Source organism: Propithecus coquereli, unplaced genomic scaffold (assembly GCF_000956105.1).
Source record: "Propithecus coquereli isolate 6110/MARCELLA unplaced genomic scaffold, Pcoq_1.0 Scaffold154, whole genome shotgun sequence".
In the NCBI taxonomy this organism is placed as follows: Eukaryota; Metazoa; Chordata; class Mammalia; order Primates; family Indriidae; genus Propithecus; species Propithecus coquereli.
Genome location: NW_012139858.1, coordinates 2,140,525 through 2,263,789, shown reverse-complemented (window position 1 = coordinate 2,263,789; position 123,265 = coordinate 2,140,525). Strand labels below are relative to the sequence as shown.

Below are 123,265 nucleotides of genomic sequence, written 5' to 3'. Positions count from 1 at the left end.
GAGGCCAGGAGTTCGAGAACAGCCTTGGCAACATAGCAAGACCTCATCACTACAAAAAATAAAAAAATTAGCTGGGTGTGGTGACACACACCTGTAGTTCCAGCTACTTGGGAGGCTGAGGAAAGAGGATTGCTTCAGCACAGGAGTCCTAGGCTCTGCAGTGAGCTATGATCATGCTACTGAACTCTAGCCTGGGCAACAGAGCAAGACCCTATCTCTAAAAAAAAAAAAAAAAGCCTAGAACCCTCCAAAATTATTCAAACTATCCGAGCCCAAACTTGCTCAAACTTGTCTACCCTGCTTGCCCATTACGTCCCATGGAAGCCACAATAAAAGCTCCAGGCCATGCTTTCTCTTTTGCGCCTGCCTTCTGACAACTTTGGGACTTCCCCATGTGGTCCTGCCTAGCGTGATGTGCTCCCTTCTCTTGGGAAATGTAAAGAATAAAGTCTTCTTTCAAAGGCATTTGTCTCTGTATCTGTCACCTTACCGTGCCTGATTAAAACAAATCCCGGGTACATTTAGAACACTTTCCTTCACTCCTTAACCATAAACATTTTACAGCTGCCTGGGGTCCTAATTCTACATCGGACCTCAGCACACTCTCACAGTGTAGAGCAGCATCCATGCAGACCTGGTATGCATCTGATGTTTTAGGGTTGCCCCAGCCTACTGTGTAGACGATCTTTTTTCCCATGATACAGAATGCCCTTTGGGTTTTGCAATTTGTTTTAATTTTTCTTGGTTTTAAACTGGGTCTACATGATTTTTCCATGTTCAAAAGAAGACAACAATTCATTATTTTGCTTCATCATGTTTGAATAGCTGCCTGACACCAGAGGCCCTCTGGATTTTGTATGACGAAAATATGTCTACAGCCACCCAAATGTAAAGTTTACACAATGTGAATCATTCCCCAAAGCCCAGTAACCGGACGTGTAAAAGATGCGTCAACCAAAGCCTCCAGTTGATCTCCATGGCTCTGGTGGCTTAAAAATAACTCTCATTGAGAAAAAGAAGACTGTGCGTTCACAATGAGACTAAGAAACGTGAGGACTTGTAAGAAAACGAGTGATTCACTAGCAAAAGATAAATCAAACAGAAGTAGAACCCAAGGGACTGAGTATTAAAAAATATTTTCCTGCAAAATATTTTTAGTAGGTTTTTTTTTTTTTTTAAATGACTTGCTTGATAAAATGCTCAATTTAGAAGATTAAGTCAAACACCGAACTGTCACAGAGTAATACCTCTATACATTCAGGCTTGGAACAAAAATTCTAAAAGCTCTTAATAGCATAATGTATGAAAACACAATAAGATATAATGAGGAATGATAGAATCACAATACCTTGGTTCTTGGCTTGACTTCATTTGGTGGCAAGGACCGTTCACTTCACTTTCCAGGCCTTGCCTCGTTTGTGAAATGAAGGGATTGGACTGGCTGAATTCTTTCAATTCTAAAATGTTAATGATTTGGTTGGGATTCTTTCTATAACTATGTCAAGCCTTTCTTTAGGTTTTCAAATAGAAAACCCGACTTTTGAGATTTTCTTAATTTATTAGCAGTACCTAACAAGTTTTTAACAGCATACTTTCTTTAAGATGCATCATAAACTGTTTTCTTTCAGTGAATGGAAGAGTTTGACGGAGAAATACCTTTGTAAGCAATAATTGAGAATATGTTGTGGGAGCATGTTTCTTTCTCTATTGGTTTGCATTACCTGGGTTTACATATGCAGCTATAAAATGCAAATGTGAGCAGTTTCCTCAAAGATTCATCATAAACTGTTTTCTTTCTTTCTTTCTGTCTCTCTTTTTCTTTCTTCTTACAGTTTATGTTGCAGGCACTTGCATTTCATAATAAAAAATAAAAAGATAAATGGCTAAAATGGAAAAGCTGTTTGATAATGATTTTTTGAAATAGAGGATAGACAGTACTCAGCACAGTTATGGAATTAGGCAGCCCACCATTTCAGTGGGCAAATAGAGGCTCTGAGTTGCTCTCCAATATAGAAGTGACAGATCAACCCTAGTTCTGGTTGAATCTAAATCCATTGTTTTGCCTGTGGATTCTTAGAAATAATACTTCTTAGAAATATGAGCTTTAAGTTTAAACAACTGGGCTCAAATCCCAGCCCTGCCACACGCTACTTATGTGACTGAAGACACTCTTTTCAATTTTGTGAAGGTTTAGTTTCATTGTCTCCTGAATGGAGTTGATAATAACGCTTACTGCAGGGCTATTGAGGATTACATGAGATGGTGCATGCAGAGTATTTAACAGTGCCTTGTACCTGGTAAGCAAGTGCTCAAGAAGTAGTAGCTACTATTATTATGTTAAATTGCCTTCTTGGGTCTCAAGTCCTTGTGATCTTGTAGGATTAGGAAAACTAAAGAAAGAAGTGAGGTATGATTTATAAGTAACATAAAGAAACTTGAGGGAAAAACAGAGTGCCTAGTATGAGAGAAAGAACTATTGTGCAGATGTAGAAAGCGGATCACAATGGAGTTTACAAAGACAGAGAAATTAACTTGAGAAATGACAGAAAAAAAAAACCAAAACAAACAAGCCAGCATCAGACTGGGAAGGAACATGACATTTTTAACTCCTATGAAGCCTTAATGCCGCAGACATTTTGTTAAGCACCAGGCAAAGAGTGTAATTGTTATTTTATTTTTGGGTGAAAAAGTTGTTTATTGGGCAAAATTAAGTGGCATACAAATATTTTGTGCCACAGGTGTACTTCACTTACACAGTACTACTGAAAAGTTCCTTCGTCTACTCATTGAGTACCTACTTTGTGCCAGACACTATTCTAGGAGTTAATGATACAGGAAGAATAAGGCCGGCAAGGTCCCTGACCTCATGGAGAAGAGACACAATGAACAAATATAAAAGCCAAGATATATCAGTAATAATATTATGATTGTTATTTTGGTGGCATTAGCAGAAAACAGCCAATAGCTTCATATCCTCTTCATGACAACAAAGATTTGTTGCTTGGCCAAACTTTAATTAGGCTCCTGAACCTTCTCTGAGGCTCATCTGTGCACTTTTTGCAAAATACAATTTTAGCAAAGAACCCTGCTGAGACAGTTACCATCCTTGATATCTGATCTCCCTTGATAGCTGATCGGGCTCCTCATCCTGCACCACCCCCCAGGTGATGTCTGATCACCCTGGCCTGTCTTCAGTAAGAATTCTGTTAGGTGGGTTTAGCCAGAATCCCTCTCACACCTGACATTTCCTTTTAGTAATTTTCCATCCACTGACCCCCACCCTGCTCCTTGGCCATAAATTTCCACTCGCCCATACTGTAGTGGAAGTTGAATTCAAACTCTCTCCTTCACTGCAAAATCCCATTGCAGTGGTCTCTATACCCACTGCCATGGTACTGAATAAAGTCTGCCTCACTGTGCTTTAACAAGTATCAGCAAATAATTTTCTTCTTTAACACCGACCCTGGAGAATAAAATGAAATAGATGCAAAGCCTTTAGTTTTTTTCCTGCTTGGAGCAGGCATGTGTCTTTTTTGTTTTGCCTCACAGGAGGCCAACCCCAGCTCATGCTATAAGTGTTCTCCATAGTGTGCAGTCGTGATGCGAGATGGAACCTTCCTCCTGCCTTGGAAACCAAAGGGACCATTTTCTCTCTTCTGACTGGTACCCACAGCCAGAGGCAGGCTTTAATATATGGGGATCTGAGCCCTTGGGGATGCTGCCTGTGTTCCAGGGGTTCTGGTAGTCTACACTGTCTTCTTATCACTGGTATTGTTTTGTGTGGAGGGCACCTGATGGGACCCCCTGTTGGAAATGATGATTCCATTCATAATTTTTCCCTGCTCCTGCTGTGTTTCAACACCTCATTTCCCTTGAGAGTCAGGATCAACCTTCTAGCCAATTTAGGACCCACTCATTTATCGTTGTCTTCCCACTGGCATGAAGATCCTGAGTCAGTCTCAGCTTCCCACTAGGTGTGGCCATGTTTGATTGTGAAATCTTTCCTTCCTGGGTTCAAAGTCAGCAGAACCCAGAGTCAAGGGGTGGGAGCATACATTTTGAGAGTGGGTCACTTGGAGTAATAATTAGAGGTGACAATCCCTTGATTTCCAGATCTATGTATTCTGGCTGTGGGAGCAACAGCAACATTATTGTTGATCCTTTAATAGGCCGTTCCTACATTCTTTAAAATCAGCTGCTTCGGACTGATGGCAAGCACATGATAAAAGCTGGAAATCTCATGGGAATGAGATCAATACCTACCTTTTTTCACTGTAAAGTTAATTCCTTGGTATAAATAATGATGTGTGTGATACCATGAAAGTACCTACATAGATAATGGAGCTGGCAGAGGCATCGTGGAGAAGGAAAACAATCCAGGTACAGAATAAGTACACATTTCAGTGACAATACACTGCTACTCAAAGGAAGGGGTTCAGTGTACTTAGCTTCCCTTCAGAGAGATGGATGATCCATGCAAGGATCTCACGATAGTGGTAGCTGAGTCAGTGTTGCCAGGGGAAAGTCCATTTCATTGAACTCAGGCATAAGCTGCACTCCTGCTTTCATGGGCACTCTGTTTATGAATCCTTTGCACAGCAATGGAGTAGCTGGGGAAGGAAGTGGATAGAGCAGGTCATCTTTCCTGTCTGAATAATTAAGAGCCTCTTCTGTGGCAGGAACTTTCTGGTGAGCATTCACATGGAACACAAACATTCTCACCCTCTGAGCCCATTCAAAATGCCTGTTAATGCACCTCTCTCCCAAATCTTTTTCACTTTGATCTTCAAATCTTTCCTCTCAGAACCCTTACCATCGAGCCACATCAGTAGTATTTTCCCATCATGACAATTAAGATTCAATTCAGCTGCATATAACATAAACTCCAAGTAGTGGGATAAGTGAAAAAGAAGCTTATTACTTCCTCACATAAAAGAAGTCTTGAGTTCGGCTATTCAGGGCTGTCACTGCTTCATCATATTTAGGGTATGGTCCTCATTTCTTGGTCCAAAATAGCTTCTAGAGCTCTACCCATCATCTTTACCTTCTAAATGGCAGAAAGGAGGAAAGAGGAAAACAGCAAACTTTGATTTCTTTAATAACTTTTCTGGAATCTACACACAACATTGCTGCTTACATCTCATCATTATTCACATTTGTCTACATCAAGCAATGTGCCCAGTTAAAGTCACCAAGACTGGGCTGGGAGCAGTGGCTCATGCCTGTAATCCCAGCGCTGTGGGAGCCTGAGGCAGAGGATCGCTTGAACCCAGGAGTTCAAGGTTACAGCGAGCTATGTTTGTGCCACTGCACTCCAGCCTGGCCAACAGAGTGAGACCATGACTCTTAAAAAGATAATCAATAAGAATGAAGGGGACAATGGGTCTTGGAAGGCAATTAGCAGTCTTTGCTATATATAACTACACTATTCTTACTTCAAGGCCAGGTAGACACATTCTTTTCCATTGTCCTTCAAGGCCACTCAGGATTGGGAGCGGAGGTGAGGTGGGAGCCGTAACTTCAGAGTCTACTTCTAGCTGATGCTAACACACTTCAACCATCATATGTAAACCAGGCTTGTTTTGCCCCCTTCACTCAGCAAACTGGCTAGAATACACTCCCTGTGAGGCCAGAGGTGTAAATTAAGGCAGGAGCATCAGTATGGAAGGAATATTTAGTATTTACCTAGGGAGTGTGGAAAACTTCTGCATGAAACTTACTCATGCCTTCAGGACCTGTTGGGCCTGTCCTTATATGTACCTCTTCCACTTGATGGGGGCTACTGCTGGGCATGTTTGACTTTATTTTAAGAGGTTGGATAAAACTCAGTTCATGATGGATACTAAGGTCAGCTGGATACTCAGTGGTCCCTAGTCAACATTCAGCCTCCATCAGGGTCTAGTAGTGAGCCAACAGATGTTCCTTACAAGGGGAGTATCTACTTGCTCCAAAACTCCAGGACCATCTATTGTGATTCTTCTAATGAAGCTTGTCAGAGGCTCTAAATAGCATCATCATCTTCCAGCAGACACTTTAAGGGTTTCCTGGATCATAATGGCAAGTAGCAGACTGCTTACACTTTAGCCTCGGCCTGTTGAAGAGCTTGCTTTTACCTTTGGCCCCACTTAAAGCTTGCAGGTTTTCAGTTCACCTGGGTCTGGTTCACCCAAATGTATATATGGTGCCTCCACATTTCAAAGAGGCCCAACAAATGAAAATGTCTCTTTCTTAGGTGTGTGGAGAACAAGATGCAAGCATTTGTCTTCTATTTTAGAGTGGAGATTATACACACACACACAGACACACACACATACATATGTAAAACTGTTTTTTTGTGAGATCTATTTCCTGTCTAATCTAAGCACATATCTTAAATAGTTTAAATGGTATTTGCTATTTTTAAGGATTTCCAGGGCTTCATAAAGTACTTGATCAGTGTGATGACCTATGTTTCAGGCTAATGAGTTGACATATACCTGAAATGGTGCCACAAAAATGTACTGATTTCCCTAGTAGGCTAAACACACTTGATCTAGGGCTTTTGATTTATTGGGTTGGAGCTGAGGTCAGCAAACTGTAGCGTGCTATTTTTGTAAATAAAGCTTTATTGGAACACAGCCACATCCATTCATTTGTGTATTGTCTATGGCTGCTTTCATGCTACAATGGTGGAGCTGCATGGTTGGGACAGATACCATATGGCCTGCAGAGTCTAAAATATTTACCATCTAGCCCTTTACAGAAAAAGTTTGCCAACCCCTGGGTTGGAGAAATAACTTCTTAGATAAATAGTTGCCTAACAGGTTTCAGGGCCTGTTTGGTTTGCCCAGATCTGTTTAGACAACTACGAATACTGACTGTCTCCACCTGATTAAACATCAAATAATTCATCATTGCTTTCCTAATACAAATCTCCTTTCATTCTAGCCAACTGGACATGTAAGTGGATGTGTGATTGGAACTCTCCTCCTTCCCCAACTATATATTATAAAATACTTCATGATGACTCTACTCTCTATAATGTCTTAGAAATGCAGAATTGCTTTTGGGTTATTATTTTGAAAGGGAAGAGAAACCGCAGAGGTTCTTGATCCTGTTTTCTAAAACAGTCCTTACTCCATGGGACAGGAAGCTGATGTAAGTATTCTTGCATTGCTGAGGATATCTACATTTTTAGCAACCATGGAATATTGAGGTGGTCCCATTGGTCCTTGGGTGAGGTAAATATTGAAAAAAAAAGTCAGTATCATTTATGCTTTATTTATTATCTCTACTGCAATTGGTAGACAGCAGTGATAATCTGGGAGCTCTGGGAGTGAGAATTCCCTTAGAGTCAGTGTGAAATAGTTTTCCAATGTTTGGGCACTTCCCTTTTTCCCTAGTGCATGTTTATACTGATGAATAGCCATAGGCCCTTTGGAGAAGATGGGAAGGAGAGTCACAGTACCCACTTGTGGTGGTACTTCAGGTTCATTGTCTCCTCAGTGGAGCCCAGATTTTCTTCACTAAACCTTCACTGAATCTGTGAGTCAATTCAGGACTGGAAATTGGGCAAAGTGTGTTGCTAGTCTTAGGCTATTCTTAGGACTTGGTGTCTTCTTATTCAAATCAAGCAGAACCTTGCAACTCCATGGCAAGTATTTATGGTAAGGATTCCCCCAGCCCTTCTGCAGAGAGACCCTGGCCATTTATTCAGACAACCAGTCACTGGGGAAAAGGGAATACTCAAACATTAGGGACTGTTGCACATAGAGTACAGTCGACATTGGTATCTGAGGACCCATAACATTTTTGTGGATCATGGTTATAGTGGGGGCAAATGGGAGGTAATAAATGGAGTCCTGACCCAGGTCCATTTCACAATGGGTCTGCTGGGTCTATAGACCGACCAGTGATTATTTCCCTGTCCTCTGAATTGGCGTATGGCAGAACCTCCACATTGACTCCTTGGCCTGAGGTATGAGAATGCCATAATGGGGAAGTCCCTGAAAACTCCTTGTCCCTTGCCCACTGCCCCAGCCTAAACAATATCACATCCTCATAGGAAATAGCACAGATTGGCATCCTAAAGGATGCAGGGGTAGTGGTCCCCATAACATCCCCATTTAATTCCCTGATTTGGCCACCACAAAAACACGGTCATCTGGAGGATTGCAGATGACCAAAACTCACCCAGCTAGTATCTCCTAATGCAGTTGCGGTGCCAGAGATATGGGATCTTTGCTAGTGCAAATGAACAAGACCTTAAGTATGTGGATCATAGCCATTGACCTGATGAATGTGTCTTTCCTGCTCCTGTCAGAAAGGAGGATCAGAAACAGATCCTATTTACCGGAGATGGATAACAGTGTATGTTCTTACCTTGAGCCACTTATCTTTCCACATAAAGTGGATTACCAGGTGAAAGGCCCAAAGCGCTGCTCATTGTGAATACCTCCCTCACTGCTGTGTTTCAGGGCCATCCCCAAATAGGCAATAGCACAGCCTATTTCCAGCCTTGCATGCTTCCATTAGCTGGTTACAGGGACCTCATCTCACACAACTGTGGGTATGATCTGAAGGAGAGGGACGAGATGAATCCACCCAGAATGCACTCCTCTGTATTACACCGATGGGCTTCTGTCACCTCAACTTTGTCTAATGTTGGTCACCCTAGTTTAATAGTGGAGCAAATTATTGGAGCCACTCAGAGCTGCTGGAGCTGGTGCATTGAATCCAGAGTCTTGGGTGAAGGTATCTATATCCATCCGAGTTCAGCCAGGGAAGAAGAATCAGTAGAAGATACATGTTGAGAGTTCTACTGCATGGCATTAGCTAACATGATTGTGAAGGCTGGCAGGGCCAATCATCAGGTTGGCAGCCTGGAAATCTTGGATAAGAGCCTTCATTGCTACTCCACGGGCGGAATTTCCTCTTCCTCAGGAAAGCCTCCAGTCTGCTTTTAAGGCCTTTTAACTGCCTTAATAAAGCTCACTCAGATTATCTAGGTTTATTTAGATTATCTAGGATAATCTCTCTTACTTAATGTCAACTGATTGTGGACTTTAATCACATCACAAAATACCTTCATGGTCACACTTAGATTAGTATTTGATTGTATAACTGGGGACTATGGCCAGCCGAGCAGACACATATGACTGACCATCACAGAGCCCACACCATTAAATTCAGTCCCACTTATAAGTGAAATCTAAATGTGAGAAGTTCAGAGAGATTCAGGTATCAACCTAAATAACAAACAGAGTCTCTTAAAAGAAGAAGATATTATTTGGGAATAGAACAATAGAATCTGATTGAAAATCCTTAGAATGTACTCTCAATAGCATTCTCCAGATTTTTGCTAATGTAAATGAGTAGAGTACTAATTCTTTTGTGTTTATGTCATCCTCTTCAAAATTTGGATTTTTATTTATTTTTTTCAAATTTCGGAGTATTATAGGGGTACAAACATTTTGGCTACATAAATTACCTTTGCACCGCCTGGGTCAGAGTTACAAGCGTGCCCATCCCCCAGACAGCATGCACGGCATCTGTTAGGTGTGAATTTACCCATCCCCTCCTCCCCCCACTACCTGCTCAACACCCAGTGAATGTTACTTCCCATATGTGCACATTAGTGTTGATCCATTAGTACCAATTTAATGGTGAGTACATGTGGTGTTTGTTTTTCCATTCTTGTGATACTTCACTTGGAAGAATGGGCTCCAGCTCCATCTAGGATGATATTATATAAGAGGTACTTCATCATTTTTTTTTTTTTTGGCTGAGTAGTATTCCCTGGTATACATATATCACGTTTTATTAATCCATTCATGTATTGATGGGCACTTGGGTTGTTTAAAATTTGGATTCTTAATTGAGCCTTTTGGGAAATCAGGATCTGGCTCTAAATATAGGAAGAAAGGGCCTGGGAGTAGGGAAGGCTCAGTGGGATGGAGAGTTTGAGGGGCTACAAGGGCTCTACTACTCTCATATATCCCCATTCCTTTTCTCAGAATGCCATTCTTGGCTGATCAGTGCCTCAACTTTCAGATAAGAAACCTAAAAAAGCAGACTAGGAAATATTAATATAACTAAAATTAAGTGTGTTCTCTAGAAGTGGTACAATACCAACCCTGGAAACTTGGCATCCTTCCCCCTCTGTTAGAATTTTCTGGAGTGCAACACATTCCAACTTCTGGCACAATGTCTGAAGCAAAACAGGGGCTCAATACATGAGCATGGAACAAATAAATACTGGTAGAAGTAATAAACAGAAGTTTTATACCAAAAGAATGTATAAAAGTGAACTTCAAGAAAAATAAGTGTTGTATAAAAAAATTTGCTTCAGGTCTACAGATACTTATTTAGATGCTCAAAAGTCAAGAACATGACTGTTCTCTTGGTATCAGCTCTATTTAGCCCGGAAAACTATTGCTGCTGCCTGAACAGTAGGAAACAATTCAGACCATTTTGAAGAGCAGAGTAGAGTTCAATATAAAAGGATTCTTCTGCTACATGACATGACCCTTCCTACTTTTGGGTATTGTCCTTTCTTTTAGAAAATGATAGTGATAGAAAATAAGAATTGGGGTTCTTTTAATGCCTTTTTTTTAGTGGGGGTGAGTGGAAAGCTCATGAGTGGTTGTCAGTCTTTTTCTGTCTTTTTATCCCTTTTTCCCTCCCTCCCTCCCTTCCAAGTTTTACTGGCCCTTGAAATCCCAAAGTCTGGCAACCCATGGTGTAGTAGAAAGAGCACTGAACAATCTGGAAATCAGGATTGCAGTCTCTGTTCTGCTACTCACCATGTGTAACCTGGAAAAATCACTTCCTTCCCTGGTCCTCAGTTTCCTAGTGTATGGAATGAGCCCTGGAAGATGTTACTATCCTTTTCTGCACTAGGATGCAAAGAGCTTATGATAATTATAATAACCGATATTTACTGTATATTTACTCTTTAACATTTCCTGTGCTGAGGATTCTTCATATTGTGTAAGTCGGGGTTCTTGATTACAAAAATCAAAATCACTTTAGTTATATTAAGCAGAAATGGAGTTTGTTAAGGGATACCAGTTAGTTCATAGAATCTCCAAAAGGGGAGTGAATTAGATTTGGAAGCAATGCAGCTAAGAACAATGCCCGAATGACAGAGGAAAACTACTCCCTAGCAGGCCCTACTGTCATGGTATATTAATCAGGCCTTTATTTTCTATATTCTGATGCTTTGATATCTGGCCCTTGCTGATCCTGGAGGGACTGCCCTCTTGGGGTAAGTCAATGCCCCAAGATCGTAATCAGCTCCCCCAGGGGAGTGCTTTTCAAATACAAACCAACAAATTCAGAGTCCACACCCACAAAAGTCTTCTTTACCTAGTTCTCATACCCTGGCCTCTCTCCACCTGCCCTAATCACACAAGGTACCAGACAACCAGAGACAGCTGCTATGCCCCACAGCCCACTGAAATTATTCCAACTAGCCAATCTGAAGCCTCTTTAACCTGCCTGGCCTGTTTCTTCCTATGGAAATCACAGCAGCAGTTCTTGTCCAGAGGCCGCTCCCTCTCTCTTTGTCTCCTGGCCCACTTCACTCCTCCCCTGGTGGCCCCCCATGGCATGACACATCCCCTCCTCCCAGGACCTGTGAGTCACAAACTATGTTTCCCAAGGCAATTGTCTCTTGATCTGTTGGCCTTGCTTACCTAGATTTTGTAATTAATATATTACATTTTAAAACTCATGGCTGCTGGGCAGTGATACTGTAGCTTGTCCTGCTGACACTGGGCACTAGAAGTCAGAACCCCTGCCATCGCTCCTTCTAGAAGCTGGTTGTCCCCGTGGCCACCCTCACTAGAGCAGGTTCTGCATGACATTTGCTTCTTCACATCAGTTGCTTCCAAAAGAAAGTCACACATTCGTGTGGCCTGTTCGTGGAGCTTTGGTCACATGCTCATACCATAGCTTCAGGGAGGCTGAGAGAGTTAGTTCCTGGCTTCCATTGTGGGATGTGCTGACTTAAAAGATGTGAAATTCTCAAAACATAGAAAAAGTGCCTCAAAAATCCTGGGTGGTCAAATATTTTTGAACAAATGAAGAACCAGAAAATTTTTAATGAAGAAATGATCATTTTGGTTAACATTTACCATATTTAGAATCCGTGTAGCCAAAGCATGTTCCTATAAACAGAAGATTAATGTGCCCTGATAACCGCCTTTACATCATCATAGGAAATGTACTTGTCAAGAAATGTTTGCCTCATTTTACTCAGTGCCCACGGGGAGCCAATTTTTTTGGTGGGGGGCAGAGTTGATGTTCATTACAGAAAAACAATCTTCTCAGACCCCAAATTGGGAGAGCCCCACGCATTATTGCGGAACTAACCATTGCTAAGCTTTTGGTCTCATTTAGTCCCTAAGACACCATTTCCAAGGAAGTTTACAAATCTTCCTGCTCTAAGGTTCCTGTCAAGTCTTTTCCAAGGTTTTCATTCTTGCCAGGACCATCTCTTTGCCTCTTTGACTTTGTAGGCTTCTATTTCACTTGTGGGGGCTTCTTGTACTTTTTGTACAAAATAACCAAGTCTTTCAGTCCACAAAGAGAGAGGTGTAGCTTAAGTCAAAATTATCAAGACATTCTGGTATTGACAATAAGAAAAACAGTGCTGTCTGGGCAAGCATCTACTGGAACAAAATTGAGTTTTAGGCTAATATGGTCTAATGAGAGTGTAATGGAGTTCAACATTTCTTTAAAAGTTTGGTCTCAGTATCCAATGATCAGCATCTCAAAAAAAGAGCTGAGAGAGCTTTTCGAAGCATTTTTTAAAAAAGAAAACGGTCTTATTTCTAAATATTACTTGGATGGGATGGGAAAAATACTCGGAGAGCTTGCTTAAGAGAGATGCTAGTTTTATTGCTATTTCATATTTTTTGAGGACTGAAGTTTGGCCATGGATCCCTCCTACTGGGCTTTTTCTTCTATCAAAGGGAAAAAAGGAGAAGACAGAAGGCTCTTACTTGCAGACACCATCATCTAAAGGAGAAAGGGCTGGCATTTAGCCATCATTCTCCCCTTTCAAATCTCCCAAATCTCGTAAATAGAGATTGCAACCAGAGGAGTCGTCGGTATGCTTTGTGGCATCTCAACATGTCTTTTGAGCAGAGTGGGCTCTCTTTGTCATTCTAGAGCAGCTCTCTAGGTCCAGCACATGTAACCCTGAACAAAGAATTGTCTGGCTTGAGGCACTGGGTAAGTAACCAAAGCCAAATCCAGTGGATTCAACAGATATTCTGCTACCCAGTTGCAAAGACTGGCTCTGCAAAGAGGAAAGCCTGTCTCCTCCAGACTTTATACTGAAAAAAGCCAGACTTCTTTGACTGTTCAAGGAACCCCCAATCCCCCAAATGTTAGACTTATCCCCACCAGAGATGTTGACCCAACTCCAAATCTATCTTTTAAACACTCAGGAAAATTTCCATTTACTCAGCAAGATTTTCTTAGCTTCCTGGGTCATGGAAGAAAGCCAACTCATGAGCTAATTTGCAGTGAGGGGTTAACAAAGAATAATACGTTACTCTACCAGGGAGAGTTTTATTTTCAAAGGAGAAGTTAGAAAGTTTTTGTTTTTAGGCAGTCTCATGAGACAGGAGACTTTTTTTGGCAATGGAACCTTCTCACCTCAAATCTTATCTAGACCAGAAACTCCTACGGTCTCCTTAGTCACGTGTTTCCAACATCTCTTAGATAGTGGTTGATTTCAGTGACGCTCTCTTGACTTGTCATGTGTGTTTTCCAGGAAATTTTAGGACTGTAGCTTTTCTGACTTGGAAGAAAATTGAAAAGTCATCCAATACAACCTTCACCAAAGCAGGTGTCTCCTCTCTGGCAGTGCAGACAGTGATTTCTTGAGTCACATACATAATTCTACCTCTAGTTGTTAATCAGACCACCTCAGGATAACCTACTTTCTGATTAACTTAAAGTCAACTGATTAGGGACTTTAATCACGTCTGTCAAATTCCTTCAAAGCACAGAAAATATAACAAGTTTACCATGAAGGAATCTGACAAACACTGTCTTAGCCAGGTGGTCAAGGATAACATTATCAGTGAATGTACCCTTAGTAGGATGTGATGAGAAGGGCACTGAACTTCCAGACCTTTCTCCCCCAAACCCATATTCCCAGGCTAGTTAAGAGAAAAACATCAAAAAGCCCCAAATTGAGGGACATTCTACAAAATACCTGATTAGTACTTTTCAAAACTGTCAGATCATCAGGAATAGCTGGGGAACTGGCACAGCCAGGGGGAGCCTAAGGAGACATGAGGACTATATGTGATATGACAACCTGGATGGGTTCTTTGAACAAGAAAAGGACATTAGGCAAAAACTAAGGAAATCTGAATAAAATATGGGCTTTGGTTAACAATAATGTATAAATATTGGTTCATTAATTGTAACAAATGTCTGATACCAATGTAAGATGTTAATAATAGAGGAGATGGAGTGTGGGCTCCTCAAGTACTCTTTGTAATATTCTTATAACTTTGTTGTAAATCTATAACTACTCTAAAATAAAGAAATCTTATTAAAAAATAAATTTGTTCATTTAGATAGCCAATTTATATGAATCATATTCCAAACTAATTGCAACCTCCCGATGTACTAGGGGTCTTCAAAGAGCTTGTGGAAAATGAGTATTGTGAAAAAAATTTGCATGGATTTCAAAATCTTTTTGCACCAAAATAAACTCATATTAACTTGTTATAGAACAGGGTCTAGTCTGAGGCACTAAGAAGGATAAGATATCAGTTTGAAAAGAGCCCCTATCAGAGCAACATGAATTATGCTAAAATTGAAGCAAGAACAGACATCAAGTTTATGGTGAAGACTGGGTGAAAGAATGGTGAAGTCATTGATGCTTTACAAAAAATTAGCAGTTTACAAATGGATAACTCATTTTAAGAAGGGACAAGATGGTGTTGAAGATGAACCCTCGAGCGGCAGACTATCCATATCAATTTGTGAGGAAAAATATGGCATATATTAATATATATGTTGGTATATATACCATGGAATATTACTTAGCCACAAAAAAGGTGAAATAATGTCTGTCACAGCAACTTGGATGGAACTGAAAGCCATTATCCTAAGTGAAGTGTCTCAGGAATGAACAAATACCACATGTTCTCACTTCTAAGTGGGAGCTAAGTGATGGGTACACATGGAGACTTGGAGAGAGGGAGGGTGGGAGCAGGCCAGAGGGTCAAAAATTACCTGTGAGGTATAACGTATTCTATTCAGGTGACAGGTACACTAAAGGCCCTGACTTCCCCACTACATAATTCATCCATACATCAAAAAACCACTTGTAACTCCTAAATCTACTGATATAAAAAAATAAAATTCTAGCTCAATTTCTATGAACACAAACATGCACAGATAAATTGCTACGATAATGTATAAAAAAATTAAAAAAACCCACACATACACTCTTGAACTAGAAACATACACCCCAGGGAAATGCTCATGTAAGTCCATAAGGGACACAGGTGAGGATCTTCTCAGAGCAGTTTCTGGTGGTAGGGAATTAACACAGATGGCAAAAGCTGGGAGAATGAGTAAGTAAAAGTGCTACAATATTATGTGGCATGCAAAAGTCATGATATAGATTTTTATACTCAATATTGTTAAGATCTGTCCATGTTACTCTCTGCAAAAAGAAATAGTACAATACGATTTCCATATTGGAATAAAACATGCATGCACAAGAAACATTCTTTTTCAGAAACATGGATCTGTCTGCAGCACATACTGAACACATTAAAAGGGATCCTATAGAGTGAGAGGAATGTGAACAGAGCAATGAAGGGAGAAATTAAAATAAGACAAGAATGTTGCAGACTGATGAGAATATATCAAGAATTGAGGGTATGGTTAGTTAAAATATTTGTACCTATGTTTAAAAAAGAACCCAAAGTGATTTGCTAGAAAATGAATGCTTTGCAATTGAGATACTCTTGAACACGAGAAAATGCCCAAATAGAGAGTCATTTCCACGTCATACCTCAAGACAAACCAAGAGCCTGCAAAGCAACAGGATACAGGTTAAAATAATCCTCCCTATTTCTCCAGGCAGGTGGTAAAGGGAAAAACTTCAAAAAGGCTGAAAGGAGAATATTTTTGTAGGATGGATGAAAAGCAAAGAAGAACATTTAATGTCAAAGGAGCTACCAACAATTGAATAGGAACAATGGCAGCTTGATGAAACAATCTTCTCCATTAATGTGGGAGCAAAATTTGATGTCACAACATGATAACCAAAAATACGAGAGGGCAAATGTCAAGAATTTTCCTGATGTTTTCCTCATGGCATTCTATTCTATTTTAGTCTCATGCATCAGCTATCCAAGATGTAATACCAAGTGGAATGTACTTGCTGGAAAGAAATGAAAAACTGTATCTCACAACCTTGCATATGGAGGTAACAGAAATTTTCCTCATCATTTTTAATTTCTAAAAGATAATGCACTGATTTATTTTCAGGATACTGAATTTTTCTCATTAGCAAGGAAATAATCAAGAATTAAGTATGAATGATGAGGTGCTGGTAAATCAATATGCTAAGACCTCTTCCAGTTGGTATTCAGGATCTTTGGCCTCTTATATTGTTTGCATGATCAGAAATCCAACATGATCATATCTGAATGTTCTGAAATTAGGATTTTAGAAGTATATACATATAAGTTTATACATATGAACTAATTTCTCTTTAAATTATCTCTTTTTTCCTTTTATTGCTTCATTATTTCTCTTCTAAATTCTGTTTCATAGTAATTTTTGCATTCTTTGGATTTATCATTGGTACAATAAAATTTTAAGGGCCCACATATTGCTCTCTAAAATTTTTTTATTGATATATATATTAGTTGTACAAATTTTGGGGGTACATGTGATATTTAAATACCTGAATACAATGTGTAAGGATCAAATCAGGGTCACATGTTGTTCATGAAGAAAGGAATGAAGGATTAAAGAAAAAAATCCCAGCCCTTATGGAATTTACATTTTAATGGTTTAATGTTGATTAGAGTATAAAATGTTCAACATTATGATGTAATAAGATCAGAAAAATGATTTTTATAAGATGTTTTTGAAATTTGGTATATGTTTGTCCTGATAATGTTGCTCTTGAATATGTCATATTGGACTGTTGTAACATAATTGGCTATCACACAGATTTAAATATAACTTGGGTCAAACCCTATCCCTAAAGAAATAAATGTCTGCTACGATGGGGTCTAGCTATAGAGCATCATAGTCATTGACACTTGACATAGTCCTTTAAACTGTAGATGTTTTAAAAGGTTTGTTGAATTGAACAAGTACATAAAGCCCTGGGCTTGACATTTTTATAACGTGATATTGATTACATTGATACCTTCTACTCTTCTTTCATTATTTGTAACATCCATGATCTATAAATCAAGTACCTTCCTCCCAATGCAGTCCTCTTTGTGCTTTTATACAGTCTGCTCTCTGCTCCCCCGCATCCTCAAAGTCCTGCCCCTTGCAGAGTCACTTCTGTTTTCCCCCTTCTCTCTTACTGCCCCTGACTGCTCCCTGTCTTCCCTGTTCCCTTTAGTTCTCTCCAACCGGAAGCAGCCCGAGTTTCTGGAGGAGCCTCATAGCCGTTAAGTGCAGGTCTAGGTAGCAAACATAAGCACCCTGCTCTCTTTGCCCCGTTATGTATTAACAGGAGAAAGAATGTTGAACGAGCTCTTGTCTCAAGCTTACGGAAATATCTGAGGTTGAAACTCCAGGGCCAATGTCAGGGTGACTGCCAAAAGGGTTCCCCCAGGGAAGCCACTGCTAACAAACAAACATTACACAATAAGGTCTGCTGTGATTAGGCCATAGATAGTTCCAAACCAGTTACCCGTAAACCATGTTGCTTAGAGTTTTGAATGCATTCATTTCACTCATTCCATAAGCATTTATCGAACACTTTGGTAGACATTGAAGGGAATGTAATAACGAGAGCTGCCATTTATTAATTTCCTCCTGTATACTAAGCACTTCGCATCTGCTTTTTTTCAACCTTACTTCTATAACACCAGGACGATATCTCCATTTTAGAAGTGAAAAAATTGAGGAAAGTGAGGAAGCTGAGGGTCAAATAGATTAGATGATAACCTACGGACGTGTTTGTGAGGCTTCCACAGTATACCACCCTGGAGAGACTGGGCCCCAATATAGACATACTTCTTTGTAAACAGAAATAAAATTTAGTGTGATTAGGAACCCGAGAAATGTTATGGAAATTCAGATGGGAGAGGAGAATGTTTCTGAGGCTTGGGCTATAACTAAAGGCTTAAGGAAGAAGATAGAGCATAATAGAGTAAGACTCAATGGTTGTGTATGATGCCCTGAGGAATGTTTTCTAAAATTTCGTCTTATAGATTTATGTACCTTCTAAAATCCTTTTTGGAAGAGCAGGGTATACAACTAAAGAGAGCAATTAGATGTAGTCAGTATTGATATTCATGAAGTTGAAGCACATACACTTCTTTTTATGAATGTCATAATCTACCTTACCTAACTTGTCTGTAAATTAATAATATGAGAATTTTTCAGGTAGCTTGCAAATCTCATGCCAGTACCCAGGTTAAATCACAGACCAGCTATACACTTTTCAGAAGTCTTTCTAATGTTGCTTTGTCTCAGGACATCTTCAAAGAAATGAAAAAAAGATTGCAGTTGATGGAAACCTGAGAAGACAGTACTACAGAAACAACTATGTTTTCAAAAGAATCCCTCAACACCACATTTAATTGTAGTTTCTGATGAAATAGAACCATAAATTTAAACAGAAAAAAATATGTAGCTACTATTATTTGCAGTGCTGGCAAAAACAAAATTGTAGATTTGTGTATAATACAAAAGACATCAATGAATAGAGTCCTTGCTAAGGAAAATTAAAACCTAGAAGCAAATCTTTAATTGAATTTTTTGACATCCATTGATTTTTCTTTCAGTTCTTGGTTTCCTCTAAAACATCGACTATATGTTAAAAATGAAATCCCAACACTCATTAAATTACAGAAATGTTCCTGAATTAGGTGTAATGTTTTCATCTTTTCTGCCTCTAGGGGGGAGTGTGTATTCAACAATTCTGTCCTCAGAAGGTATTTGATTGTGGGCCACAGGCTTCACAGGGGTATTCTTTAATGTGACTTCAGGGCTGGCTCTCCAAGGGAGAAGAAGGCCTTTGAAAATCTGGATGGGCTCCTCTTACTTTAGAGGCTGCAGCCAAAATTCTGAGGGAGAAGGGTTATAGGGACTGTTACAATCGGTGGAGAAAACTTCCTTCTGATAGCATTTCAAGGACTCACGTGTTGGTTCCCTATGTAGTGCTGTCTTTCCTGGTAGTAGAGAAATAACATGTGGACACAAGTTTCACTTCATAGAGCTAGAAAACAAACAGTTGAATACTTTATAGAAAACTTGCCACCTTATTTTAGTAGCTTAAAGTTAAAAAAAAATAACACATGGTTTGTGGATATTGATGAAAACATTTCTAAATCCTATAAAAAGCCTATTAGTTTCAGTAATATCACCTTTAGAGCTAACATTGTCTTTCCTTCAATTGGCTAATTTTATTTTCTTTTGCAGCATTTCCCCGTAACTTTCCTTTGTTTTAATTCAACAATTGGAACCAGAAAGGATGCACTCAGGGAAAAGGTTAGCATTGTTTTGAATGTTAAAAAGTGCTTCCTTTTCTCTCCATTTCAGTGTTTTACAGAATTGAAAAGACTAATATTTAAAAGTTGAGTCAAAGGGATGAATTATTTCTATTTTTTGACTTTTTCTTTTGGTTCATTTTTATGATTAAAGTGCTGCAAAAGTTCTGTTATAAAATAGATCTGATGTTATTTTCAGATTTACTGTGCTGTAATAGCCTCAAAACTTAGCTACACATAAAATAAAATTTTGATATAAAGAATGTTATTACTTAAAGTGAAAGTTACCTTGCAAATCTCATGCCAATACTGGGGTTAAATCACAGACCAGCTATACATTTTTCAGAAGTCTTTCTAATTGTTGCTTTGCCTCAGAACATCTTCAAAGAAGATGGTGCCATAGGTATTACATGGTTTATTTCTAATCCAATCTCATTTAAAAATATTCTCTGGGGATGAAAAGGTATTTAAATATGTCATTTACAGTTTTGGGGCCTTAGTTCATTTACAGAGTGAGGGGCGTCAGGATGGTTGACTAAGTCTTTTCTGGCCCTAAGATTTAGAATTTCATGATATTTACACAAACTTTCAGCTGGTTTTAAAAAAATCGACTTAAAGTAACATTAAAATCCATATGCTTATATCACTTGATGGATTTTCTTATAATCTTGTGCCTGTTTTCATTTGAAAAACTTTTTTTAAAATCCTAATTTCTGCTCATTGGCATTTTCAAGGGTGTTTTGAGCAGCAGCAAGAGCAGTAAAACTGGCTTTTCATCCTCTGCTGTCTATAGTTTGGGACTCTTCCCTTTTGCAGCTTCCTCTTGTCACTGCTCTTTAGTGACAAGCTGGAAGTTGAGAGCTCCTACCCGAAGGCCCGGGAGAGAGTACCGATCGGTGCTCACTCTAGCGTAAAGGCACTGCTGCGCTGCTCACCCTTCTCAACCTCCCCACCCCCGCCCCCGGGCCAGGCTGAGCAGTGCTGGGAAGGGAGAGGCGTTCACGCCCGGGGCCACTGAAACCCCAGGCTTTCCGAATAAGCCCACGCCACACACTGCAGAATCACATCGCCACTGGCGGGTGTTCCCCAGACACAGAGCACACCGCGGAGTAATAGGAAACCCGGATTCCTTCATGTCTCCTGGCAACCAGTTTTGAAATCCAATAAGACCATGGAATTTGGGATTTAGCCGTTGTTTTGGTTGTTTTGTAGTTGTTATTATTATTATTATTTTAAATCTATGATCCCATAAATGCCTACCCTCCTCCAAGGAGTTTGGGAGGGATTTAATTGCCCTGAAGCGCTAAATCTCAATTTCCAGTGTGAGTGGATTATCTTGTTCGTGGAATTAAATTTTATATAGATGCCTCTTTTGCTACTGGTTAGTAGCTCTAATTAAATAAATGAAAGTTCTCGCAGGAGTTAGAAGCTCCTACTTACAGTGAAGATTTAGGGATCACAGTGCATAATTTGAAATCTAAATGACCCCGAGCACGAAACGTCGCCTATAATTACATCTGCTGTGCTGCGCCAGAAAGAGCGGTAAGGAGAGGGCTGTTAACGGCGGCGCGCGCTGGTGCCTGAAGTTGCCACATCCAAACCTCGGTTGCCTTTTCACCGTCACGAATGAGAGCCAGAGCGCTTTAGGGCCTCCCAGTGAAAAATGCAGCGCCTGGGGCTGTGGCGCCCGGGTTCAGAGTCGGGTGCAAGTTTCTGCCGAAAGAGGGCGTTGGTCTAAGAGTAATAGAAATTTGTGGACATGGACGCCCTGTCAAATGAAAGACCATTTTAAAACACTTTCAATTTATTTAAATTTGCAGGACTTAAGTTTCAGAATTCTCCCGTCCAACGTAGCACGTTCACGTTGTAAATGACTTCGGTGTGATACTACATGCAGAGGGTCCAGTTCCATGTTGATCTGACCCCGCGGCGCGGAGGACTCCGGCGATGCTCCTGTGGCCCGGGACCTCTCCACGGCCGTTTCCTTCTGTCTCCATCGCTGTTGTGGCTGTGACCCGTGGTAGGACTGGGTCTCCGAGGCAGGACCTTTCACCGCCTGGCAGAACTCGGAGCACAGTGCCTCAAGCGCTGCGGAGGAGACGCGAGCGCTCGGGTCGGAGGGGAGCGCACGTCCGTACACAGGAGACTCTCCCGGGAACGTTTTGGGGAGATAATCCATTTATTTAGTTACCTGGTTTAGCAAACAAAGCCCCGGGGACACCTTAGGGATGCTTTCCAAGCTTTGTGACACCTCCAGAAGCTGAATCGTTCGCTTGCCCTTGGGAGCAACAAGTTTCGCTTTCCTGCTCTCAGTGCGCGAGCAGAGGGTGTGTGCGCGGGGACAGGGTGACCCCGGCACCACTGCGACTCCAACGCGAACCCGCGTGTCCCAGAGGGAGGGAGCCGGCGCGGGGCGGAGGAAAGAGGGGTGTGGGTAACGCCCCGGCCAGCGGGCATACCGGGTCCGCGACGAAACGAGCCATCTGCATTGGGACTTTGGTCCTTGTTCCCTGACCTTGCGCCGGGGGACCGGGAAGGTCAGGTGCTGGTCGCGAGTCGGCGCGTCAGAAGGAAATGTGGCCAAGAGCTAGAAAGAGGTGAGAGCGAGCGGGACCTACGGATTTTTGCAACGAAAGGACAATTTCTAGAAACAACACTTCCTCCAATCCTATTGTTTTTTTTGCACGGTGTGTGTGTGTGTGTGTGTGCGTGCGTGCGTGTGTGTGTGTGTGTGTGTGTGCGCGCGCGCGAGCACATTTCTTTACTTTCAAATACATTTCCTTTTTTTAAAGCCCGGAGCTGGAGAGAGCGTGGCCAGGGACAGTCGGGCATCGCAGAAGCGCGCGGCTCGGTGGGGGCTCCCGCCGGTGCAGAAGTGGGCGGTTGCGGCTTTAAGGAAAAGGCAGAGGGCCGGCGGGGAGTGGGGATTAGGGACAGGGGAGCGGTGGGCATATAAGGGGTTCGGGGAGGAGCCCTGATGTAAGAATGTTAATGAGAGGCTCCCCCAGCCCAGCCCCCACCTCTCCCCACCCGCTGGAAATACAAGCCCGGCCTCGGCGCGCCATGTGTGGTAACCCGCTCCGCCGCTGCCACGCTATTTAAACGCGGGCTATGGATCCAGGAACGGGCGCGAATCAATGAGATCAAACGCGAGGTAGATGCACCGTCAATTACAAGCACTTGGACAAGTCTAACTTTTTTTTCTTTTACAAATACGCTTTCAAAAGCAACCTTAGCAACAACGCCCAAATGAGAAGCCACCTTTAAGCAAAATAGTATATATATAAAGGGAGGGCGAGTATATATATATATTTATAATAGATATATATATGCATATTACAGAAGCACAGGTTGACACCCAGTGAACTTTTTCTTTTCTTTTTTTAAAAAACTAGTGACATTGCAGAGAAGGACTCTTCCTATCTTTTGGTGCGTTAGCGAAGGGGGTATTCTATTTTCTTAAAGCGCCCAAGGGGGCGCAGGGACCTCGGAGAGAAGAGTGGGGAGGAAAGAGGAAGGGTGTGTGGGGGGCAGAGGGTGAGTCGGCGGCGAGGGAAAGAGGTTTCTTGAGACACGATGCAGTCCCTGCTGGTGCTCACTTTCTCCGCGTGCGTCCTGCTCGGCTGGGCGTTGCTGGCCAGCGGCACGGGTGGCGGTGGCGGTGGCGGCGGGGGCGCGGGCCCAGGCGGCGGGCGCCGGGAAAGAGAGGCGCTGCCGCCGCAGAAGATTGAGGTGCTCGTGCTGTTGCCCCAGGATGACTCGTACTTGTTCTCTCTGGCCCGGGTGCGGCCGGCCATCGAGTACGCTCTACGCAGCGTGGAGGGCAACGGGACAGGGAGGCGGCTTCTGCCGCCGGGCACTCACTTCCAGGTGGCCTACGAGGACTCGGACTGCGGCAACCGTGCACTCTTCAGCTTGGTGGACCGCGTGGCTGCAGCGCGGGGCGCCAAGCCCGACCTCATCCTGGGACCGGTGTGCGAGTACGCGGCAGCGCCGGTGGCCCGACTTGCGTCGCACTGGGACCTGCCCATGCTGTCGGCCGGGGCACTGGCCGCCGGCTTCCAGCACAAGGACACTGAGTACTCGCATCTCACGCGCGTGGCGCCCGCCTACGCCAAGATGGGCGAGATGATGCTCGCCCTGTTCCGCCACCACCACTGGAGCCGTGCCGCGCTGATCTACAGCGACGACAAGCTGGAGCGGAACTGCTACTTCACTCTCGAGGGGGTCCACGAGGTCTTCCAGGAGGAGGGTTTACACACGTCCGCCTACAATTTCGACGAGACCAAAGACCTGGACCTGGACGACATCGTGCGCTATATCCAGGCCAGTGAACGAGGTGAGCAGGAGCGCGCCCCGGGCCTCAGGCCCTAACTCAACCGCTCTCCGTGGCTCTCCCTACACACCCGTCCACGCCTCTGCGGACCCCACTGCCTCCCGGGGCGCTGAGGACCCGGGAAGGCGCGCTCGTTCACCTGTGCGTTGTCTAGCTGCGACGACCTCTGATGATCGCCCAGCTCCGTCAAGGGCTGTACGTAGAGGGTCCCGGGGAGGTGGAAGGATCTGGGGGAAATCTGAGTCCGCCGCTCCTGCGTGCCCAAGTCCGACAGGTGCTGTAAAACCACCTGGGATTTTTCTTTCTCCTCCCCACTTAGCGGGCACCGGACGGTGATTAGGGGGCGCACTCCCAGGGCCCTGCTCCAACCAGGGTCTGAAGCGTGTTGAGGCCCAAAGAACTTGTTACCGAGTCCTTTGCTTGCCTGCACCCCCTCTTAGTGCGGTAGCGTCCGCGAACTCTGTGCAGCAGTGCGCCGCCACTTGGCTCACCAGGTCTCCGGGTTTCGGGTTTCCCAGACTGCTCCTTCCACAGACCCCAAGTTTCTTTTAAAGGCTCATTGTACCACTCTTCTCATTCCTTCTATGGCCCCTCCAGCCCCTTATAAACGAGCTTCTGCGGTTTCCATCCCAAATACCTCTCTGTATGTGGACACAGGCGACACTCACTTCCTTGTCGCTCTGGGCATCGCAGTATCTAAAGCGCCCAGAGCTAGGCTTTGCGGGAGCCCGTTCTGGAGACATGGGCGATGAACCTCCTTTTCACCTGTCTCCTGCACCCCCTCACCCGCCCATCCCCAAGTTTTCTCCACGGGTCTCTGGGGGTTTGAAATAATACCCAAACTGGACAAAGAGCGCAAGGCTGAGGGTGGTTGCTGTGGCTACGGGAGCTGGTGGTCGCGGGTACGTAGGCGCAGAACCCCCCCAGTGCGGCAGGGGAGACTGCGGGGTGGCGGGTTGAGTTTCCAGCACAGCGCAGATCCCTTCTCCCTCGCGTCGCTTTTGAGGTGCGCAGCGCTCAGGGAATCCCGCCTCTGCTCCCCCTCGGCGCGCACGCACCTCGAACGCAGCCCCAGGGCCTCGCGGGTGAGACCGAAGGGGAGCGGGGCTCGTCCACAACTTGGCATGGCCGGGCACCTGGGCGCCGGCTGTGAGGGGCAGCGCAAACTGAGGCCGGGGGCCTCAGGAACAGGTGAGAATGGGCAGAGAAGCCATCGAGGGTGGCACTGCAGCCACCCCCTTTCCCAGTTTGGCCACTTCGGACTCGAGTGAACGCACCCTTTAGAGCGAAGAGGCAGGAGCTGTTGACAGTGGGGAGGCATGACCACGTTTTGAGCGCTCGAACTCCGGGCTGTCTGCACCGAATCCCTGCCCGCCAAGCAGGCGGGGCGCCGGCTTTGCTGATTATGAAAAAGGGCATTTGTGTCCAGCGGCTGCTGACGTGCCGGGTCGAGGAACTCACATCTACTTTTCTCCCTACTCCCAGTTCCCATGTTAGCGCAGCATCCCGGGCTGCTCTTGCCCCTGGAACATTTTTCTTCAGCTCTCTGCTTTTGAGGGCCGGGAGCTAGAAGTCGGAGACCTCCCAGGGCTGGCTGGGGCATGGGGGTGTGTCCCCCTACGGGCGGGATCCGCAATTTGCGAACACTTCTGTGCTGCCACAGCCCTGTAGGTCCCAGTGTTGGCGGTGGCCACAGTGCACGTGGCCTGGGATACCAGGCCCAGAGCATCCGTCAGCTCAGATGGGGGTGAGGCGAGGGCACGGGGTGGCGGCTCGGGGGCCCTGAGCCTCACATTGGTGGCTGAGGCCTGGGGGCAGGAAGGGCGGCAGTGCTCTAGAGGGACTTGGGGAAGTGTTGCTCCTCGGGCTTCAGAGGGCTTGGGCTGCAGTCTGCTGCTGCTGGTTATTACTTTGATTCCAAAAGCCTCCTAGATGTTCCCACTTTTCTTTGAGCTTTTTTTTTCTTCCAAGTTTGAATGTAGCGGTGAAAGTTCGCTCCGCTGACCTGTATATGTTACAGGTGATAAGTTTACTATTTTATGATTCCTACTCTAAAAGGTATTTCCAACAGCGACTTGGCAGATATTTAGAAATATGAAACAAAAGTTTCTCCTTTAAGCTGCCCCTCCCTCTCTCCTCTCTGAAATTCCTTACTCTCAGGAGAGAGAGTTGCTTGATAACAAAGCTTTCTTAGGGGATCTTTTACAAACACATTGAGTTCTGCTACTTCACCATAAGCAGTTAATGTAAATAGGGGTTTAGTATATGGTTTCAGTGGAATTTGTGGCTCAGCCACTCACTGGCTGGGAGCTCTTGGACTGCTGTTAAATCTCCACACCTCCACTTCTCAGGTAAAGTGAGGTAGCGGAGCACCCACATCTTTGGGGAGCTGGGAGGGTTAAAAGAGCTAACTCAGGAATGCACTGAAACAGTGCCAGGTGTATACTAAGTGCTCAATAAATGTGCTCTTTTACTGTAGTTGTTATAATTATTTTATAGATGTGACAATAATCACCTTTACCCAGAAGGTGAGGCCATGCCATGGGGAAGAACCCTGGGCTGAGAAGCAGATGCTTCTGGATTTGGCTTCTCTACTTGGCATCTGTTTTCTTCTCTGTGAAATGAGTAGAGTGGGTATCAGGCCTCTCCAAACTGATATTTATTTAATGGTCCTGATTTGCACTCACCGGAGTGTAAAAATGCAACTGACAGTATTTTTGCCTTTGAAAATTCCATAGTATCCATCATGTACTAAAGTAGAAAGAGCCCCATTCTTTTGGTGAGAATATTTTTAGCACTTCTTTTGAGGTTAAATTTCTCTTTAAAACCAGATTGCAAATGTTTGAATTTCTTACCAGGTAAAAACTGGCAATCCCACCATCTCAAAGATAATATGACTAAAATTTCATTTGGCTATGTGCCGTACTACAGAAAGAAAAACTAAGAGACAGTAACTGTTCTTTCATTTTAGGGATTTCCCACCTAAGTCAATAATTTAAAAACATCTTTTTCCTGTCATATCTTTAGCTAATATTACTGAAATACACACACCTGAGTATATATATATATATATATATATATATATTTAAATAATGATCTTTTTTTAAAATGGATTCACTTATACTGCCCTCAATGTTCCACACTTCACAATAAATTCATTTTTAAAAAGACATGTTTAGAAGGAAATAATTTTTTCATGCAATGAAAGCCAGTAGCTATCTACACACCCTATACGATGCAGACCTAGAAGTATTCCACACACAAATGTTTTTGTAAGAACTGTAGTGTTATACTTTTAGTTATATATGTCATTAATCTGGGCCTGCATCACGACTGTAAAGACAACAGTATTTAATCAATACAATAGTCATTTATTTTTAGAATTAGTCTGGGGTGAATGACTGAGTACTCAAGCAGAATTTTTAAACAAAGAGTACATGATAATTGTGAAATAACTAACACACGGCAGGGGAAAGGAAGCCTTGTAGGCTGCGGTGTAGAAATTCTGAAGGCCTTTGGAATAGATAGAGCTTTGTGAACAACAGAAATAAAGGTGCAGTCTCTATTTTGCAAATGATATACACTGCTGTGTAGTGTAGGAACAGCCAGAGAGAAACCTTTTTATAAAAAAATTAGATTTTATTTTTACCAATGTCAGTTATATAATAACACAGTTTAAAATCAGAAAATTACACATCTTAGTAGGAAAAAAAGATTCTTGTTTCCTACTCCCCATTTCTTACTTTCCAGAGGCAACTACTTTCAACTCTTGTAGCTGTTCCTGTAGGTATTGCCTTTATATCTCTCAATAACTTGCTATAATAATTTTGATTTTTTTTTCAGTTTTAGGTCTTATCTCTTGGTATCCCAGTGGAAAATGATGATTAGTTCTCTTCTACTGCCCGTTAATCACGCATGCAAGCTTTCCTTCCAGTCATCCTTCCAGTATGGTTGTGTCAAGACTTTTCTGGGGAGGATGAGGCAGGAGGATCACTTGAATCCAGGAGTTTGAGGCTGTGGGTTGCATCTGTGAACAGCCACTGCACTTCGGTCTGGACAACATAGTGAGACCCCATTCCTTAAATTTTTTTTTAGTTAGCTCAGTATTTGGTATTGATATTATTATTACCTTCTAAATGATATTTGCAATTGAGCCGTATAGATGACTATTCTGGCATTTCCTTTCTTGACCTATTTGTTTTCCTTGGGATTAAAAAAAACACTGTTTTTGTTTATTTGCTATGGATTTGTAACTAAATCATCTTCTAATTCTCTATGTTAGGCCTCCTGAGCTGTTTCAGCTTATTTTCCAGGCATGCTACACAGTTGCCGCTTTGGGTTCTTTCTTTTATACCTTCCTGGGACTCCCATCACCTCTCTGTTGAGCTGATCCCAGTATGTTCCTCTTTCTTGATTATACTCTTGTTTTGGTAGAGCACATCTTCCAGAAGCTTTCTGAGGAAAGATGGATGAGACCTAAATTTTAAGACCTTTTGTCACTAAAAAATTTTTCCATCCTACCCTTATACATAATTACAGAATTCTGTGCAAATGATTTTCTCTCAGAATTTGACAGTATTGCTCCATTGTTGTCTAAATTCCAGTGTTGTTATTAGGAAGCTTAAATTGATTCGAATTCTAGACTTATGGTGTGTTATTTTGTTTTTTCTGGAAATTTTTAGAATCTTCTCTTTGCTCCTAGTGTTTTAAAATTTCATTATAATGTGCTTTGATGCCAGTATTTTGCCTTGTGCACTCGCTAGGCCCTATCTATCCAGAACCTCATGTTTTTTTAAATTGTGGGAAAATTTCTTAAAGTATTTCTCTGATAATGTTATCTCCTTTTTTTTGGTTTTCTCTTTCTAGATTTTTTTCTTATTTGGATGTTAGACCTCCCGGATTGATTCTCTACTTTTCTTATCTTTCTCCTATTTACACCTGCCTTTTTAAAAAAAAATTCCTCTTGCTTGGATATGTCTTTGACCACTTCTAAAATTCCTATTGAGTTTTCCATTTTTGTTATTATATTTTCAGTTCACAGGACATGGTATACCTAACTTTTCTTCCATGCAGTAACATTGAGCTTTCCCTTCTAAGTTTAGGATTACATGGAAGATGAATTAGGAGTCAGATGGAGAATATGAAAAAATCCTTTTTATTGTTGATAAAATCGATTGGAGAACATGGATTTAGATCTGTTGCCAAAAGAGCCTACTTGGTATTACTTCCTCTTAGAATTAGCAGGGGCATGCAGTAAATCCCCCTCTAGGAGCCAACCCTTTACCTCATGACAAAAGTAGCCCATAAAGTGTGCTCTCTGCAAGCAGACACAGACCAAAGAGGAAGAAAGGACTGAGTGCAGCATGCCCAGTTTTAGGCTCACCAATCAGACTGTTCACTTCTTTTCCCCTTGTTGAGGGTGCGGAGAGGGTAAACAAAGGCACATGGAGAGATGAGTAATATTAACCCATTAGAGGTTGCTCCATATGGAAAACTGGGGAAAGGATATCCGCCCAACTTAGGTATACTATCTGGAATGTTTTTGATTCTCTGTATTTTGGTGACTCTTCTCCAGCCACCCCTTTGCATTTCTCTCTGTTGTTCTTAGAGTGATTGCAAGAATGTGCTGCATTAGTGAGAAGCCATTTACAGAAGTCATTGCAGGAACCAGATGGTGCGGATGGCATGGAACATTGCAAGTTCTTTGGCAAGAAGGAGAAAATAGAGCAGGATGAAGAAAAGTCTATCCAGAAAGTTGGAGCCCGATCACGCTCTCTGTTAGAAGTTTAACAATTTGACCAAAAAAATTAATATTTGTGTATTTAAATATGCTTAGATGCAACAGAAATCGCCTTAACTGACCTTCACTTATGTAGGTTGCAGGATTAGCTGATGTCCTCTGTTCCTGTGTAAATTTTATCATGTGTTGGTAGGTGTTGGCAGCTAGTATAGTTCTCCTGAGTATGCGATACACTGCTCATACTTCTCCATATACTTTCCAAGAATTGTCTCCAAATCTGTTTATGCCAGTTGTGCTTATTATTGTAAGTATGTAATTAAATTAGTTGTTATTATGTAAACTGATGAAACATGAGTAGGAAGAGAAAGCTACTTTAATGAAAAATATTTTAAACAATTTGATAGAGTGTATAAAGGCAAGATGCTAAAAATACTTGCTATTCAATTAGGTACAAATGAGATATCCCTAAGAGATTGGGGAATATGACAGAAATCTAGGATTCTGCACTGACTGCTTTGCCGGTGTCATCAAGTGCTTGCTCCAACTTGAAATAAAACTGGATGATAATGCGCATTATGGGTTTGGTTTATTCAAGAAAGACAATGCTCCACCCATGAACTTGGGAATTAGGGTTTCCTTTTGAGAGTTAAATTGCATGGTCAACACAGAATGGATAAGATCTAAAATAATCAAACTCTGCTTGGACAGGCACAATGCCACTCTGCATCGCTCTTGCTCAATCTAAGTGGGTATTAACATTTGAAGGAAGAATATGTCCCTTGGAAGGGCTTGATGGTGGTGGTGATGGGAAGTGTTTTAGTTCATTTTCTGTTGCTCTAACAGAATACCACGGACAGGGTAATTTATAAAGAAAAGAAGTTTATTTAGCTCGTGGTTTTAGATGCTAGGAAGTCCAAGAGCTTGGTGCCAGCATCTAGTGAGGGTCTTCTTGCTGTATCGTAGCATGGTTGAAGGCATCACATAGTGAGAGGCAAGTGTGTGCCAGCTCAGGTCTCTTCTTCTTCTTATAAAGCCACCAATTCCATCATGTGGGCCCCACCCTGATGGCCTTATCTAATCCCAATTATCTCCCAAAGGCCCCACCTCCAAATACCACCAACTTATGAATTTGAAGATTAAGTTTCCAACACATGAAATGTTGGGGGGCATGATCAAACCATAGCAGGGAGAAAGAGAAGGAGATAGGCCAGGAATGTAAAAATGGAAAAAAAGGTGTCACAGAAGCCAGTGTTGGGCAATGCTTGGAGAAGGTTGTGATCTGGCCCTAGCACACAGCCTGTTTGGTCCTGGACCAGCTATATCTCTTAGATGGTTGCTTAGGCTTATCAAGGCCTGGTGCCTTTGACACCTGAATCCTCCAGCTGATCCTGATCCTGATTTTATCCTCACTAGCATTCTAATGCTTATAATTTGTCTCTCCAGTTAGCATGTGCAGGTATAGGGCACACTGATAAAAATGTATTCATAACCATTCTGGTCTTCACTGAATTTAAGTAATCTGCATTTCAGATCATCTGTAAATATCTGAGTTGGGTTATTGGAAATCTGCCCCTAAACTGCTAAGGTGTCAAAAAGAGGTTGTGACACTATTCTCTATGTGCTGACAGAATCAGGTTCTGCATCTGGGGGTTGAGAGCCAGACCCTGGACTTTGATCAGTTGCTCGAAAAATGGTGAGGGCCGCTTGGTGGCCGATCAGCCAGAGCTTCCTGGAGACACTCGCCCTTGGAATCCACACTCTTCAGACTTGTCCAGCCTCAGCCTGTTGTTAGCCGTTTTGTGGGACACCTTGGTTCTTTGTTCATTTACAGGGATAGAATCAAATCAGAGCTAAAACGAGTGTGTAAGTCATAATAAATAATTAGGAGTTTCTTTGAAAGCTTCCTTACTGAGGCACCTTAGAATTCGATTATTTATCTTAAATATATAACTATACTCCAGGTGCAAACAACACCTACTCCCGTAGTTATGGATCTTTAGGAGTCTTCTTTTAGAAATGATCTCTAGAGCTTTTCTCCTATACACCAAGCCCTTTTGTAGTGTGAAATGTCAGAGTTATGATCTAACACTCTGAATTAACGTGTACAGTAAACTAAACATCAACAAGAGCTTAACTCTCCATGCAGGTTGCCAAGGCCGCTTTGGCATAGCCTGAAGTTTGTTTTACGTCTTTCAGCACCCATGCTTTTACAAAGAACATACACATCTTGGAGGGCTGGCATGCATCGTGATAATGCGGTTTACAGCACCCGGGTCTCTCCAGGTCTCTCCTCTGCACAGAACGTATGCGGCAAAACATAGTGGTCCTGGTCACAGAGCCGAGGGACCATCGACAGGGATCAAATTGACTGGGTAATGGTAAAGTCCCCACTTCGCTCCAGCCTGTGTGGCTCTTATGTGGTAGGCAACAATATTCTGGAGTTGCTTAAAGCCTCTCAAACCCGACCATGTGGTTATACACTGGGAGAACACAGGGGAGGGGCCTGGAATCTTGTTAACTCTTTCCTGTGTGTATTGGGACAACCTGAGAATAATGCTTTAAAATTCAGGCAGCAGAAAGCCCAGAGCGCTCACTGCATCCACTGATTTGCCAAAAGAATCTTCTCTCTAAAACCAGTGAGTTTGCTTTTTCAGGAAAATGTATTTACCGTGCTATTAAGTATAAAAAGCAGTTGACACTCTTTCCTCTCTTATACTGGGCAAATCTGGTGATTTATTTGATGCATTTTTTTAAAAAGGAACTTTATTTTGAAATAATTGTACATTTTTAAAAAAGATGTAAGAAAATGTTAAATTACCTCTCTGTATAGCCTTCCCTCAGATTTTCACCAATTGTTAATATTTTGCCACATTTGCATTACGATTTCAAATCTCTCCCTTTCCTTCTCCTGTCCTCTCCTACCTATCTATCCAGCCATCCATTTATCCACCTATCTACACACACTATACACGCAGATAATGCTATCTTTTTATGAACCATTTGAGAGTAAGTGCAGGATCATGCTTCTTTACCCCTAAGCATTTAAGTGTGTGTTTCCTAAGAATAAGGACATTCACTAACATCGCCACAGTATAATTATGAAAAGCAAAAACTTTAATGCAAACACAATTCTATTATCTAAGGTACAGACTTTATTCACATTTCACCAGCTGTCTCCATAAGGTCCTTTATAACAAGACTTTTATTTATTTATTTTTTAAGGTCCAGAATGCAGTCCAGCATCACACGTGGCATTTAGTTTTCTGTTCTAAGTCTCTTTTCAGTCTAGAACATTTCCTAAGCCTGTCTTTGTTTTTCATGAAATTGACCATTTTATTCTACAGGCTGTCTCCCAAGCTGGGTTTGGGGCTGCTTCCTTTTGATTAGATGCAGGTTGCCCATTTGCATGTTTTTGGTCCTTGCAGTGTTATGTCAGGAGGCTGACGACTCTGTGTTCCCATGGTTGGTGATGTTGGCTTCCATCTTGGTTATGGCAGTGTCCCCTGTGTTTCTGTAGTAAACTTATGGTTTACTATTTTCCCCCTCATAATTAGCAAGTAATTTGCCAGGAGATACTTCAGGACTATGTAAGTGCCCCATTCCTAGTTGGATGTTCCCCACTCGTGCAGGCGTGCTCGATGTCCTTGTGAAGGGGTGTCTCACGCGTGCTGTCTGTTCCTCCCCCAGTGGTGATCATGTGTGCGAGCAGCGACACCATCCGGAGCATCATGTTGGCAGCACACAGGCACGGCATGACCAGCGGAGACTACGCCTTCTTCAACATCGAGCTCTTCAACAGTTCTTCCTATGGTAACTCTGCTTCCAGTTTCCCCTCCTCTGCTAAGGTGTCCAAGAGAGGTTGTGAGGAAGATTCAAAAAATTTGAATTAAGTCTGTAGATGTGATTTCTGTAAATATGATTTTGGAAATTTGTGATTTTGAACACTCCCATAACTTCTCATAATTTCTCCAGCTTTTCTTCTCTGACAACTCAATTAGAGTAGACAGATACCATGTACCTGTGATGTCAATGCACTTGTCTGGGGGTGAGTGTAGCCCACTCTCACCCTCCAAATGATCATAATCCAGCCCCAAAATCCCCCTGCCCAGTGCTTTTCCAACTGTCACCATGAAGAACTGTTGGAATAATTGTAGTGAGATTTGGGCAGAATTTTAGTAGCATGGAATAGACTAGGACAGAACACGATGGAATAGAATAGAGCAAGGCGTGTCACACTTAGCATGTGTGTTGTTTTATAAAACTTTTATTTTAGTAATATAATTGTATGTTTGTGTGTATGTATGTATGTGTGTTAAACATATGTTTGTAATGGGTGGCCGTGTGAAATCAAAAACTATTACCGTACAGCGAGGTAAAAACATTTGGAAGCTATTGCCCTCAACCCTCCCCTTCCTTCCAGAGTACTGCACCTTGAACTTCTCCTATATACAAGTTCAGGAACCACCTATCGGTGGACTTAAAGCATTTAATTCCTTATAATGGATCTGGGGAAGTTCCCGGGGTTCCTGTGATGGAGGGTTTTTAAGGAGGTCATCACAATCACAGGTAGAAAACATTTCCCCCCAGATGTGATTAGGGCTGTCTCTGAAGTAGACACTGGAGGGCTACAGAACATTTTCTCAAATGCTGCTCGCTGGCTGCTCAAAGTTGAGCGGTCATAGGGGAAGCGTAAGTGCACATATCACAAATGGTGTGTTTATACTGTGCTCCACTTCCCAGTTCTTGCTGATGAGATATAGTTGGACAGGATCTAAACCTTAAAACATACTCCCCGGTTTCCTGCCCTGATATCCTGGCTTACTTAAGCCGTAGATCATTGTGTATATACAGATAATAAAACACACTTCTCATGGGGATAAAGAAAAGTTGTTGAGACAAAAGTAGCCACTGCTTCCTGTAGTGAATAAAATCAGAGATTTGAGGCTTGCAAGACAAACACACTATTTTACCCTCCTTGTGGGCATAATGTTTTTTTCTCTCTCCTTTACATGGCAGAGTGGAATTTTCACTTCTCAACCGAAGATCAGGATGCAATTATATTAAATATTATTGGCTGCAGTATTGAGTTCATCGAGATAGTGGTAGAAACTGGCGAAAATGAAAAAGATGTATTCTGAGTTTTGCAAGTTGGCAATTGCAAATATAGAACTTAGAGGCGATGCATAGGAAGGCACATTGTGCATCTAGTACTTAATACAAATGTTAGCTACTAGAATTAGTTTTATCTACAGGTAAAGCTTGTATTAGTTTTCCTTGTTAATTATAATACGTGATTCTGTAGACGATTTGGAAAACATAGAAAAGCACAAGGAAGAAAATAAGTTACCATATTTATGCCACTCAGATAAAAGTATTTTGATAATTTTTAGAAGTACGTATATCCTATTTTATACATATATATATTTTACAAAAATATTTTTCAATGAAATGATACTATTTATAGTATGGCTATGTAGCATTTTATAATGTTGATAATGGTATCTTTAATCAATCTCTTATTTTTCAATATTATGTTGTTCCCAGCTTTTTGCTGTTAAGAACGATGCTATGTTGAGTAACCTCACATATTTATACATATATAATCTGTAAAGTAAATTTCTAGAAGTAAAATTGCTGGCTCAAAGGTTGTGTGCATTTAAGTTTTGACAGATATTGTCAAGTTGCCCTGTAGAAAGGTTAACCAATTTCCACTTTTGCAGCAATGTATGAGATTGTCTGTTTCCCTCTATCCTTGTTAACACTGCATAATCTAACTTGGATGTTATTTTGTTTGTTTGAATTTCTTTTTATGTTTTTAAGCAAAGTTTTGCAATTTTCTTCCTTTATATTCTACCATTCTTGTTGAGTTTATTCTTAGGTATTCTATGTTTTTTTGTTTTTATGATCATGATCTTTTCCTGTTACATTTTGTAACAGAACAGTAGTTATACAGAAAAGCTAAGAGTTTTTGTTTATTTAGTCTGCAAGAATTCCACATATTAAACCTGTGCTCTAATAGTTTTTATATTATTTTCAAATAACAATGACAGCTTTTCATCTATTTTGATAGCTGCACATCTTATTAATATTTCTTATTCTTTTCTTATTGCATTAGCAAGAGCTTCCAGAATAATATTATTCTGGTGATATTTTAATTTTTGTCTTCTTGTCTTGAAGTAGATGTTCAAGTCCTTTTATTATTAGTTTTATCAAGTGTGATTTTAAAAATCAGAAATGAATAATGGAATTTTATCAATTGCATTTGACCTATTCTTTTAATAAATTTCCTGATATTGGGCCATCATAGCATTCTCAGAATCAAGCATGTTTTGTTATAATGTTTTTTAAAGATACATTGCTGAATTTAGATTTTTATTGTTTTATTTAGGATTTCGAATCTATATTCATGAGTGAGATTTGAGAATAGTTTTCTTGCCTTGAGATGTTATTGCCAGATTTTAATATCAGGTTCACATTAGCTTTATAGAATTAATTGGGATACTTTTGTTGTTTTCCACGCTCTGTAACAGTTTATATACCATAGGAATATTCCTTGAAATATGGAAACAATTCAATTTTATATTTGCAACTAACTTCTTTGTAGAAGTAATTTTTGGACAACTTAAAACATCTTTTTATTTTGAAATAATTTTAGACTTATAGAAAACTTACAAAAATAATATAGGTTAAGTATCCCTTATTTAAAATTCTTGGGGCTGAAATGTCTTGAATTTCAGACTGTTCTGGATTTTGGAATATTTACATATACATAATAAGATACCTTAAAAAAATAAGATATCTTAGGAATGGGACTGAAGTTTAAACACGAAATTCATTTATGTTTCATATACACCTTATACACATAGCCTGGTGATAATTTTATTTTTCCCTTGGGGATGCTGAATAATCCGTGTGTTGTGCATCTTCGTTTTGACCCATCACATGAGGTCAGGTGTGTAATTTTCCACTGTGGTGTCATGTTGGCACTCAAAAAGTTTGAGATTTTGGAACATCCTGGATTTCTGATTTTCAGATTAGGGATGCTTCGCCTGTTTAGAGACTACATGTATAGTCATGCATCACTGAACGATGGGGATACATTTTGAGAAATGAGCCATCAGGAGATTTTGTCATTTGCAAACACCATAGAGTGTACTCACACAAACCTAGATGGTATAGCCCACTACACACTTAGGCTATGTGGTACAGCCTATTGCTTCTAGGCTACAAACCTGCACAGCATGTTACTGTACTGAACGGTGTAGGCAATTGTAACACAATGTCAAGTATTTGAGTGTCTAAACATATAAAAGGTACAGTGAAAATACAGTATTATAATCTTATGAGACCACTGCCATATGTGTGGTTCATTGTTGACTGAAACATCGTTATGCGGTGCATGACTGTATGTGTTTTACAAGGCTTCCTCTAATGTTAACAACTTACATAACCATAGTAACATTATCAAAACAAGAAAATTAACATTGGTACACTACTACTAACTAAACTACAGGCCTTGTATGAAATTTACCACTTTTCCTCCCAATGTTCTTTTTCTGTTCCAAGATCCAATCCAGGATCCCACACTGCGTTTGTTCATTGTGTCTCCTTAATCTACTCCAATCTGTGATAGCTCTTTAATCTTTCCTTGTCTTTCATGACTTGGACACTTTTGATGAATCTATTATTTTATAGAATGTTTTGGATTTTATTGGGTCTTTTCTCGTGATAAGATTGAATTTATACATTTTGGCAAGAATACTGAAAAAATGATGCTGCGTCCTTTGCAAAGCATAATACTAGTGTATAAGAAGTCGTATGTATACGGCTGGGTGCAGTGACTCATGCCTGTAATCCTAGCACTTTGCAGACTGATTTGGGAGGATTGCTTGAGGTCAGGAGTTTGAGACCAGCCTGAGCAAGAGCAAGATCCCATCTCTACCAAAAAGTAGCAAATTAGCTGGGCATGGTGGCACATACCTGTAGTCCCAGCTACTTGGGAGGCTGAGGCAGGAGGATTGCTCAAGCTCAGGAGTTCGAGGTTGCAGTGAGCTATGATGATGCCACTGCACTCCAGCCAGGGGAACAGAGTGAGACCCTGTCTAAATAAATAAATAAATAAATAAAAAGAAGTCACATCTATATGACTTATTGCTGGTGATGTTTGGACAACTTTTAAAAACTTACTTTCACGTGAGTTCGGTTTTTCTGCTTCTTGACAATTTAATTGCACATAGTTATACAGAGTGCTCTTATAAAGTATACTTGATGTTTTGATTAGATTCCCTTTATTTTGCCTTTTATACCATGTTTGCTCAGAGTTTGGGGTCTGGTTTGGTCTGCCTGAGAGGCTGTGCCATGTACTAGCTCTTAACTCTAGAGCTAAGGGTTAAGAGCCTGAACCCTGGCAGAGTGACTTAACCTTGCCCTCTTCTCCCTTAGTTTCTTCTAATGATAATAATAGTATTTACCTTCTGGCATCAGATTGAGTAACAAATGAGATAATTTATGTAAAATATCCAGCAAACTTCTTGGAATGTAATAACTATTTAATGACTATTAGCTGCATTTATTCTTAGCCTTGGTTTACTTTGACCATTGCACATAGTACTTAAAAAGTTAGAAGTTAAGTTCGTTCATTTTTCTGTGGTGGTAGTTTTATAGATAGATTTAGCGTCATGCATTCAGTTACCAAATTAACCAATGTTAATGTAATACATCCTAAGGACCAGTATGCATTAGGAATTGCATCTGCAAGCACATAACCAAGACACCCAATTGTAGTGATTTAAACAAATGTAGAGGTTTATTCTCCTACCTGAAAGGAGTCCAGGGCAGGGATGGTGGTCGCATAATGTCATCAGGGAATCAAGCTGCTTCTATTTTCCTGTTCTCTTGATTTTATAGCATGGAGTACATTCTAAGAGCAAAGATAATGGCTAGAGCTCCAGGGATCATGTCTTAATTCTAGGCAAGACAAAGGGAAAAGACAATAGGCAAAAAGAGACCTTCCCAGTTGACATGGTTCATTTGGAAAGGATTTCCTGGAAGCTAGACTCATTAACTTCTGCTTATGTATCATTGGCTATCCCTAGTTTCAACAGAGGTCAGGAAATATGTGTTTTTAACTAGACGCACTGCTACCCTAAATCAATTTAGGTATCTGTTACCAAGGGAAGAAGGGAGAATGGATGTAGAGAAGCAACTGTCCTTGTCTTTCACAGACCTTGAAGCACCTTCCTCCTTGGAATAGAAGCAGTAAACAGAATCGTCTGGTGAGCAGAGTGACCAGACCAGGGTTCTGGGATACATCAAGCAAGGCCCATGCAAGTAAATTTTATGCCCTAAAAATCAGATATATATTAACGAAAATAAAGTTCTTCAACATGCACCTCTCATTGGGTTTCCTCACATCAAACCCTATATCTGTTCTAGAAAAAGGCCTCTATTTTAATCACTATTTACCTGATGTATTGGCTCGTGTGTCCATTTTTAGTGATTGCTAGATTGTGTGGTCTTGGTGAGCACTCACAAAAATTCTCAGATTTGCCTAAATTATACAATTATAGGAATTCAATATGCAGTGTATTATGGGGGAATTCAAATAATTGAAAAATAACACTTAAAAGATAGGTTTAAAAACATCTAGAGAGATGATATATATTGCACTGTAGAGCTTTTAATAGCACCTATTGGCATTTTTGTCCATTGGTGTTATCTTTTTAGAATGTAGGTAAGGTAGCAGGTTATTAATATTTGGCCAATCCTGTCTGGGACTGTTAAGATTATTGTAGAGCCTTCCTGCCTTCCTGAGAACTTAAAGGGCACTAATTAAGGCGAGGACAGAAGTATAGTAGAATTTGTGATGTGCACGAATTAAATTATTTGATTGGCTAAAAATGAAAAAATAACAGAAAAACTGTAGAGGGGTTGGATTTATTGTATTTTGTTATAAAAGTGATATATACACATTAAAGTCAATTTGGAACATAGAGAAAAGAAAAAGAATTCTCACGTAATCCTTCAATTGTGACAGTTACTAAACAGCATTTTGGCATTTCCCCTTCCCATATTTTTTCCTCTACTACTTTCATTTTTGATGTTTTTGTCGTCCCCTGCATATGCAGTTTTTTTTTTTTAAATTTTAAATACTAAGGGGGTACAAATGTTTTCGTTACATGGCTTGAGTCAGGGCTATAAATGTGCCCACCACCCAGATAGTGTTCATTGTACCCATTAGGTGCCTATGCAGTTTTAAATCTTAGAACACCTTGAACTCCGACGAGGTGAACACAGGTTGGGTAGGGCACCAGCGTCTGGGGTCTGGCTTGCACTTGAATCCTCCTATTGCTTGTTAGTTAACTGACTTTGGGCATGTTGATCTCCTTGAGCCTCAGTTTCCTCATCTGTGTGATAGGGTGTGCACTTAATCTCTTTCAGAGTTGTTATGAGAATTAAAGAATGAAATGATGCAAGCAGAGCAGCTCTGCAGAGCTGTGTGCAATGGTGTCACCCAGTAAAGGGTGCTGTTATTAATAATGGGTGTCACCGGACCAATCTCACTGTGGCAAGCATGTAATACCGGGTCATTTGGAGAGGGTGGGTGAGCCAAGGAGGGCAATGCTTTTCTCTCACTTAAATGGCACCAGAGCTGAAGAGCCATAGTGCCATGGGGCCAGCCCAGGTGAATGCCAGGCGTTCATTCCTTGGGCAGATTCTGTGATGTCTCAGTTACTCATTCAGATCACATATACTGAAGGCTACTATGTGCTAGGTCCTTGGTAAGCATCAGGAGCCACGGGATGGCAGTTACCCCAACGTGGGCACCCCTCACTGGCACCAGCTCCCCAGCCAACAGGAACACTGAGCACAGGGCTTGGTGCTGAGTGGACTTCTTCCTCTTTCACAAATATTCTGTATCCTTCTCACTCTCAATGCAAGCTTGGGTGTTTAATATGACATTAGTACCCACCACTCCTCTGAAAGTTCTTTCCTCAAGGTCACCAGTAAGCTTCTCATTTCCAAACCGTCAGCCTTACCTGGGACCGTGCCTCCACGCCTTTAAAGCAGTGCTGCCCAGTGGAATTCTCTGTGATGATGGTTGTGTTCTATTCTGTGCTGCCCAGTATGGCAGCCACTAGCCACGTGTGGCTGTCGAGCACTTGAAATGTGGCAAGTGTGACTGAAGAACTGAATTTTAAATTTTAATTAATGCAAACTTAAATAGTCACACACATGGCCAGTGGCTCCTCTATGAGACAGCGCAGCTCTAGAGCACTCAATCATGTTTTCATCCATCTCTTTCTGGTAATCCTGTGCTCTTAGCTTTGGTGACACAGCATTCTTCTGGTTCTCCGTTAGCTCTACTGTGTCTCCTCTTACTCCTCCTGCCCACTAAAAATAACATCCCCAAAGTGTCTGTGCTCTACCTTCTCCCTGCTGTTTCTGCCCCCTCTTCCCTATCCAGCCAGGGAGCCCTGGGTTCTAACCGCGAGCTGTCTCTAGCCCTCAGACCTCTTTCTGGCTTCAGATGCTATTTCCAGCTCCAGCCTGGTGTTGTCACTTGGACCTTCTGCAGTTGTCTTGGGTTGACCACAGCCCTACCTGAAATTATTCCCACGTCCACCTAAACCCCTCCTCCTTCATCTGGCTCCGAGATTTCTTCCAATGATAACTCGTTTTCCCTTTCCGCTTGGAGTCCTCTGTGACATGCCCCCTCTCCATTGTCCCTCGCTCCCTACCTGTTGTTGTACAGTCTTGACATCCTTCCTGTATAATCCTCCGTGAACAATTATAAAAGTAGTAAATACTTTTTATTGAAAATTTACTATGTTCAGAAAAATGCAAAGAAAGGGGGAGGGAGGGAGAGAGAGAGAGGGAAAGAGAGAGAGAGAAAGAGAACTTTCTCCTAATTCTAACCACCCAGAGAACCCTTGTTAATTTTTTTGGTGTGTGACTTCCCACATATAACCTCTGGTAACCTCTTGCCTGGATTACCGCGGCTGTGAACACTCAGCGTCTCCCCACCCTAATCCATTGCTGTTTCCCAAGGCCAGATTCTCATCATGTCACTCTTCTGTTCCGCTCATAAATCTCCAGAGGCACCCAGTTGTCTACTGAATTAAATTTGTCCCCACTGATGGGACGTCATGCCAAGCCGATCTCTGCCTTCCTAGTGTTCAACAGCCCCGATATCGGAGACATTTCTGACACATCACAATAAGAAATGCCCACAAAAGCAAGAAGTCATAGTATCAGTTATGGTTGTGAATAGATATTTATTTAGCTTGTCTTACATTTATTAAGAATTACTGTTTTCATTCTTTTTTTTTTTTTTTTTATTTTTTTAGTAGAGATGGGGTCTCACTCTTGCTCAGGCTGGTCTCGGACTTCTGGGCTCAAGTGATCTTCCTGCCTCGGCCTCTCAGAGCGCTAGGATTACAGGCGTGAGCCACTGCACCTGGCCCCATTCTTTTTCTCTAGAAAACAAAACTACAAAGTTATTATCTTTAAACTGTGGTAGACAGATTTACTGTACTGAATTTCACTTCTTTTCAAATTAAAAAAAATGTTTTGCTCGTTTCAGTGACTGAGACAGTTGCTGTTTCTAGTTCTATGTGTATTTTCTAATTGCACAGCATAAAAGCCTAGGGAGTTGAGTATTTCCCTTCTCTTTCCCAGAACTGAGAAAACTCTGACCCTCCTTGCCTAAGAGACATCACCGCTGCTGAGTCTTGATACCTCAAGCAATTAAAAATGAATCAATAAATATCAATTGCCTGCCTCTAAGTAATGGGTTCCTCCATGGGAAGAAGAGGTCCTGGACATTCTTAGAATCTGGGGTCCTCCTGGCAATGAAGTTGGCCCTTAACAAAGGCCATGTCCTCTGTGTCTTGGTAACAGAGCACCCAGCTGGGTTCACCTGGTGGCGGTGACGCTCGGCTCGCTGGCTCTGCTCGTGCTGTGGCCTCCGTGTCTGGGAGGTTTCAGGGCAGAGGAGGAGGACTTTGTTAAGTTTTGTTTGGTGATCTGAAATTTAATCTTGTGCTCACTGAGCTCGGATCTAGTCCTTAATAAATTCTGTCCTCAGCTGCATCTTATTTATCTTTCACCAGCTCCCTGGCATATAATAAGCAATTAATAAATGCTTGCTATTATTAGGATTATGATCGTCCAGATGCCTCCACGAACACATTCTTTGTCTCTGTCTTTTCTCGGGTTCCAGACTGAGGCTGCCAGCTGCCTACTGGATGTTGTGCACATTTACACCCTTGCCTGTGCTGCTTGCTCTGCCAGGCACGCCTTTCCATCCTCCTGTCCTCCTAGTAAAATCCTAGGCACACGAGTAGGACCAGGCAATGCCTCCTCCCCACCCGAAATCTGCCCCACGCTGGAGCGCATTGCTTCTTCCTCTGTATTCTGCATTGTTTCCTTGTCCTCCCCCCATCATAAGCTGTCAGTCCTACCCTGCAATAACCTCAGTTGTTTACATGTCTGACTTTCAGTCTCTCTCTGGAATGTGGTAGAAACTGCCCAGACATTTATAATGCCCAACATGGCTATCTCAGAACCTTGTGTATAATACATAGTTCACACATGTTTGCCTGATTCAAACTGTGATAGAAATTCCCAAGCCACCAAGTCTTTGTTGAAGTTTTGGATGAGTAGAGCGCGTGTTGCAGTCCTGGCCACACACCCCAGGGAGATCCCCACTGCTTAGCTATTGAGCTCCAGGCCTCTGCTGTGCATGGGGAGACTGGGGCAAACAAATGACTTCGGTGCTGGATTCCAGCAGTTTGAATTCCTTGTATTTTCAGAGATCTCCAGGAATCATAATCATAATTCATAGAAAAAACAATTTATTGTCAAAAGTTAGAGGTCCACTTTGCCTTTGGGGGCCCCGTGGGCCACATATTTTTTCAAAAGTGAAATAATAAAGAGAAGAATAATGATTCTTGTGCATGTAATTTGCCTTTGATTTTGTGCAATGGAGATCGGTGCAACGGGAGGCTACCTGGCTTCTCTATGCCTCAGTTTCCTCATCTGTAAAATAGAGAGGATGACAGTACCCACATCATGAGGTCTTGTGAAGGATTAAATGTATTTATACATATCAAGTGCTTAACAAATAGAGCTTTTATTATTATTAACATGTGCTTCATAAATGTTAGCAATTTTATTTTATTACCATTGTTGCTCTGATGGACATTTTCCCACAAATAATTTTTATGATGTTGCTGGCACTAGAGAGATATAAACCCTCAGGTTCACCTAAGCTGCTGTTCACTCTGAAGAGATTCAAGAAATATCAACAATGTCAAACTTCTTTCTTTTTTACCAGTGCCAACTGTGTCATGCTTGTGCATGTCTGGGTCGTGCACCGCTGTGACCTGCCGTCCCGCACCCACATAACATCAGGTTTATTATGCCACACTGGTATAATATGATTTGTTTTGCCTCCACAGTTGATTGTAGGTATTAAAAAATAAGTGTGAATGGAAAGGAATAAAAATTTCCTCCTTATTCCCGTAGTACCACATACCTGGGAGGCTGAAAATTGCAGTTCCATGGTTATTCTAAGGCAATTACCTCAACTGTACTTTTCTTTCTCTCTCACATTTCAAAGGAACACATGTCCAAAGGGCCTTCTTCTTCTTTAACGGTCTTGACATTGTCACATTATACCAAGTGCAAAACTATGACAATACCTCTTGCCCCGGCTGCCAACAGTAACATGTAGGGACACGTCGCGGTTGCAAAGGGAGAATGGCCTCTTTATGGTGACTGGCTTGGAATTATAAATATTTTTATTTCTTCTGTAGGAGATGGCTCGTGGAAGAGAGGAGACAAACACGACTTTGAAGCTAAGCAGGCGTACTCGTCCCTTCAAACAGTCACCCTACTGAGGACAGTGAAACCTGAGTTTGAGAAGTTTTCCATGGAAGTGAAAAGTTCTGTTGAGAAACAAGGGCTCAATGAGGAGGATTACGTAAGTCCTTGATTATGAGCCTAGACCTTCAGCATCCTGCAAACAGTCTTCTAATTAAATCAGAGGTGACAGAGTGTCCCATTCTGAGCCATTCAAAAATTCCTAGGTTCAGGTCTGAATGTCACTGCTGCCTTCTGTGTGTTTTTTTTCCTGGCCAGTTTTCCTCCCTCCCTCCCCCGCCATACCCCTGTCACCCCCACCCTTCGCTTAGACTTTTGCAACTGCTGCAGGAAAGAAAATCGCTTTTCGTGGGCACTTGTGGTAATGCTGAGCAGAATGTCTGTAGACTTCCATCACGTATTTGGCTAGGAGGGTATTGGGGGAGAAGATGAATGAAGTAGTGCCAAGGTTTTGCACGCCTAATTTTTCCAAAGCTTGGTGGTAGAAGACATTTGGGGTTTTAGGAGGCTCTTTCTTTTGGCAATCTGTCTTAGCGTTCTGGCCAGTCTGCTTCTCTCTTGTGGATGGGGTTGTTGCCCTCTTGTGCTGTAAGCTGCTTCCTGCCCATGTGTTCTGGGGCTTCCCACTCCCTTAGTGCTGTTGTGACTAGTGCATTTTCTAAGAGTGGACTAGGGTCGAAAGCTCAGACCAGGCTAAGGATTAAGCAGAGGGACTCACCTAAGAGGTGGCGACTGACCACTTCATTTGGTGCCATCATTTTGGCCGCCTCTGGCATGCTTTGCTGTGTGGCCATTGTGTCACTCCTGCAAGTCCTTTCTCAGAGCAGAGTGAACAGGGAGCCCCTTGGGCCAGTGGGGTTAGAGTGCTGGTTTTCAAAACTGTTCACTCTGCAGTGTCCGAAACAGAAAAGGAGCACCTTCTTAATGACAGGCATATGGCTGGATGGTCCTTGCCTGAATTGGATAATGATCAGCTTCATAAGAGACAGTCACTTCCAAACAGTTCTCCCGGTTTCTTCACTTGAAGTACCACAGAGTCCTGGCATTGGCCTCAGACAGACCTGCATTCAGAGCCTGGATCTAGCTGTGTCATCTTGAACAAATTGCTCAATCTCCCTGATCCAAAGTGCACTTTCCTATTGGGAGGATTATAGATAATTTATCTGAAGCATTTAGCACTATCCCTGTCAAAAAGTTCAAACTAAATAAACAGTACCTCTTTTGTACTATTGTTACAAGATTATACCTGTCTTTATAGGAATTTGCTAACAAATGACATACAAATGGTCTTATAAACATATTTATTAATGTTTTAAATGTTATGTATATATTATACACACATCATTTAAAATACCTTTTGACTTTCTAAATCAGTGCTGTCCAGTAAATGTATAATGTGAAGCACAAATGTGAGCCAAATATGTAATTTAAAATTTCCTATTAGACACATTTAAGAAAGTAAAAGAAACACAGGTGAGATTAATTTTAACAATATATTCCATTTAATGCAAATATAAAAAATATTATCATTTCAACATTTAATCAATGTAAAAAATTATTTATGAGATTTTTATATTCTTTTTATTGTACAAAGTCTTTGAAATCCAGTGACAGCATTTGAGCCTTTGTTCAGGTACTCAGCAGCCATGTGTGACTAGTGGCTATCATATTGGACAGTGTGCTCTGAATTATGAAAGAAGTAGGGTTTTTGCAACAGAGCTCAAGTTTAAGGAAACATATGATAGTCTTGCGTTATCCAAATCCTTTGCCTCGGGAATATAAAAGAATACAAAGGATATTGAGTTTCCTACAGTAGCGCTGTCAAAGGTGGCCTGTGCCAATATTGAAAACATTGAGCTCTGTACATATGCCACTGTATATTATTTTACTTTATTAGGCTTATATTAATTGTGTGGTTTAAAAACTCAATAATGGGGCTGTTTTGTCTGGCTTCCTCCCTGAGGTTGTTGAAGTTTAGCTATTTCAGCATATGTTGTCCAACATAATGATGCTCACTGGGCAAAAGTCAGCATCCGAACACACTACTGGGTAATTCTTCTTGATCATCAATGACTCTGTGCTCAGAATATTAAATCTTATTTTAATGGTAGTCTAAGCAAAATCTCATTGGGAAGGTATACCTACTACAAAGACTCATAACACATTCCAAACCAAGTACTAGCACTTTAGAGATTATTTGTGGCTGTAGATTACAATACTGCTTCTCTCTGATGATGGGACTATTAAAACTGACTTTATAGATAAATATAAATAAATACAAATTATAATTTTAAGTATAAATTAGAACTCATTATAATAACTTATTCCAGTTCTGGAGATGTGTCTGTCTTTCATACGTATGTGGGTTTTAGCTGGGCTCTTTTGAGTGCCAGTTGCAGATGTTAAGAGGTCAGTTTAGACAGGTAGGTGTTCATGGTGAGTACTGGGGGAGGGACCTATGGGAGCCAAAGAGCAGGAGCCTGGTGCGGCTGGACCTTGTGGTACTACACCTTGATCTAGTGTGGCAGGAGATGCTTCACAAGAGCCTGCGGTCTTCACTCTGGGATCAGCTCTTCTCTTTTTGCTTCTCTTACTTGTGCTAATGAGTTGTCTTGTCTGATTACTTAGAACTTTGGTTCATGACACTCATCAGCCTCTACTATTCACCTTGAATCCAGCAATTTTGGGGGAACCTCTTATTCATCCTAAAATTTACCATGCATTTTCTGAACAATCACACAACCTGGAAATAGTGACAGTTTTGCTTCCTTTTAATTCTTCTACTTTTAAGTATGCTTAATTAAAGTGTACTTCAGGAGCTGGGTGTGGTGGTGTGCACCTGTAGTCCCAGCTACTCAGGAGGCTGAGGGAGGAGGATCGCTTTAGCCCAAGGAGATCAAGTCAAGCCCGGGCCACATAGTGAGACCCCCATATCTAAATAAATAAATATATAAATAAAATAGTTTCAAAAAGTATACTTACATATATATACTTAATTCAATTTAAGTATTACATATATCAAATTAAGATTAAGTATAATTCATTAAATTACAACTTTTAATGGCCCTGACTAGGATCCCAATACAGCATTAAATATAAGCAGTGATAGTGGGCATCTTAACTTTAACATGCAAAGCGTATAACATTTCATATCTGTTCATATCACTACTTAAGCATGATGTTTGCTGTGGGATTTTTGGGAGAGTCTTTATTAGATTGTGGAAATTGCCTTTAATTCCTTGTTAGTGAACTTTTATTTATTTATTTTGGCAAAATTGCACCTTTTATTAGGATAATTCAAACAAACATAGCACAAAAAGCATCAAGATTTGTCTAATATAGGTTAAAAAAAGACTTTAGAGTAAGGTTTTTATTTTAGGCATTCTACATTGTACGCTATCACTGATTCTATTTCATATATGTTAGTATCGCATTCATCATATTACCATGTTGTCGGCATCCTTGGAAAGTTTATGATCCCCTCAAAATGCAAGAATTTGAAACTTTAAAATTTTTACGGGTCTATACCGAAACATTGGGAGGATGGAGTAGCAATGATTTTTTAGTAAAATTAATATTAATATTAAAATTTTTAATTTACCAAATTTTGATGGATTAATGCACTTTTATTTCTGTAAAATTGATCTCTTCTCTCTCTCTCTCTGTCTCTCTCCATCTTTTGTCTTCTCTTTTTTTTTTCATTTTAGAGAGGGGGGTCTTGCTCCAGCTCAGGCTGGAGTGCAGTGGCATGCAGTGGCTCACAGCAGCCTCGAACTCCTAGGCTCAAGCAATCTTTCTACCTCAGCCTCCTGGGCAGTTGGGATTACAGGTGTGCACCATCACGCCTGGCTCTTTCTGTCTTTTTTAAATTGACTTTTTAATAGAGATAATTGCAGGTATACATGCAGTTTTAAGGTGCAATATAGAGAGATCCCATGTATACATTGTCCAGTTTTCTCCAATGGCAACGTTTTGGAAAATTATGTATAAGATCTCAATCACTAATTGATATTGACGCTAATACATTAATACAATATGATGAACATACTCAGAGTTCCCCGATTTTACTTATACTCATGTGTGTATTAAGTTTTATGCAGTTTCGTCACCTGTGCAGATTGAGGTGTTTGACTTTTATGAAATACCTTTTCTGTATCTGTTGTGACAATCTGATAATTTTTCTTTATTCTGTTATAAAGTTATAATGCGGTGAGTTGTGTTAACTTAAAAATCACACAATTTATAAATTTATAAAGGAGACCTTCATTTCTTAAGAAGGGGATTACAACCTGCAGGTGGGAAGTCCAGCCTCCAGCTGAAAAAACCAAAGCAAGAACTTTGAGGGAGGGAGGAGTAAGATGGGAGTTTACGCTCAACAGGTTGGCCAAGTATGCGTAATTAACAGGATGTAGGGGGGTCATGAATATTCATGAAGGGGGTTATGTACATGTGTGATAAACAAATATGCACGTTACATGTGTCCCGTGTTCACCGTGGGATGGAGACTTAACATTTAAATGCATTATAATTAGGCCCTGTGTGTCAATAGGTCTTTTCAGGACACAAAGGCACTCAGGTGTGCAGCCTCTGTAAAACCAGCCAGAACCAGTCCGTGATCAGTGGTCTCTTATCAGGGGAAAGTTATAAAAATCAGCCGTCCAGTCAAAGCTGTACTTAAGGCTTACGGAACAGGGATTTGGTTAGTCAATGTCTCGCGGCTGGTGAGCTGCCATTGCTTATCTCAAGGCCAGTGCTTGTTTAGCTGCTGGAGAAAAAGGAAGAAAAATCCTGTGGCAATTTGAACATAGTTTATTCTTTAAGTGTAGGGGTATATGACTTAACCCTTGCCTGGCATGGCCTTAGGTCCTAGTTATAATTTGGTATCATATTGCTGCAAAGAGTCCATTATAGCAGTCTTAGGATCTCTATTGGAACATTAATGCTGGTCAGTTGTTGCGTCTAAAAGGAGGCATGTCTGCCCCCTCATCCCGTCATGGCCAGGAACGCAGTTTTAAAGTTTTCCCTGGGGTCTCCTTGGCCATGAGGGGGTCTGTTAGGTGATTGGGGGCTTAGGATTTTAGTATACAGCTTCATTACCAGATTTTTTTCTGATTTTAACCATCTCTGCACTCCTAGAATAATTAGTCTTTCCCTAACTCAAGACTTTGAGCTTCTCTATTTCCTAGTTCATGTTTTGGAGAATATAGTTACGGTTAAACCTATACATGCACGCCTAGGTGGAACTTTGCAGGCCAGGTTGTCTCAAAGGCTATCGGCAGTCTGTAAATTAGCTTCTCTGGGTGAAATGTCCACTCCTGTTTCACTCGACTCGGGTGGGTGGCTAGGTGGTGCATGTGTGTGGCGTGATAGAAAATAGGAATGTTTAGGGCTGGTCTATCATTGGGCTGTGGGTATTGCATGTACTATAATTGTCTAGTTATTAGTATATATATCTTATGACAGTGTCTCCACCCTTCCCATGGGTAGTATAAAAATATTTTTAAAGGTACATTTGGCTGTGCAGAAGCTTTTTAATTCGAAATTTAAAAAAAGAAAAAAAAGTACATTTGGCTGGGCATGGTGGCTCACACCTGTAATCCCAGGTAATGGGAGACTGAGGCAGGAGGATCACTTGAGGCTAGGAGTCCGAGACCAGCCTGGGCGACATAGTGAAACCTGGTCTCTACAAAAAATAAAAAAAAAAAAAAATTGGCTGGTTGTGGTGGCACATGCCTATAGTTTCAGCTATTTGGGGGCCTGAGGCAGGAGCATGGCTTGAGCCCAGGAGAACAAAGTTACAGTGAGCTATGATCGTGCCTCTGCATTCCAGCCGGGGTGACAGAGCGAGACCCCCTCTCTGAAAAAAAAAAAAAAAAAGAAACAAAATTGCATTAACTCATTAAAATTTGGTAAATTAAAAATATAGAATATTAATTTTACTAAAAAATATCATTGCTCTCTCTAAAATATATAAAAGTACGTTTGTTTTCTTACTAGTGGAAAGCTATCCCCTTCTGATATGTTATGTTTTAATGGGGCCCGATGGCCGCCACTGGAGGTAGCATAGCGGGGAGTTAAATATGCAGGCTTAGGATTTCACAGACCCAGCTCTGCCTCTTACCAGTCTTGGGCACATTTCTGAAAGTCGGTGCCTTAGGTTTATTGACCATAAAATGTGGATAATAATTTTAAACTGACAAAGTTGTTGAAAGAACTCAGGAATTATATATAAATGAAGTTCGACACATGCCAGACACCTAGTAAGCAGTCAATGGATGGTAGCCGTCATTTCTCTTTCTTTGGTTTCTCCTACTCCAGGCTAACATGTGTGACGCTCCTCCGTGCCTAATGCCTCTAGTACCCCTACTCGTCCTTCAGATGTAACTCACATGCTACCTCCTCAGGATGCCCTTTCCGGCACCCCAGACTACCTCCTAGCACCCCGCTCCCTTCCACCGTAGCACACCTCTCAGTGTAATTGCATGGGCACGTGCGGCCTTCCTAATTACCTTTGGTCTCTTCCACCAGACTGTGAGTGCTGCGAGAGCACGAATCATGCTGGTTTCTGCTCACTCTTGCATTCTCTTACTGTGCCTGTGGCACATAAAATACCTATTAATATGCTTATTATTTTTGTTATTATTAAATCAAAAGGACACTGACTCCACCCTGCTTCCTGTACAGTGGTGGAAACTGAGGCTCAGGGAGCTGGGGTGATACCGTGGGAGATGCTATTGGGGCAGAGTAGTGTGGTTTCGCAGTGAAGGTACTGAAGATGACTGGAGGTCATCAGAAATCTAAAGTTAGAAGTAAAGCCCCACCGGAGAGGCCCTCGAGTGTCAGTGGAGCTCCAGGCATGGCTCAGGCAAGTTGCTGCCAAGTGCCTGTCTGGCCTTCCCTGGTGGTTTTTACTGGGTCACCCACATGTGCAGTGGTTCTCACTCAAGGGCGTCTTAATGGAGGTGCTTGGCCTCTGCCACGTGAGCGGTTCCAATTGCAGAGGACTGGTATTTGGGTTTAGAATGCGCTGTGTGGTAGCCAAGCCGAGATTAGTTGCATCTTCTGACTCCTGGGTCAGTGACTTTCTTTTTCCACTACATCAGTCTGACCTTTGTATAATAACAGCACTGCGCCCCATGAGGGGCAGACCCATGACCCGAGGATTACGTGTCTCAGGCGCTGCAAGTGAGCCTGGCGGGCAGCTCAGGCTGGAGTATTTCCTTCCCTGCTCTGCACCTCACCTACCCAAATACATACACACTCTGAAGATACCAGATTCTTTGTACTCTCTCACACACCTGACAAAGTCTGGCTAGAGCTTGGTCTACTCTTCAACCACAGCGACCTGTTTTTCTTGTTTTTTCTGGAGTGTAAACCATCATTGCCCTGATCATCAGATGCTGCCTAGTGAGTGTCTCAGGGAGCATGGCTGTGAGCGTGATCCTGGACAGTGAGTGGTCCCAGCTGGGATGCGATGCTCATTCCCTAAAAATACTTAAGCAGGTATATAAATATCCATGGCCATGAGCTCTGGGGGCCCACGAGAGCTCTAGTCCTGCGCCAGCATGCATGTAAAACGCCATACACCTTCGTGTAAAGCGTTCTGACATGCTAATGGTGATCACTGAAGTCTGGACAATTTATCTTGTAGTGAACCAAGTGTGGTACGTATGTGAAAATATCTGTTTCTAGAGAAATGAGATCAAAATGGGCTCACTTAGTTCTTCTTTAGTAGGAGACTTCTTTCAAATTCATCCATGTTTTCCTGAGCTCTTTATGTGGATGAGGGTTTCTTGACTTAGAGTTCGTTAACTCTTTATAATTATGTATAAGATTTTGTAAGTACACATTTGTGTACTTTTAGAGAGAGGGGTCAGTAATTATCATCTGATTCTTAATGAGGTCAGCATAATAAAAAGCTAAGAATCACTGAGCTAGACCATGGCTGGTCAGCATAACATTTGTTCAGTTGTTGCCCCGAGCCCTGTTTATTCACATGGATAGGGTACTACAGCACGTACATGTAGGGTTGCATTGAAAAATCACTCCTTTGGAAGAAAATAGAGAAGTGCCCAAATGCTCAAATATTACCTAATCTTACATTCAAAAACCATTAGTTTTATTTCTGAGATGAAAGAGATATTTATTCATTTGTTCATTCATTTATTCTGGACTAGGGAGATGATTCAGTGTTTCCAATTCCCAGTATCTTTGCATTATGCCTTTAAAAGGTAGACTTAAATTTTTCCTTGCTACTATTTCTCAGGTTAGACTGAGCCAACTTTGGAGACACTTTTCCCCCTCTGGCAGCCTCTCTGGCTTCTCTGCCATGTAAATCCCACACTTGGCCTTGACCCATTTCCCTATTGTGTTTGGCACTTTTGAGACCTATTCACTTGCTGTCCTTTAACAGTTGGTTTAGTCCTGGGGTGAAGCTCACCTTCTTTCCCTGATATTTTTATTGTTTAAATCAAAACAATACATGACTTTTTAGATCAAAAGGGCCCAAAACAATGAATGAAAAAAACCCCACACTGAGTTAAAAACAAATTCATAGTACTAAAGACTTATAAGACAAACATGAATCCCCGGTTCTGATCTTTTCTACCCCTGACTCCCATTCCTTAGAAGCAGTCGTCATTAATGTTTTATCTATTTTTCTGATGTTCCCCTCCATATTTCTAAAATAGATTATGTGTATTGCTATTTTTGATATGGTCTCTTGATTTCCTAAAATGGAAAAAGATTTAGCTCTTTTTTCCTCTGGCAATACTTCCTTTTCCTCCTACCCTCCCAATATGTTGTAACATGGTTTCTGTTTAAAAACACATTCACAAAATAAAATTTGAAGAAAAGCTAAAAATATATTCAGAGCTTTTATTATTATGACCATATAAATATTTACAGTAGAACCATATGGTATTCTATGATTACATATCTTTCCTGTGAAGCTTTTTGTTGTCTCTGGTGCTAATAATTGCCTTGGTGTTTTTTTATTTATTTATTTTTTTTGAGACAGGGTCTCACTCTGTCACCCAGGCTAGAGTGCAATGGCGTGATCATAGCTCACTGCAACCTCAAACTCCTGGGGTTGAGTGATCCTCCTGCCTTAGCCTCCTGAGTAGATGGGACTACACGCGTGTGCCACCATGCCCGGCTAATTTTTTTCCATTTTTTGTAGAGATGGGGTCTTGCTCTTGCTCAGGGTGGTCTTGAACTACTGACCTCAAGCAGTCCTCCTGACTTGGCCTCTTAAAGTGCTACAATTACAGGCATGAGTTACTTTGCCTGGCCTTGCCTTGATTTCTTATTTGCTTCCATGTAGTTCTATTTCATTTTAAGTTAAACGTTTTAGATAATGATGCTAATTTTTTTGAACCTTTGTCATCCTGCTCCAATCTAATTTCTTCCTTCAGTATCAAACTGGAAATGTCCTTCAGTTCTGTCCTATATTGTATCCCTTTTATCTGATATAAGATTTTCTTCTTTCTTAAATTTCACCTTAGTTTTGAAGGAGAAAGAGGACATGAGTGTAAAATATTTCGATACGTTGAGTATCAGAAAACATGTTGTTTTATTCTTATATTTAATTGACAACCTAGCTGGGTATAAAATTTTAGTTTGAATATTGTGTTCCCTCAAAATTTTGATTCCATTGCTTTATCGTTTTGTAGCTTTTGGTATTGCCATTCTGATTCTTCATCTTTTTTATGCTTTTTCTCTGTATTATTGATTGTATATGTCAGGATTTAGTCAGGAAAATAGAGCCTATGCCAGGTACTTCAACAGGAATTTAATAGGATTAACTTTAAAGGGTAGAATGGAGGAGTAAGGAAAACCAGAGATTAGCAACAGCAAAAAGCCATTACCACCCCTAGAGCTGGAAGGACCAGGGAAGAGATAGTTTTCTCAGGACTCAAAAGTTATGGCTGCCTATGAGAGCTAGAAGCATAGAGTAAATGCAGTTTCTTCTAGAGATGCTAGCCAAGACAAAGAGAGAGGGTGAGAAATGCCCTGGCTTTTGCCTTACTTCTGGCTCTAGTCTCCCACCAGTGCTTCTCGTTGGCTGAACCAACCGGAAGTCAGCTGACAGGGAAATGTACCTGGAGGAGTCATGCTCCTGTGATGTAGAGCAGAGCAAAGCAGATGAAAGGAGGGGAATGAATTAGAAATGAAATAAGCAGACAATTGGGCTCATTGATGTTCTGAAATTTCACAATGATGTGTCTCAGTGTGGGTGTTTTTATGTCTTTGTGCTGAGAACTTTTTGTTTTCTTTTTCTGGAACTTTAAAAATTGTATGTTGGTTCTCCTCAGTCGATCCTTTAATTTTCTCTCCTATTTTCCAACTCTACTTTTTTTCTTTTTCTTTCTGAAGATTGCTTCAGATTTATCTTCCAACTTCTCTACTAAATTTTTAATTTCTGCTATCATATTTGTAATTTCCAAGAGCTCTCTCTTGTTCTCTGGGTGCCCCCCTTTTCAAAAATTGCACCTTGACCTTGTTTCCTGCATATGATATTTTATCTGAGTATACGCATTCATCAGTTCTAGAATACACTTTATTTCACATTTTATCTAAAGTAGGGATTTATTTTATTATCGGTAGCCGTCATAATTCAATATGTAGAATTTTTTCTTTCTGAGGGCACCTAAAACAAAATTGCCTCTCCCAGAGAGAGGGCGTCTTACCTTTAGGGTGGCAGACTTATTACGTAAACCAAAATTTTCAATTTTACGCTTTGCCCAGTCTCCATCTGTGCCTGGTATCCTTTTGTTCAGATCATCTTTGCTTCAACATCTTTAGACAATAAAACTCCTATCTTCTGCCTGGAGGAGAAGGGGCAGTTTCTTCTCTGTGTTGGGTTGGGGAGGAGATTTGACTCAATTTTAAGGTTAAAAAAAAGGGGAAATTTACATGAAAATAATGATAAATATTCTTTATACAGACTTTCAACTGATCTCACTATTTTCAGCCCCACTGCATCCCCACCTCCACAGGTAATTAGTGTCTTCAGTTCTTGAGCCCCTGAACTCGAGTGGCTTTGCTTCCTGTTAGAGTTCCCTGCCACCCTCCTGTGTGCACTTTGGTTTTAGTTTCTCAGGTCTATTGAGTTAATTTTTCCTTTCCATCTTCCAAAATTTTGTTGATGTTTCTCATCTAGTATTTCCTTCCAGTACTCTTTAGATTTGTAGGTTTATGCCTTAAAAAATTCATTTATTGTCATTTTAGTGGGGATTTTGGAGGGAATGTGTGTTTAAATGGCTGTGATTTACCAGAAGTCTCTTCTGGATTGTTGGATTTCATTACCATGCAAGTGTTCAAAAATGATGGTGCCGTCTTTTTTTTGTTGTTGTTGGGCGGGAAAGGGAATAATCTTGTTATATTAATCTTGTTATAGATAAAGCAAGGGAAAGAGAGAGAATGTGTGTGTGAGGAGGGAGTGGGCATATTTCTTATGATCCAAAATGCTCTAGCTCCTTTAGAAATTCCCATTTGGTTACAGTTTCCTTCTAATGGCTGATTTTTCTTTTCTTTTCTTTTCTTTTTTGAGACAGAGTCTCGCTCTGTTGCTCAGGCTAGAGTACTATGGCATCAGCCTATCTCACAGCAACCTCAAACTCCTGGGCTCAAGTGATCCTCCTGCTTCAGCCTCCCGAGTATCTGGGACTACAGGCAGGCACCATCACATCCAGCTAATTTTTTATATTTTTAGTAGAGACAGGGTCTCGCTATTGCTCAGGCTGGTCTGGAACTCTTGAGCTCAATTGATCCTCCCACCTTAGCCTCCCAGAGTGTTATGGCTACTTCTTTTTGATTTACTAGCTTGATGCTTTCTTTTTTACCCTCACAGACATACCTGACTTCTGTGATTCTTTAAAAGCAATTGTACACAAACGATATACATTAGAATAATGCATACTGAAAAAAAGGGTTGTTCTTTACAAAAGGGTTTGTCATACAGCTATATGAAGACTGTTTATTTTACTTTTTGTTTAGGGCTAAACTGTTTCCTCTAATGTAGCTCTTTGCTGGCTTCATTTTAAAAACAATTCTTTTGTACGTATCTAAGAACGTTATCTAGGAATCCTATTGTCAGTGTGAGTAGAATTTTAGGTTTTAAAGTAGATTTTTTAAAAGACATACTGACTTGATTTTATAGTTGAAAGATGGGGTATGTACATACAAATAATTACAGATGTTCGTGACCTGGCAGGTTATATGTAATTTATCACAATGCAATTGTAGCAATTTTACACCCTTTCTAGAATCTGTTAGTACTCTTTTATTGTGAAATAAAATAGAAAAAAGTCGAAAGACATTTGAGGACATAAACTTGTCAAGAGGGCCCCAATATGGGCTCAGTAACCTTCCACTGTAACCTTAGAGAGCAGAGACCACCTCCCCTGAGATGGATCTCCCCTCTAGTAATCTCCAGTGTTGCAGAAAGCATCATTCTGGTGGCAAGGGAGGGAAGGCAGAGTCCAGACCATGGACTTGCATGGTGGACTTGGCCTGAGAAAGCCCTTGGCCAGGTCCCTTGGCTTCTTAGGGCTTCCTTGGTTGTATAACCACCACTTCAGGGAGCCTTCCCATTCCCAGGATTCTGTTATTATTGTATGTGCTAAAAGTGTTTTTCTAACTTTAGTCTTAATTTAGAGGCTGAGTTTCATTGTCATTATCTGGGCATGGAATTTACTTATCCTTTATTGAAAAATCACAGTGTCACAATCATCACAACCACCCCTCCCTACCCCAATTTTAGGAATATTTTGTTACAATAAAGTATTTTACTCCTTGTAACATTACATCAGAAAGGTCTCTTGGAAATTTTCATTACTCCAGAGCTTTAAAATACAAAGGACCAGCTTTTCTTCAGCTCCAAACTGGTCACCATTCTATGACATGTAACTGTTTGTACATGCAAAAGCCACCGTTGTATACACAAATTAAGTAATTGCAATGTTCTGTGTCCAATTTGTGTTTGCAAAGATACAGCTGTAAGTGTAGTTTTGCAAACATAAAATTAGAGCCTAGTTTTTAAGAGTGGATCCGAATTTCTCCAATTAATTTCAGAGGTGGCTTCTTTGGGGGGTTTTGTTTTGTTAAAGAAAGGTGTTTTAGTTATAAAGAATGTGTAGAGTACATTTTTAATAAAATAATGCTGCATCCTTAGTCCTTTGGCTTTCAAATTCAGTTTCATACTTCTTAATGCGACCTCTGTTCTTGTCTTGGGGTAGAATTTGGTAAATGCTGTTTTTATTTCTAACCCGGTATTCTGAGCAGGGGGTGATTTTATAACCTTGGATATTTGCTCATTTGAGGTTGGCGGGCCACCCGTAGCTTGTTTTTTCTCCTTATTTAAAAGTTGAAAATTTAACTAATTAAACAAATACCCAGCAGTGTCCCATGCACAGCAGCATTGTTGGGGAGATGGGATGTGTATTTGGGCATTCCCTCTCTCCTAGGTCTCCCTCTGACACTCAAAAATGAAATTAGAGCCTGGGGAATGGCTGATTTATCTAGCCAAGGTATTTGAACAGAAACAGAGTTTAATAAATAATTGTTAAATAAGCCAGTATTTACATTTTGGAAAGTACAAGATGTTGAAAAACAATGCTCTAATTTTGTAAATGAGGGGAAAGGCTCAGCAGTAAAGCTATTTAAACCTACTTAGATTTTGACACTAGTTTTGCACAGAAGCTATGTGGGAGGTGACATTAGCTGAAAAGTCATCAGATCATCAATAAATTCTTGGCCAGACACTTCACTCCCTCTTGTCTTATATAATATCATTTAATTGGAATTGTATACTCCTACTAAATTTTTGGAATTAGCTATTCAGTCAAGCTAATGGGAGAAGTAGAATGCGGCTGATGCAAGCCATATTTGCCCCACTTCCAGCAAGACTACGCACAACCTGGCCTTTCTGTTCAAACTGCACCAGAATAGAAGGAGAATTCCCTCCTTCCATCCTTTGTCCACACTCCTTTTCTTTAAAGTCACCCAGGGAATGATTTGTCCAAATAGAAAGGCCCCTTCAAGGCACTGGAGGGCTTTGCTAATTGTATTTGAGAAAATAAAAGCAAACCGAAAGTTGGCTTATAACGATAGAAAAATAATGAGTTCACATGCCAATGTATTAATAAGATTAGTTTTATTAGGAAAATGTACTCAGGCAGACCAAGGCACTGCAAGAGGAATGGCTGATTAAAAGCCATTCGTTTTTTCTTGCCAAAGAACCATCAGTTGGCTTTCAGAACGCATTTAAATAAAGATGCGTTGAAATCTAAAAAATATGCATCACTTTCATTTTCTTAAAATAAAGGGGAAAAGTGCTTTAAATTGTTTATTCCTGCAACTTCTAAGTAGCTTTAGTTGTGTTAGAGTATTTGAAGAACTTGGGAATCTCCTGATTAAAGTGTTTTTTTGTTTACTCGTAAATAAGTATCCATTTGCTTGTGATTGCCACATATTGGCAGGTGTCAAAAACGCTATTGAACTGGTGCAATCTGAAAATGTTCAAGGAAGAACCACAGTACCTATGAAAAAGGACTTTTCCAAGCTATAAGCTTCATTTTGTCCATTTGAAAGACAATCAGTGTTTTTTTTCTATTATGTGTGCTGATGTAATTAATTTCAGTTAGAAAGATATTTTGCAATAATGGTGACAATATACTCAAATATGCATGACTAAAATAGCGAGGCAGGGTGGAAATACATTTCACAATTGAAAGGCTAAGCTGTTTTCTTTTTTTTCCTGGATTTCAGCTCATTTGGCCAACTTCTTCCCAATTGAAACACAACTTAAATTCTTTTTAGAATAGTCAGATCATTTAAAATAGGGACTGTAGACAGATTGCTAATTCAGCTTGCAGAAAGAACATGCATCAGCTCTAACAATTATACCCACCAGAGTAAGTGAAGGAGCCTGGGGCAAAATTGCAGAGGACAGAAGCTCAGATTGCCTTTTTTCTGTTTTTCTCATCCCTTCCAGTGCCTCTGAGCACCTCAGGGTCTCAGCACCCCTTTCTTCACTTGATGAAGCACTTGTTTGCACAAAAACGTCAGACGCTCAGTAGATTAACTTTACCAGGATATTGCATTTAAAGAAGAAACCTGGAAAAGGAAGGCTTACAGTAAACAAACATAAAGGTATTATTTTGCTGTCAGGTAAGGAGATGAGGGTGCCCTCAAATGCTAGGATTTACTCCCATAACAGAGTCCTGTTCATGAAACATGTCTTTTAGTCAGAGCACCCAATGGCTAGAACATCATGGTACTCTCAGAACTTAAACTCCCCTACATGAAGCTTTGCATTGCACTAATAGAGCAGCAGCAAAATAATTCTGCATTTCAAATAATTTGACAGGAGCTAGAAGGGCATGCCCAGGTATTTAGCCTTCCAGCTTGGAAGAAGGGAGGCTGACAGGCCACTGCCAGCTTCCTTGGCCACTGCACTGACTGAGGACTCTGGTGTTTGATGCTGACAGCAGCCACAGGTTGGTAAAGACTTAGGAAAGAGTTCTGGTTCATGAGGCCTGGCCATTGATGCCGCTACCCGTGTGGGTAGATGTGGTGGAGGAACCCAAGGTAGTGGTTCAATAAATATTAATTGATGGGCATTAAAACAATCGATGACCCCAGAGCATGCCACCTTGTGTGCCAGAGACTTTAATTTGTTAAATAGAGAAAACCACACTGAGTTGCTCTTGGAAGTTATGAAAAATGATTGTAAAGGGGTTTTTTAAGCTTAAGCACTTTGAGTGGTAGTGTCCAAAGAAAACAGCCCCAGCAGCTGAGAGCAGAACATCCCCGTGGCCCTGCAGGCAGCGTGTGGTAGCAGTTTTAAGTGACAGCCCTTCTGGGGTCCAGCCAATTGTTAAAAGAGAGGAATTAGAATAATGTATTGCTGGGGATTCAACCCTCTAGCTGGTTATTAAATTTGAAAGTGGCTCAAGCTGTAGGAAATTATTTTGGATTAGTCTTTATCTTCTGGTTTCTTTTTTCCCTGGAGTGGACTTGCTTCTTTTATAAAGATCTAAAAATCTTGCCCCCATGGGCTGAGATTTGGAGGTAGGGAGGAGGTGAGCAGAGGCTTTTTTTTTTTTTTATATGATAAATAATTTTGCTGTTAGCCTAAATTTGGAGATCTTTATTAATTCTTTCTTTCACCGAGTTGTCTCTATGTGGGATAATTACTAAATCACTGAAGTTGGAAATCTGTGCTTCTATCTTAATGATCTTAAAGAGGTTCAATTTCTTTATTAGTAAATAGTTCTGTGTCAGATTGGTATACCAATTTGCCCACCGTTGTCACATAAATTACATTCATTTCAATCTTAGGTCATTTTCCCTTTTCTGCAGTCAGTGGTGACATATTCATGGTAACCATATGTCCAAGAATTCCTTGGATAGAACAGATTTCAGATGGCTCATTTGCCCTGTCAGTGCACATGTTTTTTGCTGACCACTTGACCGTCTCTATCACCAGACATATGGTTGAGCCTGAAGAGGGTTGATGAGCCAACCTGTAGGTACGCCATCCAGCACTTTCTGAGCTCCTCCTTTAGGTAAGATATTGTGCTAGGTGCTGTGAGGACAATTCAGCACCTGTGTAGGTGGCCCCTGATGGGTGATAGATGGGTACAGATGAGCCTCCTAAATGAGGCAAATACAGGTAATCCAAGCTTGGAAGTAGAGATGCCCTGGACACAGGGAATAGTGAAATAGCCCAGCTTGAATGGACAGTTTTCTTAGAGAAGAAGTTTAGAAGGATCTCTCTCTTTCTTTTTTTGACATTTGCTCCTCCCTAGGCTGCCAAAACACCACTGTCTCAGAGTTCTGTATACCTACATTACTGTGTCCTTCTTTGCTTCTTTGATGATGACTCATTTTCTATTTGCTCCCCAAATATTGGTGTTTCCCAAGGGTCTTCCCTAAACACTCTTTCTGGGCAGCACACCCACTTGCCTGGGTGGGATATTCACCTCTATGTGGATAACACTTGCATTTCTATCTCTGGCTCCAACTTCTCTCCTGAGTAGCAGCCCCCACTTCCAGTTTCCCATGGGCACCTCTGCCCGAATAGCACCATGTCTACCTACCCCATCTCCTCAGTGGGGATGGCTCCATTCAGGGCTCTGCACCTAAGCCCAGAGGAGGAATCAAGGGGATGGAAATCTAAGTTCGAAGAGCTTGTTCTGTACACAGAAGAGTGTAAGGCAGCTAGGGGATCAGAGTAAAAAAATAGGATTTCCAAGGATTTTGAAAACAGAGCAGTTTTGATAATAAGGTCTAGGGTCTTGCTAGTGACATTAGCATCACATAGGAGATTCTGGAAATGAAGAATCTAAGTCCCTTGTCTCTCAGACCTACTGAATCAGAATCTGCATTTGAACAAAATCTCCAGGTGCACTGTATGCTTGTTAAATTCTGAAAAACATTGGTTGAGAGTATGTGCATGAGAGTGAGGTGATGAAATTGAGTGGTGATGAAATTCATCGTGATGGTGGTCAAGGAAACTAGAGGTTATGGCATTGAATGAATGGACAATGCATAGGGCATTGAAGTGGTCCGCTATGAATGCAATAATGTGGGTAGGGGGAAGAATGTGAGCACTGCCAACCTCCTTAATGCATCCATTATACCCTGAGAATGAGGGAGGGCCCCTGCATCAGACGACAGTGATATTTGACATATAAGATTTTTGGTGTCTCAGTTCTTTGAGAACATACTCTGGTTAGGATTTTTTTTCCCCTTTAAATTCTGCATCTCAGCTCTTAAAAAATTATAGCAGACCCTTAAATAATGATGAATTGACTTTATCAGCAGTGGATTTAAAGACATTAAGCATTTTTCTGGCTTTATGTCAACGTACATTTTTTTTCAACAGCCCTAAAGCTGACTTTAACAATCTAGTATCCAATATTACCTTTTTTCCCCTTTGATCCTATTTTCCTGATGGTTAATTAAAAATTGTGTTTGCTAGGGCAAACTTCCTCCTCCTTCTTTTTTTTTAAATTCCTCCTGATATGTGGATAACATCTTGGAACTCTTTATACATGCTAGAGAAGTCATATTAAGTCTTCTAAGGAAGAGGCTTATGTACTTGGTTCTGTCTCCCTGGGTGCGAGTTAGGTGGTTAGGGAGGTACCTGGCTTGATTAAGAAATGAACACCGATGATGAAGGGGCTTGTTTGCAGTCAGGAGACTTGAGTTCTCATTGCAGCTCTGTCCTTCTCTATGAATGACAGTGGGTGAATCGGGCAACTGCTCTAGGCTTCAGTTTCTCATTTATGGAATATACTGGTTAGACTATATGAGCTCTAAATTTCTTTTTTTTAATTTCAGCATATTATGGGGGTATAAATGTTTACGTTACAAATATTTCCTTTGTCCCACTGAGTCAGAGCTTCAAGTGTGTCCATTCGCCAGTAAATTCCTTTCAAGTAGAAAAATTTTGTGATTCTGTAATTCTTTTAGGCTGCTAAGAATGAGATAATGCATCTCCCTAAGACATGTACCCAGGAGTCTGCCTTATATTGTGGCCAAGGTATTTATTGGGCTCAGGTCATTCCACCTTTCAAAATATTGGGAATATCTTCATGATTCCAAATCAGGGTACATCTGCATCCAGAATAATCTGCACAGTTTTGGTACCTTTCTTAAGAGAAACAAGTTTCTTCACTTTAATAGATAATGTTGGCCCTAAAGGTTTTAAAAAAGAAATAGAGGACCTTTTAGTTGCCCAAGGAAGTGAAACAATTTACTTATGAAATAGGCAAAAAAGATCAGTCTCTTCAAAATATATAATAAGATATAGTACGATCAAACATTGTGAAGACCATGGGGCATTTCTTGACATTTGAAGGCTTAACTGAATTCTCAAATTGTAGACCCGAAGGGATACTTTCAGCATAATTACAGGGAATTACTATTTTGCCGATAGTAAGCATGTGAAACTTTTTTTTGCATAGTTTCCAAAGACCATTTGAAAGTGGGTTCCAGAATGATTGAGATCAGTTCATTACGATGGATCCCAATTGGGATTGAGAGAGTGTTGTCGCTTGGTATGTTGCCCTATTCTTTCAGGCTGATATTTGCAGTCTACAAATGTCTTTTTTTTTTTTTTTAAAGAATTATTGTGGTTCAGTGATAAGAGAACAGTACTGGACTAGACAAAACATAAATGCTGACCTTATTGTTAGGGGGTTTTCATATGCTCTAAATGCACTGATTGTGGAAAAACTTCCACAATTTTCCAGGCTTAGGCTGTTCATTTAGGGAATTGATTAATAAACAAAACTTTTTAAAATGGGAAAGTTTAAAATAGAAAGCCAAGTATAGTGAAATTATGTCCCCATTACTCAGATCCCATGATTATCAACTCAGTGGAATTTTATTTATAACCTTTTCCTTATTCTCATACTCTGATAATTGTGAAGCAATCCAAGACATCATTTTGTTTGTAAATATTTTATTGTGTGTCTAAAAGATAAAGCTCTTTATTATTTTGTTAAAATGAAAATTATATGCAGTGAAATCTATAGATCATTTTTTTTTTTTTTATGCAGGGTCTTGGTCTTGCTCTGTCACCCAGGCTAGAGTGCAGTGGCGTCATCATAGCTCACTGCAACCTCAAACTCCTGGGTTCAAGCAATCCTCCTGTCTCAGCCTCCTGAGTAGCTGGGACTACAGGCATGGGCCACCATGCCTGGCTAATTTTTATATATTTTTCTAGAGATGGAGTCTTATTATGTTGCCCAGGCTGGTCTCAAACTCCTGGCATCAAGCAATCCCCCTGTCTTGGCCTCCCAAAGTGCTAGGATTATAGACATGAGCCACTGTGCCTGGCCTGAAATCTTAATTGTATAGTTAGATAAATGTATATGTCCATGTAACCATCACTGCAATCAAAATATGGGACATTTGCATGACCACATGCAGTCTCTTCATGTCCCTTCCCTACCAATTGTCATCCCTAGAAGCAACCATTCTTATTTCTATTACCATCCGTTAGTTTTGTCTGTTCTTGAATTCACACGGCGCACACTGTCTGAGTGGAATCATGTGTTACATACACTTGTGTCTGGCTTCTTTCACCCCATATATTGCTTTTGAGATTTTGCATGGTGATGCACATATTAGTAGTTCATTCCTCTTCTTTTGTAAAATTGCTGAGTACTATGCTGTTGTGTAAATATACCACAATTTATTTATTCTCCTGTTGATGGACATTTGGGTATTTTTCCCCAAGTTTGGAACTATTACGAACAAAGTTGCAATGAGCATTCTTATATAAATCTTTTTGTGGATGTATGTTTTCACTTCTATTGAGTGAATAGGAGTGGAATTGCTGGGTCATAGCATAGATGCATGTTTAACTTTATAAGTAACTGCTAACGTGGTATCATTTCACATTCCCACCAGCAATGTATGGGAGTTTCAATAGTTCCACAACCTCATCTACATTTGGTGTTTCAGCTTTTTAATTTTACCTCTTCTGATGAATGTAAAATGGTATCTCATTGTTGCTTTAAATCTTATTCCTCTGATGACTAGTGGTTTTGAGCCTCTTTTCATAGGTGCATGTTGGCTATTTCACTTTTGTGACCTGTCTACTAAGTATTTTGTTCATTTGAAAATTGGGTTATTTGTCTTTTGATTATTGATTTGAAGAGTTTTTTTTTCTGATATTCTGGATATAAGTCAGATATATGTACAATGAATATTTTCTCCCAATCTTTCATGTGCTTTTTAATATTTTTAATGGTGCTTCTTGATGAGCAGGATTTTTTACTCTGATGAAGTAAAATGTTTTTTTTTTCCCTAAAAAGCCAGAGTCACCCAGGCTGGAATTGAAGTTGATTTTTTTTTAATTTTCAGTGCTTTTTTTTATATCCTCTTTAATAAAAATTTGCCAACCCCAAAATCACAAAGATACTCTCCTGTTTTCTTTTAGAGCTTCATTAAATTCTTGGCTGTTGTGTTTTGGTCTGTGACCTATCACGAATGAATTTTTGTGTATGTTTTGAGTTAGGAATCAAGTTTCAGTTTTTTCCCATCTTTTTTTTGTTTTGTTTTTCTACCACCATGGTTGAAAAGACTTTGTTTATCCCATAGAATTGCTTAGGTATCTTGGTCAAAACGTGAATGACTGTATCAGTGTGGTTATATATTAGACTCTTTATTCTGTTCCATTGATCTATTTGTCTATCCTTACACCAGTTCCACACTGCCTTAAATACTGTAGCTTCATAGTCAGTCTTGAAATCTGGTAATATGAGTCTTCTAATTTGTCCTTTTCTTTGAAAAAGTTTTGCCTGTTCTCTTTCCTTTTTCTATATAAATTTTTGAATCAACTTGTCAATTTCTACAAAACAACTTCCTGGATTTTTGATTTGGATTGTATTGGTCTGTTTGGGGGGAAAATTGACATCTTGAATATATTGAGTCTTCCAATCCATGAGCACAAGATACTTCTCCATTTATTTTAAATTTCTCTCAGCAATGTTCACAGTTTTCTGTGTGGAGGTCCTCTGCATGTCTTTTTTTTTTTTTTTTTGGAGACAGAGTAGTCTCCCTTTGTTACCTGGGCTAAAGTGCAGTGGTGTCATCATAGCTCACTACAACCTCAAACTCCTGGGCTCAAGCGATCCTTCTGCCTCAGCTTCCTGAGTAGCTGGGACTACAGGTGTGTGCCACCATGCCCAGCTAATTTTTATATTTTTGTAGAGACGGGGTCTAGCTCTTGCTCAGGCTCAAACTCCTGAGCTCAAGCAATCCTCCCGCCTCAGCCTCCCATAGTGCTAGGATTACAGGTATGAGCCAGCACATATCTTTGATTAATTTTTTTGCTAATAATTTTATGTCTCTTGATACTGTTGTATGCAGAATAAAACAATCATTTCCAATTGTTTGTTGGTAGTATATACAAATACAATTTTTTTTAAATACTGGCTTTGTTTCTATTCTTTAGATTGGGATATTTACTGCTGTTACATCTTCAAGAACACAGATGCTTCTACTGTCTCCAACCTACTTTTAAACCTATCTAGTGAATATTTCCTTTTTCCATGTTGTACTTTTCAGTTCTAGAAATTCTATTTGTTCTTGTTTATAGCTTCTATTTCTCTGTTGAGATTCCCCATCTGGTCACTGCCTTTGGCCATTTATTTTTTAAAGTCCTTAAACATATTTGTAATAGTGGCTTTAAAGTCCTTATCTGCTAATTCCAACATTTGGATCATCTCAGGGTCATTTTCTATTCACTATGTTTTTCTTGACTATAGATCACCTCTCCTGTCCCCACTTGTCTAGTATTTTTTGATTTTATACTGATATTGTGGATGATATGTATTCAGATACATTTCTCTGAAGAGTTAATTTTTGTTCTAGTAGGTAGTTAAATTACTGACTGACCTTTGAACTTTTGGAAACTTGTTTCTTTTTTTCTTTCTTAGGGTTGCTTTGTTTTGGTTTTGCTTTTATTTTTAGGATGAATCCTTAGTCCTTGGACAAAGTCTTTACTGTTAAGGTGTGGTCTGTATAAGGTTTTACTGGAAAGTCTGAGATATTCTCCAAGTTCCTCTAACTTGGTGGTATTCAAGCTCCATACTCTCTTCCGTGCAGAGGAAGGCAGCAGTTCAAACGCTCCTCAGCTTCCTTGGCCTTCCAGCTTTTTAATGGACTTTTTGGTGTCTCCCTTCTGCATGTGCAGTTTAGGGCTCCACCAAGAACATCAGAAGTTTATGGAAAGATTTGGGTGCTCCCTTCTCTGGGGCTGTCTTCTTCCTAGGATTTAGTCCCTCAATTTGCACCCTTGATATCAGCTCTCAGCTACATCCTTTGACCTCTAAAGCCAAGAAGCTTGTGACTTTCTGCTGGAGTGCTAGCTGCCCCATGCCTCCTGGCCCAGTGAGCACCTTCAGGGGAAAAGCTGTGTGAATTTAGTTCTCATGCAATGTGGTCTCTTCTTTCAAAGGTCAAATCTCTGCCAGGTACTGTCTGCTTTTGGTCAATTTCCAGTGCCTCCAAATAGGTCTTTTTAAAAATTTTTGTCCGGATTATATAATTGTTATTTGGGAGAGTTAATATGGTATAAATTATACTGCCACTACTGGAACTCACATTTTGAAAACAACCGTAATACTATCATCACACCTGAAACTTGCCAATAATTTCTTAATTTCACCCAAAATCCATGTTCAAAATGTAAGAAATTAAGTTTCTTGTGAGAGAGATGGTATTTAGTGTTTTTTTTGGGGGGGGGTAGCAAACTTGTTGGAAAAGATTTCTAAAAAAAAAAAAAAAGAATGAGTTTACTCGTTCACTGACTGAGAAGTATATTGTTAGTGTCTGTATGAGCATCCCTGTTTTGGTGTTAAAATCTGAAAGTCTTTGCCTTAGCAATAGCTGCTGAGCCAATTTCATGGTAATATCAATGATGCAGGACCCAGTCAAGAGAAAAGAAGTATATGAAAAGGGCCTTTGAGAAGCTAAAAAAAAAAGACATGTAATCTGTTAATTTTATCATAGGGGAATCTTTCAAATCCTCACTCAGAAGCTCTTTACCTTTATTTTAAATATAGCTACAACAAGCCTTGCAATTTCTTCCCCCGGCTTACAGACCATTAGTAGAAGCAAGTGAGAGAGAGGAGGACAGCATAGTACAGGTGGGCACAGTGACAGTGGGGTCAGTTCAAGTGAGTGCAGTCTCTGTATGCGACACGGGACTAGGTCCTAGGGAAACAAAGACTCCTAAGATATGGCTTGTGTGCATCAAGGAGCTCACGCAGGATCAGGTTACACACATGTGGACTTTGCAAAATAGACGGGTGAGTGAAATAATACAAATTCGGACTAAGTGCACTGTGGAGGAAATCAGGAATTGGATGGTTCAGAGAAGGCTTCAGCGAGAACAACTTTGAGTGGCTCACAGAAGGTTGATGTATCTATTCATGAAGGTCTTGGGAGGAAACAGAAGACACATTTATAGGAAATGAAAGAGAACCTAATAAAGGTACTATTTACAAAGGTATGTGTGGGGTTAAGGAAAACCTACAAAGGATGGCCGAGAACTCGGGGCCTGCAGAAGTGGGAAGCTGTTACCACCTGCAGACCAGAGGGGGCAGGAGGAAGGAGAGGTTACCAGACCGGCAAGCCCTGTGGCAGCTGGGGACAGCCACCTGTGGCATCTGGTGGGGGAGAGTAGCCCTTGACATCCTCACCTTTCTCTCCTCTGCCCTCTCGTCTCCTGCTGAATCCACCCAGAAGCTGGAGGACAGGAGACCCAGTTGGTGCTGTGCACATATGTCGGCCTCCCAGGGCCCAGGGCTGGAGAAGGCTGGGAGGCGGGTTGGAGGGGTAACCTGAGAACATCCAGCACAGCTGAGTAGGACTTTGCTTTCGACAACGAGACAAGGCCCACGAGAAGGGCAGTCCGAGCCCAGGGGCTAATGTGTAAAGTACCTCAAGGCATTCTCAGAGAATCCAAGTGGTTTTGAAAGGAGTGGTGCTCAGAGTTCTTCTAGGGGTGGCTAGCAATGGAGAGTGACCCTCACCATCTGGGAGCATTTAGGCTTAATTCTGAGCTGGGGAGAACCGTAATCCCCAGCAGGAAGGGCTGGAGAGAAGCGGGAGTCGGCAGTCGAGGGAAGGACGCGTGTTGGGGAGGGGTGCGGGTCCCCGGCTCATGTTCTGTGGAAGAAGAGAGAGTACCTTGGAAAATACCAGTGTGGCGTCAGCGTCCTGTGCACAGCACAGAGCACGCTGCAATCGCGATGGAGGCTGCTGGGCTCCGCTGTTCTCACGGCCTTCCATACCTCAGGTGGCACATTTCTGTTACCGCGGCAGGAGCGCACGTGCTTCGTTTTAGGGGCATTTCCATCAAAGGTGTTTAGATGATTTAAAGAGTTTTGATACTTAGAGAAATAACATTTAGGAACCTGGAAAATTGGCTTACATGAAACATCTTTTTTCCCTGATAAGGCTGGATAAATGAAGGCTTGCTATTATTAATATTATTATTATTATTTATCAAGGTTCTTATTATTATCAAGACTCAAGGGCCTATAGAATAAAGACCCTCCCAAACCGAAGTCATTATATTTCATACCGAATGCTAGTTAGAAAACATTGAATCAATCTTTTCCTACCTGGTTGGGTTGCTGATGTGTTTGGAGCAGCCTGGTCCCTTAGGTAGGACACTCGTCCTTCATGTCCAGTTTGTTAAGAGGCTCCTTTGGCAAAATAGGCCTTTTCATTCATAGCAGGGTCAAGGTCAGCTTTGGCTGGGTCTCTCACTTGCCAGAAATCCTGATTCTCTTGATCTGACTGAGTCCTGCTGTACTAGCTGCCGGTTTAAAGTTGTGGTTGAGACGAGGGACCGTCTTGTTGCCTCATGTTCTGTCTCCTCCTTTCTTCTTCCATCTTCTGCCCTCTCATTCCCTCTCCATGTGTGGGTTCTGTCCCTCCTCACCCGTGAGGATGGGTTGGAGGTTAACCCTTTCACAGCCACTGAAGAACGTTGTCAGTCTTTAGTTTTCTTTCACTTGTCTTTCCAGCCTACATGTTCAACTCGTAAAGCTACCCAAGTATCGGCCAACTGAAAACACAAACTAGAGCACAAAGCTGTTTCTCCCATATTTGCTGGCTGAACCAATGTGTCAGTAAGGTAAATGTTGTATAACTAGTCAACCAGGTTTGGACCCCTACTGAAGAACTTGGTCACCCAATATTTTCTCCAATTTTGACCCCCTTCTCTGACCAAGATCTCTTCTTTCTGTTAGGATGTTAGCCAGAGTGTCTCTCACGGGATAATAGCAGTACCCATCTATGAAAGTTTTGTAAGGACTAAATGAAGTAGAACTCAAGCTGCATTTATATAACTCCTAGCATATAGTAGATGTTCAATAGAAGTTGGCTATTATAATTATTGCCCAGTAGTGACGAGAACTGCTTGACTTTGTTTGATCTAGCATTCTGTAAACCTGCTTAACCACAGTATTGCTATTCATAGAACCATTCACTAACATTTCAGGGAATGCTTTTGTTCTATGGAGTATGGCTTGGGAAACTCTGAATTAAGAATTGGACAAAATTAAACTGTTGGATTTGGGGTTCTGGATCTTACTTAGTCCTCACCTTGAAATGGCTTAAATAAAAACAGGGAGGAGATGTCAAATAAAAACAGGGAGAAAAGGAAAAAAGACATCCTTATCCCAAAGCTGTATTTCTATTCATTTCTTCTTTGTAATCATACCTCCAGGTGACTAGAAATTCAGGGGCGGCTGTCGGAAGTTCTCAGGACCAGTTTAAGAGGCTGCCATCGAGTCTGCGAAGTTAGAATTAATGCTCCTTCTAGTTTTGGCCTTTCAGAATGAGGTCAGAGATTGTCCCCTCTCTCTTCCCCCATCTCCTTCTCCTCTGGGCCAGGTCACCCCCTCTTTCTGTCTTTCTGCATCACCACCCGGCAGAGTGCAGGGTGCGCAGGGTGCCTGCCGCTGGTTCCTGCCCTTCCCCTGTTGGGTTTTGGTTATGCCTTTGCCCACCTGCACATGGTGCCTCCACAGGAACACAGACCCCTGGGAAGAGAGGCTGCCATGTGTCCCGAGCAGTCTTATGGGGCTGGATCACCAGCTCTCCAGAGACATATCTGGTTGGCACTGGTGAGATGTCAAGGCCAAGGACAGACGTCACTCACTTGTTGATCTGCCAGCCGGAGACAATTGTGTCATTATGTATGTGCATTTCTCAACTAGGCCTTCAAGGGGGAGGCTGATGGGAAGCATCGTACATGACGTGTGTGTGACACATTCAAAGGGCACATGTATCAGATGACTGAATTCCCTGTGTGAGCCTTGGGAGAATTTTCAAAAGTCATTATCATTTACTTGTGCTCCATACCTGCCAAATCCCAAATCAAAGCCCATGGACACCTCCTTGTTGCTCCCCATGAGCAGGGCCCGGTGGCTTTCCTTGTGGAGGTTTGCTTGTGCCAACGGATCCCATGTGCCGCCTCTGTGAGCCCTGTGCTCAGCCCCTACTGCTGTCCTAGTCATTAGGGGAGGCGAAGGAGGGTCGTTACGTGATGACCTTCCTGAGGCTGCTTGTGTTTAGTGATCCATTCTGTTCTAGGCGAAGAGAGATAAAAGTCAGCTTCTGTCTGCTGGTGGCCATGTTGCAGGCTGGAAGGTCCAAGTTGATTTGCCAGTCTAGGGTATTGCTGGAGGGGCAGAACTGAGCCCAAGATGGGAACAATTATTTAGAGAACTTAGGGCAAACCCTGCCCTACATAAGTCATAACTTTAGTTTGGGGAGGAAGAAGTCTGCCAGGGGGTGCAGCGATGCTGCGGCCAAGCACCGAGCTGTAGGGGTAGACCCTGGCTCTCTCCCTGATACGCTCCTGGCTGTCAGGAAGCCTCTCGCCCTTTGTGCTTCCTGAGTTCAACTGGGATAGGGGTGCAGAGCTTCAGCTTAACTTTCCCCAAGGCTAAAATAAGTCAGCAGGTGACCAAGTGGGAACTCCATGGAGGAGGCCCAGTATAGAAGAGCAGACACTGGAGTGTCTATCAGTAAGCACGGGACACACCCCAACACCGTGCGGTACTGAGGAGGTTGTGATGTTACTTGGCTTATGGCAGCTGATGCTGTTGCCCTAGATTGCCACTTTTAATTTTATAATTTAAATGGAAATTGAATGAAAACAGATACTGTATTTTTGAAGCATAGAGGTCCCTTGTACACTGTTCATCAAATGCAGAATATTGTTTAACTTTTGGGCTATGCATGCAGTATTCCCAGGCCACCTCCCTCTGCTGTTTTCCGTTTCCAGGGGTCCAGGCGAGGTGGACAAGGTTAATTTTGGGGTCTTATTTATTGCTAGTCAGAGAAGGTGATGCTGCCATTGCAAGCTACGATGGGGGAAGGCAGGTCATGGGCCCATTTCTTCTCTTACCTGCCCTCCATGAAAATTTCCCTTCCCCCACCTCCCCTTCAACCAAATGGGAGGTTAAAAGGCATGTCTTTTCCAAAGGGCTCTTGAGAAGTGCTTCCTCATCTGCACTGGGAATCATTGGCTTGTGGTAAGGAAGATGGAAGCCCTGTGCACTACCCTTGAGTACACGTCAACACACGAGCAAAACCCCGGCATGGCCCAGGCTTGCATCGAGCCTCGGTCGCTCTCGTCCAGCAGCCTCGGTCTGTGAGCGTCACAGGCTTTCTCAGATATCCAGGCATCGCCACGAGCTAGATCACTCTCACTTTACAGAACAGCTGAGGCCTGCAGCATTCCTCGCCTACTTGTTTGGAACACAAGCACTGAGGAATGCATCTAAATATGACTTTGCCTCCCCAGAGGGAAGTGAGACAGAGAGAGGTGACTCCCTGTCACAGACAGGAGCCCCACCATGAGCAGCAACTCTTTATGCTCAGTTAAAAAAATAAAAAATAACAAGATTTCTATTCAGCTCTCCCCATGCTAGAGGCTTAGAAAAAGCCTCTAAGAAATAGATGTAGCTGGCAAGTGCTATAAGAGAGGAAGGCCAGTGCAAAAATGGTGTTCTTCCATTTGGCATAGCTGCTGCTGGCCAGCTACAGAGAGAATTGAGATGAAATGATAAGAGAGTTAATGCTCTCTTATCATGCTACCTTGTTCTGGCAAACCTCCCAGAGTGAGTGGAAAATGGTGAATGCTTTTCATCTCGTTTGAGTTCCAGACCCTTTATTTGATACATCACACAAATAATGGAGCTTGGCCTTCATGGTGGCCCACTGCACAACTTGCGTTCGTAGAGCTTGCCTACAGTTTGTACGGAGCTGCAGTGCTGTTTGGTGGAGATTATAAACTGTAGTGTTCTCTTGAGTCAATTTGTTCAGCATGTAGCAGGGGAATGGCTGGATTTAGGAATTTAATTAAGGCTTATGGTTAATGACGGTAGAAAGAGATTTCTGGCAAGAAATCTATACTCAACGCTCAATACTAGAACAGGTTGCTCAGTGGGGGAATCCCATTTTCTGTCATAGGTCACAACAGCATGATCTGTGTCAGTCAGGACCTGGAAATCAGGGGGACACACCAGATGACCTTGTTTCTTTCAGCCTGGAGGTTCAGTAGAAAGTGTTCCTGAGGCAACTTCATACTCTGGGTTTTTTTCCTTCCTCATTTTTTTTTTTCTTAATTTGCACTTCTAATTTTCAGTGTCTACAATGTGCTAACGGGCTTTCCTTCCATTAAAAAACACGTGTAGATGTGAGAATGTTCTCCTCGAGAAAAGATGGTCTCTAGGGTTTTGCTTCTGGCTCGAGGTCCTATGAGGTAGGTGTTATGAAACCTCCCCCGCAGCAGGCGGGGTCAGCAGCTCTCCTGCTGATTTTGGCAGGAGAGGGAGACACTCAGTCACTTGCAGAGAAAAGAAGGTGAATTTTGCAATCCATTTGCAAATCAAGATAATATGCGCTTTCAAACCTGAGAGTGTGCTCAGAGCCTGTCTATTCCCTTCTACCACCAGAGCTGTCAGGACAAAAGTAATCCAAGTTCATAGTTCACCACCAGATAATTTTTCTTCCCATCTTAGATTGTAGAGGGGGGTGGCTCAGAGGACATATCAAGAAGGAAGAAAAGGGAAGGGCCAGATGGGGGGGCGCTGGGGCACATGGCCAGTGTTTGGGTGGCCAGTGTCCGTATGAGAAGGGGACAGAGGAGGAGGACAGGGATGGATGGGTGATGCCCAGCAGCTGGCACTTCATAACTTAAGCAGGGGCCGTCTGAAGCACCCCAGGAACAAAGAGTTTACAGGGTGCAACACTCAAGTACAGAATGTGGGAAGATGGAGGAGAGTGATGCTCTTTGGGTCGTCGAAGTGAGGAGGGGATCAGATCACAGCCTTCTTAAGGCATCTGCGATCTCCTCTAGTCCATGACTCTGTGCTTCTGTGACTTCCCTCTGTAGGAGGGTGGTTTCTATAGAGTTATCAAAGAGAAGATAGACCTTATGAAAAAAATATTTGTTTTTATTGTGATCCGAGAATGAAATTACATAGATGAAGTCCACTTATTAAAATTCATCAGCATGCATACTTTCTCAAGCCATGATGACTTCATGGCGTAAGTGAAAATTTCATATTCCTTTGGAAAATCTAACTGGCGTAGCCAAATGAGCAGAGAATTATCTTTGACTAGTAGATGTTGTTTCTACATCATTCTTCTTTGCCTAAGAAAATAATCACGCTGGGACTTAAGCTTGACAGCTAAGAACAAGCTCCAGCATCTAGCAGTTGTCTCCAGGGTCCCAGGAACTGTTTTAGGTGTTTTACAAGCACTAGTTCACTTAGTCCTCAGAAGAGTTCTGTGAGGTGAGTTGGTACTAAACCCCCACTTAATAGATGAGGAAATTGAGGATTAACGAGATTAAGTGACATGGCAGGGCTAGGACTGAGAGTGGGTCCGGACAGCTAACTCATAGCTCCCCTGTGAACACATCCTGTCCTGCCCTCCACCTCTCCCAAAGCGTCAGCAGGATGACCACTCCGGCTGCACCTGTCACACTTGCGCAGAATTAAGGGCATGGCTTTGTGGAAGAGCACAGTCTGGGGTACCAAAGCCTGATGGGAGCCTTCGCTCCCCCTAAGGATAAAATGGGTCAATAAGAGGTGCTATCTGTGAGGAAACCACTTATTTTCTGAACACTGCCATTAGGAATTGAAAGCTAAGCGGAACCCTAGGTTCATAGTTTACCATGCCATCTCTAACACATTAACTGCCGTGTGAGTTGTATTTAACTCATGCTGGTCTGGAGCCCAGGGCCTCGTGAAGCGTATATAACTCACACGTCTCTTCACCTTGGGAACCAAGAGAATTATATTTCAAGTTGCATGTAACTCACACACAGAAAACAATAAAAACAACAAAATTTTCATTAAATTAGAAAGGATCGTTTTGTTTTTGAAGTTTTTATTCTATTTTCATAATAAAACACCTTGGCCCCAAGGAAAAAACATTTTTTTGGTCTAGTGTGGCAGTCAGTGTGCTAGACAGTCACAACAAAGCTAATGGTGAGTGCTGACTGTGTCAGACACTGTTCAAATGAAGTCTTTTACATTTATTAATTTAACCTAATAGCATTCCTGTTAGACAGGTGCTATTATTTTCCTCATTTTCCGGACGAGGAAACCAGAAACACGGCTGGGAAGTGGCAGAGCTGGAAGAGGGCCCAGGCTTTTGAACCATTTAAAACTGCTTCTCAGCACGAAGCTTTGGCAAACCTGAAGTATTTGCTTCTGTGCTGCAAACAGGATTCCCTATCCTGAGGGGCGGGACAGGCCAAGCAGAGCGGATGCCGAGCTGTGCCTTTCGTGAATGTTCGCGCATCTGAACCGGATGATGAGGAAGGTCTCTTCCCACGGGGTTTCTTTTCAGAGATGGCGCGGGCCTCATGGTGGTCGTCTGCAGAATGCCCCATTCATTCTTCCTCCTCGGCGTTCCATCATTGACACTTTTGCCTGAAATAAGAAGGCTTGGGTATTTTGTGCTTTTTATACAGAGTTTGTAAGCCTTTCAGTGTTTCGACATTGTATCTGCTCACTTCGTGTCTGATGAATGTTATAATGGGTTTAAATGTGGTATTAGAACTTACCAAAGGGCGCTTATACTCCAGCTAAAGAGGCAAACTAAACTAACGTGATTAAATGCCCGCTGAAGACAGTCCGAGTTCCTCATTGTGGCCTCCAGGGCCTCGGTGCGCTGACTCTCCTTACCTCTCTGTCCCTGTCTCTCGACACGATGGTGTCCCTCCTGCCCCCAGCCTAGTATGACATTTGCAGTTCCTAAAATACACCAGCCGGTCAGGGTATGCCATGACTGTGCCTGCCTTTGCCCGCCCCTCTTTTCCTGAACTATTTCCCTCAACCTCCCACCCTGCGAAACATCTCATTTTCAAAACTCAGTTCGACTTTTGCCACTGCTGTTAAGCCTCTCTTGCCCGCCCCTCCCAGCCCATAATACTGGCCATTCCCTTTTTTTTGTTCATACCATATCCTGAACAGACCACAGACACAGCAGGGACTTTAACACTTTAGAGCCCATCAGGTAGTCATGACAGTATTGGCTTGTATTTACTGAAAACTTGCTATGCTCTGGACATCATAATACTAAGCACTTTATGCTGCTTATATCATATAATTCTTGCTACCTCTCGAAGCAGGTACTAGTCTCCTGGTCAATATACGATGAAAGCAACAAAGCTCAAAGAGACAAAGTGACTTCCCTGAGTTCACATGGCCAGCGTTTATTTGTGTTTATCAAACTGTAAGTGTCTTGAGGGCAAGGGCTATGCTTCAGCCACGACTCAGCTTGGATATACCACCAGTCCAAGCCTGTGTTCTCTTCCTGTCCTTGGATCTGGGCAGGGAGTGCGGGTAGGGAGTGGTCAGCTGTGTTCAAACCGCTCTGAACAAAAACTATAAGGAGAGACTGAGATGTCATTGCTAGTAGAAGAGAGGACACAAATGCTGGACGGGCAGCAGTCTCAGTGTCCCCTCCTCTTTGCAGCCTTGGCACCAGCACTCCTGCAGGCATCCAACCATGGCTGACTGTGGTGAACAGATCCCTGCTGTTAGGGTCCCTCCATGTTAGTCGTGCTCCACATTCAGAGCGCGGAGAGCTCATGGGGCTGTTGAGGGCGGGGAAGACCTCACCAGGGAGGCTGGACTCTGCGGGCTAGCGGTAGAGGGGAGATGCAGGGAAGGAGGGCACCTGTGCAGAAGGGCCTGTCTACAAAGGTGGATGCACCTGGAATACCAGACCTGGGCAACAGACAACAGTTTTCTTGACTTCTGTAATACCTTGGCTGCTCTCCAAAGTCCCAAACTGGGGAAGGGCTTTCCCCACTAGGCCGGTGCCAGGAAAACCACGACCTGATTCTTGTTAGAAACCCTTCTGCCCACCTCTGCCATGGCTCACAGACCTCAGATCTAACTTGTTAGCCTTTTTGATTGCTTGCGTCATTCCTGAACGTGACTCACGTGGCATTTGTGCTCACCCATCTGGGGTTTCCTTTATAGGTGAACATGTTTGTTGAAGGATTTCACGATGCCATCCTCCTCTACGTCCTGGCTCTACATGAAGTACTCAGAGCTGGTTACAGCAAGAAAGATGGAGGGAAGATCATCCAGCAGACTTGGAACAGAACGTTTGAAGGTGCGGATTCAGTTTACACGGCGACGGCGCTGCAGCTGATTGAGTTGCTGCTTCTCTGGGTCTGTTTTTCTCCGTTGCAGCTGTGGGGCCTTTCCAGTGTCTTGCTTTTCTCAGCTGTAAAGTAAGGATTAAAAAAAAAAACCAATCAAGATCAACTCACGTCACAGGCTTGTTGTGAAAATTAAGTGAGATAATGCATGTGAAAGCACTTTGAAAAAGTCACACTGAAGTAGGAAATGCCTTGTCTTTTTCTGATTTTTAAAGTAACAGCTCTCTGTGTCTTGAAATTACATTTAACACAAGCCTAGTTCACAACAGAACAATTCGTTTGTGAAGGAGTCTGCGATTAGTTTTAAAACAAGTATTAATCTCAGAGATACATTCATTTGTTCAGACGACGTTGGTTTTTGTGACACTCAGAAAATATTAGCTGTCACAGTTAAACCTGGTGGTTTGAGATGATTAGCAGGTCCAGTTGAGCCCTCTGCTTTTATTTTACTTTTAAAATAGTGACTATTAGTTGTTACTTTCTTAAGAACAGAGAAGTATAAGAAAACAACAGAAAAATGGCCCATAATCTTACCACTCAAGTAACTTCTGTTGACATTTAAAAATTGTACAAGAATGAGACTATTCTTGGCCAGATAATCTAAACAGTATAAGAATATACAAAATGAAAAGTGAAAGCTTTCCTTCCCACCCTCCTCCCCTCTCCCCAATGTAAATCACTATTAACGAATTTCTATGATTCTATCTAAATATATTTGATGCACATAAGCTGCATTTTTATATCTTATCTAAAAATTTTTACACAAAAGCTATCATACTATGAATGTCATTTTTCATCTTAGGATTTTTAACTTGCATGTCAAGTAAAAGAATCTTCTATATGAGAACTCATAGATCCAATACATCTTAAAGTGATGGCATATTATTCCACTGTATGGCTGTACAAGAATTTCTTTAACCAATCTCCTACTGGACACTTTAGTTGTCTACAATTTTTGCTGTTATGCAATATGCTGTTGCAAGCTTCTTGCACATCATGATGAATTTTTATGAGTACTTCCAATAGGGAACATTCCGAGTTGTGGGATTTCTGGATCCAAAAGTATGTTGGTGTTTTTTAAAATGCACTAGCTTTTGCCAAATAGCTTCTGGAAAGGTCTACTAATCTATTCTTGCCAACGGTGTATATAAGAGTGTTGGTTTCTTCTCACCTCACCAACACTCAAAGAACACTAACACGAAACTCAATATGGAAATGATCTGTTTGCTGAAGCCTCACAGATAACAACTTTCATTCATTCATTCATTCGACAAATATCCATTGAGCACCTACTATGTGCCAGACACTGTTCAAGGTGCTGAGGATTCAGCAGTGAACAGAAGATGTTTCCTGCAATCAATTGAGCTTACATACCAGTTGAGGGAACAGCTATAAACAAATACATACACCATTTCAGGGGCTATGAAATAGAGCAGGGTAGGGAGATAGAGGTGGTGGGAGGGGAGGAGTGGGACTGCTAGTTTAGGGTGGTCAGGGAAGGTCTTCTGGAGAGAGGCAGTTGAATAAGAGACTTGAGGGAAATAGGAGAAGGTATGCAGATGTTTTGGGGTGAGAATTCCCGAGGGAGCAGCAAACACAGAGACTGGGAGACTTCGAGTGCCTCTGGCGGGAGAGTGCGGAGTGTTCCCAGAGGAGCAAGAAAGGTGTGGGCGGCAGTGTGATGGGAATCTAAGCCAAAGAGGTAGTGGGGCCAGATCATGCCCACTTGGAAGCCTTGCTGAGGACTTTAGGCTCCCCCTGAGTGAGAAAGTCACCTGAGGATTTTAAGTGACATGATCTGTCTTGTGTCTTTAAAAGGGGTCCTTATGGCTGCAATGTGGAAAGTAAACTGTATGTGCTGACAGGCATCATTTGCGAACCATTAACATAGGATACAGGTGGCTGGACTGGGGGCGAGGAAACCTGCATCTTAGCCGCGAACTAGTAACCCCGTCTCCCGAGCTTCCCCTTCTCCCCCTGTGCAAGGAGGACAAGGGCCCTTTCAGTTCTGCATGGTGCTAACTTCTCCTTTGAGCCCTTGAACGCATTGGGGTATGCCTATATTTATTTATACTCCAACTAGTGACATTTTCAATGATGGGAACAAGTACTGCCAACTCTAGGTTTTGGGCATATGTTTTTTTCAGTTGGGACTCCTGGCCACTCCACTGTCTCAGCTGGCCCCCAGTTGTTAGAAAGGGTGGAATAGTAGGGAGGGGTCACGCTCTAGCTTGAGTTGTCTGGGCAGTAGCTGTGGTGGCAACTGGTGGATTGCATTTCTCCCTGGTGGTTTCCATGGATGCCATGTCTTACTCAAAAGCAGGGTGACATCTTTAACTTCAAACAGATTGCAGGACATGGGCACGGAGGCCTCTGGGATTATCTTGCTTTACCCCTGACAGCTTCAGCTAAGGAGCTGGAACCAAACGGGATAATTCAGGGGGTTAAATTAGGACAGAGTCAACTTTCCCAGAAGTTTTGCACAATACACTGAGAAACTGGCGTGTGTGGACACAACCTTGGTCGGCCACAGCCCATTCTTAGCTATTACTCACTACGTGGTGTGGTCATTTGTTCTTGGTTTTCTGACAGAAGGATAGAAGCCAGAGTCGGGGGGTGCTGGAGGGCACCACCGAAGGAGGTTATTAAGGGAAGGGCAGGTGCCCACGATGGCAGAGTGTAGCTTTGTGCAGAGCCAGGGCATGGGCTCTATTTCCCCATAGGCTCTCTTGCTATTTCCATTCCAGGGCCAGGTCTACACAGGCAATATGAAGTGAGCCCTAAAACAATCAATTGTATATTTCAGTCCAAAATTAAAATCTCTTTTGACCAAATGTAAAGATAATTGAAGCTAAGGTAAGTTTTGGGCTTGAGTTGTTTGGAGAGCCCAATTTATTTGCTAAACAATCGTCCATTTGAGGGTAGGCCCCCAGAGAACTCTAAGGTATCTGTATGAAGGAAAACTCTAACCTTCCTAAAATTAAAAACAATTTTAATTTGAGTGGTCACTGTAAGTGACCATTAAATTGTCAAGGGAAAAATACCTTGGATGTGATTTGACAAATTTGGATTTTATTGCCTTGAAACCTGTGATCAACTCTCAAGGCTTTCAATAAATGGCCTGGGAAGAAGCTGAATTTCCTCTGTGTGAGAGGTCAGAGTGACAAGGTAAACAGAACTGTGGCTTAAATCTTGAGCTCCACTACAGGCAAATAGGAATGAGGGTGGAAAATCTCATTACTTATGTACAGGAAAATTCTGCTGTAAGCCTGACAATCTCACCTTATGTACGATACTCTTGGGTGAAATCTCACTTTGCTAATCGGCCACCCCGAGGATTCTCACCCCATTTCTTGGTAGAATAGTAATAGCTTAAAGGTGTAATGAGGTCTTGAGTTACTGGGGCTGCCTCATCTTATAAAATACTCTGCGAAACACTTAGCAGGACACACCATCACAAACACCTCTCAATGGAATGACAAATGGCTTTGCACAGCCAGTATATTCGGATAAATATATATTTTTGAAAAATCATATCTATCACTTAAAAAGTTTTATAGGCTGTCAAGGATACACAAGTTAAAGATAGGTGTATCCTTTGTAACCAGTCTAAATTGAGAAGACAAAAAAATCAAAATAAATGGTAGCTCCACTCTGTTTCCGGCAAAGTAGACCGAAGTCTGGAAAATCAGTGGGCCTTCAAACCACAACCCAAAGGACAGTAAACCCAAATACCTGCTCTCTCCAAACCACACTAGAGGATGGAACTTTCCCTCGGGATCCTTTTTCCCAGACATTCATTTTACTAGAGGAGTCAGTACTTCCAGAGAGAACCAAATCGATAGAAACACCAATTAAGAATTACATTGAACTCTCCCGGTTTAAAAGGAAAGAAATAGCTTTAGTTAATTAGAATGTGGCTGATGGATGCATTCTCTTATTTAGTGAATGAAAATTATGATATAGACATATTTAGTATCAGCCAATGATGTATATTTGCTTTTATTGATTAGCTGCTCTGAGCTACCATTGCTGGCCAAAGCAAGTGGCCAGCCAAGGCCCTCTACTCTCTGGCCACTCCATTCTGGCCTTTCATGTCACTGCCCCCTCCCCTCATACACACGGGCCACCCCCCCAGAAACCTCACAGCTCCTCTGGTTCCTTTGGGCTTCCATGCCTTGGTAAATACAACCAGGCCAGCCTTTCTGCCTAGAGTACTCCCACTTCTGATTGCTTCTTGTCTAACTCATAGACTTCCTCCAACAGCCCTATAAAGCGCTCTTTCACGGAGTCCTCCCTGATTCTACAACTTGATGTCCTAGCTCCTCCTCTGAGTGCTGTGGCACGGTCAGGTGCTCCCTCTCAGATTTCAAGCACAGTAGTAATAAGAATAATTATAAAATAAATAGTAATAGTGATAGTAGTATTAACAATGGACAAAAACAACTAACTTCTCCTAACATGTGTTGAAAGTGCATTACTTGTTTTATCTCATTTAATCTTCTCCACTGCCTCTTGCTAGGGAGGTGCTATTATGCCCATTTTAGAGTCGTGGAGACTGAGGCTCAGAGGGCTATGTACAGATCATGGAGCTATGTCGATGTAAAAAGTGGGGTTTAAATGCAAGCAGTTGGATCCCGCTGTGAACAAGCCCAATCCCCAGTCTAGGCTGCCCCTCTCTTGAGCAGACAAGGTGTCCGATTCATCTTTGCCTCGGCTGCCGCACGAATTCAGCTCCTTGTAACCATCCAGAGAACATGTGGATAAATAATGAATGAAGACCCCAGCCAAGTTACAGAAGAATAGCTCTTCTCCAGCTATTGGCTCCGGTGACCCATGAGGCAGGCCCTCTGCTCTCCTGTGTATTAAAGCAGCCTGCGGTAAAGCACATGGAATTATTTTTCTTTTATAGTGTTTATCCAATGATAATGCGAACCCATGGCAAGTCTATGAGTGTACCGCACCTCCGCTTCTCACTCCGCAACTTAAAAAAACATTAATACAAAACTCTGGCTGGGATAAGCATGCTGCTTTCAGGATTAGCCTTAATCTTTTTTCAAACATATTCCCCAAAGAAGATCATTTATTTCTTTTTCTTTTCATTTTTAAATGGAGAAATGTTAAGAATTTAGGAATGCAGACACAGATGAAATTACAATGTCTTTCCAGATGCCAACAAAAATGCTCAGAGTCTGATGAGATTCCCTGTGGCATGAGTTTGTTTAAAAATTCTATCAATTCATTTTCTTGTTTTTGTTGGCAGACAGAGGTGCTTTAAGTAACCAACTTTGAGTTCTTCACCTCTCGTCCTGTAGGTATTGCTGGACAGGTGTCCATAGATGCCAACGGAGATCGCTACGGGGATTTCTCTGTGATCGCCATGACGGACACCGAAGCGGGCACCCAGGAGGTGAGCACACGAGACTTCTGCACCAGTTGCTCCTTTTTCTAGGTGGGACTCTGAGGAATGTATTTGTCCTGATGGCCAAAGAGCTGTCCCCAAAGCAGCCTTCAAATCCTCCAAGTAAGAATGAGTTGAAAACCTGGGTGTCTCCAGGTGGGGAGAGCTCATGTTTGATTAGGGGTATTAGGGAAGACTTCAGGAAATTGTTCCATATTTTTTCCAAGTAGAAAAATCCTACCTTTCAAGTGGCCAAGAATCATATCATAGTCCTATGCAAGAGAGTCATCAGATAAAAGAGGTAAAGTGAAACTGTATTTCCGCCCCTCATATTTGAGCTTTTTTTCTTTTGTGGGTGGTTACAAACTCAGCAGCACATGTTAATATTTCAAAAGATGATGTAGTTTCAGGATGACATCGTGAAGAGAAAAGAGTGCTGTGGATGGAAAGATGAGTCTCCTATGCTTACCGGGAGTGTGAGCTCTCTGCCTCGGTTTCCTCAGCTGTAACATTGTAACATGGAAATCATAATATCTTCCTTGCCAGTCTCACATGACAATTAATGAGGACTAGATAAAATGAAACCTAGAAAAGTACTATATAAATTTTAAATTATAAATATATGTAAAAATTATACAAATATACAATGTTTCAGCAAAGAATTCCACTTGCTCTGTGTTTCCTTGATCACCCTCACCCAGGGTCATTGCTCCGGCAGCCCTTTATGGGGCCTGGCATGTGTTTTCCTCTTTGTACCCAGATACCTCGCCCTTGTGTGTGTGGGCAAGGCAGCAGGAGTCACCCTTGCCATGTTTACTGAATGATTTTTTGCTCCTTGAGTGGTCTGGGTCTCATCTGTAATTCCAGGCTGCCGCTGTGGGAAAGGTGGGTAGTAACAGTTTGTGAGGTTGCAGGAGTGTGCCACGGTGTGTTAAGCACTTGTTAAGTGCTCAGTACACGCCAGCCATTGCTATATTTTGGTGGTGATCTAGAATTCTTCTACTGTGACCTGAAATAGTCTGTGAGAGCCTGCTGGGCCTCGGTCAGGAGAGAGGGGAGGAGATGTCATGAGCCACTCAGAAATCCTGTGCTTGTGCCCAGACGAAAGAAAGAAAAAATCCCGAGAACTTGGGTGGGAAGGAGCTTCTAGATCAGGTGTGGGGGAGCTGATCAAACAGTCGATGTCACCAGAAACTGAGGGGTGACCCTGGAACTGAACCAGAAAGGAATAACGATTTTCCAGGAGCCCGAGGAGCCAGTTGAAATAGAGAGTTCAGCCTGGAATGGGGGTGCAAATAGGGTGAATTAATCAGAGAGGAGAGTGTGACCCTCAAAGGAACAACAATTGAAAGAGGGTGAAACAGAAAGTTCCTAAAAGATGCTCTTTCATTCTTTAATCATATGCCGAGCTAATTGAGGGGTGTGAGGCCAGGTACCTGTGATGTGCTCTACCTGGGTACACAGTGGACCCTGGCTGTCTCTCACAGGTCTCTGAAAGTAACTTGGGCCTTACAAATGGCTGAGCGGGTGGGCTGCCCCAGGGCAGGTGGGTGGGGCAGCGCCTTGTATGATGAGCAAGGGAAAAGCCTTGAATTCTGAGATTGTTGTTTTCATAGGGAAAAATCCTCCCTTTCCACTAGGTAGTAGTGACTAAAGACTGCCCAGGGGCAACGCTGGCAGGACTGGGCCTTCAGTGGGGGAGGCCCTGGCGCACCCTTCTCACATCCTTCTGGTCCTGCATGACCACTCGCCCTGCCGCCGGGAGCTACAGGGAGAGCACCAAAAGCAACTTCAAATCCTTACGAAGTCCTGAGCACACCCCACTGCAGTCAGTGCGCACAGCCGGGGAGCCAGCCCCAGGCCACGTGCTCTTCCCGCCCTGGAGGAGGGGATTTGATGACGTGCCCAGAGGCAGCCCGTTTCAGATGAGGCTGTGCATTTTTGGGAGTAGCTGTGCAAGGCTGTGAGCTTTGTGTCTTCTTTGGCTTTTCAGTTTATATATTTGGATTTTTTTGCTTTTATACAGGTTATTGGTGATTACTTTGGAAAAGAAGGTCGTTTTGAAATGCGGCCGAATGTCAAATATCCTTGGGGCCCTTTAAAACTGAGAATAGATGAAACCAGAATTGTGGAGCACACCAACAGCTCTCCTTGCAAATCATGTAAGTCTAGAGACTTAATTTGTTTCTTATGTCATCATCTCTGGTCTTGGTGTAATGCAAGTTTAAAGCACACGTGTTCTCCAGGAGTTCATGTTCTCAGAGTTCACATTTCTTTTTCTGATGTGGTAAAACGCATGGAACAATTCACAAACTGGCATCCTGCCTTTATCAGAGGCTTCTAGGTTATTCTTCCCTTCCACTCTTCTCTCCCCAATGGTAGAAGGTTTGTCCCTATTTTTACATCTCTTACTATAATCTCTTAGTTGTTCGAGGTTTCCACTTTTAGGAAAAATTGAAATATCAATTACAAAATGTCACTCGTATAGTCATCCCTCATAGCAAGTCTCATTCTGATTTCCAAAGTTTGCAGTTATCCTCCGGCTCCTCAGAACCAAACAGATAACACCCCTTAAACACCCGAAAATTTACAAATCAGCAAATAAGTGTAAATTTGTTTTTATGAACAGCCTCATACACAGAGAAGGAAATGGATGTTCTTATAAGTAGTGCGCAAATAGGAAAACTGTTAGAAATCATAGCTTTAGAGAGACCCTTTTATAAGCTACTGAGGAGAAGTGAATATCGATCCCTCAGGCCAGTTGGTCATTTTAGGCTAATATATATATGCTTTGGGGACTATCTTCCAAACCGTGAGTTGTTTCTGTCTATGCAATCATTACGGGAAGGAATTAGGAGGAAGTGTGTTAAGAACCCAGTCTCTGGAGTTGTGGATTTGAAATCCCACCCTTGTAAAATTAAAGAAATATACCCAATGCTTAGGGCCGTTTTGAGGATTACATGAGCTAATGCACCGAAGGCCGTATTATTCTAAACTCTTTATATACAAGCTACCTATTTGTCATTTTTATATAATTGGGACACTACTGAACTGGATTGTTTCAAATTGTTATTCACATTTTCACAAAGCTATCTAGGACATTTTGACACGAAACTTTGGCTTTGGTGAGAGAACACCTAAAAACAGAACATTGACCCAATGAATTTTTCACCAAATCTTCTAGCACTTTGAAGTGTCACCGTCCCTCTGTGAAAATAAGAAGTTCTGGGTCAGTGTCCTGGTCCATCTGGTTGTCTCCTCTGACTATAGACTCACAAAGATGTGGATATATCTGAAATCTTCAGTTTCCAGTTTTCCTCAAATTCTTCTTCAATCAGCTTTTATTCCTGTGGTGCTCACTCTCTTAGCAGTAACCAGAAACTGAGGTTATCTACCACTTTCTCAAATGCTTCTTAAATTTTGATGCAGTAGGAAAAAAAAAAAAAAACAACAACAAAAACAAAGTGCAGGGTTCCCTAAAAAATATTTTTTAAAAAGAAAAGAAAATTTGCCTCAAGTGGGAAGTCTTCCAATGAATCTTCCAATGAATGAAACTTGAGGCATTTCTAACTGTTTCTCAGAATGAACCCTGATTATCTATGCTTCTTTTTCAAGCAGGTGGCCTAGAAGAATCAGCGGTGACGGGAATTGTCGTGGGGGCCTTGCTAGGAGCTGGTTTGCTGATGGCCTTCTACTTTTTCAGGTGAGGATGTTTATAAAGTTAAATTCAGCCTCCTTCACTGCCTTTGTCACTTGTTTTTTCATGCTCCTCTTTATGACCTGTCCACATCTTTCTTTTGCCCAAGGAGCATGGTGGTTAAAAGACCCAAGCCATTCTTTTGGTGTGAGCCTGCGTTTGGTGGTCAGTGAGTTAGCATACTGGGTATTGGGGTCGAAGGTTTCTTTTGCATACTCCTGTGGAATAGAGAGCCACTGATGTCCTTTGATTACAGACATTCTTACAAAAATTTCTATCACTCACCAAATGCATATGTGGAGAGAGGACAAAGGAGAAGCTCAACTTCCCTGTTCTTAGGCTTCTTCCAATTGCAAAATAGGTGCCTGGGTTCACCTTCTTAAAGAGCAGGAGGGAACTCTGAGTAGCCCATGTTCTCAGGCTGATTTGTGCTCAGTATTTGGAGAACCAGTATGCTTAGTTACCACCGTGGTTAAGCCCCAAGGCTTGTAAAATTGTAATAATGTATGTGTGTTCAAGGTGCTGAGTGATTGTTCCACCCCACCAGGACGGCCCATTCCTTTGTAATCTTTGGTGGTTGAATTTGTGGCTTATTCATAAGTCATCAGAGCATGATTTCTTTATTTCTGTACAGAATGTAACTCTGGGGGTATGTGACCCTTTGTGGGAACAATTGTATTCCTGTTCCCTCGGTCACAGTACACTTAATTTGATCTATATCTAGGGCATATCCTGGGAGCCAGGGAGAACTTTTGTGTCAGAATAGACAAGATGGAACCCCCAAGGCTTCCAGGGAAGAAGGGGAAGGCTTGTTCTATGGCATTTTGGAAAGCATGCCAATTTTCTTCCTTGAATAGGGGCATAATGCCTGAGGGCACACTTCTTTAATCTCTGACCAGGGTTTCATATTCTGTCACTTCTCATTTATCAACCTAAACCCAGATGTCCCTTGAGGGCATTCTTTGTAAGAGGAACCATAGTGTTTTCCAGCCAAGTTTTATCACTACATTCACTTTCCCTTTACCCAGGAAGAAATACAGAATAACCATTGAGAGGCGACACCAACAAGAAGAAAGTAACGTTGGAAAACATCGGGAGTTACGGGAAGATTCCATCAGATCTCATTTTTCGGTGGCTTAAAGGAAGCCCTTTTTTTTTTTCTGCCTGAGATTCTTTAAGGAGATAGATGGGATGAAAGACATCGATGAAAACAGAAGGGGCGTTCTTGAAGAATTCATTCTTTTAAGCAATTAGTCATTTCGTTTTAAAATTTCTTTAGAAGCTCAGGAATACTATTAATCAGCATCTGCCTCCCAGCCTTTCATCTCATGACAAACAAATATAAGGATATAATGTCACTCTGTCAAATGTTCATACTGTTTAAAGGGCGTATCATTAGATTTATGTTTTTAAAATCTGATGTCTCCATATCTTGATGGCTTTTGGGGGCATTTCACACAAGGTATAAAATGTGGTTTTCTTCAATGAAATGTTTTGTAGCTAGAATAAAATCATTTTCACAAGTAGAATATTCTTGGAAAGAATTTAACACCCAATAAGAGGAAAACGTAATGAAAAATCTCAAGGTTGGAAGGACAGCACTGCTCTCTCTAGGGCTGGGGGACAGATTTGTGGTTGAGGGTTGCTCTGTTCAGTGTCTACATTCAGGTTCTAATTTCATATCTTGAAAGAGAATTTCCTCCTTGTGTCTTTCAGTTGTCTCATAAAAGCTACTCTGGAAAGTTGTAAATATTAGTGAGATATGATGTACACAAGAAAAGCAAGTCTAAAACGTTTCCTTTTTGATGTATAAAAAAGCTCTATTTCACACTAACATTTTATTTTTAAGTATCTTAGTCTTATATTTTGGTATTAGGAAATGTGTCTATTTTTTCATTTGGAAGATTAAATTTCACTTATATTTTAAAAGCATGGGTAAAGTGTACAACAAACCAATCATGATGAAATATACTTCTCTTTTTCTGTTTCCCTCTTCCCCCGGCCATAGCCAAACACTAATTGCTGCTTTAATTACAGAGGTCTGGAAATGTATTCAGGTTACAAACTCTTCAGGAATACATGAGTTTTTAACTGTTTGGAATTTTAACTGCTTTAAATGCAAGTACTTTTAGGGCAACACCCTTTCCAATTCTGGCCAAATGATGAATTTCAAGATCAAGAGTGAAAAGTTATGAGAACTAAACAGAGTTTTATAAAGGGAGACAGCCCTTTTTCTTCAAGTACTACTTTATTGAGAGTTAGAACTTGATATTAAGCACAGACATGATAAGTTAAAAAATTGTATACATGACAGTTACCAAAATTCATAGTGATGATTTTGGTTAAAAGAGGGAATCTAAATATGTACTCTATTCCTTTTCTGTCAACTCCACAGAGCTTTATAGTCACCCACCAACAACCACATAACAGTAGGGTGGGTGTGGATGCAAGGAATTCGAATATAAGGAAATTGAATAAGTATTTACTGGATATGTACTTTGCACCCAGTACTCCCCACATAGGTTTCAACTCAGGTTGCCAATTTCACTTAAAATTTGTACAGAAGATAGTGACAGAGGAATGGGAAGATTAGTGTACTATCTTGGAATGACGTTACTAGCGTATTTATTCAATAATGCTTTGAGCATTTGAAAAACCATTTTACTAATAAAATTACACTAATATCTATAAAAGGCCACGTATAGGGAGGGAAACACGGGGGTTTGTGCAATTCTTGGTATTGATGGAGGTCATAGTTCACATAGGTAACAGGAAGACCAGGTGAGTGCAAGCTACATGTCCTGGACACTGGCCCGTGCTTGCTCCCCTGGAGGAGTCTGCCTCTGTTGCTCCCACTTGAGTCAAAGTGAACAGATTATTTCTGTGCGAGGCTCATTTCCCCTCAACTGTTTGAAAAATGGGATGCAGGCAGCTGGGAGGGCATGATAAAAGAATTAAGTGTGATCAACTGAAACAACTGTGTTGTATTTCTCCATGCTGGACGCAAAGGAAAAGTGCTGAATCCAAAAACGATGGAACAAAGAAGGCAAGAAAGGAAAACTCCAGAAATTCTAATGTAGGAAGAGAGTGTGAGAAGTGAAATCTAGGAAAGCAAAACATTGGATGGTTTGGGCCTCTCAAAAGGAAAACAGATTGGAAGGATTGTGTCCATCTTAGTTACTTGAATTGAAGAACTTATTTCTCTCTCATTTTTATTTTTTAATGATGTTTTCTATGTATTTTAGAGATATTCATTTTCGATTATCTTGTGCTTGTAAAAAACATTTACATTTCAAGTCTATGTGCTTATTACAGGGGGAAAACACTCTACCTGGTTGCAGTCTTTGAGTATAAACATTTCTAACCTTTCTAGAATTTACATAGCAGCTCATTAATGCTAACATTTGTAGAGCAAATATCTTCTAGTTCTACTTAAGGTAGAGGAATAGTTATAAACTTGATATTATATCCTTAGATATGATCTTAAAGATAAGTGAGAATTTAGTCTTTTAAAAATGGTAGAACAAATCATGAGGTTTCTGGTATGTGGATGCCATGCCAATTTTAAATCAACTCCAGTGTTCTTAAGATTGACTGCTTATTTACATGTCTTTTGTCTATTCTTTCTTCCTTGAAATCTTCATATGAGTTACCAAAACTCTGTTAAGTTTTGAGAACTCCAAAAAGGTGGGAACGCTTGGCTAAAAATGTAGGTGTTTGGCCCAGGCTTACCTTGGGTTAAGACCTCTGAAGATTATATTTTGGGATTTAAGTTCCTTCCTGCTAAGCAATATATTTGACAATTACTCATGCATACCCTGCCAGTAGCCACAGAACATATAGTAAAATAAATAGGGCTTTAATTCTTAAATCATTATATAAGTTTTTACCCTGAAACCCAGAGTGTTCAGATTTCAAAAGGGATACTTTATCAGTATTTTCTCATCTGGTCAAACGCTAGCTGACATTGATGCAGGTCAAAATGAGTATGTACTTTTTGGTGTTGGAAATAAGTGTAAGTTTTATGGTCATCATTGTCTTCTTAGATTTTTTTTGGTGGGAGTGCATGCTGGGGGAGGAGGAACTCAAAAATGAAACCGTTCCCCACATGATGTCTATCTGGAAAGAACTTTCTGTATGGAGTCCATACCTCCCCCCAGACTGACCACAGGTCCTACAAGAAAGCCCCTGTAAGCATCACATTTCTCTGAAGAACCATCAACTTGTCTGTTCACAACCCACAGACATGGTTCCACAGGCCTTAAGACAGTTCTTTACATTTCAGAAACTATGATTAATGTGGGGAGAGGAGAAACGTACAGAAAGAACACAACTCCTTTTTTCTTCTCCCTTAAATTCAAAGACTGCTGCTTTGGAATGCAGTCACTTCTCCCTATTCACAGGCTTCTAGAATCATTAATTTACTCAAGGCACATGTGCCTTCTTTGCCCCAAACTTAACATTTTCCTTCTGGTTGTGGCTGATTTTGGGGGGCATAAGATATGCAGTCAACAGCAACATTAAGGCCATCGTATAGACCTCATATGGACAGTGACAGGGATTCAGGAAGTAGGTTCCAGTGGCATCATTACCCTCTTGCATGTGAGTATACACTGGCTATTTGTGGAATTCCTATGTTTCTTGGGACACAGCTTAGATCCTGAGTGGATGCAGACATAAAGGCAAATGGCAAGCAAAATGAAGCCCCTCCAGCTACATGTTTCATGGGTTCTGTTTAGTTACGCCCCGTGGTTGAGGGCTTCATGGGGAAGGTGGTGATGAGCTGAATTTCTTGTTCAGTGGAGAAAACTGAAACTGTGTAAAAACATGGGATATGTTCTAGGGGCAGTGTGGAAGCAGAGAGAATGAGATGGTGGTGTTCGAGGGACTGTCTTGTTTTTCAGTTGGTCTTTAGAGCTGAAGAATAACCAGAATTTAGTCCCTCTTCAACAGCCAGACTGAACAAGAAGCTTAGGACATGCCCAGCAAGAAGAATTAGAAGCTTGGTCCTCCAAAAGAAACAGAAGGGGGCTGCTTTGCAGGCTGCCACAGTCTTTACTGCCCCTTCCTCCTCCTGACCCCCACCATGCACATCCAGCATGGCTGCAAAGATGCACAGAGATGCATCAGTATCTTGCCCATGCAGGTAGAAACCTGTGAGTTGGCCTCAGAGGGAAGAAAGACAAAATAGTGATGGTTGTAAGAATAGAGCTGGATTTTAATCCGAATCTTTACTCTAACTTGACCATATATGCTCTTGGGGCAGGTCAAGCCTGTGATGTGCAAATACTCCAACAAACCTGGCTTTGGTGTTCAGAATGCAGATTTCACAGATGTCTCTTGGAGATGTACCCCACAGCTAGACTGCAGGATTAAAATAACTTTCAAAAGGTGCTGGATTGGAGTTTGTTCAAATATCTCATTAACCACTAATGTTAATTCATACCAAAGGCAAAGTATTCTAAATAAGCTGATGCTGTTAATGTCCATGTTTTAAGCTACTTCAAACACAATGAAAGGGTTTCAATGGGAGCTGAGTCTCACAAGTAAAAATCCATATGTTATATAGTTCTTTGATGTGTCAGGTGAGAGATGACTCCTAGGGGAAAGATTTAAACAACTGAAATCAAGACTTAGCAACAATGCTGCATTGCTTTGATTTGTATGTTTAAAGACCTATATTTCTATGCACAAGGAATAAAGGACCCACTTACCAAGTGTGAAGCACAACACAGGCTATCAAATTATTTTTTATTTGCTAGGGAACAAAGCTGTTATAGTACATAATAATTGGGCAGAGAAGGCTAACAGAGAAATTCAGATTTTGAAACAGGGTGTCTTATTTATTATTCAATGCCAAGATCTAAAAACCTTTAATTTTAATCTTTCACTTACAAGACAGCAATGAAGTGCCCCTCAATAGGCTGGAGACACTGTGGATTTGCACACCTTTGTGTTGGGTCCTAGGAACCTGAGCTCTGTTGCCTACGCATGGTGGATAATTGACATCAAGAGGACGTGGGATAGACACTGTGGAGGATCAATTCTGTGGCCCTCGTCTTCTAGGTCATATTATTCATTGTTAATTTAAATATAGGACTATCAAACAATACAAACCTACCATGAGTCTGGTATAAAAGTAAAAATAAGAGCTGCATAAGCTACACACAGTTTATTATTCTAATGTAAGTAGAACTATCTGCATATAATGTGATTTAATTTATTGTTTTTGTGTAGAAAATGAGAATTAATAACTGTGGATATAACTCCTGTTTTGTATAATATATTTTATTTCTGGTGCAAACTGGTCATTTAAAATATCTACTTCGTTTGGTGATTGGATATAAATGTGTATGTGTTCTTGTAAATGTTTCTTTTAAGCAAGAATGCCACATACTCGGAGTATAACAATGTGTTCTCATTAAAAATTACATCCCACAGAAACTTTTCCCTGTTTATAATTAAACTAATGTACACTATGCATATCCATATTCTTCGAGGACTTTCTGTTCTGTTGGGACGAGTTTAAGTAAAAGATCAATTAGTGGACCTGATGAATTGTAAGGTTTGAATGATACCCCTGAAAGAATTCACAAATTTCTGTCCAGCAAAGAAAGACCTGCAGAAATAAGAAAACAATATATTATTAAAATGAGAGGCAAACCTTGAATTGGCAGGTAAGGGAAGAAATCTTCATGAATAATAACCGTCATCTTGAGTCTCTACAGCTTGAGAGCACTACATGGCTACAGACTGTCAGCCTCCTTGAGTCATATTATTATGTCTCTCGTTCACTTTAAAGAGATCCTAAGTCAATTTTGTCATTCTAAAAGTCTCCGCAGGTTCCAGCATACTAAGCAGATGAATAAGCCTCCATCATCTCCAGTTGCCTCTGGGTTGTAAAAAGCTTCTGCACCATCTGGGAAGTTACTCACGATTTATTTTAAGCCTGAGAAACACATAGCGCGTAGTTGGAACAATGTTCCCCTGGTCCCGCCGCTGCTTCCACTGCCAGTGAGGTCCCTGGACAACGCCACAAATGCCACTCCACTGGGTACCCATGTTTGGAGAGATTCTGCAGCAAGATGATGTGGAAGATCGTGGCAGGAATGAAGAGTAGAGCCAGGAAACCTCCTATAGGAAACAGACATTCCCATTGTGACTTTCCCATATCGCCTTTGAGACGGTGGCCTCTTTGAATCTTTCCACCCATTCCTACCTCCCCAGTCCCCTCTGAATTTCACTTCATGCATACCCAACATCCCATGATAGGCCACAGATGCCTCATGACTGGCTACGGGGGCTACGTCCCCTGAAGGAGCCCTGGGTAACGCCAAACACCATTGATTTAGGACCCTTCCCTAATTCTAAATCATGGGCTTTGGGCATTGACTCACCACTATTGTGAGAGGTACCAATGGCCACATGTCTTTAAAAATCACTTTAATAAAAACCATCTATTGGCATCAAACTAGAGCCAAGAAAAAAAATTACTTTTGTAGGCCTCGTGTAAACCTTATGATCTTTAGCTGCTAAAGCTCTTTAGGAGTGGAGAGGAGGAAAAGGAGCAATTGGATGAGCAGGGCATGATGTGCCCTGCTTGGTATTAGTCATACCATTCACTCCTCATGCCACTTCTGTCATTCCCATTTCATAGAGGAAGACACTCTGGAGCCAGACTCCTGGGGTTTCTAGCTTGGCTTTGATCTTTCTGTGAAAATGGCGGTTATACTAGTCCCAACCTCACTGGGCTGCTGTGAGGACTTCACACTTAGAATCCTGCCTGGCACATAGTGAAACATTCAATGGAATTATTATTATACTCTCCTGTCTCCTTGCATAAGGAGACAAAATCATAATTTTGGGGGACTTCAAGACAAGAGGAGTCTTTACTGTTGAAAGTCAGGCACGCCAAATTTCTTTTCAATTTGTCTTGATGACAAGTAGCCTTGACCTCTTGGAGGATGAGATGAAAGACAAGAAGTCTTTTTCCCGTACACTGCCTCACCTCTGCCTCCAAAGAGCTCAGAAGGGGACAGTGATGGCCACATTGTCTCCGAAGCTTTCAGAGGGCCTGAGAAGTTTCATTCACATCTGTGCTTCCTCTTCAGAGTGGAGGTGCCAACGCTAGACCAGCAGGCCATACCTGCCTTCCGCCTCCTGCCTTCTCCCTCAGCTGACATGGCCCTAGGGACTGCCCTTGGAATTTAGCCCCTAGGTGCTGTGACTGGTTAGAGCAGTGCCTGCTCCCACAGGACACAGAGGACCCTCCTGTGTCCTCTGTGGCTGCCCTATGCCCCAGGGCTTCCCAGAGAAGGCTGGCATTTTGTCCCAGACTCAAGAACAGCAACTCATTAAAGGTGTTGGTGGGTGGGGGAATTTCCCAGCATAGACAAAGACAACCAATCAGAGCTCACCTACCTCAACCAATCGGGGCTCAGCTCCATGGTCCAATCAGAACTAAACAAATTTCAATCCTTCATTTGCATAAACAGACCTGATTGGGAACCTTGGGTGGGAACTTCTGCTATAAAACCAAAGAACGCTTTGTTCTCTGGAACATACCTTGGTACCTTCCTTTTATGCTGGAGTCTGCATCTCTCTGATTTCTGTTCACTGGAATAAAGTCTCTTTTTTCCAGATTCCTTTTCAGAGGACTTGTGTTCACAACTGGCTCCGTGGAATGCTTGAGAAGGACTAGCTGTGTATGAAGAGATCTGTGTCCTTCTAGCAAAAACGTCTTGGGTGGTATCAAAGGTATTTTATGCTTTCAGCAAATATCCAGCAAGAGACTGAATCCAAATAGAACTTGCCACCTGGTATCTTATTCATATACTACTTTATGACTATCGTCAGCATTTTATTCAGAAGGGAAATGAAGAATGAGTAGAGCGCACGTCATTGTCCATTTGGTGATGCTAGCCATTTATTGAGAGCTTGCCACATGCCAAGGTGGGGCCGAGCACCTTAAATGTGTGCATCGATTTAACCTTCACAGCACCCTTACGAGGAAGGACTATGGTTAATCTCTTCACCTTAGAAATGCATAAACCAAGGCACTGAGGTTAAGCCATTTGCCCAGAGTTTCACAGATACAGAGCCGGGGTTTAAAGTCAGGCTGCTGGCTGTGGGCAATGGCTATGGCAAACCGCCTACTCCGGCAGATAGCGGTCATTTTCAGTCCTCTTGAGCAGACCTCGCTTCCTTTTCATTACCTTCCACACCCAGTCGGACTCCCACCCCTCTCCCCTTTCCATTTTCACTGCCGCTAAACGAGGTCTTCATCACATTACCCCCAAATAAGCAAAGAGCGGCCTCCTAATGCTTCTTATTGCTAAGCTCTCCTCTTTCACTCCTGTCTCACACGATTGCCCTCTCAGCCTTCCTAAAATACTGCTTTGACAATGTTATTCTCTTGTTCAAATACCTTTCATGGCTGCCCTTCCTCACAGGTCAGATTTCATGTTCCACGCCTGGTGACCACAGCCCTAACCCTCAGTCTTGCTGTATTGCTTCATTATTCACTATTCCTTTGATTCAGTTAAATTGGGCTGAATTTGACTTACATTGATTTATTTGTCACCCCCAAAACATTCCCTGCATTTTCCTGCCTGGAACTTTTTATTCCCACTGTTCCTCCTGCCTGAAAAACCCTTTGCTTTCTGATAGAGTTCATCCTTCGGCTGCAGTTCAAATCCTGTCTCCTCAGTAAGCTTCCCTGTTCACCCTAACCTCAAATGAGCTCTCCCTTATTTTGTGTCTCAGGGATTATGAATGGGTGGTCTGCAGACGAGTTTTGTTTGGGCAGCTAGTTCTTAGAGGAAAAAAAAGGAATTTGAATGCCTTTGGATGGGGCAAATGCTCTCTGATTTGCCAGAATCCTTACACTCCTGATCGTCTTTATACCCATCTCTCCGCACTAATTTATTTTAGGGTTTTGCAAACCCTGTGCGTACAGCTAGTTGGTGAGTTTTGTACTATCTCTCCTATTGCCACATTATTTATCCTTTTAACATTATAACTTCCAAGCGGCTGGTCTTCAAAGAATTCCCTGACACCACAGATTTGTCTCTCTCTATCTCTTTGGCTTCTTTATCAAGTACTAAGTGATTCCAAAACAAAATATTTCCTGCACCAGAGGAATTATTATTCAAAGAAACTCCACAGCATTTCTGTAATGCTAATACTCACTCTATAATATTTCTGCTTTATGAAACATTATGAAATCAAATATTGTTAAAACTGTGTTATTCTCAAATGGCCTCCCACAAGAAGGACTCTAGAGCTTAAATCCCTACTTTTCTGTTTACTAGCTGTGTGGCCTCTGCAAACCATAGGACCATTCTGAGCCTCAGTTTCTCCCTTTGTACAATCAGGAGGATAAGAACTCCTTTGTAGGGTTTCAAACGGTGACTGACATGCACCAGTGGGGGCCATTAATATTTTCACGAGGTAACCCTTACTTAGTCCCTCAAGTTCTTGGGCTCCTGGTGTCAAGACTGGCCCATAACTGAGGCCCTGGTATGAGTCCTTTCTAATTCTTAACCTCATTCCGTAGACGGGGACGCTGAGGCATATGCCAGGTTGTGGGGGTGAGGCTCTTGGCACAGAGCAACGTCAGAGCTCAAGTGTGTGGCGTGGACTCTCTGCCACGAGCTGGTCTCAGCCCTGTGGCTCACACACTCCTCACCACAGCGCCATGAGGCAGGCACTGTGGTCAACTCTGAGACACAGAGTGGTTAAACAACTTGCCCTGTCACCTAGTCAGGAAACGACAGAGGCAGGGCGTGATAGCAGGAAATCTGGCTCCAGCGCCCACGTGCTCCTCTGCTCTGACATACACGGCGTCACAGTCACTGTGCTCTCCCTCACGCCCTTCGTGGGCCTGGAGGACCCTCTGGAGGCCCTGCCACCTTTAATCCTCTGCCCTATCATACATCAATCACGATGATAAGGAAAAGAGCACCTTTGCAGCAGAATTTAGCACTGCAGTTTAGGGCTTCCCAAATACCCATCTGTAGACTGGTGTCAATCCAGGAAGTGCTAACAGTCTGTGCTGCAATAAGAAAAATTAGGATGATATAGGGAAATGTTCATAAACATAAACTGAATATTTAAATATCAATATTTAAATCTTTTTTTCTGACATTATAACTTTATGATTTTGTGTATGAATTGTGAAAATGCCTTTTCTGTTAAAAAATGGTAGTGATAATAGTGAGTTTTTTCTATCTTTCCTTGACAAAATTTTTAAAAAGTTGGCAAACTTAAAACATTTTTTTTTAACATGGTTGAAATTCGTGAAATCCATAAGCCTAAAAACATTCTTCTAGTCTGTTGTTGCCTGACGGAATTATATCATGGCCACTTGTTTATTCATTGTAACATGAGAATATATCTTGTCTCCTGAGAACCAGGACTCTGCTGTCCTCTCCTTTTGTAGCCCAGTGACTAACAGAAATCTGTTCACTAAATCCCTGCTGTCTGATTCTTTTAAGGGCCACACAAAACCCGTGTCCCAGCTCAGGTTCCTAATAGTGTACCTCTGTCCTCCTTTGAAAGATCTCTCACATTCTGACTATAGTCGAGCGATTAACAAGCCATCCTCAAACCAAAACCGTTGGCAAAACAAACATCTCAGACCACTGCTCTTTCCTTGAAAAGTTTTCAGAGCTGTTTCTTAAAACCAGGCCCTAATGTTGAACTTACAGCTACACTTACAAGCAGTTTCTATAGTGAAACAGATCACTACTTATCAGCTTATTATAATAACAACTGTAACGATCGTGATAATAATGTGTCAACACATTAGAGGCTTTTACGTAGTGGATCCTTCCAAACTATGACATGAAACACTTTTTTCTTACTGTCAGCCTTTTCTAAACTTAGCCGTTTTGACTTAAGAGGAAAAAAAAAAGCCCCTGACTCTAAATCACTTTATATCAATAAGGATACTTGTTGCATTTTATTCTCATTTCTACCTGTCCAAGATTATATTTCTTTGCATTCAAGTAAGCTTTGGTTCAAAGCTATTCTTAGATTTTATTTAAGAGTGAGTTGGTGTTCTCTGGTTCATCTCTGTCATACGAAAGAAACCAAACCCACTGGTGGCGTGGTGAAGCTGGCTCATACTGGCTTGTGAGAACGAATGATTAAATCATCAGGAATTTTGTAAGCTGGTGGGTAAATAAGCCATTCTTTAAAAATGAAATTACATAAACTTGTGATTACATCAATTTGATGAAAAACAAAGGCAATAAATACTCAAAACACAACATTTCCTAATTATTTTTGCTACATTTTACTATTACCTGTGCTGTTGATGTAATTTACAACTACTCTCTCTGTACTATGGAAATCCCACATAGTGGTGGGCTGCGGTATATCCCTTCCCAACTTCACGTTCAGGAATATCACGTTGCTAGCTTGACATTGGCCGTGGTACAGGTATCTACACCAAAAAAACCAACAAATGCTACCTACCAATCATGGCACGTTCCCTTCAGACCTGGTCGTTAGGTGCTTACCAGCACACCACTGCCTGCCGCTCTCTTCTTCCTGCTGGGTGGACCCAGCCCTCAGCCCAGCAATGACATTTCTCTTTCAAAGATAAGGACATTGGTGTTCTGAGAAGTTAAGTTATCTGTTCAAAGTTTCACTGCTGAAAAACAGTAAACCCAAAACTAGAGCCCAGGGCTTCAGAAACCTATGTAGTGTTCTTTTTATGCTAGAGAGTGAAGGACACCTCTGACCCTAAAAAGAACCTTGAAATTTTAGGATAAACTTCCCAGCTTCATAATGGCCCTGGAGAAAGTACTGTTCTGAGGGTCTGCCAAGAGATCAGAGATTTTGATTCCTGTAACAGAAATCCTTAAAATACAAAAATGTTTTTATCGACTCAGCAGATAGTCCCAAATTGTCTCACCAGAAACTCTCAGTATTTTAGTGAGGTTTGTGTGCGCATTGCAATTTGGTGGGTAGATGGGAAGGGGCGGGTGACACAAAAGGAAGAGAATCACTACGAATTCAATAACTGGAAGCTTTGCTGTTGAATCTTGCAGGCTTCTTACCACTTCCTAAATTTACTACTCCCATCTTCACATCCCATAGTCAAGCAACTTTAGGCACGGTAAAGTTGGAAACATAATAAAAATATATGGCAAATAAAAATTTAATTCAAAACAATGGAAACACAGTAGGCTTTCGAAAAACTGAGACACAGTAAGCCTTTCAAGTAAGACTTCAGTCCATATCTGTCTGCAGAATAGTACCTCTCGTGACATTTTAAATATTATATTTATAATGTAGAATCAATTTAAGCACATTCATATCAAAGCAGAGAAAATTTTCCAGGCTTCTCCAAGAGTAATGAATATAATTTCCTAAAGAGAAAGAAGAATTCAGCATCAGCCTCCATTTTAGAAATTGTGTTAACTATATAAGCCCTAAGAGACCAGCTGCTATCTTTTTTTAATCTCTTATAGAGCAGGGTTTTTAATATATTTAATTTTATTCCTATAAAATTACTAAGATGAATATAACTGATAATAAATGAATGGCTTGTTTCATCTTTTCAGGCTATCATCTCCATGGCCCTGCTGCTACCCTCAAAGTGCTAACGTTTCTCTCCCTCCCTTGCTGGCCAAGTGTGCTGGGTGTCTCCACACGCATCCTATCTGTGCTTCCACGATGACATTTCTGACTCAGTGCACTCTCTGTTTCACACCCAACCTCCCACCCCCGAAATTTCATCTTCTTCTATCTTAAGAACTCAGGTACATTATAAATGTTTCACTTGACAACCAGTTATTATTATACAGTTATTATACAGTTAATAATAGAATGTCTAGAAGCAATATTATGCTAAGTTAAAAAGAGCAGAGAATGTTTTCCAAGTCAGGCCATAGACTTGGGTATTCAAACTGCAATGATCCCCTGAACTTTTAAAGGATGAGTGATGCTTTCTGATATACAAGTAAAGGACCAGGAGTAGTCAAGAAAGAGAAAGTGAGTATATCTGAGACAGGGAACCAGCAGGCCCTGTTTGATAAAGAGTCATAAGATCCAAACCAAGGTATCTGATAGAACAGGAGGCTGTGGAGGAGCCAGACAAAACCAGCTAGGACCAAGATGGCCACGAAAAAATGACCTCAGGTTATCCTGCTTATAATGTATTAGGATGCTAAAAGAAACTCCCACCAGCGCCATGACAGTTTACAAATTCCATAGCAACTCCAGGAAATTACCCTGTATGGTTTATTTTTTATATATTTATTTTTTTTGAGAGGGTAATTCTTTTTTTTTTTAATTTATTTTATTTTATTTATTTACTTTTTTATTTCAGGATATTATGAGGGTACAAACATTTTGGTTACATAAAGTCTTTGCCTCACCCAAGCAAGGGTTAGAGGTATGCCCTTCCCCCCCTACAATGCTCCCGGTGTCCTTTAGTTGTGGGTTTACCACCCCCTACGCCAGCCTTCCCCCTAATCCCTGGAGAATATTACTGCCATGTGAGTATGTTTTAAAAGGGGAGGGAGGGACCCTCGCTTCTAGGAACTCCCACCTCTTTCCCAGAAATCTTATGAATAATCCTCCCTCCGCTTAACATAAAATTAAGTAGAAAGTATAAAATAAGACCCTAGAAACTGACAAAGTGCTATTCTCTGTTACTCTGGGAGACAGATGTTGCCCCGTCTATGGAGTAAGCCTTCCTTTTGTTTCTTTGTTACTTCAGTAAACTTGCTTTTCTTTACTCTGTTGTCTTGGTCTTGAATCCTTTCCTGCGCGAAGCCAGGTACGCACTTGGCTTTCAGGCCGGACCCCAGTTTGAGGATTCTGTTCTGAGATCCATATCACGTCCGTGACTTCCATGGCTCTCCGGAGGGCCAGGGAGCCATTCAGATGTTCACATGATTCTCCTCTTTACTGTTATTACATTCAAACAGGATACTGGGCAGTGTAGGAAGCTCCCACTGTTTAGTTTAGCTTGGAACTGGCTGACAATACAGGAAAAAGAAGCTCTCTCTAGGTAACCTAGACAGATTTTATATTACTGTGCTCATATATCGTTCAGCAGATACAGAGTTCAGGCATGTCCTTTCTCACTGAAAACCACTCTAATTCCTTCACTGCAGTTGGTGAGGGGGGTTCCTAATATGACCTGGACTTCTCGCCCTTTGCTTGAAAAGCCCAGAGTAACTCAGCTGTACTGGTAGGTCCCCAAGGGCTTCATTCTTTAAATCCCCTGTGAACATGTACAGGAGACATTCCTGCAGCCTACTTAGGAAACTATTTCTTGAGGAATAGTCATCACATTTCTGAAAAATTATGGTGGCAGCTGATCCAAAATCTTGGCCTTGAACTCCAGCCAATGTTTTCTTGACTCCAAAGTGTCCTGCCAAAACAAAGTAATTGCACAGCTGACAGAACCTCTCTTGTTACCTCTTAGGAATGACCATAATTTACAGCCTGTGATGCCAATGGGGGTCTCCCAGTGAACATACATCTACTCTGGGTGCGTTTCAGTGAGTCATCTCCGGGCTAACTGAGCTTCTCAGATTTACTTCTCAGGAAAACACGGAATTCCTTGTTTGAGGAGAATGAACACCACCCATAAGGAGCTCTGTTTTTACTGTCACCGTGTGCTCCTTTTTTCCTTCCAGGTACCTACTGGTTTCCTGACCTTACAGTTTGGTGCCGTTTCCTGAGACCTCCAATTCTTCTCTCAGGTGCTGGCCCAGACTTGAGGTGGCCAGGACCAAAGCTGTCACTATGGGAGACTTGTTAAAGGAAAGACATTATATTTGGCTTTTTAAAAAGTGAAACCACTTCCTTCCGAAAGGAAGAATTGTTTAATCTTTCTGAAAGAAATTTCTAAGCTTGACTGTTCCTTTTAAGGCAAGGATAGGCTCTGGGCTCAGAGTCTTCTGGGCTATGGATTCTAGAACCGAGAAGACTTGGTATGGGGCAGGCAGGGAGAACAGAAGATGTAATTCTAAACTTTGTGTACCTGGGTGAGTAGATGAGTAGCTGAAGACTTGTAGGTGAATAAATGCTGCCAAAACTGGAGGATGCTGAGATTCTCCAAGATTTGTTATTGTGGTTAAGTGGCTTCAAAGTCCTTTGCTTTCTGGTAGAGTTGTATCCAGAATCACCGAGCTAAGTTCATCATGTTTTTCCTCAGGACCAGACAATGGAAGAAAGATGTGGGGCTGGATCTGAACAGGAGGCTAGGTGTCACCTGGGGTCACCCAAGAGAGATACCTAGTCATGGCAAATTTTCTCTGAAACATTCATTCTCTGTTTCTGCAAGGCTGGTAAAACCCAAGTACTGATTTCTGCACACTGGCAACCTAACCTCCCCATCCCCTTAGCACCTGGGAAATGGCTCTCTGGTTCCTGCTGTTACCACTCTGGTGTTCATTCAGTTCCTTCTGCATTTTGGATCCCTGGCGATTTCCCTTAATTTTTTGTTGAGTTTAACTATGCATTTAAAAGGATGTTTGTTAAAGTTTCCCAATGTTTCTAGCTGTTCTGCTGTGGGCAGTTTCCAGGTAATCATATATTCCATCCTGCCAGAAACGAAGCTTTTGCAATCTGATGTAATCCGAAAGAGATCGACAATGGATGCCCTTTCTTACTGGTAGTAGGAAGTGTCAGGCATGGGCACAGTCCTGCATTAGGGTCTGCGAGTGAGGTGGGTTTTTGTATGGGGTGGTCTGTATTACTCTTGGGAGGAGCTTTTTGACAGGGGCATCAGGTTACATTTTACTGCAGGACTCCTGGGTCTGCTGTCTGGACCACCTGACTGATAAGTCCCGAAACCTCTGTTGGTCACATGTCCCACCTGGGCCTATATTCCACACTACTGGTCTCTGTTTCTTAGGCTATGACCCACTGACTTGCCTTGTTTTCAGGTCTTTGTTATCATGTGGTTTCTCACAGCCTGATTGTTTTGAACCATTGCCTTGTTTCAGCCTGAAGAACTGTGCATATATCCATCTTTAGACAGCCCACCCGATGGCCAGGTTTTCCCCCAGGCCCAGTCTACTCTTGTGCTTTAGCTCCTGGGATGTAGCATTTTCTCTTAGTCTTCTCTCCAAGACAGACTGGGACAAATCACATGAAAACTCTGACTTTGTTCTGTGAAATTTGGATTCACTCGAAAGGTCACACTCAAGAATCCAGAAGGCCACATGTGGCCCCAAGGCTGCAGGTTCCCCACCCCTGGTTCAGTTAGTGTATATTCTGAGGAGGAGAGAGTGAGTCTCTGCTATCCAAAAATGTGGATCTACCAAGACATTTAGAATTGAGGAGACCTGAAGTTAGCAGAAAGGAGATATTGTATCAACCTGCTCAATCCCTCTTATATTCTGAGGTTATTATTTTAGCTCCATCTTCCTTTACACTCCACAGCCCCAATTGTTCCCAAGTTACTTGGAGCCACAGACAGCAGAGACCTCTTAAAACTCTGTATTCCTTCCCCCACCCATTTTTCCATTGCTTGTGAGGAAGTCTCCCACCCAATCTCTTCTGAAGTTAATTGTCAGCAATGGCATTGGCAATGTCTTTCTTTCTCTCTCTCTCTTTTATTGTGGTAAAAACACCTAACATAAAATTTACCATTTTAACCATTTGTAAGTGTAAAGTTCAGCAGTGTTAAGTATATTCACATTGTTGTGAAACACATCTCCAGAACTTTTTCATCTTGCAAATCTGAAGCTCTATACCCATTAAACAACTCCCCCTTTTTCTCACCCTCAAGCCCCTGGTAACCATCATTCTACTTTCTGTTTCTATGAATTTGACTACTTTGGATACCTCATATGAGTGGAATCATTTGGTATTTGATCTTTTGTGCCTGGCTTATTTCACTTAGCATAATATCCTCAAGATTTATCCGTTTTGTAGCATGTGACAGGATTTCCTTCCTTTTTAAGGCTGAATAATATTCCATTGTATGTATATGCTACATTTGTTTATCTGTTCATCTGTTGATGGACATTTGGGTTGCTTTCACTTCTTGGCTACTGTGAATGGTGCTGCTATGAACATGGGTGTGTAAATATTTCTCCAAGACCCTGCTTTGAATTCTTTTGGCTATATATCCAGAAATGAGATTGCTGGGTCATATGATAGTTCTAATTTTAATTTTTTGAGGAAACTCCCTACTGTTTTATGTAGTGGTTGCAGCATTTTATAATCCTACCAACAGTGCAAAAGGGTTCCAATTTCTTCACATCCTCACCAACACTTATTAGTTTCTATTATCGCTATTATTTTGATCATAGCCATCTGAATGGGTGTGAGGTGGCAATGTCTTTCTTATACTTCTCTATAAGATCCCTGGACTTATGGATGTTTTGGAAACATTTGATCAGTCAACCTTGGATACCTCAGTTCAACTTTCAAAGGCAGATGGGGATTCAAGTGATTTTCAAAATGCAAAGCAGTTTTGACAAATTAAGAGTTTTCTGACTAAGAGTGGAAAACATCCAGAACATTTGTGTTTGGTTTTCATCCAAAATTGTCACTCAGCAAACATTCACCACAAAATTCTGCCTGATTTCATTCCATAAACTATATAGAGCTCTCCTTACAAACCTTCTGTATAGTCTCCTGGTGATGGAAAGACCACTTCATGATGGCTTCTGCTTTTTTCCTGTGAGCCCATCATGGGGTCATTGTGTCACACCTTTTATATACTTGGACTACACTAGAACTACAGGGGTCTCCTCCCTCTTGGTTTTAGTTTGGTCTCTCTTCAAGCTGAAGTGGCTGGCTGCTCTTGGAAGTCACAAAGGTCACTTTGGTTCCCTTTAAGGAACAACCACAAGCAATATATCATTTTCACCCCAAACGACTTTCTTGTTCATCAGATTTTATTTGCAGTTGATATTGAATCAGAACCTGCTGTATTTAGCTTGGCAACCATGTGTTTCTGTCAGTATCATGCCATTCCCAAAGAGGGAAAGAGAGACATACCTTTGGGTATTTCATGTTGCCTTACTGCCCAGTGTGTTTCTCCTCTAATGCATGGTTCTAAAATACAAAAATCACACTTCTTACATTTCCTTTTATTTCCTTATTATCTCTTGAGTCATAGCCCTGCACCCATTCAACACGGCAAAGTACATAGCAAGGAGAGAATGTGTGACTCATGATTGATGAATATTTTATTTTGCTGGGAGCTAGCCCACAGGCTATCAGTGTGCCAACATATGCTTGACCAAACACAATTAAACATTTCAGTCCAATATAACTGAATGCTTCTAACCTTGAAACTCATTGGCTGTGGTGTTGGTATGGGATCATGACACTTTTTGATCACGTTAGCAGGATGGGAGTTCTTAAAATTGTGCATCCTGGGGAGGCACCATTTTTAAGGTCTCCTTGTTAAGTGATGTCATCATTATGTAAGCTAGTTGAGTGAGGAGTTCTTTGTTACTTGCAGCCCAAAGCATCCAAAACCATGAAACCATGTGCAGAGTTTAGTAGTTTAGTTTTTAACTAACAAACACTGGAGAGCTGCTAAAGTGTTTTTGAAAAAGTGTAGCATAGTGAGATGTGGATTAAAAAAAGATGCTCCACTATGTGGAGATTTGGTGGCAGGGGTTTAAGGATAGATGCAAGGGGCCTATAAAAGAGGACCAGGTTTGAGGAGGCAGATTATGAGGTAGATTCTGGACATGTTGAGTATAAGCTGCCTTTAAGTTTTTTTAGTGGAGATGCCAAATAGTCAGTGAAATACATGGGTCTGGAATTTAGAAGTGAAGTCTAGGCTGGAGAGAGAAACTTACGTGTCATCAATAGTTATTGAAGTCATTCATGGATGTGGACAGATGGGCCTGGGATTAATCCTCGAGGAACTTCACTATTTAATGGCAGGATAGGAGAAGATGAATCTCCAAATGAGACAGAGGATGGGAAGCAATGTAGAGGGTCTGAACACCCTAAAGCAAGTTCATGGATTTCCACTTTAGAACCCATGGGATAAAGGATTGACTTGATGATTTCTCAGAATCCTCCTAATTCTGAGATATTTGATTCTAAGCTAATTCTGATTGCTCCATATCATGACAGCGATGTTAAATACCACTGAATTTTTTCTTGACTGTTACCAATCGCAAACAATCCCTTCTGCCTTTGAACTCACATCACATATTATGTATACTCCTCTTATGGCATATTCTACCTTGTATTGTGGTGGTGGATCTCATTTTTCCTACTAGATTATGTGTTCTTAGAGGCTAGGAATTATGTCTTATTTATTTCCCTTCCTCTCTTTCCAAACTACTCTCCTTAATTGGCGAGGTGTTTTTGCATATAGTCAGAATCAATAATACATTCTTTGGTGAATGAGTGTTTGGTTGGTAAGTAAAAATACCTAGTGAAATTGCTAAATATTTTCTTTTGTTAATCCTTGAATGTGAACTAGAAAATCCAACTGAACTCAAAAGTAAGTAAAAAGCCTACCCTGAAGAGATCTAAGGGTCACAGAACATGACACTGAAATCTGCCATCTGATGAACATCCAGCTCTCTGTTTAAGGTTATAAGATCACAGACTTACACATTTATGATTCAATCTAATGATTAGAGCATACAGAAGATAAAAGTCCTTATTCTGATCAGGCATTTTCATGCCCCCAAAGTTGATCATTTTCTTATCTCCTATAGTATAGATGTCTCTGGCTTACAATGGTTTGACTTACAATTTTTCTTTTCTTTCTTTCTTCTTTTTTTTTTTTTTGGAGACAGGGTCTTGCTCTGTTGCTTGGACTGGAGTGCAGTGGTATAATCATAGCTTACTGCAACCTCAAACTCTTGGGCTCAAGCAATCCTCCTGGCTCTGCCTCCTGAGTAGCTAGGATTACAGATGCATGCCACCATGCCCAGCTAATTAAAAAAAATTTTTTTTGCTAGAGATAGGGTCTCACTATGTTGCCCAGGATAGTCTTGAATTCCTGGCTTTAAGCCATCCTCCTGCCTTGGCCTCCCAAAGCACTAGGATTACATGTGTGAACCACCATGCCTGGTGGTTTTGCTTATGATTTTTCAAAAGTGTTATTATGATTGAGTAGAAACTGTTCTTGGATGATCCACAACCATTCTGTTTTTCACTTGCAGTACAGTATTTAATTAATTACAAGAGGTAGTCAACACTTTATTATACAATAGGCTTTATGTTAGATGATTTTGCCCAATTGTAGGCTGATGTAAGTGTTCTGAGCATGTTTAAGGTAGGCTAAGTTAAGCTATGATGATATTCAGTAGGTTAGGTGTATTAAGTGCATTTTGATATTTAATATTTTCAATTTATGATAGGTTTATCAGGACATAATCCCATTATAACTCGAGGAGCATCCATACAACCAAATTGTATCCTTCTTCAGCTGAAAAAGAAAAGAATGTTGCAATTGGCCAAAGAAGTCTTCAAAAATGAGTTTATATAAGAAGTTGATATATGGTATAATCTTCAATATAGTCAATATTATCAGCTGGGTCCTACTATAGTCTAGTTTTGTGACTGTTTTTAATTTTTTTTTTTTTTTTTTTTTTTGCGACAGAGTCTCACTGTGTTGCCCGGGCTAGAGTGCCGTGGTGTCAGCCTAGCTCACAGCAATCTCAAACTCCTGGGCTCAAGCAATCCTTCTGCCTCAGCCTCCCGAGTAGCTGGGACTACAGGCATGCGCCACCATGCCCGCCTAATTTTTTCTATATATTTTTAGTTGTCTGATTAATTTCTTTCTATTTTTAGTAGAGACGGGGTCTTGCTCTTGCTCAGGCTGGTTTCGAACTCCTGAGCTCAAACAATCCGCCTGCCTCGGCCTCCCAGAGTGCTAGGATTACAGGCGTGAGCCACGGCGCCCGGCCGACTGTTTTTAACTGATATCCATTCAAAACAACATATTTAACATTCAGCTGAATTAATTACAAAATCCAAGAGTTGGCAAATAATTGTTTCACTATTCCTATGGGCCAATTGACTAAAGCATAGAATGAAAGATAAAATAAAATCTATATTTATTGAAATCTTCTATTTGCTTGGCTATCTAACATTGTTATTTCTTTTGACAAGAGGGATAAAGATATATATGCACATATTTTCTAGTTTTACCAATATGTCCTTAAGTAATTCAGAATTTGAACATTATTAGACTATTTATAATCATCAATTTAAGATTAGGAAAAAATTAATTAAATGATTTCAATTCCCAGGATTTTAAGAAATTTGGATTGACTCTTCTATTTTCACATATCCAAAATTCCCTCAAAATTCTCTCTTTCTTAAGCCAGCAACCATTAAGTTACTCTTAAACCCACACTAAGTACTATTTAACACAGGGGACAGAAAGCCAGATAGGTCGGTTTTTAGTATCAGTAGTGTCTTTGTTGTGGAAAGATGTCAGTTCCCAAATTTTCACTACACTGTACAGACCTGTGTACCTCAGGCAACTTTATAGCTCAAACCCCACTCCTTGGGGACTTATAGCAACTTGTAAATCCATGAGGAATTTTTCAGCAAAGTTCTATTTCTTAGTTTATTCATGGATTAGGCTTGTAAGAGTAGATTCATTCTAAGGCTCTAATGAGCAGGGTTTTTTTTTTTTTTTTTTTCACACTGGAAAGAACACTTGCTTCTCTTTTCCAACATTCAGCTTATGATGGTTTTAGAATTTATGTTCTCAGTTATATCCTCCACTGACTTTGAAATCTTAGAAAACACTCAACATGGTTCTTTCCAGAATCCAGCACTATTCAAAGCCTTTTTTTATGTAGCATTAGAAAATGGAGACCCACAAAACTATTTCACATGAGTTTGTTGCTATGATTTACTTCTAAGAACATTGGCTCCACTCTCCCAAGTAACCAGAAGTCAAGACAGTGGTCTAATAACTGAGCAGTGTCTGTTATTAGGAGTGGAGATGAAGAGGATTTCCATGCTAAGTTTCTCAGAGTTAGGCTGAGGATAAGTTCTTTTTTTCTTTCACTGGAAAAACTTGAGCGATTGTTTTTGTTTTTGTTTTTTTGACAAGAGATGTCTTCCGAATAATGTTCATAAAAGCAAGCTGGGGGGTGCCAAAGGACCCACTGCCCACTTGGCTGGATTTGTCAGCATCATGTCTGTGGCTGGTCTGGGTCATCTCATTTCATCGACTTCTAAGGGGCTATCAGAATGTGGGGTCTCCTGTCTACTTAGAGCCGAATTTTCTTTTAGTCTCCAATACTTGGTCATTTCTTTTCCATTATTTCCAAACTTCATTCCTTTCTGCTTCACCTAAGTTCAAATGAATTTCAAGGATCCCTTTCTCTTTTTGGATCATAGGACATAAACTCTTTTAGCTGAAAGATCCCTTAGAGTTCCCGAAGTACAATGTCCTCATTTTACACATGAGGAAACTTAGGCACAGAGAAGGGAAGGGAATTGCCTTAGTTGCCAGCTCTTCTGAGTACTGATTCCATCACCTGCCAAAAGAGGCAACGTAATCTAAAGCAGGGATAAAAACAAAGACACATTGTCTGATCAGTTTGTTCACTTCCTGTATTACCCTGTATGAGCTTTCTATGCTATGTAACAAATTGTCACACACACAGCCTCTTAAAACAACATGTGTTTACTATCTCAATTTCTATGAGTCAGGACTCTGATCAAGGCTTAGCTATATTCTCTGGATTCAGGCTGCAATAATCAAAGTAACATCCAGGCTGTGTTCTCATCTGGAGGCCCGACTGGAGAAGTATTCACTTCCAAGCTCCCTCAGATTGTTGGCAGAATTTATTTCCTCGTGGCTACAAAACTGAGGGCCCCAGCTTCCTTCTGGCTGTTGACTAGAGGCTGTCTTCATCTCCTAAAGGTCATCCTCACCTGCTTGCCATATCTACCTCCTAATGTTTCCACTTACTACTTCAAAGCCAGCAAGAGAGAAAGTCTCTAGCAAGATGGAGTCTTGTATAACTTAACATAATCAGGGGAGAGACATTGCATCACCCTTGGCACATTCTATCACTTAGAAGCAAGTCACAGTAGCATTCCAGACTCAAGGGGAGAAGATTATATGAAGGCACAAACACCAGAAGGTGAGAATCATCAGTGGTCATCTTAGGGTCTGTCCATCATGACCCCAAATAAGAGATTTACTTGGGCTAACATAGAAGTAAGTTCTGGTCAAGCAATGTTTTCACTGTTGGTCACTGTTAATTTACCAATATGTTTCTAGTGGTGTTTCTCAGAGCTCTATCCTCTATGTCATTCAATAATCTTATCCTTTTTTTTTTTTGGCAGGGTCTCACTGTGTTACCCAGGCTGGAGTGCAGTGGCATGTTCATACCTCACTGCAGTCTTGAACTCTTGGGCTCAAGCAATCCTCCTGTCTCAGCCTCCCAAGTAGCTGGGACCACAGGCACACATCACCACATCCAGCTAAATTTTTGTAGAGACGGGATCTCACTGTGTTACCCAGGCTGGTCCTGAACTCCTGGCCTCAAATGATCCTTCTGTCTTGGCCTCTCAAAGTGCTGAGGCTTTTATCCTTTTTATCAATGACTCCATGAGGATACAAGACACAAGTCTTTTAAATTTATGGGTGAATCAGAGTGTTAGCAAGTAATTTGATGACACAAGTAGGTTCCAATTTTATTTCCCTGCTAGTGTAATGGGGATAATATTTTTGATATGTATTAAAATGATTTTTATATTTGAACTTCCCCATGTGTAACCTTCTATTCAGCCAGAGGCATCTATTTGTCTTGGGAGAAGCTAGGTTGATTGTAGTAGAAATGGAAAGACAAAGGCAATGCTCAAGTTTTACATTTCAAAATGGAAGTTTGGAGTTTACAAACTAATGAGATTTTGAAAGATAGGCTTTAGTGAGAAAGAATTGATTTTCTAAACCTCTTCAGTTCTCAACATTGCTGATCACTATGTTTTAATCTTAGTAACAGGGAAGAGGGAGTTTAGGTAAGATGTCACAGAAACCTCTGCCATTAAGGAATGAAGGAAAATTTACCTCTTGGAATCCCACTGGACTGTGGGGAGGGGAAAGGAGATGGAGCAGGATATGAAGATTGGATGCTAGGGGAGCTTCTTTGGTTAAAAGTTCCAGGGCTGCAGAAATATTAGATAGATATATGGAAACCCAGTCATATTGGGAACGATCGGCTGGTTTCCTTAGGTTTAGCCTGAAGTAAACTGTGAACTTCCGGGACTGACCACACCATTGGCTGGGCAGCCGTAATTTCCGCCCTGGTGTATCCCTGACAGGGAGGTGGGATGAGAGATGGACCACTCCCAGCTGCCTGTGATCTGTTTGTGTTGTTTGGAACCCAGAAATTCTCACATGACCCAGGGAAGCAGTAGGGTCATGCTGAGAGACCTTGGAGTCAAAACAAATGTTCACAGTGACAATGCTGAAACTTACCTGAGCCCTGTGATCCTGGAAAACAAGCAAAGGTTGAGAAATCCCCTCACCCTCAGGTGTTCTGGCAAAGGGCTCACTGCAAAGAACCATTCTTCCCCGTGACTTAGCTGAGACTCTCTGATGCCACCTATTTACCTGTGACAAGACCACACGGACCCTCCAAATCCCCATTCCTTTCTTTGCCTTATAAGTGATTAGCCAAACTGCCTGTGCCCTTTGATCTATCAAAACAAGGTACTTACTTCTTAATCACACTCTGGTTAGGATTCTCTCCTTCTCCCAGTCTCTCAACTGTGGCGTGCACGTAGCCTGAAGCAGCAGACAGCCCTTCCTCAGAACAGACTGGCACCAGGGTAAAATATTCTCTGCTCTTCTATTCGATCACACCACCCTTTCCCCACTCCCTGCTCATGTTAGCCTCGTTTACTCCTCTCTATAAAGGAAAACCCTTTTTTGCCTGATTCTTGAGACGCTTGCAGAGCATGTGGTCACAGTGATCTTTCTATCGCCATAGTACACCTCCTCACTGCAATAGTCCTTTCCCCCCTTTTGCAAAATAATCCTTTTGAATAAATTCTCTCCTTACTAAATCCGGATTTGCTTTTATTTGCCAACAGCATATGGTGAGTTTGTGACCAGAGGCAAATGGCCAGGGCCACTGACTCCAGCTGAGGACACCAGTACAATGCCCCAAGGCTCAGATGGGGCCAGCTACACCTCAGGGAGGAGACCAGACAAGTTGCTCCACAGTGTAGACCCGTTGGGGCCAGAGGATGTCGTCTGGACTCAGAGCCCCCTTTTCAGCATCACGAGGTCTCATGATTCCCTCTTTTAGCCAGATGACATCTCGGAGAACAGGGGCTGGAGTGCTTCACAGGGTTGACAATTTACTCCCAAGAAACTGAGTCCATTTCTTTCAGCTTAAAAGTCTTTTTACAAATGAGATGATGTTACTGGAACTCTTGGTTTTTTTCCTTGTTATCCAGCAAGGACTTATGAGGGTGACTAACTCTGTTACCAAAAATTGACAAAAGCCACAGTTTCTTAGCACAACCGGCAGTAGTGTGTGCAAATTTGTGAGCAGCCACACAAGAATTATGAATCACATAAAACAAGATGATATTCCACAGCAGTAAAAGGAAGATCCTGCCTTTGAGTTCAAACACATGTAAGGACAGGATGCGAATATTTGGTTTAGGAACAGCACAGCAGCACTTAGGAAGAAAAAATTAGGGGTTGTAATAGTCAGAATTTTTTTGGCTGCAACTTACTGAAACCCAACTGGGATTAGGCAAAAGGGCAAAAAGGGAATTTATTTGCTCTCAGAATCTAAGAACAACCAAACCGAGGGAAGGGTGGGGAAGGGAGGCTGCTGGGTTTTCGGGATAAACTGGCAAGGGACAGAAGTGCCCTGGGGCTCTCTCCATTTCCAGTCTCGACTGGCCTCTCTTTGGGTGGCATTCTCTCTTCTGGGTTTTATTCTCTTTCCCTGCAGACCATCCTTCTGCACAAAGCAGGATTATGGCCCTTCAATGTTTGTGAATCTCACCTCTTCTAACTTTCACTACTGGACTTGAGAGGGACTGTCTATTTTAGATGCAGCCAGAAAAATTCTGAGGATGAATTCTGATAGGAAACCTGGTAAGGGCTTTTTTCCTGTAGCCAGGGAGAGAGAATCATGTCAAACATGGCAGTTCTCAAAATAGCCATTTAAATGTGCTCCAGGGGAGGAAGGAAGAAAGAGGGGTGTTTGAAGTTTCCAAGAAATAAAAGGGGTTTCTGGGTAAATAACTCCATAAAGTCCAAGTATAAGTGCATGGTCAATGGTAATATTAAGCTAGTGACAGAATGTTTTTTCCAGAGATGCTGATGTGGGGGGAGGCTGCATCCGTGGATGTTAAGGGTTTGGGGTGCAGCAGATAGTGCTCCAGGGGCTGTGTTTTTGTTTTTAGGGTCATGTTTAGAGGAGATTATAGACCAAATGGAGGGTTCTGTGAGGAAAGTATCTAGACTGGAGGGACAGTTTGAACCATTCCATATTATTGCTGATGCTGCTATCTTGAGGAACTCCCGAAAGACCCAGGGACATTTAGACTGAAGGGGAGGCCTGGCGACATATTAGTTGTCAGCCCCTGCTTGTATTCTGTATGGACTAATACATAGAACCTGCAGGGCAACAGCCTCTGATTCAATATAAGGACGCTCACAATTAAAGCCATCTGGGGATTGGAGGGCCTGTCTGATGAGAGAGTGAGATAACAGATATGGCAGCATAGGATTCACTTGTTCACTCCTTAATCCCTTCATTATTCAGCCAATATTTATTCATTAACAAATAGACAACATTAACAGACAAGCTCCACAAGAGCAGTTCATCACAATACTCCCTACACCTGGCACAGTGCCTGATACAGACCAGCACTATATTAATATTTGCTACATGAATGAAGCATATATATGTGAGTGAGGGGCTGTAGTCACTGGGCTGGGTGCTGGAAATGACCATGAGACTCTCAAGGAGCTGACAATCTGATACCTGAGGCAGCTGATCAACCAGCAGTGATGTTTTCTGTGCAGTGCTCTGATGGTCATAGGTGTGGCTTGCTTTGAAAGGATGGTGGTATTGACAGAAAGTGCAGCTAGAACTCCATGAAGAGCTGGGAACTTCTTATTGGAAAAGGTGAACAAGGTGGAAAGGAATAGGAAGAGCATTCTCAAAGGGAGAAAGAGTGCAGCAAAAGGAAAGAGGTGACATCTCCTTTTCCTGGTTGCACTCTTTCAGGCCTCATGGTACCATAGTTCTGTTCCTTCCATTGCCACACTGAAATTCCTATTCCTGCCCAGATATGTGCAGGAATGGAGGGGGGAGCGAGGGAACCCTGGGTGGGTTAAGGGGGCCTTCAGCCTGGGTTCTCTCCACCGATATGTGGGGAGGGGGCAAAGGCTAGGATCTCAGAGGCCCCCTAACCTCCTCCTCAGGAGCCTTGGACACACTCCTTCTCACTTCCATCCCTTTCCTCATCCAGCCAGCCTCCTCTCTCCACTGTGATGTGATGTGATGTTCATGATGTGAGATGCAATGAAATATACTCAATTTCATAAAGGTGTAAATGATGGACCAGGTGTAATCTGTTACCCATTCGGGGTTCATTCCCATTTTAATAAGATAGCATTTTTGACCAAAACAATAACATCCATCTTCAGTAGAAGAGGAAGAATCTGGAGAATTTGTGAGAAGGATTGACTTCTCTACCCCACACCCCAAACAGTGTTTTTTACACAGTGTGTCATGGTTTAGGAAATCAATTTTGTGGGTCATAACTAGCATTTTTTATAGACTGGAATAGAATTGAATAGGATGGAATAGAACAAACAAAAATTTTAGGGTTTATAGCATATAGTAAGGGTAAGTTATGCTTCATAAAACATATTTCAGGTAAGTGTGTATGTGCGTGTGTGCACTAGTGCGCACTGGGGTGTGATGTAAACTATGTTTTCAGCTGTGGGTTGTAGTCCAAAAAAAAAGAGTTTGAAAAATTGTCTTGAATTTGCCCTCTAGAAAAGCACAATTCGATTTTGACCTGAATGAGTTGGCTTTTTCTTAGAATCAGGACAGTCTTGGCTAGTCTAGCTTGCCCTGTGGTGGATTTTAAGGAGAATATTTGGATTATTTTCTATGTCCCACATCAAAAGAGTGGAAGGGTGTTTTTTCAAGTCCTGTCAGGAAATGAAACAAAATGAAATACTAACAATTGTTTCCTACCTTCCTAAGCAAACAATTTTTGCTTGAGATTTCCCCAGGGACTATTATGGGCGATAAAAACTTGACTCTGTTTCTAAGCACCTTTGAGGGTTAGAGTAATTAATAATTAATAATGCATATCTGCTATCCCCAGGAGCAATGGTGGATTTCCTGCTAGACTTTTCCATTGCTGAAGGCAGAATAACCAACGTGGTTTGTTTAAATTAAATAAGGTCACCTTTGGGTTTGTACCTCCGTAATATTCTAAAATAAAATAAAATAATTAAAAAAATAAATAAGGTCACTGTTTGAAGAACTATCTTGAGGAAGAGAAGCAAGAGCCACTAGCAGTATTGCAAAGCGTTATCCTGTTCACAAAGACAAGCTGAGCCCTTGAGTCCAGGCACCAGGTGATGGGAGCTGAAGAATGCTCAGAAGCGTTTTTACTGATTATTCTATTTTCTGGCAAAAGCATATGAAAATGGTAGTCCCGGAGAAACACCGTATGCCAGAAAAGCCTCCTGCGCTCTGAAGAGAGGCATGGAGAGTTCCATCTCACCAAGCCAAGAGGACGAAGGTGAACTAGATCCCACTGGAAGTTGAGGACAGGTTTGAGACTTTCTGCCCTGGGGAAACCACCCAGAATCGTGAACTGATTGTTTATGTGATGAAATTTGCCCTGAGTCTGTGCCACCCAGTTGTAAAAATAAAAAACAAAACCACACCAAAACTCACAGCAATTCTTTGGCCAAATTGATAATGAGTAATGATTAAGAAAATGTTCTTTGCCTTGACTAGATGCCTAGAAGCAAGACCATTTCTCCCAGGTGGCTTAAAGAGGTCTTTGTGTGTGCCCAGTGTTCCGGGGAGGTGAAGGCAGAGCCAGTACCTCTCCTGCTGGTGAGGTTCCCTGCCTTAGGTGGTCTACCTGGGCCCAGCTGCCTTCTAATTACATCCTGAGCATTTTAGAAGTGAAACTCCAGGAAGCAGTGGGCCAGTGGGCAATTCCTCTCATTTCTCGGAGCCCTCAGACCCATGGTAGTCAGTAGCTACCTTAACCATGTAATATTTCCAGAGCTTCAATACATACCCTCAATGCTGCCTCCGTGAAAGTCCACATTACTTTAGCCCCAGCTAAAATACCGTATACTGGAAGAAGTCACTTCTAAGCTTTATCTGTTATGTGAATTTTAGTATGAAAGATTTTTACTTATGAAGGAGTCAGAGGGGAAGGCTGGTAATACCAAATGTTATCAACATTTCTCTCACATTGGGCCCCAGGCAATTCGAGTTGACTTGTTCATAGTTTAATAAATAAATAAGGGTCTATAAAGAAGCAATGAAATTAAAAGCAGCAAGCAGGGTCCCAGTCACTGCTGTTTCAGGAACACCCAGACCACTGGGATTATCTGGAGGGAGTGTGGTGCTGTTGGTGGCACTGACAGAGAAATGGCAAACGTGACCTTTTCCACAGAACACTTTGCTTAGAAACGAATGGCCTGTCTCAGATCCTCGCAGAGTTATGGGAATCACAACAAGTATGATCCAAGTTTCACTGGAAACGGTTAATGGACCAGAGAGGTATGTTTGGTGAGACAGTTGAAGAAAATTCAGTAAAAGCTATAAAATGTAAACGAAGGTTAAGAGGCTGGAGCCTTCTGTGAATGCCTGTGAGGAGTCCTTCCCAAGTAGAATTCTTCTGGAAATGTAATTTTAGATTTCAGTTTTCGTCATTTGCAGCCTAATGTGTGCATGTGTGTGTTCCAGGCGTGTATATGCGTCACGCCTCCCCCACGCTCCTCACTACAGGGAAATGTGGGAAGGAAGGAAGGAAGAATTAAAGAGAAGGAAAAGGAAAGGATATAAGGAAAAATGGAAAGAAGGAAAAGAAAGCTTCCTTCCTTCTCTCCTTCCTTTGTCTCTCTCCCTTTCTCTTTCTTTCTTTCTTTCTTTCTTTCTTTCTTTCTTTCTTTCTTTCTTTCTTTCTTTCTTTCTTTCCTTTCTTTCCTTTCTTTCCTTTCTTCACATATCCTGCTTCCTAGCCTGGCTGCAGCCAGGACTTGTGTCTGCTTCCTTGTTCTGAGTGATGGGGAGGTCTTGTCTGTCTAGGCCCTGGGGTTATGACCAGGAGTGGGATTCTAGGACGAGCAGCGCCCAGAGGACCCCTCGGAGGACTGGTCAGGTGGGGTGATCTTAGAAAGGTAAGAGAAAGAGCAAATGAGGAGCGAAAGAGGGGCCCAGAAGGCATTATGTGAGGAAGAACCAGGTAAGTGCATTTATTTCCTGTATACACAACATGTGCTTTGCAGGTTGTGCAAACTAATAGTAGATACATAAGACTGGTCTTGGCACAGAGTGTGCACTCAATGTATAGTTGCTGGGTGAGCTCTGATAATGGAGTCTGGGGGTGGCAGAGAAATAGGTGCTGAAAGACTTAAGAAAATAAATAATTTTAAAGCATATTGGGAGCATTTAAGTTTCAAATTGATGTGCTAAGTATAAATCATTTTATTTGTTTGGTGAAGTGGATCCCTAAGGATCTTGGCAACATATTTTTTTGTTCTACCGTGGTCATCATATGGCCCACTTACGCATTCAAGACTCCTAACTATTTTCTTCTTGTGACCTGGAGGCCAACCCAGCGGCCTACCTCCCTGCTGGTGTAACTCCTTCTGTGAGGGGCCACCTTTTCCTCCTCCTGCCTCCTCACTCCCTGTTTCCTTCACTGTTGTCACTCAGCAGGGACTGGGACCAGCAACCACCATGTGAAACATGGACAGCTGCTACTGCTTGCTCATGTTCATTGAAGACCTAAACTTCTGTTGCTGCTGTCACCCCAAATCTCCCCCCTGAAAGCCCCTTTCTGCTTTCTGGGGTCCCCACCTCAGTGTTGGGAGTTCTGTGGACCACATTCTCAAGTTCCAAGTTGAAACTTGGGATGTTTTTATTCCAAAAGTACAGTTGAAGGTGGTGACACGATTTCATGGCTCCAGTAGTGGTGTACTCTATTCTGGCACGAAATAAGTTAAGGAAGCATCTGGGGATTGGCTCAGAATCCGACCACAATATTTCTATGGCAAATTGGCTATGAATTTGCCAATAATTAATTTAGAAATGACTATTAGAGTCAAGGCATATTCACTTGGAACTAACAACATTGAATATGGTCTAACAACTTCATATTTCAGATTTTACACAGAACTCAGATGGCTCTAACCTGTCTGAATTAGGGCCTCAAATGGAGTCTATTGAATACATCCTGTTCCGGCAGCCTTGCCCTCATCACAGGCGGCTTTGCCCGTAGGGAAAGAGGCAATAAAGTTTAATATTCTGGTGGTACTAACACCTTCATGATATTTGTAGAAGGAGCAACCTTGGGCCAAGTGAACAAGAAAAGAGGAAGTTCCCGAACCACTTCCAAAGGGCTGAGGCTGAAGAGCAGCTGTCTATGGGCTGCCCAAAAGTCTGCCACATGGCACGACAATGCCACTGCTGCCGAAACCCCAAGTCTACAACTCAGGGTGGTCTGGAAGTGAAGGATTGTTTTCCCGAGGGTGGTTTCAAGAATGTAGCTCCTCACCTAATAAAAGGAATATGCAATGATTAACTGGGTCTAATATTAGTGTCTGCAAAATAAAGAGCAATTGGGGCTAGTATGGAAGGACAAAGCCCGCACGCACCCACTGCCAGATAAAATCTGTTCTTTTTAGTCATAAATCTTTCTTGGACGCCAGAGAAGAATTTCACTTCCGTCAGAAAAACCGAGTGAGTGAACCAGAGAGAAAGAACACGTTGTTTTGGAGATGAAAGCATTTTGAGCTCAAAGCTCTTGCTGTCTTTTTTGCCTGTTTTTCTGGCTTCTTTCTGGTGATGTCCTTGACCTGGCCATGCCTTGCATTGTTTTGCACAGTTTGGGGCAGTTCTGAGGACAGGTTGGGATAGGCCATTTGCTTCAGGCTTTAGCTTTGGTCAGAGAATTCATCTGACATTGAGTCTCCCTGTTCCCCAGGGCGGACCATTGGTTAAACATCTTTTGACACCAAACTCTTGATAATTATGAAGAATACATCAATAGACTTTAGGGTGCTCCTAAACTCAAGAGCACCACTAACTGAGATGCAGAAGTCAAATTGATTTGTTCATCAAATTAGTTATCACTCTTGCTGCATCAGAGATTCAAATTAGTAGTAGCTGATTTACATATATTATCTAATTTGTCTTCATGTAACCTTTTGATATAAGGCAGTTGTTCTCAAAGTCTGGTCCTCACAACATAGGCAGCACTTAATAACTTAACTAGAAATGTACATCCTTCGACCCCACCTCAGACTTACTGGGCCAGTAATCTGTGTTTAATAAGCTCTCCAAGTGATTCCAATGCACACTAAAGTTTGAGAACCACTGATGTAGGAAACATTATCACCATAGAATGTATTATACACCATCATGTCATAGATCTTTGAAGTCCTTTGCAGCTAGAGTCTTCACTACCATGCATGTAGTAGGCAATCAGTAAATGTTCCCTATAAATGCTGAATGTCCAATGTAGGAGACAACTCCTTTTCTCCCTCCCTCCCTCCCTCCCTTACTCCCTTCCTTCCTTCCTTCCTTCCTTCTCCCTCCTTTCCCTCCTTCCTTTACCTCCCCTCCCCTCCCTCCTTCCCTTCCTTCCCTTCCTTCCTCTGACTGCCTTAAATCACCCACCTCTTCTCCTTTACATGTGTTTTAGATGGAGTGAACACTCAAGTGGATCTTATCTCACCAGCCACTTCGTAGCCACTTAACCCAGACTGACCAATCACAGGGCTCCACTTCCTGGACACAGTGATTGCTCCAGAGTTCCTAGCCGGGCTACTGAAAATCTTTAGGGGCGGAGGAGAGCAATATGAACTATGAAGCAGAGACTCTCCCTAGTACCATCTTTGTGAACATCAAGAAACCAAGTGAACTTGAAACTTCAGGAGGCGCATTTGCTTCCATGGTGGAATTATTCTGGCTGGGAATAAAGCCAACTCAGAGAAAAGCAATGCCAAGTTGGAGGGAGAGGGGGCAGGGAGCCGATACCATCTTTTGAACCTATGGAGTCACCATGCCTTGAAGCCAGAGTCATCTCTCTCTTTGGACTTCGTATTCAATTCAACATTCCCTGTGAATACCTTAACCTAGGGCCCTGAGGACATCCATACTAATGATTATTTTTTTCCAGATGGCAAAAATAAGAAATAAACATATAAATTTGAATTTAGTAGGATTTTGTCATATAGAAAACCAAAATCCCTTTTGATCACCCCATTTTCTTCAAAATGACTGTATATATTATACTTTTGCATATGTTATACTTTTGTCTATATTCCCTCAGATTTTCCATCAATATACTAATGAAATGGGATATTAATTGAGATTTTTCTTGATGTCTCAGTTTTTCTAGAGGCCCATAAAGCCAAGAACAAAACAATAGGTGCCAAAAGCTACTTTCTAGAGAGAGGTTATGGGACCATTTACAAAGAATTTGCAGTTAGTGATCCAGGACTATGTCTGGTATTATTAGCTCATAAAAGAGGTTATATTAGAAAATGCTAAGAATTCATGAAGAAGTTGACAAGACCAGTGGGAACATATCTCTGAAGAACATTTTTAGCATGGTAGGGCTAAACCCTGTCTTGGGGGTGGGTGCAGGGAATACTAATCTTTCACCTTAAGCCAAGCAGGGGAGCAGGCTTCAAGAAAATCACCCAGAGGACCTCACATGCATCCCCTGGAACCTGGGTGGTGCAATGCTTGGTACCTTATTCATTTCTAAAGCTGACTGATCTCACTGCAAAGCAGCAGAGGGAAGGGGTGAAATGACACTCATAATTTGATTTGATTTGACTTGACTTCCCTTCTGACTGTCTGCCAACAGTTTCCAATTTGGAACCATTGCAAAATATGAAGTCATCCAGTCAGAACGCATCTATCTGGTTTGGTTGACACTTGGGAAATCTTTCTCTGTCACATCCAATCATAGATTTCTCCTCTACACCCATGACCTTTCTTTTACACTCCCTTGAGTCATTGCTTCTACCTTGTGTCATCTCCATACAACAAATTTGGGCACAACACAAACGAGGGCGCTGTTATTGTGTGGAGTGACTTTGTAAGATGAGCTACGCGTACAGTGACGTTTGTGATGAGTCCACAGACAGTGGAAGTCTTCATGGTAATTTCCAGGTCTATGTTCTAGTTAACATCAGAACTTTCTGGAACTACAATGCTTTTTTTGGACTCCATACCAACCTTTCCCTCTCCAGTTTCTTCTCCCTGAACCCAAATGAACTCCACCATATAAAGTTCTTGAGTTCTGCCTATGGCATCTCCCCAGTCTGACTACCCTCTTTCCTGAGCATCTAGCCCCTAGGTTCTACTCCCTTATAAATATTGTAAGAATATTGTTTATAACAACCATTTAGTAACTTTAAGTAAATATATTTTGATCACATTATCTCATTTACTCCTCACAATATCCCTGTGAGGTATTATTGTCCCCATTCTGAAGATGAAGGGAACAGAGGCTCAGAGGAGTCGAGTGATTTACTCAGTATCACACAGCAAGTTGGTAGTAGAGCCAGGACAAGAATTCAGACTTTCCTGACTTGTAAGTCTATACCCTTTTCCTTACAACCCCACCTCCTCAACTGCCTGTTCTCTGAAGCCACAGGATTAGACTCAGCTCTACCAGCTTCAACTATTTCTCTCTGTTCTATACACCATCATTTCTCTTCAGACCCCTTGGAGTCTCTTCAAATGCTTTCAGAAGTTTTCAGCAACAGAATTATATTTCAAGTACTCTGACCCTGGCTAGTTTGAGGGCTGTAAGTCTTTAAAGAAATTTTGGGGAAAAAATTTCTTTAGCTGATCAATTCAGCTTGAGTATTTGAGATTTCTGTTCAATTAACTTTTCCTTAGAGGTGTTTTCATTTTTTTTTTTTTTTTAAAGGAAAAAGGTTCTCTCTGAACAGAGAAGAGTCTGAAATTTCCATTTATGGAGCAGGGAATATTTCTAAAAACAACAACAAAAGTAAGACTTCCTTTTTCC

At 41.6% G+C, this 123,265-nt stretch overlaps 1 protein-coding gene across 2 annotated transcripts; it reads left to right on the top strand.

Annotated features, from left to right (window-relative positions):
- Positions 1 to 22,852: 22,852 nt before the first annotated feature.
- On the top strand, positions 22,853 to 88,476 carry NPR3 (natriuretic peptide receptor 3). 2 transcript variants are annotated; one of them, XM_012640516.1, is made up of 8 exons: positions 22,853 to 24,054; positions 33,479 to 33,601; positions 44,614 to 44,780; positions 77,743 to 77,878; positions 83,243 to 83,337; positions 85,355 to 85,490; positions 86,944 to 87,031; positions 88,054 to 88,476. In XM_012640516.1, the coding sequence occupies exons 1-8, from the start codon at positions 23,292 to 23,294 to the stop codon at positions 88,163 to 88,165; spliced, it is 1,620 nt and encodes a 539-aa protein (XP_012495970.1). In that variant the 5' UTR covers positions 22,853 to 23,291; the 3' UTR covers positions 88,166 to 88,476. The 2 variants fall into 2 exon arrangements, with proteins under 2 accessions (XP_012495970.1, XP_012495971.1); XM_012640517.1 differs by having other exon boundaries at positions 23,241 to 24,054; positions 86,947 to 87,031; positions 88,054 to 88,235.
- The last annotated feature ends 34,789 nt before the right edge of the window (positions 88,477 to 123,265 follow it).

Bases quoted from the DNA above. Each gene is read 5' to 3' on its own strand.
- NPR3 (XM_012640516.1), top strand. From the start codon at position 23,292: ATGCAGTCCCTGCTGGTGCTCACTTTCTCCGCGTGCGTCCTGCTCGGC. The intron at 24,055-33,478 runs GTGAGCAGGAGC...TTCCTCCCCCAG, and splicing joins TATCCAGGCCAGTGAACGAG to TGGTGATCATGTGTGCGAGC. The intron at 77,879-83,242 runs GTGCGGATTCAG...CTCGTCCTGTAG, and splicing joins TTGGAACAGAACGTTTGAAG to GTATTGCTGGACAGGTGTCC.